This window comes from Takifugu flavidus, chromosome 9 (genome assembly GCF_003711565.1).
Source record: "Takifugu flavidus isolate HTHZ2018 chromosome 9, ASM371156v2, whole genome shotgun sequence".
NCBI classification, from domain to species: Eukaryota; Metazoa; Chordata; class Actinopteri; order Tetraodontiformes; family Tetraodontidae; genus Takifugu; species Takifugu flavidus.
In genome coordinates this window covers 1,201,771-1,320,000 of record NC_079528.1, presented here as the reverse complement: position 1 = coordinate 1,320,000, position 118,230 = coordinate 1,201,771, and the positions used below count along the sequence as shown (strand labels likewise).

Below are 118,230 nucleotides of genomic sequence, written 5' to 3'. Positions count from 1 at the left end.
TTTTTATCTCCTTTGGTGGATTTTGTACTTTGAAAAATTGGAGGAATACTCTGGAGTTTTTTTTTTAATATCACTTATGTTTAAGATCTGGATTTAAATTTGAGCCAGTTGCGGTTTTACCCCCCGGAAATCTTATGAGGTTTTACCCCCTGGTAACGTTTCTTGCGCTGTACTTATCTGGCAGCTTTTCTGTGTCCATGGAAACAGGAAATTAGCCTGTTAACTGCAGAAAAAGGCTCAGAAGGTTTTGAGGAACAAGCGCCGCTGTAAGCTGCAGGTAGACCAGCATCCCGATGGGCCGGATGCAAAGTAGCTTAGTTAGACACAAAATAACCTCTCAGACGCCAGCATGTGTGTTTCCCCCACGGGTAAGTTCCTTTGTCGCCCAGAGAGCACCTGTCTCGATCCATCTCTGTCACCATATGTGGTTTCTGCAGTGTGATTGTGTGTTAAGTCTCTCCTGACAGCTTGGGAGGCAGCATTTGATGCTAGCTCCCTGTAGCTCCACAGTAATCACTGGAAAACATCTCTACGCACCAGCCACAAGCACCCAGCCAGGCGTGTTTAACCCCTGCCTGCAGTCTCTGTGCAATCCGCTACTAAAGGTTACGGTACAAAAATCACACCAGGCCTCGAGAAAACCCCAGAAAACTATATACACTGCACATAAATCATGTTGCGAGGCGTGCATTAAATATTCAGGGAGACAGAAACACGCTGCCTGTGCATGTACCACCGCTCACTTTTGCCCCGTAGCTTTTTTTGCAGTTTGGAGCTGATGAGAGGAGGCAGACTGCAGAAAGCTCAGTGGTACGAGAACAATATCTGCGCTGAATAAAATAACCGCTATGCTGGGAATATCTGAGAATGAGAAGAGCAACAGTGCTGAATTAGATCTGTGTGAGCAGTCAGAAGAGGAGGAAGAAATGGATTTATTAAGAGTGTTTGCATCGGGTTCACAGACTTAAAGTGCAGTGGTGCCTCAGCTCATGCGTTTTGACTTAAAGGTTTAAATCTTTGGAAACGTTTCATTTGTGCCTTCACCGACTAATAATGTGGCCAAATGAGGCCCCCAAAACAGGACATTCAGGACATTTCCAACATTTATTTGCATGAAAGACGGGTCCTGTATATAATTCTACACTTTTGCCTACTCATATATGCAATTAATCCAACTTGTAAGCAGCTGGAACTTTACCTCTTTTGTCAGAGCCGTTGTCATCTAGCATCCCAGGCTGCACAGTGAGAATTCTGTGCGCGTTTGTTCAGGAAAGCTGTGGAGAGGTGGGCCGAGGTTGAGCCAATCAGAACCATCAGAACCGCAACACAACTGACCGAGGTGATGGATGGAGGTTGCAGCAGGAGCAATATGAGCGCAGCGTTTTGGAAACAGGTATTTAATGGCAGAGTCCTGGAACAAGAAAAGCCTTGAACTATTTAAAGAAAGCTAGTGACATTCAGAAGTTTGGGTAGAGCAGCTGATATTTGGGAATATTTGGATGGAAAAGATGAGGAGGAAAATTGAGACGATGCCCCCAAACCCTCCAAAATGAGCCACCAATGTGCTGTGTTGATCAAAGAGGGAGGAGAGACCAATATTGGACACGCCATCAGATCTAATGCACTCCTACCACCAGACTTAAGACAGGAGATGAAGCTCCTGATGTAATTATGTGCTCGTGTTGCATCTCGTTAACACCAAAATAGATTTATAATTCGCCAGCCCACACAGGGTCTCCGTGTTCACGGGCGCGCACGAGCAAACAGGCAGCCGCATGAACGAACCTGCCCACGCCGTCCCAGTAATCAATTCTGATGGAACACAATTAATATCCAATTTCAGCCGCTTTTGTTTTCATCTCCAGATTAAAAACAAGAAGCTCCCAGAGGAACTGGATCATGACAGGCAATATTTCATGTGGGGACACCGTCAGTTTGACAGAAAAGAAGTGGGAGTAAAAACTCTTTAAAGGGGAAACTTAAAACTCCGACTGAATAATATAGAAAATAGATACGCTAGTTCGGTCACACCCTGCAGGTTTGATTTTTTATTCAAGACCACATGTTGTATGTTCTTGCATGTGTTTTGGAGCAATGAACCCAAACACAGTAGAAAACAGCATCGGCACAAAGTAATGGACCAAAGTACCGGAGGACGGCCGCAGTCTGTCAGACAACTGACCCAAAAAGAATGGATCTGGGAAGGTTAAAAACTCCAGAAATTGAAAACGGGCCCATTTTGGTCGCCATTTGGTCCTCTGCCACTAAACGGGTGAGATGATGGATGGAATGCTGACAGGCCCAGAAAGCTTCTGCATCCGTCTCTGTTGACATGTGCTAATTTACTGCGTTCACAGCCAATCAGAGTCCCCTCTGTCCCTCTAATTCAATGCTGAAAAAAACAGATCCATGTGATAAGATAGTTGGGGTTAAGTCACACATGTGACACATGACCATCTATCTTGTGCACGACTGCTCCACTGAGGTGTAACACAAGTGTAAGTACACTGTCATTAGCATCATCGTTAGCATCATAGTGCCTCTGGGCAGCTCTGGCGCTCGTGTGGCCCTTCTGATTATTGTGTCATTTTATTCTGCAGGTCTCCTGGCTGTTTGGGTGATCTATGAGTCCTGAAACTCTGCCATTGTTGCATATTTATGACAGAGCATCCTTGGTTCCCAAACTGTAAGATCAGCAGTCTCGGACACTCCCTCGCTGTGATTTGTGTGGGATCGATGTTTGGGATCCACAGAGAAGACAGATAAAGTTTTGGCCATTTTTCACTTTTGGGGATGAGCGCTCGCTGTAATGCCAAGGCCTCTAGCATTGGGACACTCAAATCTTATCCTCCCGATTGGCTGTCAGTGACGCACCAAAATCCATTTGATTCATTCACTGCGCTGGTCCTCAGATCAATAGCAGAATCATCAGGGGAGGTAGAGACATCTTTGTTAGGGCTTTAAATCAGACCAGGGATGGAAGGCAACGCCGTCTCCCTTTATCTTGCAGGCAAGACAAGCCAGAGGGGATGCCTGAAGGCAAACCGCGAGCGCCCTGGCAGCGCGGCTGCATCAGCGATAAGCTAGCTTTGTAGCCTGCGGTGTGTATTTGCACACCGTAGGCAGACAGCGGTGTGGTTGAGGCTGGTGGCAGGTGAGCTGCAAACAGCAACAGTCTTCCCAAAGACGGAACATCATTATTCAGAACCAGCTTTATTTCCTTCAAATCAAAATGCTGTGGGGGAAATGACTCAAACGCGTATTATATACAGTTTGTTCAGAAATCTTTTCCATGATTTTGAACAAGTTGTTCCTCAGGATTCCAATGAGATAGAGAAATAATAACCCAATTATACCTATCATTGAGTTTTTGTTCAGGAATGAGCTGTTATGTGACTCTAAGTGGTTATATTTAATTTTTAATAGTATAATAAAGTATAAAATTAGACAGAAATGTTACTGCACAGACCTACGCTTACTCAAACACGCTACCTTTTAAGTAGTTTACTTTTGGTCTTTCCCTAAACAGACTGTTTACACACTATTTAACGAGTTTAAATGAGGCTTCGTCACATTAGTCTCCGTTTCATAGCCAGGTCTTTAGCTCTCCTGCAATAAATCATTTGGCCTAAACACTCACTTTTAAATTTTGCCACCTCCTTGTGGCGCCTCGGTAGAGAGATGGATTGCTGCAGATCAGCATGCAGCCGGCCGCCTCCGACAGCCTGATGAGAAGCACTGAGTGAGCCATCACTCTTGTAATGAGGCGTTGAGACAGCAACTAGCACGAGGGAGCTTTGGGGAGGAGGAGACAGGGGTTGCGGGGAGGGGAGGTTCGGCCCGTCGGAGGTCACCCTGGGAGTCAGAACAGAGAGGTGTGATGGTGGGTGGAGGGGCGCAAATGCTGGAATAGATGCTACACAATGGGCTTGGTGACAAATGGAGGTCAGGTGAGATGTAAGGGCCTCGCCTGTGTGTGGGTGGAGCGGAGGGGTCCGGATGGCCACTCTGGCTGCTATTTCTCCCAGGTGAGCAGTTGCGGGTGGAAAAGCTGGTTTAATTGTGTGGATATTTTTTCTATGGCAGCCTGCTCGACCTGCTGTGAAGCGAAGGGTAATGAGAGCAGGCTCACTGTGAAGATGTTTGTTTAGGGGGCACCAGGAAGTGTCTAATTAATGCCACCCAGAACCCCCATTGAGGTCTGACCTTCTGTTCAAAGCCCCGGGTTGTCAGCATCACCTCTCCCGGCCTAGACAGCCATCAGCGAGGCTTGAATAATTGATAAGGTCAAGAGCAGGAGCAGGTGAAAGCTTAATGGGCCAATCAGGACTCCCCTGTTGCATGCTCACTTAGGCCTTGTGGACTCACAGGAAGTCGGACAATCAGTGCAGGGTGGGGTTGATGAGACTAAGAGCAAGGGCAAATGTCTGCAGGGAGGGGGAGGGTTGTAATTCCTGAGAGAGCGGGGTTGTAGGTGATGGGAGAGGACGTGCGATGTGCAGAGAAACAGGGGAAAAAACGTCAGATGGAAAAGTTTAAACATTGCAGATGTTTTGAGCGAGTTTTGGTGTGGCCCCTGAAATGGCAGGAAGTGCCCAGACTCTCATTCCTCCTCTAGAAAGCTGTGCTGTTATTGTGCAGGAAACAGACGGGGGCAATAAAGACGGGAACAGGATGGACCGTCCCACTGGCCTGTCTGTGGGGGTCACTCCCTCCCAGCCATGACACACAGAACACCAGGTGGGGAAACGGATCAGTGTTAAAGGCCCGTTCCACCGACGGACCTTGGCAGCCTCAACTCTTCAGCATGATGACCAGCTGGAATTGAATTTCTCGCTGAAAGAAACAATCGGGGAAATTGACTTGGCGTCGTCAGAATCACCCAATTGTAGCGATATCTCTGATGGGCTGGTCAGCTCTCGCCACTCTGCTATTTCCTCTTGTGCACACACAGACGATTAAAGCCTGCGCGGCCGCTTTAACTTGTCAAGGTGTGACAAGCCTTTGGGGACGGACTGGCAGCATCCGGGTGTGTGACGCCAAAATGAAAGACAGCAGAGGATCAAGCCGTCTCTACTGACACGGAGCTCCGTAAAGTCAGGCAAAAGCGTCTCAACTGCTCACTCGCGGTGGATCCTGTTGTGACCCACGCAGCAGCTGTTGTGTCGGGTTTTATACCATGAAAGAACAGAGACGTTTTGCCATCCAAAGCTGACCCCTGCTCAGTTTTATTAGCTTAGAACAGAACCTCACTATATTTAATCATAAAGATCTGCTGAGCAGTGCTATAAAAACCTCATGACTGAACATCACCCCCCCTCCCCCAGCTTATTGTAATGATACCACTAATTCCTTGGAAATAGGGTCACAGAGGGTGAGGCACGCTAGTTGTTTTCCTATTTTGTCTAGTGCTTAAGCAAAGCAGATGTAACCGGCTGCTCACCCGCAGTTAATGACACTGAATTAAATATTGAATCTAGCGCTTCACACAAAAATGACCCTGCTCTGAAGAATCCAGATGTCCCGGTAACGTGACGATGATGAACAACACCGCCGCTCTCTCAGCAGCTTTGAAATTGCTGATTGCCAAAAATCTCTCCTGACGACGCCGCGACACCTCTGCATACATTTGAAAGACTAATTAGCCTTTTGTGACTAGCTTTTATTCCGCTCTCTTCAGAGCCCAGGGCAGCGTGGCACCTATGTGCTGCCTCAGCTGAGTCATTAACATCAGCCCTCCCAGGGGAACCAAAGCTACCTGCGTCGAACGAAAACAAACACCGGCTTGTTCCGTGTGTCAGCTGCTGCAGCCCCCCCCCCCCCCTTCCCCCCCCCCACCCCCACCCCCCCCGAGAGTCCGCAGAAGACGTCTCCTGCTAATGGAGTTTTGGTCACTTGGGTAGAATTTTCTACTTTGTCCTCAGACACACGTGCAGTCGGCCTCCATGCCACTGATGCTGGTTTAGGAACGTTTAATCAAGGGACACGTTTGCTTTCTATTTTCATGTCTATACAACCAACCTCCCCCCAAAATGGATGAAATTCTGGCACCAAAGTGTGGAGATGTTTAGTTACAGCTGGGCTCATTAGGAGCTGCACCAGCAGCCATCAGCCGTTCACGCATGCCCTGAATTAAACAACATTATCTTGGCATGTTGAGGATGTACAGCAGCCCGAGTGAGATCAGGCGGGATGAGCTCCCATTAGTCTTACACGCCATCAACTCTGTGCACACACGCAGGAATCAACACGCCAACTGTCTTTCTGTTAATTCAACAAACACGGGGCTTCAGTCTTAGTCGTCAGTCTATGCAGTGCAGCTTTTACGCTCCAAGTCAAGCAACCTGAGGCCCTGTTTTGCTTTATGCAGTAATGGCAGGTTCTGTGCATGTTCACAAGCCCGATGATGTAAACGCTCCCAACCTCAAAGCTGTAAAATCCCGCCTTTGTCTCCCCCCCCCCCCCCCCCCCACAGTCTCTTTTGTGCCTACGAGCTTTGACGTCTGATTCGAGGTTTAAGCTGCGGCTCTATCAGTGGAAGAGGCAGAGAATCACTGATGCCTGGCAAAGTAGCACATAAAGGAAGCAGAGTGATTCCCGAGATAAGAGAGCGCTTCCGCAGAGGCAGCAGAAACAGCCGGCGAGCCAGATGTTAAAGTCTATACATTGTCCTCCCTGACTGGGTATGAGCGACAGCTGCTTTGATAAAGCACGCAATCTGACACGCTCTTAATTCATATCTGAACAAACACACTATCCCCTCTAGCACGCCAAAAGGCTCGAACGTCAGCGTTCAAAGACCTGACTGCAAAACGCTGGAAACAAAACGTCCCACAAAGCCACCTGTCATGGGTTGGATGTGATGTGATTACAAATGGCTGCAGCGCCGCTCATTGTCTTCAGGGCACAACTCTCATCTAGCGACTGCAGGAGGCTGCGGAATGGAAAAGTACGTCCCGTCCTCCTGGATGGGAAACTCGTGGCAGGGGCAGCCTCATTGCGCTGTGCGCTGACATCCCACCTGCAGCAAAATAAATGTTATCATTGCAGGAGATGGGCTGGAATGTGTGTTTGTATGGAGTGGAGCTCCCGAGCGTAAAGCCAGAGTTAAACAGCAGAAGAAGCCCTCTGATGCTCTGTAAACAGCAGTCAGGTACGACAGCCTCTGGTTACGCTCGGAGCCGCTCTCACCTTCTGTTTGTCTCTGGTTTGATGGAAAGTGTAAACCAATACAGCCTGGAACTGAAACAAGGGTTAGTCCACTCGGTGCTGCAAGGGGGAAAAAAAACATGTCATAAGAAAGCACTTCATCTTCCATCCAATATGGCGGGGAAAGATAGGAGCTCGCTGGGATTTACAGGTTGGACATTCAAGTCCCATGTAATCACATAGGTGTCAGTGCATAAAGGTCTGTAAATTAGCTGCTACTGACATATTGTATGAGCTATTAATAGCAGAATCCATTCCAGCTGTTTTACTCTGTTGTTAATGTATTATTGAAAAAAACAGATTTGAATGAAAATGATGAATTTTAAGACTACTAAGCACACAGGCAGCTGTAGTCATGGGAGCCTGGTGAAGGTGTAAAGGTGGTGAAGGCTGGAACTGTTCAGCTGTTAGCTCCAGGGTAGAAGCAGGATGTCATTGGAAGTTCAACATTTGATGGCAGGGACCTCAGAAGGTCAAATGATACACCCACTTGTTTTTTGTCTTTTTCACCCCTCTTGAGTGACTCAGACATGAAGATGCCTCTCCTGTTTACACTGCAGCAGGAGATAGAGGCATTAAGATGATATGCGGTTAATTAGTGTAGCTGGAATGCCCACAGTGAATGTAAAACAGCCCACCGCTGTAAATACACAAGCCACAACAAGCCGCCGTGCCATATCTGTGTTTTTGAAAGGTTCATCTGATGGCGGAGGCACACACTAAGCTAATTAGCAGCATGTCTCTCTTTTATTCCTGCAGCCACTTCATTGAAACCGGTCCCACCTGTTAGCATGATAACGTCTGCTGCATGTCTGATTATTATGACTTTCAGGACTGATTCTGCTCATATGCCCACTTAATCAGAACCACGTTGGTTCCCTTTTAACAGCGACCCAGTGGCTTTTATTCTTGTCTCATTGCCTCCTCATTGACGGTGTATAATAATCCCAGGTTCTACGGGTTTCTCTGCAGCTCCCCTGCAATACTGAGACACGTGACCCGTAGGCAACTTAAGTGCCTCTTATGAGGAGCTTTCGCCTCATAAAAATTCTAATTGGACTGCCGACGCACACGCAGCTGAGCCCTTACACTTGTGGGTGGGGTTTGGACGAAAGAAAATGTTGCCGGCCTGAGATTTATTGTGTTGGCTGTTTATCCACCAGTCTGTTTGGATTATGGAGGAACGCAGAAGCTGTTTCTTTAGTTCTGATGTGCCCTCCTGTTGCACAGAACAGCGCTCTGAATGAGATAGCATGCATGCTCATGTGCGTCATTCGTGGAAGGTCAGATATTGTCTTCCTCCCACATGAAACGCAGCAAAGCTACCATTAGCAGAGCTCGCTAGCTGAAGCCAATGAGCAGGAGTACTGTCTTGAAGGCTTAATGTGATTTTTATTCTTCTTAGAGACAAATGATCGATGTCATTGGTCTCACTGGCCTGTGTGACTGTTGCTGAGCACTCTTCACTCGCGGCATTTTTAATTGTGATTTTGTAAATATCTTCGACAGCGACGAGACTAATGAGGCAGTGCAACCGTCCCTGGTGTCAGAGGTCTCAGTGACTCAGTCAGCTGTAGGAGGGATGCAGCAGCATTGAACTTTCGTGTGCAATGAGTTTTAAATCACTGCGCAATGGCATCTAGCCAAAACCATGCGAGAGGTGGCTTTTCGCAGGCTTACATTCCGTTAAAATTCTGAAATGATGTGAGATCAGTTCAGGCTGACGCAGCCTCTTCTCATGCCTGGTTTGGGTCAATTCTTCCAGCTCCCCGAATGTTTCCTCTGCAGAGAAAATAGATGGAACCCTACCTGAAATTCTCAGCTGAGACGACCTCTCCGCTGTAAATGTGTTTGTTTTTGATGGGAAATTGGTTATTTTTTTTAAGGCCTTCTCTGACTTTGGACCATGACGAAGGATCTGCCCTTTTTTGTCACTTGTTGATTTATCCTGCTATCCTCCAGCCAGTTCCTCTGCAATGTTCCTCTGGTGTGTTTGATTTCCCCAGTAATACTTCAGGCCTGTCAGACACTGAGGCAGACAGATTCTTCCTGTTTAAACTCTTCCTGGCTCCTCTCATTCCCTTCCAATGCTGCTCCTCTGGTCCAGATGTGACAGGTTAGGTGTCATCAGGAGATATTCCTGCTGATTTTATTCCCCACAATGGTGGGCGGGCAGAACAGGGTAAGAGAGATGTAACCAGGAAAAAGACAGAAAGAAAGGATGACCGGCTTGGCCAGATGTGCCCATTTCAGCTCAGTGGAGCAGGAATTCTGGCCCTGGATTTAACCGGCTGCCTAACCCCTGCCTCCGTCTCTGTGCAGAGTGATCATCTTAAACTCGCTCAAGCACGCGACGGCTTTTTAGTTACAGGTTTTTAGCTCCATGCAGTGGAACTGCAGTCAGATTTATTTTTATTTTTTCTGTTTCAGAGGATTTACAGATTTTCTGTTGTGGAGAAAAACATATTTTGAATGTATTTACTCCTGGATAAACCCTTGTTTTGAAATGTTTCCTCCTATACGGGGCTGCCGGTCTCTGCAGGATGCAGTTATCGGCCACAACTGCAGCACGACCCCGCGGAGCGTGTTTGTGCAATTTGAGCGAATTGATTCAGGACTGCCGGCGATGCAGCGCGGCTCCGTGATGAATCACGGTCATTTGCAGAGTCTGCAGCGGGAGGCGACGCCACAGACTGCTTAAGACCAGCAAGTCTGCATTGATTACCATCGCAGGTAATTGCTCGGCAATGATAAAATCAGCGTTAATCCTGGTGTGTTGGCGGGTGCTTGAAAATAAAAAAACCCTAAAAAACCTTTGATCATCCTGAGGAGGAGCCTGGCCATGCCAACGCAGATAAGATGAAGTGGACCAAATCAATTCCTGCAGAGGGCTAATTGCTTTTCTGAGCATGTCTGGCCCATTTTAAGACTTCCAGAGGGTTGTTTATAGTGTATATTGATTTAACTGCGCAGGAAAGATTTTAATTTCCCCAAACTTATCTTGCAGTGCTGACAGGCTGAGTTTTAGAAATCCAATCACTGAGGTTTCTTCTCACCACTCAGGAAAAAAACTAAGATGGAGGATGAATGCAGAATGACAGACATGATTTAGTGGGTCTTTTTTGGGAAATTTAGAGTGACAGAAGATAAAGATCAACACACCAAGGTGGCATTCACTCCGATAATAAATGTGTTCAGCGGTGTAGGCAGTTTCCTCTGTGAAAAACTTTCAAAGACTGTGTGAGAATGAGAGACATGCTGGGACTCAGTGCACGGCCGCTGAGAGTCTGAGTGCCGCATGCAGCCTCAATGTCACGGAGTCGTTCGGAAGGAGAGGAAAACAGGAACGATGTCATTAATATACATCAGCAACGTATAATTTAAGCCTCTTTGTCTGAGATTATTATGTCCAAAACTGCTTCTAACATTGAAAAGAGCCCCAAGATGTCCATCATTAGGTCGGTCCAGACAGACGAGCAAATGAGTAAATGATAAATGCTCGTTTGAGGGGATGATGAGACGGGAATGAAATATTTCTGCAGGGAGGTTGTGGTAAAAGGGAATAAAGGTTCTATCGGATGTGATCAGGAGGAAACCTGCAGCGGAGGAGTTGATGTTGACAATTTGCAACGGTAACCTTCTAACTTCAGCACGCTCTGGTTGTGCAGAAACGACGCTTTGAAACGTTTGTGAAGGAAAATCTGCTTCATACGGACTTTTTGCTCTGAGAATTCGGGTGGCGGAGCCTGGGTAACAGGCAGGAATTAGCATTTTGCTCATTCAGCTTTACTTTAATCCATTCGTTCTGACTTCCATTAATTGGCTGCGTTCTGCTGCCATGTCTTGACGTCCCCAGCCCCCCCCCCCCCACCCCCACTCAGCACATTTCATCGATATCTCCATTTAAAAAAACACACGACTTCAGCTGCAGAGAGCCGCCCACCTGTCGCCGCCACAGGACACAAAGACTTGATATAAGTTTGGGAGCAGATGAGAGGAAGGCCATGATGACTCTAGACATTATGGATGACTCAAGACGAGTCCGCTTTTAAACGCTCCGGCTCCCCCAATTAATTCAGAGGTAATAATTCCTCAGGTGGAGCGGGGATCAGAGAGCACAGATCTGGTCATGCCATCACCTTGTCAACCATTTAAACTATATTACGCTGCACCAGATTAGCTGATGCGTCAGCAGGAGCAGCTGCCACGATGTGCATTCAGCCATGTTGCTGCGACCAACCCAACACTGCACATCAGACCAGTGGTATTTTTTTTTTCCTTTTTGGAGGTAATTTTACTCACTCTTGTTGGGGCAGCAAAATGTGATTTAGCTGGTTCTAAGGCAACAGAGAAACCATTTTTCAAAGGCGCTGTGTCTTCTGACCACTCTGACAGTAAAAATGGAATTTCCAGGAGAGCATTTGTTTTGTCTGAGACTTCCTCTGCCTCACATTACATTCTAATGCTGTGTGTGTGTGTTGTGTGTGTATGTTGTGTGTGTGTGTGTGTGTGTGTGTGTGTTTAACATACAAGGACAAACAAAAACCCCTCAGGGATGGGCTAAAATCTGGCTGGGATGCAGAAGAAAGGAGCCTACAGCTGTGTAGGGGACTAGAAGTGTGCAACAAGCCATAAGCTTCTAATGTGCTATTGTTATTTTTAATTAAATGTGGTGGAGATAAGAGATTTTATTCCTATTATGGGCTGAGGGTGAAAACAGCAGGGGCTTAAATGCTCCAGTTTGCAATCGAGTTTGTACTGTAGCTCTGCCCGAACTGCCTGGGAGATATTTCATGTTTACACATTTCCCATCCTGAGACAATTTCATTTAAATTTGTTTGCGTCGTCCTATGTGGGAGCGTCATGCACAAATCAACGCCGTATGAATGCAAATCACAAGCAAATGGTGACATTCAGTGCATGCTGCATCTGTAACTCCTTCTAATTTGAAATAAGAATAATTGACTATGCAAATGACCCACCTCTGACACACTTATTGTCTGCTTTCATACAAATATTCAATGATTAATTCCGAATATAACCATATTAGCACGCATAGAAACACTTGACAGTGAGTCAGTTCAGGTTAATAACATAATTCCATAGGCCTTAATACTGAATTGTCATACAGTGATAATATGGACCAGGAATGAGGAAAACAAACCATATCACCATGTTAGCAAACATTAGCAACTATTCATTTAAAAAAGCAATTAGCAATAAAGTCTGTCTTTCTCCCTGAGTCACTAAGCAAATAAAACTGGAGCAAGGCTCCTCTGCTGCCGCATTATGTTTGTTTGTAGCTCGGGAGTTTGCAGGGGACACTGGAGAGGCTCGGAGACAGGATGCACATGAACACGCGCAGACACACGCAGCGACTGATGATGATGTACAGCCGGGGTGTGTTGAAGAGCCTCCTCAGCACTACATGGTGCCAGGAAAGCACAGCAGTGACTCAGGCTGACGCAGCAGGAGTTTGAAGGAATCTACCATCAGCTTCCACCACAACTCCGCACAGCCCAAACACTCCTAAGACTCTAATTAGTCTCACCGTCTCCTAAAGAGACAATATTGAGGCGAATAAATCCAATAGCACGTTTTCTCCTGCAGAACTTCCCTGTGAAAACCAATAATCGCTGCAGCCCTTGGAAGGGTGTGAAAACAAACCCAAAAATATCAGCGGCGACAGTGACAACAGTCCCTGCGGTGCACAGCGAAGTGCAGCCGCAGCACTTCTGACGTCCTCGCATCTTTCCTGCATTTGCGATGGCGTCCGGGAGACACGGCGGAGACGTGGGTGAGACAATAAGATCAGACGTCCTTGTGTGTTCTGCTGCCACGGGCGATGCTTTTCATCCCCCCGTCTCTCCGGCGCTCCTCTCTGAATAACTTGGGAGCGACTCATGTGAAATGCATGAATCCTGCTTTCGGTTTGACTGGATGCGACTGCAAACAAAACGTTTGAACAGTATTTACTGTACATGTTTAATGCCGGCGTGCGAAGCGTCGAGGTCAAGGAGGAAAATAAGCACCGGGGGTGCATCTGAGGCCGGCTTCATGGCAACAGCAGACTGGCCAGAGTCCTCAACAGGGATAATTAGAGTGTTTCACCTAAAAGACTTCCTATTTAAATGTGTTTCAACATCACCTACCACAAGTGAAATCTAATCATTTCCCACTCGCAGGGGTTCAACACGTTGGCTGTGTCTGAAACCACCCCCTAGACCCTACATAGTGCACTCAATAGTGTGGACGCCATTTTGAAATAGTGTCCGAATTCTTAGTGAGCATCGCTGGACCCTATGTAGTGCACTCAATGTATCCCACAATGCACTGCGAAAAGCAGTGTACAACCGATGCACCTGAACTCGGTAATATATCCCATCAGCCTTTACGGTATCGCGTGATAATCTGTCAATGGCGGGTAAACGAGGAGAGATGACGTACAAATGTATGTATTATTATCTTATTATTATTATATGCTATTTGTTTCACATATCTTACTAGAGCGTAAAATTCTTTCACTTTAGGGAACATTGCTGCCTCCATTTTAAATATGTTTTTGCCTTTATTTATTTATTATATTATATTTAATATTTTAATCTATTATTATTGTATAAAGATAATAATAAGGTAAAATATTGCATTTTCAAAGAAACGACCGCTGAATGTGTTTGGGTATGTTTCGGATGGGTTAAAATAATTAAATGCACCTGGCCACTTTTCCTGGCGACCGGTTCGCTATTATTATGCGACAACATTACGTCATTTTACGTGCGCCGTAGTGTCTGTAGTGTCCGTAGTGTCCGAAAGCTAACTTTGAATTGAGTGAGCTACGTAGTTCACTCAATCCATGTCCCCCATGTAGTGAGTAGTGAATAGGGAGCGAGTGTGTGGTTTCGGAAACAGCCTGGACCTTTCAGAGTTTCAAAGGTGACTTCCTCTCTGAATCTTAAGAGTTCCTCCCACTCTCTGATGCGCTCCTCTTTAATTCAAAGTGACGCCTCGCCTCATTAGAGAGCGCAGTGTCACCACGGCTCCTGGTGCTCATCACCACGTCACGCAATCGTCACCCTGTCGTTCAGAAGACCGCGATGGGATAAAACCAGTCAGGAGAGGGCAGGAAGCAGATACCTCCGATGCTGCAGGTTGAACTGGATGTGGTTGGGAGCGGATTGTCTGATCTGCTCCTCCTGACGTTGACAGCTGAGGCTGCGGGGGGGAAACATCTGAAGGGCTCCCACTGCTAATGATAAATATGCAACAATCTTTAAAAGGCAGCGAGCGATGCGAGCCAAACTGGCGCCTGAATTGACCTGGCTGGATTTGAATCAATTCCAGTGATTTGCCATGAGGGCGGCGCTATCCTTGAAGCAGGGTTCTGCCATGGTTCCATTGTAAGTAGCAGGAGGATTAGCCTGTCGCTATATTTGATACTATATTTGGTAACTCATAAATCCCCCGAAGTGCAAAATGAGGCCATTCCCATCACGCAGCACCTGATGCTAAACAGCAACAGGGCGGTCACGTTCACAGAGGCCATGTCAGATTTTCCACTGAGACGCGCAGTAACCAGGCACTCGGCCCACATAAGGGACCGCCGGGCCATCTGTCGCTTCGGCCCACAAACTCCCTCTTAGATGTGACTCCTGGAGATGAAGTCATCGAATCTTTCCACGCGGTTCTTTCGGCAGCTCATCGCCACGCTGCTCCTCTGCCTGCACAGCAACATCCCCATGTACATCCTGGTACGTACACGTAGCCGTGCACCAGGAGATCCGAGACCGGGAATGAGAGCCTCTCTCTGTCTCTCTCTCTATGTCTCTGTCTCTCTCTCAGTATTTCTCTCTCTGCCTTCTGAAATGCTCAGAATCAGCAGTTAGAGCGACTGGAACAGGAAGAGTCCGCATGCACAAAGAAAGGGAGTGCAGAATTAGGAGATTAAACGAGCGGCAGGATTAGGCTCCAGGTTTTAATGATGGAAATGGAAGGCTGTGAAAGTCTGGCACATATTCACCCTCTCTGGCCCTCTTCTCCGTGGAGCACCATGTGTGTCCCGCTGATTACATGAACAATGCGAGCGGAGGGACAGCTTTACAGACAGCATATATACACAAACATGATTCACATTTCCTCTTGTTTACACGTCAGAGGTGGAACATTTCACACCATTTCATCTGATATTTGGTCTCCTAAATGACAACGTGTCAGGTAAAGAAATTGGGCATATGTTCCTGTTTGTTGGTACTCAGACACTTCAGATTGTGTGTAATCACCACAAATAACAGGCTGCTTGGTGCAATCCCAGTATTCGCTGAGGTCACATGATCAGACATACAGTCATCTGCAAACATCTCCATCCCGGAATGATGAGGAATAAACTAGACTCTCATTATCCGCCGTCCATGCTTGTTAATTTTCTAGATTTTCGCTTCAATATTATTCAGATTAAATATAGAATTGTGACCGATTTGATTGACACCTTTGAAGTTTTCTGGCACTCACAGCGATGGATCCCTTTTGAGTAAGTACACTTTGCAGAATCAAGAATAATCCTGGTGACACAAAGGTGAACTGGATAAACTTTGGAGCTCAAAGGTGAGGTCACAACAGCCTTTCAGCCAGCTCGCTCTCATGAACATCCATGTTTTCTCTTCTGCACCCTATCCTAGGTCAAAGGTCACTGTGCCTTAATGCTTCACTGCCTCGCAAACCCATTTTAAGCTGCTCGGTGAGGCAAATGTTATTATAAAACATGGAGCAAACCATGTGTCAGTATCCACAAAGGACACTGACACATGTTTGGTTGATTAGTTGCTGTTGGAAAATTAGTAAACTGACCAGCTTCTTTGGGAGTATTTAACGAGAAAATGTAGGAAAAAAGCAGATGTGTGGACCAGCTAAGCCACATGTGTAGATGTAATAAGGAAATACACAAACATTTGTTTACATCATCCTGTTGGGTCGGCTCTAGTGTGGGCCGGGGGATTCTACTTCAGGTGCAATGATTAAGCCACAGTTTTCTTCCTCCCCTCAGGCGTTTTTAATTCATACACACAAAGTTTGTTCTCAAGCGTGAGAGTCTTCCTCGCTTTGGTACCAGGAGGGTGTTCTGATTCAGCTGTCAGGAGGTCCTGATATGCCCTGAAGAAATTAGATGCTAATGTGTTGCCGGCCATTTGAAATTCTCATTCATGCAGGAAGGCTCAGGAAGTCGTCCCTTCTTTTTCATTTCGCTGGTGTTCAGATTGGAAACAGAGCTGACTCATCTTGGCTAAATTTCCCATTTAAACAAACAAACGAAACCCACTCAAAGCTTTTAGTTTATATTTGGTATTTGTTCCAACACTGGTGTGGACGTGGGCTCCGTCCTGGATGCAGGTTAGTTCCTCTGCTCCTGCACAGCCAAAAGAATCAAAGCTCTGATTCATAGTGTTAGCTCAATTATTCTCCTTATGAAAATAATCTCTTTCTATCTAGACTGCTTTACCTTCTCATCTCAAAGCTTCAGCATTCCCTTTGTTGGCGGGGTCGGGCCACAGATCAAATGCTCACAGTGTAATAAAGGCCAGCTTCAGAGGACAGCGGAGACAGAAGAGAACGGGTCAAAGGGAATCAGGAAGTGAACAGGTTCCTGTAGCGAAGCCCCACACTCGCGGGTTCTATTTTGAGATGGTGAAGTGTGTTTTGTCCAGCAGCCCTCCAACACAGCAGACTGTGCAGCGTCTGCCACCATTACCGGGGTTTTTAAACAGGAAGAAGTGCCTACGTGATGACGACGCCCTCTCTGTCCACGCCGGCGCTGCGTCCTCGGAAGAGCCGTGAAGAGAAAATCATTATTGTGGATTTCTCAGCCAATCAGCGAGCAGGTGGATGTTGCCTGACTCTCAAGATGGGGTGAAATGCTCATCAGAGTAAATTAATGCCGTCAGTGCATCTCCGGAGAGCAATAGGCTGGTGTGTAGAGGGCCCTCAGGACGGGGACAAACCCGAATGTGTTGTTAATCCTCCTCTCAGAGCAGGAGGGTGTCTCCAGTTCAGCAGGGGAGATAAAACTGTGTTTTTATGTTTAATGAGATAAAACGTTCTCCGTCTCGGCCAACAACATTAACCTGAGACATGTGCAGGTGGGCGTATCAGAGCAGAGGCGCTCTGGTACAGACTGACCTTATTAGAAGCTCTTTACTGGGGCCCAGAAACGGAGTTCTGTCCATCAGGACCATTGTTTGCTGCCGGGCCGTGAGCCCAATACTCTCTCCAAATTACTGCACCAGACTTTCAAACCGGCTGAGGGGAATTTTAGTTTGCAGCTGAAAAGGATCTATCTATCTATCTATCTATCTATCTATCTATCTATCTATCTATCTATCTATCTATCTCTATCTATCTATCTATCTATCTATCTATCTATCTATCTATCTATCTATCTATCTATCTATCTATCTATCTATCTATCTATCTATCTATCTATCTATCTATCTATCTATCTATCTATCTATCTATCTATCTATCTATCTATCTATCTATCTATAACCTATTTTGTAATAAGTGGACGGTTGATAAAACTGCTGCTGTCACTCCTGACTTTATTAATCCCACTGGGGACGTTGCCCATTTTTCATTTCTAAAGTTTTCAGCGGGCTTTGCACGTCGATTGGATTTATCCTTGCTGTGCCATATTTAAACCATCTTTCTCAGCTTTTGACATCTTCTGATGGTGCAAAATCTCTTCAGTGTTGATAATTGAGCCAGACTGTTTTGTTCAGCTTCTGTAACGTTAGGCTCTCACAAGGACGGGGAATTTAAAGCCTAATGTCTGTCGTTCCATTATTAAACACATGATTTCTCACTGTATTATAATAATTGAGCTTTGTGAGGAATTCGCGATTTTAAAGACAAATTTCATGATTGCATTTTATTGAATTTCATTTATGTAATATATTTAACAATAAAAAGAAGAGTACAGTCAGAAACATAAATCAACACGAGTGCGCACACACAGACACACACCTGGTAATTCATTAGTGAAGCTGGATGAGCACTTTATGCAGAGCAGCAGTTAGAGGAACAAATGGAGGCGATCACTAGTTCGTATAGTCATTATTGTCATTATCTTTCCACAGTCCAACCATCTGTGATTATCCACTACGCGGAACGCTGCATTCTCATTTGGGATTCTTTTCAGTCCAAAGTTTGATGATAATGTAACCACAAAAAGTGAACCAAACTGCAGAGCTGAATCACCGGTAGAGAGAAGAGAGGCTTTGAAGTTGGGGCGTTAATATTGATGAGGTGAGATATTTCAGACGACGAGCACCAGAGATTTCACTTCTAGCTTTTTATTTTGCATCAGCAGTCGAAGCCTTAAAAATTCCCACATCTTACTTTTTTCCCCTCACTTGTCAGTGAGTTCATGATTAAGAGAAGGACAGAAAATTAAGAACGAACTAAAATATGTGTTGGCAAAAATTAAACTACTTAAAATCATTCAATTTCCTAAAACGCCGCATGGAAAGGTGCCCCCCCCTCCTCCCCCTCCGCTGGGGTGATGATCTACGATGGGGAAAGCCAAATATTTCCGAGGTGATTGCTAAACGTGCACTACGCTTCGTTCATCTAGTTGTTCCGGCATGCAAAAGCAAGCGTCAAAGGCTCCGGTAGACCTGCAGAGAGTCCTTCACACCTTCACAACCCATTACTTCTCCATCCTTTGTCAGCACAGCTATGAATAAAGCTGAAAAGCTCCATTAGAAGCCTGGAATACGCAGCGTTCAGACTACGGCTGCTTCAGTTTGTCTCACTGCAGACTTTGCTGCGCTGTTCCTTTGGTGCTTGCTGACATGGAACGGTACGTCCATTATACATCGGTATTGGTGTCATCCCTGACCCCCTGTCCAAAAAAAGTGGTTTTGGATGTGTTTTAAGCGTACACCTGCGATACAAAAACGTGCCTCTGTCACAGCCACAGGGCATTCGTCTAGGCATTGTGCTTCCTGAGCAAGTCACTTTGCCAGTGTCTTTTACGATCTGGAAACACTCGGGGCAAGCGGATCTTTTTAACATCCTCAATGCACTTCTTCAGCTCTTCCTCCAGCAGCTTCCTCTCCTCCTCCTCCTCGTCCACTCCCAGAGGAGGGCCGCCATTCTCCTTGACAGTGGGACGGGGCAGCGTCTTTAGGTGGAGCGCCGTTGGTCGCTGGGGGCTCTCAGCGGGGGCCAGTGTTGCCAGCAGGGGCGTGCTGGAGTTGGTGGTGGGCTTGGATGGCAGAGGTGGAGGCAGGCCTGGTGGTGAAGGTGGTGGCAGGTAAGGGGCGTCCCCAGACGGTGGGGGCGGAGGTGGAAGAGACAATGGGGAATCCAGAGGCGCCTGGCTGCGTATGTCTGGAATGCCGATGCATTTCGTCTCTGGAAGGCTTTGGGTTCGGCAACCGGTGGTGGGGAGCTGCGGCAGAGTCCGAGCAGGCTCTCGCTGAGAGGTCATCAGTTCGGTTAAGGTTGGGGGGTCGGCGGTTGTTACCTCAGACAATGTCATCGAACTACCTGCAGCAGACGAAGAGACAAAAAACCATCAAAGATGCGCTGCTAAGTTGTGAAAAGCTCCATATACTCACAGCACCAGCACTCGCTGCAGCACCCCCCCCCCCCCCACACACACACTGACCACATATTCACATATTTATGGACTGAGTTTAGTGGGTTGTGTGGCATTCATTGCAAACATTAGCCCCACTATTCTGAAATGTAAGTATAGTTACAGTGAGCAGCTCAGAAGCCACGAGAGTCAGTAAAGTTGGTCCACACACGTCACTAAAACGAAGAGAAATTAAACAGTGATTAAAAACAGTTTTGCTGAGCTAAAACACCCTTACTCAAGTTTAAATTACTCTACGTGTATTAACTTAGATAAAAAATTTAAAAAAATACTCAGTTCAATAACACAGTGCTTTGTATGTTCATTTCACACCCCCCCAATTCCCCCAGGATCCACACCAGCTTTTCATTTTTGTCATTTTCAGAAGCTACCAGGGCAAACAGCCAATTAAAGAAATAAATATAGTTGGATTTGTGCTTTTATTCTTTGCCTTATCGAAGTGTGTCAGCGATGTGTGTTTGGCAGCTTTTATGCTTCACAATTCTGCCTCCCAGGGTACAAAAATGCACACGGTGGTACAAGAGCCCGCTCTGTTGTAATTACAGAAAACGAAATTAGGAGAAGGCGGTTCAGCGGCGGAGGACTCGCAGCTAAAAGACAGGATAAAAGACCTCTGTTTTTATTGCGTGAAGGTGCTCGTATTAAAAGAGGGGACTCTGAAGCTGAATGGAAGTGTGACGCCCCAACCTCACATGGCATATTTCACGGTGTGGTGAGTTTGCACTTGAGGGTGGGAGGATTGTGACCACTCAGACAGGGCACGTGCACATTGCTCTCAGTCTGAGGCGCCATCAGACCGTTGGAGTTGTCTGCTCTCATATGCAGACAGCTCCGGTGTGTAGTCGGCCTCTGATTCTGATTTGCACAACATCAAACTGTGAACTAAGTTTTGAAAGCGTATTTCTAATAATTACATGGTCCAACCACAGATGGGGACACGCCACAATCTATTTGAGGCTGGATGATAGTGAATATTGGCCCCAGCCCGCTGTGGCATTTTATTGTTGTGGTTTTTGTCGTTTGATCCGCTTCCCGCAGAGTTTTTGCAGGCGCCGCTCTGCAAGCGAGCAAACAAGATAGTCCCTCTCAAGAGGAAGTGATGCAAAGCTGTGCAGCTGCACAAGCTCAGCAGAAGATATCTAAGCCTTTTCTTATTGTTCCTTTACATCAATGTGGATGCAAACGTTACAGGAAACGCTTAGAAAATGTTCTCCAGACAGAGACAAATAAAACTGCAGCAAGGTTTTTAACGTGACCTCAAACAAAATCCCTCTCTAGGAGCTTCGGCGCTGCACGAGAGCGCAGCCGGAGTTAACCTCCTGCTGCAGCCTGTCAGCTCTTCAGAGGGGGGGGGGGGTGGGAAGGGTAACGAGCAGGAAAGGCACGTCACTCACATGATGATGTTCACAGTGCACTTCCTGCCACAGGACAAATCATCTCTGTCGCCCATCTCATAAAACAGGAAATGATGCTCGTGTCAAATGGTGGAGGTGAAGACATTTCTCCCGCTGCCTGCCTGGAGTCCAGCGTGTGCCTTGTTTGTGAGCTCTGATCATTTAATCATCATTAATTCCCAGGCTGGTATTTGAGCACTTTAAAGTGGTTAAGCTCAGGGTTCATGTTGAGACTGTAACTGACAAATTAACCTCCCCCCCCCATCCCCCCCCCCCCCCAAAAAAAAGTTATCTGTGCCAAAATATGTGGAAAACAATGGAATGGAAAATGGAAAGAAAGTCTATGTTAAGGTCCCACAAAGATAGCAGGACAAAACTGTGTGTGAGTGTGTGACTACTAAGCAAACACATTTGTACACTAAATATAAACAGTTGCACCTGGAGCAGTGGTAGATTCTTTTTTTTTTGCTTCTATTGGCCTCATGTGTCTCTTTCCACACAACGGGTGGTAAATGTGTTGTTAGGATAGACGATCCACCCCCCCTGCAAGCCATCTGGATACCTGGCCTCTAATCTGCCTGCTAATTATCAGTAATCTGTAGCGTCAGCCTTGCCCTTGTTGATGGAGGCCTGAGCTGGGTTGGACCTTGACTGCAGGGTGTCACGGCCTTGAGGGTGCAGCGGTAGTTGCCAGACAGTGGAAATTAACAGGTGGATGAAGAATCGTGTTGTTTGAGAAGACAAAAAGATTTTAGAAAAAAGACTCTCGCCCTCTCTCTTCTACGCAGACGATAGAGTACAAAAAGCTCAGTCACTGGTAATCTGTAGTTATTTTTTGAAGAAATCGTTGGTTACATCTCAGGCTAAATGCATTTTTTCAGAACAACATAGCATTAGCATGTCTGATTACACATCTGTGGAGGGACACAGACTGTCATTAGGCGTCGTGCTGCTCATTTCACAAAGCAGATGTTTGATATCGGCGGTGAGCTGAATGCTTGGTAATCATGCACAGAACACGCCACAGCCACCTCCAAGGCTGTGCAACAAGAGCCGCCCTCCGCGACAGCAGGAGGAGACCATATATGTGCAGTTTTACGCATTGTTATGCATTTGTGCAGCTCTGGATCCCTCGACTCAATGTGGCATTTCCATGGAGACGATGCCGCGGCTCGATTCTGCCCGCTCTCAGGTCACAACACCTGTCGGCCCGCGCGGTGAATTTTAAAACACAGCCGCGGGCTGATTGACCTGGTCATCATTAGACTCACTCATTTTTAAAGAGCTCCATCCCAGAGCGATCCTGCATTAGCCAAGGACAAAAAGGAGAACGAAAGCAGTCAAATTAGTCTGCTTTACTCGTACTTTTGTACATTATTAAACACAGTAAATGAGAGATCTGTTGTGAGAGCTGTGGCGGCAGGCGTCAGCCTACAGCCGGCTTCTGCTTGAGGTTTCTGCTCTCTAAAAAGCCTCTTCTTCCTCGCCGCTGTTGCTCACGGCAGACACGTGCCCGCCGCTCTTTTGTTTGTGCAAATGTTAACAGCGTCCTTGATCAGTTGAACATTGAGGCCGAGCTTTGAAAGAACAAGTGTCTGTCCGCTGTGCTCAAGTCTATTGTGACCTGGAGCAGAACAAACATCTGAACAGAGGTCAAGCAGAGGTCGTGAAGGGTGGTACGTTGAAGTGCCTCCAAAATGTAAGCTGGCAGATAGCTTTGATTTTCCTGGATGCGTCGAGCTGCAGGAAAGGAAAATTTAAGTCTGCTGGGGCTTCTTAGCTGCAGCTCACAGGACCATTTAGTCAGTGTCCCCACTGGGCTGAAACCGAGTCCCACTAATACACGATTAAGAATTCACTGGTTCATAAAAAAGTGAACGAACTTCCATCATTGATGAGCGACAGAAGTGTAAACCAAATGGTCTCTAAATAATTTGGCAACATGCTCGTTTGGCCTATTTGCAGCCTTGTTAGACAGACAGCAAAGCCTTTAAACCAGCCCCAGATTCTGGTGAACATGCTGCCGAGCTCTGATCGCCTCTGATACTGTTTCATTATACGAGTGACGGAAGTTTCTGTGAACCATTCCTTTATTTAATGCACATCGCCCTCATTTCCCTTTAACTCCAGGGTCCTGGTCAGAGTCGTGCAGGCATTGTTTTTTTTGTGAAGGTAATAAATAAAACAACCAGAACAGAGCTGGGAAGCATTTTCCAAACCTCTCCGCACCTTCTCTTATGTCTGAAAATGACGTCATTTCACATCAGCATTCTTCAAGTAAAGACAGGAATGACTGCAGCTGCACAGCAACTGTGGGTATACACACGTACTAACTGCCCAAGCTCTTTAGCAGAACTTTCAATTAGCTGCTAAATGCTTTTAGCCACTTGGAATCTGGCTCTTTGATTGCACATTAACACAAAATGTCACAGCCTCGCCACGTTCCCAACCGCTGATTGCCGTGGCATTTAGATGCCTGATCCATGTGTTAGCAGGACCTTTCCTCAATAATGCCTCCATCACACAGTGTTGATCAATCTGTATTCTGTTGTATCTCGAACCCTCGCGGAGTGCTGTGAAATCTCAAGTATCTAAGAAGCCTGCTGTCAAAGGTCACTGGAAGTTTCTTCAGCGAAAAAAACCAAATCTGTCTCTCGGGGTCTTTGTTAAGAGATCAGGTAGGGTGAAAGACAACGTGCCATTAGCAGTAATGATGGAAAAGGGGAGGGATGTGTCACAGTGAACAGATGGGAAAGCCAGGCAACCAGAGAGGAAAGACTGTGAGAAAGTGCTTTGGCTTTTGCTTCTATCCCCGGAGAAGTGGCCCCCGGAACAGGGTTGAGTATGCTCTTTCACCGTTCTCCTCCATAAGGCTTAGCGGCGGAGGAAAACACGGAGCCCATCCCCCCCGGAGGATAATTCCTCTGACGCTGCTAAGCCCCCTTACTCCCACATCCAGGCGGTCCTCGCTCACATGTGTTCATTATGATTTCGTCGAGCACACAAACACCCACAGAAGAGCATCTTCCTGCCAACCCATTTTCTTTTCTCTGTCGTTATCTCTTCTTCTTTCAAAAGGCAGTTAATTCCCTGAACACGCGCGCTCACACGTGCACACAAGCCTCATCCTATCAGCATTTAAGATGTCATATACGTTTTCAGAATGAATTTGATTATGTATTTTAACCATAGATTCATGAAAGTATATTAAACTTTACGTTTGAACATAGAGTATTCGGTGTTTGGGTACAAGCTGTTTGTGCATCTTTGGCCCATTAATAAAGCATATATGTTAAATATATGCTATTAAATATACATGTGTGCTGATCTATGTCCTTTAGAGTGACGCATGTCTGTGACAGTCAATTTACTGGAGAGAATTTCTGTGCTGTTTTCTTAATCCCTAATTACAGATGCAATGTTTTGCATGTGATGAAACAGTTCAGGAACTGCATGAGCTGCATGAGTATGTTCAACGGTCTTTGCACGGCAACTGTCACAACTTCCACCTCGGGTTGCTCAATCCGGGGTCCTTCTGCTCCGGTTTCCATCTTTGTGATGAGGAACTGTCATGTGAGGAGCCATTTTAGATTTCTTTTTTCAAAAATACAGATCTGGCTAATGGTCTATATCGGTAATTTCCTCCCCCATCTTTAGAAGAAAAGAAATGTGCGATGAGGAAAATGGTAGCAGAGATAAATAAAACTCAACAGAGAGAGAGAGAGGAATGAGAAGCCAGCGCCCTGTATTAACCCGAATGTGCTCCCTACTCTGAATTCTCGACCCCTGACCTTCCACGAGGGAGTACACGTGGTCTTCAGAGGATGTGACGCTTTGTAATATCGGCTCTCTGGGGGGAAAGTGTGTTCCAAGATGAGGAAGACGAGGAGAGCGTGGAGGAGGAATAGTAGCATATGTACCCATGCTGGGAGCACAGTAGCAGAACACATCTGAGTCAATGCCTGGCTCCCTATAAATAACCTGACACACAATGAGCTAAAGATGCCCTGAGCCAGGGCTACTGTACTCTGCATACCCGCTTATGTGGCTGCCTGCGCCCATCCTCGTTCGCACACTTAAGTGCACACGTGCCGACTGTCATACGCCAGCGCATCTCCTGCTTCACACATGTCACATGTCAGCTAGCCCGTGGTGGACCACGGGGCCCTGCACGCTCCGTCCTCTTGGCCGGTTGCCAGATGATTTTTGATGGAGCAGTTATGCTGGTTGATCCACCTTCAGCCTGACCTGCCATCGCTGGAGGTTGAAGAACACAACGCCCAAAAAGGCGGAGTGGCGTGTTGAGCCATTAAAGGTGATTCCCTTAACCTTCACGCGTGGATTCAAGCACTCTCCTTTAGAATATTCCCTAATCCTGAATTAGCTTGAAGCTGCTGCTGTACCGAGTCATTAATCTGGTAGTAGAGAGCCATTCTGCATCCTCTCCTGGCACCCCCCCCCCCCCCACCCCCAGCGGTGCACTGTTTGTGTGTTCTGGGAGATCCCGACTGCCGGCTCAGCATATTTGTTAGAGAGGGCATGTGCCCAGGTCAATGCCCCAGCATGCCACCCCCCCACCATCCCGCCCCTTCCCAGCTGTCTCGCAAAAACATTAGCATGGGCAAAAACACAAAACAGAGCCACAGTGGCGAGGTCAGGCAACAGGAGGTTGGCTGCACGATGAAGAAGGGAGTTGGGCCTGATAATGCCTCAGAACAATTCATCTAACCTTATTTTCACTATTTACCTAGTTTTTTTGTTTTTCAATGTGGATCTAGGTCTTCTAGCTAAGGGGTTGGATGTAATGTGATCGCGTTATGAAGTGATAAGTTAACTTCGCCATGGATCAATAATGCTGAATCTCCCTGTGCGTGTTGAAAGAGCAGATGGGCTTCAGAGGAACACACGACAGCGTGGCCCAGTCACAGCCTTGTTTTTGTGTGGGCGCTCCAGCACCTCTCTGAGACGCGGCTCAGGCTTGAGTCCACTCAGGAAGGAAGGGATGAGCAGAAAAGCCTCCTCGCTTCAATTCCCCCGCCACCCCCGTCGCAGCTCACATTTACCAGGTCGTCTATCGCCCCATCACTTGGCTTCCTCCGCCGGTTTCCTGTCCTGTGTTTGAGATATACATCCGTTTCTGCTCTTCTTCTGCTGTCTTGTGCCTGTCTTTCCAGCAGGGAAGTGATGACCCAGCTGGCTACGAGACAATGAGTTCATTCTAATGGGGGAAAACAGATTGAGCCGTTAACCACGCGATGCTGCCTTCAGGGACAGTAGCACAACATGGCTCTAATCATTGCATCAGGGTACAGAGACCAACTTTGTCCTCTCAGACCACATTTCCTTTTTCGTGTTTCCCTGCGAGGAGTTTAATAATTAACGGCACAGCCTGAGGAAAACTAACCAAAACAATCAAACTTCTAACCCACTCGGTTAGAAGTTTGGAGCATATGAGGAGAAATGAAATAAACTGAAAGGGTTTAATTGACTGGAATGTGCAGCAGCTGAAAAAATGCGCGATGCTTTTTGATTTTCCAGAAGATGCAGAGCGAATACATTTTCTATCCATAGACTTGTGATACACTGGAATCTGCGTCCTCGGTGCCTCATGCTACACTTTGAAGTTTCACAATGTTATTAAAAATGGGAGGGAAATCGTAAACCCATGCAGCATATTTAGCTCTGGCTGACGGCTGCTTTTACGGTCACAGAGTGGTAACACTTCTCACAAGTTTTCTGTTGAATGTTGGCTTCAACAGACACTCTGGAATTTCACATTCGAGGTGTGTTTTTCTGCAAGCTTGTGCTAATGACTAACCTGGTTGCTCCCGTGTAGCGGCGGCATGCCAGAAATACTCATGGAGGAATGCTGTGTGACACTGTGTTTGGGACGGTGGAGACTCTACAGCTGTGGTATTGTCGCCTTCTCTGAGGGTTTGTCATGAACCGCAGGAAAATAGGAAGAAGAAAAATTGTTTTCCAGGAAGGCAGCAACATTAAATTTTCATCAGTTTTTGTGAAGCTCCTCCGCTGTGCCTCTATCTAGGCCAGACTGAGATCAGGTTTGTGTTAAGGTAATTAGCATGGGATAATCTGTAGTTAAAAATGTGAGTCAGACATTATAAAACAGGAAGAGGCTGCCTCAGTAGCGTGCGCCTGACTTTTGTATTTCCTGGATTTTTTATGGCCAGCGTGAATTTAAAAAGGTGCCTCATTTATGTCCCAGCTGGGTTAAAGGACCCCAACCAAAAATAGAAGACAGTAAAAAAAACAAGATTATGATAGCTGTGCCTTAAGCAAATGCTGTGTCACCTTTTATGTCATTAGAAATGATAGAGTAAAAATATGGAAGAGAATCACTGCCGGATGACGAGGATCGTTCAATGCTGCCACCTTTTATTACAAGCTGAAAACAAAACCCCCGTTAAAAACACAGCATGTATATATATATTTATATATATATATATAATTTATTTGGCAAATAACTGCTAGCAAAGACTGCAGCGACAGGCTGCAGCTGCTCTGACATGTCAACAGCACGTTATCACACTGGAACACCACAATACGGCTTTGGGACGTCTCCGTTTACACGTATCCTCACTGTCAGATCACACTCAGGCACCTCCCAGCACTGCACCACCGTGTCGCCGCGGCTCCTCCGCTCTCACGCCGTAGCCCGAGCCTGACAGGCTTTCAGCTACTTCTCAAAGTGTGCCCCTAGTTTGATGCCATCACCTAAATTTTGTGCTGGATTCAGTCTGAGGTATAATGTGCAGACCTGTCCTGAGGCTACAGCTATGGAACCCCCCTCCCCCACCACCACCACCAAAGAAGAAAACCTTGGTGACTTCACTTATACTGTCCTCATAATGCTACAATGTTGAGAAAATGACTGCTACAGTGTGGTCGGACCAGTTATGACGGGGTATTCAGTGAGCCAGTGAGCGCCCGCCATCAAATATGCAACAGTTTCAATGAACACTGACGTGAGGAAAGAGAAATTGTGGAACTCAGAGTGTGACCCGGAGGCTTTCTTAAACCACGTCACTGTTTACAAAAATACACAAGTGACCATTTAATTGAGCAGAGAAATGTCAGGGTAGGAAACGAAGAGTGGGCAGCGGGTGATGTAACACCTTCCACCTGACCTGCGTGGGTGAACGAAATACTGCGAGCTCCTTTGTACAGCATGTTTCCTTTCTGTCTCCAAATCTGATATTTGTGCTTCAAGAAGAAAAACAAACAAACACCAAAGCCTGTTTCTTCGTGTGGATCATCACCTTTCATTCATAACCACAGCTGAACAGACAAAATACTTTATGGCACATTTCAAAGCACACAGCACTTAGCACACTTAATAAAAATGGAGGGAAATTAGATTTTTGTGGTTGACTTTGTTCTCGTCCGGGGCCCGCTGGTGTCCCTCAAGGCTGACGAGATGTCCAATTATTTGGTGATTTTAGTTCAGAGGAGCAGGAGAGTCTAATCTGTAGGCAGAGTAAAGCACGGCCGCTCTTTGAAGCCCTTTCCCCGACGCCCGTGACTGCTTCAGTAGTCACACACACACACACGTTGGGCGTTAAATTAACGAAATTAGCTCTTCAGTTCAGTATTGTGCTTCACCTCTACAGAATCAAGACGAAAAGTACAAAAAATGAGAAGGTCTTTGTAGGAACGGCTGGGGTGGGGTTGAAGGGCTGGACCTGAAAACAGGGGGGGGATTAGGGTTGAGGGCTGTAGACTGGACCCGCAGACAAACTGTGAGGAGTCAGAGCAACTGCTGGGTGCAGTTGATGGGGTAAAAGCTGGAGGCTGCAGAGGGAGGTGGAGCGGAACAACATCTACTGGTGCAGGAGCCATCAGAGAGGCTGGAACAGGGGTCGGTCTGAGACAGGGGAGGGGACTGGAGGGGACAGTGTTGATGTTCTCACTCACGGTAAAACACATATTCAGTGTAGCTGGTCCAGATCTTGTCGTCCGTCTGCTCGTGGGCAAAGGCGCAGGTTCCCGTGGAATTGCAGGCGACCATGTGGAAGCCCGCGTCAGCCAGCTTGTCAAACGCCTGCTCCAGGAAGGTGAACTTGAGATAGTAGCGCGATGTGTAGCGCTCAGGGGGGCGGTCGGGGTCGCGGCTTTCATTCAGCGTCTCCCCAAACACCTCTTTAGCCAGGGAGGTCTTGCCGCAGACCATAATCCGTGCGACCCGGCGAAATTTGGCATCAGTGTGGCTGTCACGGCCCAGGGTGTATGAGCCTCTGTAACCAATGGTGATGAAGCCGGAGCGTTTGTTATCCATGCTGCCAGGTACCAGGCTGGCACAGGCGGCGGAGGCGGCACCATAGGAGCCCAGGTTGCGGGCTGTGTCGATCCCTGGGGAGGAGTCCTCCGGGTCGCTCTGACATCCATCGTCACCGAGAGAGTTCTGCTTGCTGATCTTTGGCGCCAGCAGCTTTACAAGCTCTGGCAGGTTGAAGAACTCGGCCTCCCGCTGCAGACGCCCCCGTTCGGGGAAGTGGTCTGGAAGAACCAGCTGCTGGTCGCGCATGTAGTCGAGGATGTAACGGAACAAAAAACCATCACGGTCCACAAAGAAGCGACCCTTTGTGTCTCTGGCCAGTCCTTTGGTTGACTTCCGGCTGAACATCTCCCCAAGCAGAGAGTCTGGCACACTTGTGAGTGTGGAATAACGCGTTATATACACCTGGCCACCGACATTGAGCTCTATAATCTCTGGGAAGGGGACCTCCTCCGCAGATATGCCACTATCTGGTAAAGCCATGGCTTAACTCTGTCTCACAGGTGCACTAATTTGCGGCTTAAAAACGGCCTTGGGTATGTGACGACCGAATATTGAGGTCCTGCGGTTTTTTTTTTTTTTTGATGGTCGCTAAAAACTACTAAGCACACAAGTACGCGCGCAGTAATAGCTTTTAGAGAAAAGATAAGAAAAAAAACCCCCACAAGCGCACCTTCTATTCTGAGCGTCCACACATAATTCCTAAAACATAACACCTTCAGGGAGAGTTGAAAGAAGATTTACGCCCACGTCCGTTACGCACAGATAAACGCGGTATCCCGAGACTGAAATCCTTTCTTGACACCTGTTCTCCGAGCAGGAAAAAAGACAACTTGCACAAGTGTTCGTAACGACTTCTCTTACTCTAGTTGCGGACGTTTGGTCTGGCGCAAACAGGATTAGGTCGACCAGTTTTAATTAGGCAATCCATAGTTCCTGGGCTCCGCGAAATGCAGAAAGCCGCGAAATGAAGAAGAATTTGAAGACGTGCAGCGAGGCGAGGAAGGTGCGTGAAAAGAGCTCAGCGCTGCCCATCACTTCTGCGGCCACACGCTCCGCTCCCCGCGCCAGACTGTTCACCCCGCCGCAGCGGAACAGCGGATGGATCGCTCATCCCGACCGGCCACGCCCACCCGCGGTCACGCGCCGGTCCGTCGCGAGCCGGGTCCATCCCGGACAAGCGGACGATGTCGCGCTTCTGTTGAAATGTCACTTTATAAAGTGTGAAAATCGACCTGATGGCGGCTTGGAAAAGTGTTCGGTAAACAAAAATCAGAGGAGCCGTCGGACTCCCCGGGTCCGTTTGTGGTTACAGCCGCATCTTATCGTCTTTTACGCACGAGAGCGACAAGAAGTGGGCGCAGGAGCCCATCATCAGTTCACGCGTTTCCTTATGGTCGATTTATTATAAAGTCTTTAATTTAACTTTCACAATTTCGCCGGCATTTTGTTAAAAAACAAGTCAAGTACTCAAATAGATTAATTTTAGAGCGCTTAGTATAATGAGCGCGCGGTGGCCTCCCGTAAGGATAACAGCGACATCTAGTGAATGATCTAAGAAAATATTTTGCTTTCCACACCAATACAGTACACGATGATTCTATCATCACAAAAAGCTTCATTTTTATATCTTTAATATTACAATCACTATGAATCTCCAAGTCCAGAAGACACTTGCTCACCAAACACAGTATATATTGTATATTTAGATATATAAATAATGAGAATTAAGCAACAGGTGTGGCGAGACAAGAACTGGGCTGCTCCTAGAAAACCATGATTTATTTCTCCATTTTTACTGGTTTTTCCAAGTGGATCATTCCTTCTTTATAGAAGGCATTCAATTGCGTCATCCCTCATTACTGAATTAACTCAACACAATTTGTGCACAACAGGGTGACTTCACATGACGCAGCCACAGAGTGCAGCAGTGCACCAGTGAGGCTCATGGGTGAGTCAGAGAAACCTGCACAGTCAACAGTCTGTCAGCTATTTCTGCTCTTTGTCCCATGGCCGGCCCATCACACTGTCCTTTCTCAGACTAATCAGCAGGACTATTCCGCTCCCAGTGTTCTGGCACCGACGTCCCAGAGGACTCGGTGGCGCTCTCTCCAGCTGGCGCCCTGTGTCGCGCCCTGCTAGACCCGACTGGGCTGCTGTGGTTTACGTGGGCCACCACATCATCTAGTGGTCGTTTGGAAGGAGTCTGTCAATGAGAGGATCCCATCCTGAACCACGCAGGGGTCATGCCCTGCAACACCACGACCGTGTCTAAATATGACATTACTGCAGAGTAAGTGAGATATTTCCGTCCCTCCAAACATCTCCAATATTTTAATAGCAGCTTTGATGCTCTAATCCCATCCAAGACCACAGCCCATTGATCCCCAACCCCCCCAAAAACACTGGACCGCCCAACTACATCAACTAAATTAGTTTGACCTTCTGCTGCAGATGGATTACCGGTGTACTTCTGTCAATCCCCATCAGACTGATGGCCCCCACAGGCACTTAGCACTGTCATGTTTGTGGTGGACGATGATTAAAAATAGGCTCAGACGTGGTTCCGAGCGATACCAAAGAGCGCTCCCGCTCTAAATTCTTGCCTCTTGTGCAGCAGCGGATGCATCGATCTCAGCTGTTTCTGACAGCCACAGCAGGGAGTGATTCATGCGATGGAGCGCACGTGGCGAGATCAGCACGGTGGTCGCACATGCAAAGCCATCCTCATTTCGTACATCACTGGAGGAGACCCAGCGGGAGAGTTGAGGGGCACATGTTGAGAGGGCCCAACCCCTGGGGGGGGGGGGGGGTGCACGGGGAGAAGATGCGATGGCTGATTTAATCACGGCAGTGAGTCAGGGTGGAGCGCAGTCAGGCTGACAGCTCAACAACTGGACAATGAAATTAAAGCAGATATTCCTCCAGGAAATCTAACAGCCCCCACCTACTCGGCTACTCTGAAATCGAATCAAGTTTCTTATCGTGATTACTCATCTTTACTTTTGACGGCTGACTTTTTTTTTTTTATTTCCTTTTTTCCCTTCACAAACTGCCACGACCAAACAGAAGGAAGAGCTAGACTCAGGTTACACAAACTGCAGGGATTTTTAATATATAGCACAATTCGTTTGATGGAGACAGCATCTGCGCACATTTGAAGACAATTTCAATATGATGACCACTGAATTTTAGGGAATGGATCCCATTTTTGGGAATGGATTGGATTTATTCGGGTTTCGGGACAGGTGGTCTGGGGGGGGGAGGTGGGAAACTTGTTAGTGAATGCAAACCAAACACAAATCCCCATCACTTGTCCATAAAAAAACAACAACAAACAAACAATAAATGGTTCCTACCACCACCGGCACAGGCCAACATTAGCACAGTGATGGAGCGCGCCCACCTGCTGCCAAAACTTAAAACCATCTCTACAGTTAGCGTATGGAAAAGCTTTGCCATTGTGGGGTAGATTGTGAATTCAACACACACACACCTACATGTGTATGCATACATATCATTAAAATACAAAGTTATTAAAGTGCTTTCTACTGACTCAAACAATCTCTATGAGGATGGTGTTGATACAGCATGTTTGAGAGTTAAAATCACTTATGATTAACTGTGTTCATCAGTGCTTTAGGCATAAATAACAGATATAAGGCATGACTGCAATTACATGGTTAGCTGGGGGGAGCACGTCACTTTTACAGTGGCCGTCTCATAACTCGTGGTCTTTATGAGAGGAAACCAAAAAATGTCCTGTCCACAATAAATTATTTAAAAGCACTCACATGACAGACATGTGCTGTGTCGATACTGATTCACCGTTGAAGCCATTTAGTAAAATAGGGTCTATCGTGTACATGATTTATTTCAAAAAGGTTTAGCTGGTAGATTTATTAAGATATTCTTTTAAAGGTGTGTAATGTTGGTCAATGCTAGCCAAACGATACTCATGAATGCACCTGCCCCAGATAGGAAAACAAAAACAACACATGGGGTCAAAGTTGGTAAATAAAGAAAATAGTTCCTGGTACTCGGAGACGAACCCCTCCTGTACTACCGCCATATCACCTGAAGAACGGGACGCTGTTCACAAAGCACCGCTTCCTTTTTACAGGACACTCGTCTTGCAGCATTTCAACTGAGTGGGTATAAAAATATAGACATTTGAGACCCTGATTATATGTTCATATGAGACTTTCTGCAACAAAAAAAGGAAATTTACAGCTGTCCCACTCAGCGTATGCACTCTTTTTAGATTCACTCCCATCTAAAATGTGTTCTTGCATTATTTGTGGGGGAGGAGGATAACACCCATTACGACACTGAACACAGAACAGCAAATATAACATTGTCCTTATCAACAGTCTAGATCAGTCAATGGTTTGTTAATACACTAAAATCACCTGTGGGGGCGTGACACAGATTTACTCGGGAAAGAGAAGTGTGTGAGAGTGATGACGTTACATCAGCATTTCTTTGTGATGTCTAGCTATGTGCTGGCTCTTCTCCGAAGGCCTCCTGAAGCCCTTGGTGCAGTAGTCACAGCGGTGCGGGTAGTCCTTAGTGTGAATAGAGATAACGTGGCGTTTGAAGCCGGAAGCGTCCGTACTGTTATACTCGCAATACTGGCACTGATAAACTTTTCTACCACTGTGTGTTTTCATGTGCTTCTTCAGCTCGGCGGGCTGCCGAAAGCCCCGCCGACAGCGCTTGCACTTGAAAGGGAGCTCCTTCGTGTGTAAGGACAGAATATGACGACTCAGGGTAAAGGTGTCGGGAGCGTTGAAGTTGCAGTGCCGGCATTGGTGAATCTTGTTGCCCTTGTGTGTCTCTGCATGTTTCTTCAACTCTGAAGGTCGATGAAACCCTTTCTCACAGACGTCACACTGATGAGGGAAGTCCTTGGTGTGAACGGAAATAATGTGACGCTTCAGGTCACTGGAGTTGGTGCTCTTATGCTCGCAGTGCGGGCACTGGTGGGTCTTGTGGCCCTGAACCATCTCTATGTGACGTTGGAGTTCCCGTGCGTCAGCATACGCTTGGGGACAGTGGCTGCACTTGAAAGGCAGATCTGCACCATGCCTGCTCTTGATGTGAGTCTTTAGGTTGGACTGATCTGCACAGCGGAACTCACAGTGTGGGCAGTGATAGGGCTTCTCCCCCGTGTGGGTCCGCATGTGCTTCTTCAGCTCCGAGGGGTGCCGGAAGCCTTTGGCACACTCCACACACACGTGTGCAAAGTTTTTACTGTGCACAGCGAGCAGGTGACGGTTGAGGAGACCCTGCTCAGCCGTCTCATAGTCGCAGTACTTGCAGTGATGCAGTTTGGGCTCCCGGTCTTTGACGATGAGCTTGTCTGAGCCCAGAGGGCTGGACTCGTGGTAACGCCGCGTGTACTCCGTGTATTCCGGAGAGCGCTCAATGTTGTGGCTCAGCAGCTTGTGGCTTTCTAGGTGGTTGTGAAAACTGATCTTTTTGTTTGTCGTGAAGTCGCAGTCTGTACACTGGTACTTCTTCTTGAGCAGGTGGTCCGGGTGGTTCTTCATGTGGCACTTGAGGAAGCCCCGTGAGCGGAACTTCTTCCCACATATATAGCAGGGGTAGACAGTCAGAGGCATCCCGTCCGGTCCAATAATGACAGCTGGAAGATACAGTGACAGAACTGAGCAGATTGTGAGAAGAGATACTGATGAAACTTAATAATGGAAAATAAAAAGTGAAAAGTGTTCCGAGTCACACGTGCGTGTTCTTCGTACCCGTTTGACATTGACGTGTCTCTCCTTTCTTCTTCTTCTTAGGTCTGCCTTTGAGGCCACGGTTGGCTCCCAGCCCATCTCGGATTTGCAGAAAAGGTGCAGATGCTCCATTTTTTACTTGGTCAATGGTATTACCTGAACCGACATTGAACAAGTGATTGACACAGCCCAAAGCTGACTTAAGATAATTAAGATTTAGTGAATTCTAAGGATGCACACACAATTGTATTAATGGTTTGTTCTGAGGCACCTTGATGCTAGAAATAAACGTTTTTTAAAGCGTCACAGGTCAGTTGAGCTCTCAAAACGTTTCAGAAAAAACAAAACCATAAAATCTTTCATGTGGGACGGCCAAAAGTTGAGCAGTGTACACAGGCCATTAATTATGCAAACCCAATTAATGGACAAAGAGGTAGGTCAGAGCCCAAGCATCAAGGTGAAGTTTAAAGCTGTGGAATATCAACCTCCAACTGTCTTCGAAGAAAGTAAAACCTTTTCAGAGGAACTGAAAAACCCACCGGTGTCATCATCGTCATCATCATCGCTGTCATCGTCATCAACCTCCTCCTCCTTTGGCTGAGCCTTGACTGCCATGTAAACCATTTTGTCACGGCCAACTCCCAGTCTTCCCGACGAGGCAGCTTCCAGGTCCGGATGGCCGTTCTGGTAATCATCCTCTGTGATTACCTCGGTTCCTCCTGAAAACAACGGTGAGGGAGTCCCAGTTAACAGGTTAACAGTCAACTATCAACCAGTAACCACTCAACGTTGAACGGATAATAACTAACCTAAATCGTCATCTGCCTCAGCTTTGAAAATGTACACTTTGATGACCTCTGAGCCATCCTCCTCTTTGGATTCCTTGTCTTCCATCACCTCTGTACTGATCTCCAGGGGAGTGTCTCCTATATCCAGCTTCTCTCCCACTTCATCCACTGTGGAAAATGGAAGTGAATCATTGAATTTGGCAGCAACAAATGCTGTAAAACAATGAGAGAGCTCTCTTACAGGAGATCATAAGGTAATCCTCAGAGCTGCTTCTTGCATCGTCATCCTCATCAGTCTGCAGGGAAACACCCTCGGATGGAAGCTGCTGGTGGATTATTGTTTCAGAGTTGGCCTCTGTCACCATCAGTCCTTCAGACACAAGCTGCTGGTCCAGGGTGTTGTCATGGTGCTCCGAGAGTAATTCGGCCACAAACACCTGGTCCGTCATGTCGTGGTGGTGATGGTTCGCATCTTGAATGAGGTCGGAGGTTAAGACGTGATGGTGGTGATGATGGTGGTGGTGGTGGGAGTCTAGGGCTTCGTCTATGGCGACTTCTGTGCCCAAAATATTCTCAGGCATGATCACGCTATGCTCTGATGGTACCATCTCTTCACTGGTCATTTCATGGGCTTCGACCCCTTGGCTTTGCAGACTTTCCACATCTACCTCTAAACCTTCAACAACCTCAGCTTCTAGACTCCCCACTTCCACCTCCTCCTCGAGGCCTTCGACAACATGAGCTTCGAGCCCCTCGACATCCACCTCTGTTTCGAGGCCTTCTACAACTTGCGCCTCAAGGCCTTCCACTTCCACCTCACCCTCTAGGCCTTCAACAACCTCGGCCTCCAGCTCAACAACCTGTGTCTGCAAATCTTCGACCACCTCTGCTTCCAAGCCGTCTACATTTGCATGCAAGCTCTCCACTACTTCGGTTTCCAGCCCTTCCACCACGTGGGTTTCTAAGCCTTCCACCTCGAGCCCATGCTCCAGAAGAATGCCTTCATCTGTCATTACATCAGAAAGCAGCATGCCCTCAGGTACAGATACCACAATGTGGTCCCCATCAATGTGAGCAAGCCCTCCCATGCCTGCAACTGTAAGCAAAAAAGGCAAACAAATATTAATACTATATCCAGCTGGCCTTTGGTTGCAACTTCATGTTTCAGTGCCTACCAAAGTCTTGCATGATCATTGCATGAGGCATTTTAAGCTCCTGAGCATGCAGCTCCAGCACACCTCCACCTTGATCCATGTCTTCACTCCAAAAAAAGGCTGCAAATTGAAGTATGTACTCTTAATAATACAATAAAGTGAAACTCACAGTTAATATGAACAATAGTAATTGGATATATCATAGATCATTGTGCACCTACCTCCACATTTGATGACAAAACCTTAAAATAAAACCAATACCAGCAGGATAACAAATAGCTTTACTTCCATCCAGCTCTGAAAAGTAAACAAGCACATGTACAAATAAGCAAACAGGACACAGATCAACACCCTAGGGAAAGTTAATGTCAAACAAATGCAGCAATACACTGCACGATGGTCTTAACTATATTTTGCAACATCTTGCCAGCGTTTATTAAGGGGGCACTTGAGATGTTGGCTGACGGTGCCACCCTGTGTCCATCGGCAGTACTGCAGGTAGCTGCACCGATAAACGGGAAGCGATACACCTGAAGCTGAGACAGCTTGATGTAGAGCCAAGCTGCCCACAACCCTTCTATTCACTTTGCGAGGGGGCGAATCTATAGGCAACCGTTTGATCGTCTTGTGAAAACTAAATCAAGTGTATCTGAAGGGAGTATGTAACGTGTTAACAACGGGACTCAAAATAAACTAAATTCTTCATGTTTGCAGTTGCTGTGGCCGGCTGGTGTTCATGCATAACATTTCCGGGAAGAGCCCATACCAACACTGGTACTATGGAGTCTTAACAACAATGACACCTGCTTAGAGTTGGTGGCCACCGCCTAAAAGTACCGCAGATGTTATGCAATGCATTCTTGGGCGGCTACCGCACTCCACCCACCACAGCTAGTTAGCTAGCAAGCTAGATCTATTTCACTGGGCGCCATTTTGTTTTAGCATACTGGCTAATTCATGAAACGCAACCAACGGCATTATTCGTCCACTAAACGAGGGTTTGCATACACCGTTAGAAGCGCAACGAACCCGTCAGTGTAAAACCGCCAGCCCTGACTAATAATATTCAAATCCCAACACCAAATGAACAACAAGACGTCTCCTTCCGGCTAGCTAGCTCGCTAAGCTAAACGGCTTGTGCCGCATTATCTCCCATGTTGCTTTTTCGATAAGGATGAAAGAGGCCCACTACGGCCGACTGGGCCCTTGCGTATTATTCCACATATCGTTCCAACCGGTTCGAAATATTTTTTACCTGCTAACGTCGTCTCCGGACTCTTTTATAGTTTCTCCCCTTCTCAGTTTTGTCTGTTATTGTTTTGGTTTATTTTGACGGTAAGCTAAGTGCGGCCTGCAGTTTTGGATCCCCGGGCACACTTTGCTAGGCCTCGGCCAATCAGCTTGCTTCCTGACACGCGGAGGGAGGGAGGGCGGGGGACACACAATGCGTGGCCTCGTTTACCGCTGATCCCTTACTATTTGCGTCATGCATAGGGGAGCACGATTGCGTTGCGGCGCGGATTAAAACACAGTTTCCAACGTGTTTGACACCAACTGACTGGTTGTCTCAATGGGGGATTTTGAATATTTTACAGCGGTGGCAGACTTTGAACACGTAGACAAGGCCTGTAGGCCATTTTGTCACAAGTGTGGGTGGCGTCAGCGGCTGGTCACGCACCCCGGAAATAAGCCGGGCTCTGCTGCAAACCTACGCTGGAGAGCAGAATTAATTGTTCCATAAATGGTAAAGGCGTCGGAGAAGAAACCAAAACGCTGCTATTTCATTTCCAGGCTTAACTTTATTTTCATTACAGTTATTTTTTTCCGAGGCACTCTGCATCAGGGTGCATAGTTCTATAAGGCACGCAGCCTTCGTGCATAAACAGTTTCTTTATTACAGTGGTCTTTAAAAACAAAACACCAGAAACCCCAGGTATGCAGTAAAAAATGCCTGGAAACCAGAGTTCCATACCAGTACCTTTTAATTAATAATATTTCTTAAATGTTGCAGCAGGAATGCACCTTGGCACAAAACACTTGTTTTACCTGTAAGGGCAGTGTGGTTAGTCCCATGTTCAATGTAATTAAAGAGTAAACAACCCCTGCACAAATGACAATTCCACAACGAACCAATCAACTGTTAAAAACTCAGATCAGCGTGGGGTGTATGGAGCATGGAGGATCTGCCATTTCACAGTTACATAATAATGAATGGGATGCAGGAAATGCATGCAACACTCAGAACCATTACTGAAGAATTCACACACAAGGAACAAACCAGCATTAACTTCATTTAAAATTGTCTTCATATCAATAATCTCAAGAGAACAAGGACCCTAAAAATTTCAGCACCTTCTCACATTTATATAAAAATAAGTCAATCTACTATTCTGGAAGCTCTGAGTTGGTCCATATCGTCTGTGCCATCTTGTTTAGGTTGACAGTACTTCATGCTGGGAGAAGAGACGAGTCTTCACTATGAATCCAGTGCAGCCCAGTGCCCGTGTAAAATGGGAGGCCTACTTATTGTACGACACATTTGTGGACAGTAGTTTCTGTGTTCCTGGTACTAGAAAGGGTAACGTGTAGCGGGGGGGACTTCAGCTGTGCACATCCTTCATCAGCGGAGATCCTCAGTAGCAGCCGTCTTTCCAGGATTCATCTGAGATTCGAGCCATGCCCATAGACCTATTACCCAAACGTGGCATTAGCATTCGTTTATAGATGAATAATATACATTCAGTACCATCTCAACTCACCTCCTGGGGGGCTGTGAAAGTTTACTCCTGGTTGATGACACCGTCTGCCCTCTGCTCACAGGGGGCCTTCCTGAGCCAGCGGAAGCTCGGCCCGGTACGTAGGCCCCTCCATTAGAAGATCCAGGGGACTGGATCCTACGACCCCCTCCTGAAGGCGGTGCGTGGACAGCAGGCAGACGACTGGGTGCCATAGGTCCGACTGGAGTAACGGCTTTGACTGGAGCCCGCAGTGAGAGAGGCGACTGGCCATTATTACGCAATCGACTATTGGACATCCCTGGAATATCAGGAAGGCAGAGGTGTGTTTCTTTGGTCATGGTGGTCAAGATGCCCAAATAAATTGGGAGGTTAATTTCAACCGTAGTTGTGGCATTAAGATGTCTCAGATAAGCTGCGAAGAGCTGTAGCCATTTAGCAGGATATATTAGGGAAGATGTGGGGCAAAACGTGGGGGATGGGGGGGTGTTTAAGACTCATGTTTGTAGCTGCATGCATGGTTTTTGTTGCAACAAAAACTTCTGTGTTTAGATGTGGACAGAACTGGTTCGGTCTTTATTTGTGGAGGGATTATTTTTTTAAGTTCATGCATTCGTCACGGTGTAGAAGAGCAACAAAGTTCAAATGAACGGGAAACTGGGAAAACAGGGGAAACAAAAGCTCTCCCAAAAATTGGAATTTTGAAGAGAAAATGCTTCCCATCAGTTCAAGCGTAGTCTAGTGTACCCACCTGACTACTGAACAAACCTGCGATCAGGTTAGGAGGTCAAGCTGTAGGACAATTGTTAGTATGCTGCAGGAGTGGTGGGGATCAGGTGAAGGAGGGTAGGGTTACCTGTGGAGGGGGGGTGAGTCAGGTGGGACATGCGGTTGCCAGAGCTCTGGAGGTTAGCCTCCATGCTGCGGCTGTTTCTGACTGCTTCCAGGGAACGCAGGCTTGTTCTGGGGGCCAAATTGGGCATGCTACGCCTTAACTCCTCTGGAAGCACACACACACAACACATTTACCAACAGGAACCTTGACGACGGTGGCAAAGGTAGCGATATATTTTAAGGCTAAATAAAGGAAATCTATGTCTGATTGTCAAATCAGAGTTTTGAGGGGATTTTCTCTTAAAAAGAAAGCATCAAAATTAGGATTTACCCAGCTATGGCGGACTACATCTCACCTTCACTCCTGGCAAATTTAAGCAGCTCTGCGCTGGGACCCTGGAGAGAGCGTCGGGGCGCTCTTGTGCGTGGACCCCCCAGTCGGCTGACGTATTCCTGACCGTGGTTGGAGGTGGAGGGAGAAATGCACCGCGGTGAGCCTAACGGCGAGGGCGTGAAGTGATGCCGCCGCTGTGGCATGGAGCAGAACTCATCCTCCTCGTCCTCCAGGCTGTAACTGTCAAACTCTTGATCGCTGTATGTGCCCCCCCGGCGCAGTGATTGCAGGGAGCCCGAGGAACTGCGGCGCGAGGCTGACGCCGAGCTGGAAGCATAATCCTGCCTCAGACCTGAAAATGAAGAAAATGTTGAGATATATATATATATATATATATATATTTTAAATTTATTTATATGGTTTTAAGATATCTGGAATGCAGCAGTACGTGTTCAACAGCAACACTCATTCTGGACTTGTACTCACTTTCTTCTTGTAGGCGAGCCATGATCTGGACATCAGTGAGATCCTGCAGCTTATAGCCCATAGAGATGGAGTCATCCGAGGTGCTGAGCTCGCTGTCTATGGAGGACTGTGAACTCAGAGCAGATGGGACGCCTGCGAAACAGGTAAAACTCCGGTTAACATGGTGCACCTCAGCCCCTCTTCATATGGGCTTCATATGAATTCTAAAATAAATACAGTTTCTGTCTGTAATAGTGTTTGCTTTTTCTTGTTCTTTAAAAAGCAGAGCTCTTAGATCTCAAAGTCAACAAGCTGAAATTTGTTTTATTATTAGAACAGCGGGAATTTAAGTGCATTTAAAGTTGCTGGCATTCACATTTGGTTCAATAAAACCTCCCTTCTCATCAGTCTGACTTCGGCTTCTGCCCAGCAGCTTCTGTTTACAAGGACTTTCTGCTGCTGACGCCCAGAAAAGCTGCGAGCTAGGCTGTCCTGACGTGCACGTCTGCTAGAGTCAGGACTGGCTATCATACAGAGACAAACAGGAAATGACAACATCTCCCAGAGGCATTCTGGTTATGTAAAAAAAAAACTGAAATGAGATAAGGTCACATCCCCAAAGCCAGACAGGAATTAGGAGGGAGAGTCAAAGGCCAGATGTCGTTATGTTTGAATGTTATAAACTAGTATTAAAGACTGCACAATCAGTAACCACCACAACACCATCGCCACTCACAACGAAATGTATTTTTTCCCGTTTGAGCATGCAGGGTCATGCAAATAACCATTTCCAATGTTTTCATATCCCTTTTGCCTTCATACAGTCAGGACTTGTTAGAAAATGTGAGCGTAAAAAAGGGCAAAGTACCAAAACTTTACCAAAACTTTAGTTATGCTAACCTTTTAGCATAACTAAAGTTAGTTAGTCATGTCCCCACGCTTGCAACCACACGTCCTTTGCATACCCCCTCACCACCCTGCCATATTTTACCCTCCTCCTTTGAATTTCCGCTCATGTCGGATCAAGATGAAATTCGTGTCAACTGATGTTTCTTTCCTAACAAGGAAGTCTATGCTGTTGAGCAACTGTGCCAATAAACCACTAAAACACTGTCACTTTTTTATTTTACTACACTTAAAGTCAACAGTGTCTGCAAAGAGGAAGTAGGATAGTTCTCTGTAAAACACCGTGTGGTTAATACATGCAACAATGCCAGCAGAAAAAAGAAATAGACCATCCAGGTGTCCAAAGCAGACGCCTTGTTGATCAGCGGTAGTCAGATGGTAAATGGTGTCTGTTGTGTGGAGCAGACAGTGGGCAGCGCGGCGTGTTAATGTCATGCCATACCTGGAGTGCCACAGGTTAGTAGGGATTTGTTAGTTGATTTGTGGTACCCAGGAGAGATCAAGCCTGAGCCAGCCCAGCCTGCCTCTGCTGATGGGCTACTGTACATGTTCCTCCACCGAGACGCTGCTGGAAACAAAAGAGGAGCCGTCAGACAGCCGGCAAAGAAACATCGAGACCGACAGTTCAGATCAGACAGGCCAGAGCCAACTCATTCATGGAACAAGCAACTGTAAAGAGAACAGCACAATACCGGTCAGTGGGAGAGGTCACTTCAGTTCTTGTAGGTGCAGCAATGCAAACAAGCCAGAGTGGCTCAATATAAATGATGGTGTTTAATATATAACTGCATTTAGTGCTTTAATCCAGAATTAACAAATATACTGATCATGTTTAAGCACTCCACCCTGAGAACAATAAGACTTGACAGAACCTCCCTCTCTGTCATATTCCTAGTTGTAATTACAAATTTATACATTTTAATACTCAAATGACACTGAATAAATGGTTTTCATGGACAGAAATGGCAGAAGAAAATGTGACTCACTGCAGCTAATGTGTCCTAAATCTCCAGGGATCAATATTCAAAATCCTGCTTGACATTTTGTGTCTTTATTTTTGTCAGTTACTGCAGAATCACGAATATTATTACCATTATTTGTGTTCAGACCGAAACATTTACAGTCACCACACAAAAACCTCAGGAACAAAACAGCTTTTGGCTGCTAAAAGGTTCCGCGTCCCATTTGAAATGGAGATTTGACCCCGGGGCCAGTAATCCAACCCAGCTCATTACTTCCTGTTGTCATTCAGAGCAGGTGTTAGGATCGCTGCTGTGCTGGTTCTGTGGCCCACAGCAGGAGCTACAGAGGAATTAATAATAAATAGCGTCTGTTGTGCGACACAGAAACTTCTGTGAGCAGTAAATAAAAGCACGGCGGGTGCACGGATGGCACACCTCTGGCCCTCTGCTCAGTCTGGAGCTTGATTTGAAGCCAAAGGCTTCATGTGCAAACGTTTTTCACCGATTGCTTCAGGGAACTTACTCTGGTCCAGGCGGCTGAGCAGAGTGCGGCAGGCTATCTCCGTCTCTGGGCTCCGGTGGTCCAGAGCCTGTCGGCACCACTTCAGTGGAGACTCTGGTCCTGGATCAGCTACTTGCTTCTTCGGAGACACGTACAGCCTGCAAAGAAACAGCAGGGTGGCAGAAAAAAATCGAATGAAACAAATGGGGGGAAAAAAGGTTCGGGGCCTGGAAAACCAAAGTCTAATCTACTTTTTGTACGGGCCTGAAATGAAAACAAGCTACAGATTAGCTTGACTAATGATGTGTAAGGTATGTGCTTAATAACCCTGAGCATTCCAGTACTGCAATAACAGGTGAAATTATCTTCACCAGAGGAACGAGGAGCCATCAAATTAGCAGGGTGGTTCCATCTTACAGACGGACACCAAATATTAAATAACAGCCTCAAACGTCACTCCCAAGATAAATATTCACTCGTCTCCACTCCATCTGCAGCACACATCGGACTTCGGGTTTCACAGCCTTTGTGATGCACCTGGACAGACTGGTTCTGGCCCTCAACAGCGAATCATCTTCCCATTTGGTTGAGCACAAAAGGGCCCGTTTCCCAGCGGAATGAGCAACAATGTGGGAGCAATATTCAGGTCACACATCAAGCCACACTCTGCAGCTTCTCTCTCTCTCTGCGCATGCATGTGTGTGTGTGTGTGTGTGTGTGTGTGTGTGTATGTGTGTGAGTGCAGAGCAGCTCCTCTCATGCATGGATCCAGATTAAAGGGAAATAAAGGCAGCGTCTGTGCTTGATCCACACAGCCTTGTGCTCCAGTCACAGGTCTGCATGTGGTTACCACTCACGAAACACTGCAGGGACACACTTGGATCAAACTTTTCCCGCTGATTTGAAGCATTTCGTGGTTATAAAAATCGACAGTTTTACCACTAAATTGGGAAACCCTCTTAACCTGGGTGTCCCCAGTTTTTCCACCAGACATAAAATGATGATGTTGAAATTGAAAGAGTGCCACAAACCATAACCCATAATGGGAGAACTTGTTTTCCATTCCAGGACCGCTGACCTTGGTGCAGCCTGGTCACACAGGAGGGGGCCCGTGGGTCACATGCTGTGCAATCCCACCCAAAGCAGTTTAGCCATGTGGCAGCATCCAGCCCAGAGCAGATCAGGATTAGGATTATTGGCCGTTTCGGCTATGATAACCTCACAAAGCACATATGGTAAGGCTAATGATGTGAAGCTGAACGCAGCCCGACTCCTGCGGAACATCAGTAGGTGCCACTGATGTACAAAAACACATGTCTGGCCTTGGTAAAGCGGAAGATTTAATGTGGATTAATACAGATTAACTCTCCTTTACAATTGTGCTAAATAGAACCTGCCAATTTCGTTTGAGGAAATTGTTTTAGCTTGTTACAAAACAGTTTGCTGTTTGCCTGTGTGACAGAGCTAAAGAGCGCACAAACAAATGCCACGTGTTAATTATAACCTGATGAACAGGAACCGACCTGCTGTTTACCTGACATCTGGACCGCTCTTGTGATTTAAACTAGAAGAAAACAGGGGAAGAAAACTCTGTCCTGAATCTGTCAGGTCTCTCTCTTTGTTGCCGGAACCGTTTCCTCCTCTTTTCCAGCCTAGTTTGAAAGACAAACAACACACCAACCGGGCCCGAGCCAGGACTAAAACCTCATTTTAAATGTAAATGATCCTCCAGCATATGACAGGCGCCAGAGGAGGGACACGCTTTGTCATCAAAGGTAAAACTCAAGCTACTGGTGACGGTGAGCTGAAGGCTCTTCTGTCTGGAAGACAAATGAAACCGCCTGGATTGCAGCACAGTGCAGAAATTGTTATGACTATTTATAAAGTGTAAAGCCCAAAGCCATGTTGTGCAGGTATAACATACCAGCTGTCTTCATCCTCTTCCTCGGCACACTCATCCTCCAGGTTCAGGACGTCCACCTCATCCAGTGCAGTCTGGTCCAACCCCGAGTCGCTTTCAGCAAGTGTCTCTGATTCGTAGCTTCCCTGAGACGGGCTCTCTGGCGTCTGCCTATCTCCTCCAGTCTGCTCACCCCCATTGCTGTAGGCCAAGTCCCCAAAGTCCCCGCACGCCTCCTCTTCCTCTGACATGGTATCCACGAGAGGCAGGCGAGACGCCGCCTCGCCACCGAAGGGATCCCGAGGAGGAGACAGCTCAAAGTCTGCGCTGTCGTGCTCCAGCATCACCTGGGAGATAGGCAGCCTCTCGCCGATACTACTACAGGCTTCTCTCTGGATGATCTTCTTGCTCCCCCTGTTGCGCAGGCTCTCATTCTGGACCTCCAACCTACGAACCAGCTCCTGCAGCTTGCGCACCTCCTCCAGCTCCACCCCTTCCAGTTCTTCAAGCCCCTCCACTTCCTCCTCGCACCCGGGTTTGGAGCTCTCCATGAGGTCAGGGGGGCTGCCACTATCCGGCTGGGGGTCCACGCTGGAGCTGTCTGGCACCACCATGCTCCAAGTCTAACAAAATAAAGCGAAATCGAGTTGCACGATACGCAGGAGCTGAAGTCACGTTATTCTGATGAACACACTGATACCGGGCGGGCAACAGCAGACAATAAACATCGGACGTGTTTTACGTTTACGAAAAAAATTAGTGGGTGAAACACATGCAAAGACACAAAGCATTGGCTGCAGTTAATGCGTTAATCGCCCGGTTTTGGTCAACAATGATCATTTTCCGTGCCACCGATGTTTCCTCCCCGCCTCAACGATACTAACGCCGCAAACGCAATGAAGGCAACAACTACAGGGCGCCAGATGCAATGAATGATGCTCTTCTTCTCCAGAGCCACTCTCATGCTGGGAGCCAAAAGCTGCTGCCTCCAACTCCTTAAATCTACCCGTATATGTACGTTCCTCCACTGCTTATTGTTAGCCCAGATAGCATGCTGCTAGCAAAACAACCGTACCGGTGCGTGAGCCGTGTGGACTCGCCAGGCTGGGGAATGAGCTTAGCCGCCACTCGGGGCTCAAACTCCTTTGAGCACCATCGAACGCATGAATGAAGCAGCTAATTGCACAACACTGGTAGCGGTCCTCGGCTCGGCCGTGACTCGCACGCATGATCAAAACACTGGATTTACCTGACGTCAACTAGTCCATATCCTGCTGTTGCCAGCACATCAGCCGCGGGATTCACCAGCACATCGTCTGCTGCTAACTAGCTCGTTGATAGACTTAGTTAGCTCAGTAAACAGACCTGCAGCGTTCCTTGGTCCTTCCCCTCTACTTGTCTTGTAAATTGGCACCCCTGCTGGGGATACATGGTACTGCAGCTAGCACAAATGGGCGTAGTTCACTTATTCGCCATTAAGTGTCGCTGTTTACACAACAATATCATAGAGCGCACAAGAATGTCATTGTATTACGTCTATAAGCATTATTATTAGTAGTAGCAGTAACTATAAAATATGAGGTATATACTGAGTATATATAAGTGTATATACTAAATGCCTATATTATATATGTCAATATATATTTCTGTGACCAGTACAAAAGAAAATACCTGAATACCTTTTTGTGTTGGACATAATTCGATTAAGGTGAGTCTGATAAACTCATTATGGTGGGTCATGATCATTTTTAGCCACCAAACCCACAAAGCAATCAACTAATAAACACAGACAGAAGAAACAACCCAACAGTAAAAACAATAAAATAAAAATAAATGGCACCAGTGAAGATTTTTAGATGGTAAGAGGAATGTCAGCATTGACAAGTTTGTACATGTTGCTATATGAACCTGTTTCTACAGGCTTGATGGTAAAATAACAACTAAATGTTTAGTTCTCCAAATGTGAGGCTATCTATTTAAAAAAACGGTTTTGGTTCCCTTTAAAAAACACTAATGGATTTTTTTTACTGTGCTGCTGTTAGCATTATCATTGCCATTAATGTTATACGTTATAAATGAACAGATTATTTGATGCTGTTTGAATTTGACACCATACATATTAAAGCAAAGTATATAAAATACATATACATATACAAATACATCTAATAAAATCTGATTTCCCTGTATCAGTTGTTCAAACATACATTTTTCTTTGACAAGTAAACCCTTGATGAAGTTTCCACTCAGCCTTTCTGGCTAACAGTCAGATCATGGTAATCTGTAACTCCCAATAAGCCCTCCAATTTAACGGGAGATGCCAATGTCACTATCTGCAGGCCGCTAGCGTAAAACAATGCAGGAAGTGACCTTTTGTTTTGTGCAAGGTGATTAAAATGCTTTCACCTGCATGTTCTTACATGTATTTGGCTAAAACCTGTGCCCATGCAACATCAGCCTGGTAACGGGAACACGGTGTTACTGCTTGTCAGATTGTACAACATTCACAACTCTTAATGTAGCACCAATAACCCAGGGTTTGGCATATTTTTCTCAAGCACTACTCAATCATTCTACCTCCGGAATGTCTTATTTGCACCTTCATTTTTCTTCATATCGTCTGACATTCCTTTCTGTATATAATTTTTAATTTCTGTATATAATGTATAATGTACATAGTAATGTAAATAACATAAGAGTCTTTTTATTTTTTTATTTTAGTACTATACTGTACTGTACACCACGGGCTACCTCTGTAACACGTGAATGTCCCCGATGAGGGATCGATAAAGTTTATCTTATCTTAAATCAGAGGGATTTTATCAGTTTGAGCTAATGAGGGTGACCGGACATGTGGTACACACATGTGATCTTTTATATTAACACACTCTGTGCACTAGATACTGCTACCAACAATAATTATCTTAATCATCGCCTGTTGTATTTATATGCGCCTTCCTGGACAATAAACAGAAAGAGAAAGTCACAATGAAAAACACTGACAAATAAACAAGATGTAAACGGTGTTATGAGACAATGCATTTATAATCCCAGAGGGAAAGCGAAACAGATAGTTTGGAGAGAAGGTGAGGACCGACCTCTGACACCAAGGCTCAGAGCGGCTGAATGCCCTGTTCCCCGTGAGGGAGAGGAGGGCAGAGGGCAGCGCCAGATGGGTGGAGGGGGAAGGTTAGAGAGATGCGGCAGAGTGAGGTTAGGATGGCTTTGTAGGAGTCTGGATTAAATCTGTAAGAGTGGATGGATGTGGTGGGTGGAGGGAGCTTGAGTACTTTATCTAGATCAGAGTACAAATACCACCCCAGGAGAGAAAGAATGTAAATATGTTTGCTGTCTTGAAAGAGCCAGTTTGAAAAGACACATAAGAAAAAAGCAAACGGGCGTCAACACATCCATTTTTATTCAGTAAAAATATGTTTATCATGTCCTGAATGGCAAAAGCATTGTTTTGTATCTGCATAGAACAAACAAATGTAATCATTGTATTAAATGCTGGCTCTTATAGAGCCAGACCTTTCTCTGTGGCATAACCCAGATCAGCCATGAGGGACTGGAACACAGGCAGTGATGACGAGCGCCGTCTGGGGAGGAGGAAGAGGGAAGAGCAGGTGGCATCAGGACGGTGAGATGTTAGGCTTCACACACGGGTTTCAGCTCTGTTCGCTCTTCTCAGCTTTCTTCTCCTGTTCCAATTCTGCAGGTCACAAGAGAAACACAGAGACAGAAGAGTGATCCGATTGTGAAATATTTGCGGAGCTGTCCTCTTCTCCTTTTTGAGAAGTTGCTTCCTTCTACACACTTCATAGCACTCCTAATCTGATACGTGATCATTCCTGGATTAAAGGTGCGACATAAAATGCAGAAGGGGCGGCCTGTGCCTGTGTGAAACTTCCTTAAATGGCAGATCGGATCTTCTGTTGTGCGTCGGTAACATAAGAGAAATGAAAAGGGTGAAAGGTAGCTGGGCGTGTGCTGGCCAAGGCCTTTACAATAGCCAAAAAAAATGTCCTGTTACACAATAGTGGAGCTGGTGGTGTGGGACTAAGCATAGGGAGCAGATAAGGGGAAGGAAGATGCATGTTTATCAAGCACACACTCACCCTCCTTGGTCGGCACATGTTGTTTTACTAATGTGTCTGTCTTCTTTAGACTCCTCCTGTTGAATTTTTCAACCTCCTCTTTGACTGGGTTGTCACTCATTCTGGCAGAGTTCTGGTTGCGATCTGTGAAGGTGAGACAGAAAATGGAACTGAAGCAAATTCCAGACCACTGCTAGGTGCACCCATCCTCCTGGGCATGTTGATACACATTCTCCCCCCACCTCTGCTACCGGAGTTATGCAACCCACAAGAAACTACATGTTGGATCCTGTCTGTGGTGTCATGTTACACCGCATTTTCAGAACTGTTATGAGGAAGTTGTGGAGCAGGTCAAAATGTGCCTGTCTTTAACAAACCATGCATGAAGGCTGCGTTTTCTGTGCCGTTCCTGCTTTTTATTGCTTTTAAAATGTGACCCTGCCACACCTGTCGTGCACCCTGTCCTGCTCGCAGTTCAACCTAGAGCCTCTGTAGTAGATTTATGCCAGATTTATGACTATGGAATCTGTAGAGCACACGATACAGGTATGTGCGCAGTTAAAAGCCAAACTTTCCTCTTCTGCCTGCTTTTGTCACTTACATAAGTGTGAACATCTGTGAACAGTTGTAGCTTGCGTCTAATCAGGTTCATTTAATCAAAAGGCTATAGACAAAAGGCAAATCATGCAAAGAACAGATAGATTCGTTTACCTGGTGCAGGAGTGGGAAGAGGCAGTTTCGGTACCAGGCGCGTCAGTGTAATGTGTGCAAATCCAACAGTTTATATAGAGACCACACGCCCTCCTGCACGCCAACACGGACGCAGGCGCGCTGCCTCTCATTGGCTGCCGCAGCCCAGAGGTAAACTTTTGATTGGCTGACATCTGACTCACTACTGGCACCGTTAGAATACTTTTGTTTACCCCTTCTGCTTCAGCGGGTTAGCTTTAGGAAAATACCAACACCGCTCTGCAGCCGAGATAGTTTGATTGGGAGGATTTGTTTTCGCCTTTCCAGCACTGCCATCTGGTGGCGGCGTTGTAACAGGACACGGGATGACCACTCGCTGCAACTGAGATGAGGAAAAATGAAACAACTTTCAATCCCGAACTCATTTCTGGATTTTTTTTTATTACCGTTTATACAAATTATAACCATGTTTGAAATAACACACATTCAAGAGTACACACTGATTTGTTCAGATGGTTTGGTAACAGTATGATAACGGTAGCGTCAGAATCAGGCTGTAAATCACAATATAACTATTTCATTTTTGACAATATACAGCATATAACTTCAAGTTTTGTACATTCACACAACAGCCACCACTCCAACACGCGCTACACCTGCCCAGATGTTTTAAAAATTGAAGACTCAATAAATGAAAACACAAGTTTCTCAATATGAAGGAACACTGATGGTTTTGCCATACACTTAGTCAGCATGGATTTGAACCCAAACCTCAATATAAAATCCTCTACACTTTCACTTGATGACCTTTAAAAAAACAAACAAATTTGAGGTTATTATTGGAGAGGTCCGTTGACATAATTTCACAGTCATTTTAAATTACATGATCCTAGTTTTGACAAAGCTAGACACTAATGTTACAAGGCACCCATGTTTAGCACCACCAAAGGCTTATTGCACACAAACTGCTTTGGTACCTTAGATGGACAATGTTTCTTTGGCTACACATTTTTCTCTCATTTAAAGGTGGTGCCAGATATCATACAGTACATGCATCCTGGATGAGATGATATATCCATGAACAGGCAGTGAAAATTAATTCAAATAATTAGTTGATAAGCTTGGCAGTGTTTGACCTAAAATTGACTGAGAAAATAGCGAGGGTTTATTCCTGCATTTCACATATTTTGATAAATTAAGAAAGGGAGGATGGATGACGGACACTACAGAATACCCTTAGGCTTAGCTTGACGTCTCTTCTGCCAGTCATAGAGAGCTGTGGTGACTCCCCACGAAATGCACGATCTCAGGACCACCAGAGAGCCTCCTCGGTACAGCTGGAGCACGCTGCGCTGGCGGCCCTCCCACAGCACCCTCCAGCAAGCTCTCACCCCACTTCCCTCTCCTTCCAAGCGTTTCTGCATGTTTGCCACTAACGTAGATATCGGGTACACCAGGAAAGTACTTGGACAGGAGGCCAGGGTACCTGAGGTAAATGAAGCGACCACTGGATGAAGCCCCTGAGCTTGCACGGCATCGTAAATAGGTCCCTTCATTCCAAAGTAGAGTGCGCTCCCCAGAGTATTGCGGACCATCATGGGCACAAAGGCTCTGTAGTACCCTGAAGCCAGATTCTGATTGTTCAGCTCGAAAAGAATACGCCTCAGTGTAGGAAGCTTCATGTAATTTTGGCTGTTCTGCAACAAATTCTGAACACGCTCGATGGGGGTGAAAACCACGGCTTCCACCACACCTGTCGCTAGGCCAGCTAGAGCCGACATGGTGTGGCTGGGAAAGGCAGCTCTGGAAGACAGGGTCAGCTTTTGAAGGAAGGTCTCATGTAGACCGAAGAGCAAAGTGGAGTTCAGCGTGCGCTGAAGCAATGGTGGGACCACACCCCTGTAGAGCTTTGGTAGTCCCTCCATTTTGAGCTGTGCCACTGCCTGGCGGATGGTGCTGTTGTGAATTTGTTGACGGTTTATAGTTTTGTAAACAGGGAAAACAAGGAGCGTGGTCAGCGCGCCGGTAGTCCCCCCACGAAAGAAGCTGGTGAACTGGGACAGCAAGCCACCATCCAACTGGTTATCTTTCTTGCAATCAGGGATTTCTGCCATGGTTGTTCTGAAAAATTAAATCATAATGAAATGTCAAACCAGTCATCTTGTAGTTTTCTTTCTTAAAATAAATTAACAATATATTCTGAAGAATTATTCTGATCATTTTGAATGATTTAACTGATATGATATCATACTCACGACCATAGGTCATGGTATTACAATATTTATATTATTAATAATATATAATATTAAAAAATATGCCTTCGCGGACACCGTTCACTCTAAGTGCACCGCGTTTCCGGAGGAATCTACCGTGCTTGCAATCGTATTTACAAGTGCGATATAATGCACACAAAGACCCACATGGCGATGGGAAACAGAAAATAAGATATGCGAAATATAATGTCATGATATGTAGTAATATTCAATACTGATGGCTAGTTATCGTTAAGAAGGGTAGATGATGAAATACGCATAGGACGGGATGGTCGCACATAAAGGAAACCGAAAGAAAAAGAAAATAACTGTGACGCGTTTAAATACATTAAAGATAAATATAAGCGGAACATTTCTCACCAAATCAGCCAAAAAAGTTGAAACATAAAGCTTCCCGTGACCTTCGGTTGCTTCCGATGAGCTCCGTCGTCGCTCTGATAAGGTGACGTCTGAACCGCTAAACGCGACCCCATCCTCCCATTAGGTCCCGCCCCGTGCCCACTACGCGTCAAGATTCAAGATTCAAGATTCAAGATAACTTTATTGATCCCTTTAGGGGATCCCTTTAGGGGATCAATAAAGTTAAAATGTCCTGCTATTGCTCATGTTAGCTATCAATCAAAACCCCACTTTGGAACAAAATGAAATCGAAACAAACCATTACCTTTTGGAAAATGTTTTTTTTTTTTTTTTGGTTACATTTTTTTAAACATAAGAAAACAACCTTATGATGGTGTTAAGTGTTCATGTATCAATCAACATTCATAACAAAACAAAAACATCAGGTTTAAGATTCAGCTGATATTTATTTTGAATTACAATGCATCCTTGGAAAACTGGCACATCCGCCCAACTGAAAACCAGAAGAAACTGAGATATGGACATTAAAGATAGATCCTTCCTGGACACATAAAACAGGCCAAAAGCAAAAAGACAAAACAACGCAGGTGAATATATCTGATGGAAACTCCTGCCTGCAGAGACCCCAAATTAAAAACCCAACTTAGCTTCTATATGGAAAAAGCTTCCACACCTTCCTTCAAAACGAGAAAACCACCATGCAATGAGGATGCCTCAAAGCTGAAAGGATCAAAGATCTTTTCTACAGCCTGCTAAAACAAGTAAAAGCTCTTGTTGGGGCCTAATGGGCTACTCGTTAAGGTCACATAGACAATAATGACCATAGCATTTTAAACAATTGAGGCACTCTTTAAAGACATTCAATTCTTCAATCTGACTCACGATAAAAGGATGTAACAGCAAGATGAGCAACGTTTGTTTTTGTAATGGGGGGGGATTACATTGAAACAGCAGAGAGCAAAGCTCAGGGGCGACATTTCATTATATACTGAAATGTCTCCAGGACTGCTAAAAACAGAAACCCTACATCTAAAAAACACAACAGAATTCACAGTGAATAAACACTTATTTGACTAAGTTTAATAAATAGGTTGACCTAAATTATTTGCTTGTAATTGCTTTGGCGTCCCCATACTTAAAGGGACTCGACTGTGTGGAGTAAGTAACACATATGACGATTCTTCCATTCATTTCCCCTTGTCTAGGTTAGCGTGTCAGCTTCCTTCATGGTTTTATATGAGGAATTCCTTCTTGTCCGGTTTGGTGTAACAGCACAAAATAGTCGATACGGGTTTGTTACAAGGGAACGTGGCTGAAGAGGTATGACACAGACTCGCCGTTATGAGTTCGGCGGATGGCCTCTTATTACCGTTTATATAAATTATAACCATGTTTGAAATAACACACATTCAAGAGTACACACTGATTTGTTCAGATGGTTTGGTAACAGTATGATAACGGTAGCGTCAGAATCAGGCTGTAAATCACAATATAACTACTTCATTTTTGACAATATACAGCATATAACTTCAAGTTTTGTACATTCACACAACAGCCACCACTCCAACACGCGCTACACCTGCCCAGATGTTTTAAAAATTGAAGACTCAATAAATGAAAACACAAGTTTCTCAATATGAAGGAACACTGATGGTTTTGCCATACACTTAGTCAGCATGGATTTGAACCCAAACCTCAATATAAAATCCTCTACACTTTCACTTGATGACCTTTAAAAAAACAAACAAATTTGAGGTTATTATTGGAGAGGTCCGTTGACATAATTTCACAGTCATTTTAAATTACATGATCCTAGTTTTGACAAAGCTAGACACTAATGTTACAAGGCACCCATGTTTAGCACCACCAAAGGCTTATTGCACACAAACTGCTTTGGTACCTTAGATGGACAATGTTTCTTTGGCTACACATTTTTCTCTCATTTAAAGGTGGTGCCAGATATCATACAGTACATGCATCCTGGATGAGATGATATATCCACGAACAGGCAGTGAAAATTAATTCAAATAATTAGTTATATAAGCTTGGCAGTGTTTGACATAAAATTGACTGAGAAAATAGCGAGGGTTTATTCCTGCATTTCACATATTTTGATAAATTAAGAAAGGGAGGATGGATGACGGACACTACAGAATACCCTTAGGCTTAGCTTGACGTCTCTTCTGCCAGTCATAGATAGTTGTGGTGACTCCCCACGAAATGCATCTCAGGACCGTCAGAGAGCCTCCTCGGTACAGCTGGAGCACGCTGCGCTGGCGGCCCTCCCACAGCACCCTCCAGCAAGCTCTCACCCCGCTTCCCTCTCCTTCCAAGCGTTTCTGCATGTTTGCCACTAACGTAGATATCGGGTACACCAGGAAAGTACTTGGACAGGAGGCCAGGGTACCTGAGGTAAATGAAGCGACCACTGGATGAAGCCCCTGAGCTTGCACGGCATCGTAAATAGGTCCCCTCATTCCAAAGTAGAGTGCGCTCCCCAGAGTATTGCGGACCATCATGGGCACAAAGGCTCTGTAGTACCCTGAAGCCAGATTCTGATTGTTCAGCTCGAAAAGAATACGCCTCAGTGTAGGAAGCTTCATGTAATTTTGGCTGTTCTGCAACAAATTCTGAACACGCTCGATGGGGGTGAAAACCACGGCATCCACCACACCTGTCGCTAGGCCAGCTAGAGCCGACATGGTGTGGCTGGGAAAGGCAGCTCTGGAAGACAGGGTCAGCTTTTGAAGGAAGGTCTCATGTAGACCGAAGAGCAAAGTGGAGTTCAGCGTGCGCTGAAGCAATGGTGGGAGCACACCCCTGTAGAGCTTTGGTAGTCCCTCCATTTTGAGCTGTGCCACTGCCTGGCGGATGGTGCTGTTGTGAATTTGTTGACGGTTTATAGTTTTGTAAACAGGGAAAGCAAGGAGCGCGGTCAGCGCGCCGGTAGTCCCCCCACGAAAGAAGCTGGTGAACTGGGACAGCAAGCCACCATCCAACTGGTTATCTTTCTTGCAATCAGGGATTTCTGCCATGGTTGTTCTGAAAAATTAAATCATAAATAAATGTCAAACCAGTCATCTTGTAGTTTTCTTTCTTAAAATAAATTAACAATATATTCTGAAGAATTATTCTGATCATTTTGAATGATTTAACTGATATGATATCGTACTCACGACCATAGGTCATGGTATTACAATATTTATATTATTAATAATATATAATATTAAAAAATATGCTTGCGCGGACACCGTTCACTCTAAGTGCACCGCGTTTCCGGAGGAATCTACCGTGCTTGCAATCGTATTTACAAGTGCGATATAATGCACACAAAGACCCACATGGCGATGGGAAACAGAAAATAAGATATGCGAAATATAATGTCATGATATGTAGTAATATTCAATACTGATGGCTAGTTATCGTTAAGAAGGGTAGATGATGAAATACGCATAGGACGGGATGGTCGCACATAAAGGAAACCGAAAGAAAAAGAAAATAACTATGACGCGTTTAAATACATTAAAGATAAATATAAGCGGAACATTTCTCACCAAATCAGCCAAAAAAGTTGAAACATAAAGCTTCCCGTGACCTTCGGTTGCTTCCGATGAGCTCCGTCGTCGCTCTGATAAGGTGACGTCTGAACCGCTAAACGCGACCCCATCCTCCCATTAGGTCCCGCCCCGTGCCCACTACGCGTCAAGATTCAAGATTCAAGATTCAAGATAACTTTATTGATCCCTTTAGGGGATCCCTTTAGGGGATCAATAAAGTTAAAATGTCCTGCTATTGCTCATGTTAGCTATCAATCAAAACCCCACTTTGGAACAAAATGAAATCGAAACAAACCATTACCTTTTGGAAAATGTTTTTTTTTTTTTTTTGGTTACATTTTTTTAAATATAAGAAAACAACCTTATGATGGTGTTAAGTGTTCATGTATCAATCAACATTCATAACAAAACAAAAACATCAGGTTTAAGATTCAGCTGATATTTATTTTGAATTACAATGCATCCTTGGAAAACTGGTACATCCGCCCAACTGAAAACCAGAAGAAACTGAGATATGGACATTAAAGATAGATCCTTCCTGGACACATAAAACAGGCCAAAAGCAAAAAGACAAAACAACGCAGGTGAATATATCTGATGGAAACTCCTGCCTGCAGAGACCCCTAATTAAAAACCCAACTTAGCTTCTATATGGAAAAAGCTTCCACACCTTCCTTCAAAACGAGAAAACCACCATGCAATGAGGATGCCTCAAAGCTGAAAGGATCAAAGATCTTTTCTACAGCCTGCTAAAACAAGTAAAAGCTCTTGTTGGGGCCTAATGGGCTACTCGTTAAGGTCACATAGACAATAATGACCATAGCATTTTAAACAATTGAGGCACTCTTTAAAGACATTCAATTCTTCAATCTGACTCACGATAAAAGGATGTAACAGCAAGATGAGCAACGTTTGTTTTTGTAATGGGGGGGGGATTACATTGAAACAGCAGAGAGCAAAGCTCAGGGGCGACATTTCATTGTATACTGAAATGTCTCCAGGACTGCTAAAAACAGAAACCCTACATCTAAAAAACACAACAGAATTCACAGTGAATAAACACTTATTTGACTAAGTTTAATAAATAGGTTGACCTAAATTATTTGCTTGTAATTGCTTTGGCGTCCCCATACTTAAAGGGACTCGACTGTGTGGAGTAAGTAACACATATGACGATTCTTCCATTCATTTCCCCTTGTCTAGGTTAGCGTGTCAGCTTCCTTCATGGTTTTATATGAGGAATTCCTTCTTGTCCGGTTTGGTGTAACAGCACAAAATAGTCGATACGGGTTTGTTACAAGGGAACGTGGCTGAAGAGGTATGACACAGACTCGCCGTTATGAGTTCGGCGGATGGCCTCTGCAAGAATCATGGAGATGTCTATAACCTGGACCAAGAAGAGAGAAAAAGTGTTTGATAATAGGCAAATGCAACCATGGCAGATTTTGCACCAAGGTGCTGAAACACCAGAAACGTACCTGTATTTTGGGACAGTGGTTCATCTTCTCCTCCTGTGGAATTGTATTGGTGACCACCACAGCTTCAAAGCAGGCATTGTTGATGCGTGAAATGGCTGGCCCAGAGAAGATGCCGTGGGTCAGGATAGCGTACACCTTTGTTGCGCCGGCCGAAATGAGTCTAAACGCAGAGAAAATGTCAAAGATGTTGCAAATCTTCGAATGTCCGCACAACTCTGGACACGGCTTACTTGTCAGCGGCGTGACAGATAGTCCCACATGTGTCAGCCATGTCATCGACAAGAATGGCAACCCGATCTTTCACGTCTCCTACAAGAACCATGCGGTCCACCTCGTTCGCCTTTTTCCTCTCCTTGTGAATGAGAGCAAAGTCCACATTCAACCTGTCTGCTATGGAGGTGACCCTGCAAGGCAAAAGGTCACCAGTTAGAGCCAGCCTGCTGCGACAGAGATGCGTCGAACCGCATCCAGAGGAAACAACATAACAGCACAGGACCACAGGGAAATGGCCCCAGAATACCTCTTGGCTCCCCCTGCATCAGGTGAAACAATAGTGCACGTTTTCCAGTCGGGGATATTCTCCTTAATCCATTTCAGCACCGCTGGCTCTGCATACAAGTTATCAACAGGGATATCGAAGAATCCCTGGGAAAAGACATTAAGAAGTTATAAACAAGTATGTGCGTGCTACCAAAACCAGGCACAGATACGTTAAATCCCATCCCTCATCACCCGATTCCGGTGGTGCAACGACAAATGTTTCAGCCAACAAACTAGAAAGCAACAACCGAGCATCTTCGTGTAGGTTTTGTGCTGCTCACCTGGATCTGTGAGGCGTGCAGGTCCATCGTAATGATATGGTCGGCACCTGACACCGACAACATGTTGGCCACCAACTTGGCAGAAATAGGAGCACGGCTCTGCATGGGAAACAGATCTCTTCAGTCACATGAAATAAGCGGGTGCGTGAGCATGGCCAAGTGCTAAAAATAAATGCTAAGCCATTTAGTAAAATCACAACAGTATGATATCATAATGTTACAGGCTCTGGGGTTTGATCATTTCCTTTTTCATGGCTTCCTTAAAAGCAAGATGGATGCCACCAAAGAAAAAAGGAAACTGTAAGTGGTCATGGCAAAACACTTTCACTCCAACCAACTATGGTTAAAGTAAAAAAAACCCAAAACATACCCAAAAAGAAACCCTTAACCAGGGATTAAGTAATTGCAGTTAACCTGGCAAATGAAATGAAAGCAAAAGTAAGAGTGTCCTTACACTACCATGGTGTAAACTAAAATGACGGATGGTAGCATGACAGAAGTTATTAGACAATTGTGCTCACCCCCACCTTGTCCTTCTTGTCTTGGCGCGCATATGGAAAGCAGGGGATGACAGCCGTGACCCTGGAGGCTGAGGCGATCTTGCAGGCATTGATCATGATCAGCAGCTCCATCAGATTGTCATTGATCTCCCCACAGCCACTCTGCACGATGTAGACATCTTCTCCTCGCACACTCTCGCCTATCTCCACGCTGCCAGGACAGAGAGGTGACATGACAAGCTGCCCCCGTCTTTACACATCGGGGCAGACACACGGGAGGGGATTCTGAATTCTGTTTATTTGAGCCATATCTTTGGGGATCTAATCTTGGGGGATCCGCAACATAAGTCCGATGACTCACGTAACTGTAATGCAAATTTTATCAGGGCATACAACTCCCGAGTAACACCGCGTGACAATGTCTGAAAGACAACGCATTCCTCATTCTTCCGATTAATATCGCCTACGGGTAAAGAATATGAGCATAAGGCAATTTGACTCACGTCCACGGGTGTTAAACTAAGGCACTTGTGGAACACTCACCATGTTTCTTGGTTGCTAAATTTCTTCGTAACAACCTTCGCCAGCTCCAGACCCAAACGATCGGCTATTTTCTGAGATAAGTCCGCGTGCGAGCTGCCGCTGAATATTTTGATGTTGGGCATTTTGTTGCCGTCCAGGGCGCCGTCCCGTCAAAAGGAGCTGAGACCCCCCAAAACCAGTGCCAGCTTCTCTAGAGCAGTTTTAAAGCTTCTCTCGCCGAGCTAATGTGGGCGCCCTGCCTTTCCACCATTATGGTCCACACATGACGCTTGCCGCTCTACCTCGCGGGGAAGCGCGCACGCATCTCACTGACGCTCCGTTGCTCTGTCGTCATTTCCGGAAGAGGCGTCCTATCCAAGTTGTCTTCAGAATCTACGGAGACGGGCAAACACATTTGTCAGTGCACAGTAAATGGTTGTCACAGTACATGAATATATTTACGCAGCCGTGATTTGATGTATTGCGCGTGTTGTGAGGGAGTAAAATAGGCCAGAAAACGGTCGGAACTCATAGAGGAGTGTTTTCATCTGGTAGGGAAGTTTCATTACTCTGTTGATGAAAGCACCCCATCAGTGTTTCACACCACTGACTGTTTTTCTCATGCAGATGGATTCATTGGTAACAAAGAATTTGCAATCGAGTATATTCCGAATAACTCAGGCATTTCACAATCGAGAGAGAAGAACACTGAAAAGTTAACAGAATCGAGGTACGAAGGATGCAGCAAAGAGGTGGAGACAATCCAGAAAGCTGAGAAGACTGATTGTTTAGCGTCTTACCTCCTCACAGTACAAAAACTAGGGCTGCTGCTTCTGTTCCTCACCTGGATCACCTATGGAATGACATGTTGCTGATGCTGGTGATGTACTGTAATGGCGTTTTGGGGCATCAATAGCAATAAGTAATAATATATTATCTGTGTTTACATGTAAATAAATGCTGTTAAATAAGAGAGTAACCAAGTAAATACCAAATACATTTCATACCTTGCTGGTACAAGTCATTGATATTTGCACTGATACATACACACATAAAATTCTGACTGAATTAAAGCTCTCTATTCGACACCAGTGTGACAGGCTCACTACAAGCAACAGCATTTCCAGGTTGTCTGAAAGAGTTTATAGAGTATACTTTATTGCTCTTGAAACATGAGTTATCGTTGCACACAGACAGAGGACCACAGAGAGGACAAGGTCATTGCCAGTAGATAAAACACAAAAATGACTCAGCACCAAAAAACAAGGATTGGACTAACTGTCACACTCTTCATGGGAATGAACACACAGACAATATTTTTCAACTCAATGATAATCACAGAAAATGTTTTACACGTTCAAATGCTGCGATGAAAACACACTGCTTTGAATATAAAAATAAACATGTACCATGCTTTATACTCATAATCATTAAAATATATATTTTACTATTAGTCTTTATCTTACATTACCACTATAAATAATTACAGACATATTTGATTGTTTCCATTTTATAAAATAGTCTGGTCTTAATGTTGCAATTCATGTTTAAAAGTGTTTCTCCCAAACATGTTACCTTTCTATTTACACTTTTAAGTATGGTAACCACCTACATTAACATACATACTGTATATGTAACAAAACAGTGCCACCGTGGACTTCTATTTTCATTTTAACCAATTTACCTCTTCAGACCTGGAAAATTAACTATACCAACAGTTCATTAACACTAATGGATAAAGTATTTTTTAAAAATGTCTGTCCCTGAAAGCCTATGCAAAACCATTTGATACAGGTTGATGTTTCTTTAAAGCAGTTTAAAGCAGATTATAACGTGGGTTTAAGTCCAAGAATAACAACATGATGTGACGCAAAGAAGATTTCAGACAGGGAACAGAAATGTTAGTTTTATTAAAATACATATAAAACTACTTTATGTGTTCGAGATATATATATATATATATATATATATATATATATATATATATATATATATATATATTATATATATATATATATATATATATATATATATATATATATAATTTCACCACGTGGAACAGCACACAGAAAGCAAAATTATATCGGAAAATCTGAACACAATTTCGAATTTCTTTTGACGTGGCTCATCGGGTTTGTTGAAGCGTATTATGTGAAGTTAGTTTCATGGGGATTTCAGGGGCAGTGTGAACAAAAAAAAAAAGGAAATTAAAAGCTAAATTACAACATTGTGCAAAATTTTACTGACAAGCTGTACCTGTAAGTCGATGGCTATATTATTGTCACTAGATGTAGGTGAGCCATTAATCAGTGAAACACACTGTGCATTATTAGGTACACTGTGGGTGTTTATTTCTTACAGCTGGGTGAGGTCACAGCGCTCACTATACTGTATTGTGGATGATGACTTGGGTCTCTGCTACATTGTCTGCCCTGAACACGCATGTTTCACGTCTGCACTGTTACAGTGAGAGAATGGGCCTCTGTCAGTCAACATAGCATCAGTGGTTTTTCCATTTTCCAGCAGTGTCTCTAAATTTCAGCTCAACACAACCAACAGCAATCTCCATTTGGCTTCACAACAGAGAAATCAAACAGACACACTTCACCATTTAACCAACCAACTCATTGGACTACATAATTTACAGAAGTCGGTCGCTACTTAACAAGATCTCTGCAATGTTTTAGTCCATAGCATACATTTATTTCTGATATTATATTCTTTATATATCTCTTAAAGCAATACATTTCAAATATATTCACTTTTTTCTTCACAAAACTCCATAGTATTTGCTAAGTAGACACGATTCCAATATACAGTACATATAAAATATATTATATTGAGTTATGTATATTATGAGTGTTGATATGAGGTGATTAGCCCTGTGTTCACCAGTCTCCTATAGGGTTCCATCTCTATTGTGCATCAGTTTGATATATCTTTATTTTTCAATACAAGATCCGTGAGGATACCTCAGGGCCTGTAAACATGGGATGGAACAGCTGCATTGCAAATTATTTACTGGACATGACTAATTGCATGACTGGTAAAAAAGAAGGTAAACAATAAATAAAACATTTGGGTAGAGAAGCAACCCACTGTTCCTTTACTCCTACTGGGCAGGTAGAGTTTTAATGGGTCGTGTGAGTGAGCTCATGTTATTGGTGCTGGAGGAAACCTCTTGGGGGCTAACTGTTTTTGTTGGCAAGCTGCTCGAGTGTCCCATTGATTCTTCTGCTGCACGCAAAAGCAAAGTGTAATTGATCGCAACCTCTTCAACTTTTCTCAAGAGCTGCAGCCTTTGGGATTCTGTCCGAACCCCTCGGATCAGTTTGATGAAGGTTTGAGTTAGTTCGCACAGTACTTGAAAGCTGGCAGTGACGACAGCAAGCATGCGTGTTGGACTCTTTTCAACACTTGCCACTCGTCGGCAAGATGCTCTGAATTCTTTAAAGCGCACTGCCAACTCCTGCTTGTATTCAGTAATCTGGTGCGGCTGAAGACGAGCTTCACCTTCAGCTTGGGGGCTGTTGGCACACTGACGCAGGATAGCCAACAACTCATTTGCATCAAGTTGGGCATTGAGGAAACCATCAGGTAGGCTAAAACATTTTCCTTGGAGAGCCTGAACGCGTGCAAGACTCCCCTCCAATGTACCACAGGCTCTTAGGTCAATTTCCTGTGTTTGGTGCTCCTCCTCATCCACTTCCTCTTCTTCCCCACTGCAGTCTTCGGCATTAAGGACCTGCAGTGTTTTGCTTACTACAGGAAAGCTATTTGAATCCAGCTCCATGCCTGGAAGGACCTGAAGAGGTATGGAGTAAGACAGCTCATCCTTCTCACTGCTTTCATCTGCTGCCTCACACTTCCTGTAGCAAAAACAGAATGAGCAGCATTTATCTTTGTCATCACTGTCTTCACTGGGCAGGGTCAGCAGCACTTCTCCAGTCTCATCTTTGTTGTCATGTACTTGTTCTTCTCCCTGAATAAAAAACACTCCTTTTTTCAAACTTTTACTCTCAGCGTGATGAGTGTGTATTGGTTCAATGGGGGTGGGGAGTCTCAGTCCTGTGGCTCTCACTCTCTCCATCTCTTTCTCTAAGCTTTTGGCTTTTGGCTTTACCTCAGCGTAGACTGGGGTGCCACTGCTGTTGTCCAGCTCTCCAATGCTATAACGTCTCTGGAGTTTCTTGTAATGTGGATCTCCGATGCAATCTATTTGAGAAGTACAGGTAGGTATGCAAGTAGCGTGCTCTCCCTTTTGCTCTCTCGACTCAAGGCTAGTAGAACGTATTCGGGTGGTCTTGATCTCCAAGGTCTGAGGTCTCTTTACTGGACCTTGGGGGTGAGGTACTTTAGAGACTGCTGGGGGGGTCTTTGAAATAGTCCTCTCTCTTCCTCTGTGTTGGGTTTCTGTTGCAGAGCCAACTGGCGTGTCAGGTAAGCGCATGCCCCTACACATTCTTTTGCAGTCACAGCTTCGTCGCTGCTCCCTGGAAATACCAGGTGCCTTTAGGACAGGGCTTGTGCGGAGCTGACAGGAACAAGGAGTGCCAGAGGGTACAGGAGAAGACCCCTGTGGCAGAAAATCTCCTTGAGATGACTTCGGTTTTAGTAGCTCCTCTAAGAATTCTAGCTCATACTGACGGACCTTCTGCAACTGAGCCCTTCGCTCATCTGTTTCTCTTTGCTTTCTTGCTGGAAATGTAGCGGAAAGAAGGTTTCTGAAGCTCAAGAAAGGGGCACTGCGTTGTGACTTTCCTTTAACATTGCCTTGCTTCTTAGAGTCTTTGGCTGGGAGAGTGGAGACCTTATCAACAGAGAGGCTAGGTGCTGTCAGATCATCTAAAATTGGTAGAGATTTGATGGAGCATTTATGGGGTTCAGGAATGGATTTTCCATGCACACTCTCAGACTTGCTGTCAGTTACTTCCTTTCTTTCTGTTTTAACAGGCAGGCGAGGGGAATACTTTGTCTGCATTTGAGGGCTGGGTTTTGTCAAACTATTATCTGCTCCTGCTCTTACTGTACTTTCTTTGCTGGCTGCCAGTTGGAGGCCTTTGGCCTGAAGACGCTCATCATCTGTGGGAGAGGAGGACTGAAACATAACTATCTTCTGAACCTGTGGGTCTTTTACTTTTAGCTGAATCCCAGGTTCTTTTTGCACTGGACATGTACAGAAAAGGTCATCGAATGGCATTATTTCTGAAGAACTGGAAGGCTTTGTGGTCTCATTTGAGGCAGTCTTGGTATCTTGGCACATGTTACTGGTAGAATTTTTCATAGAGGCAGGTTTATCCACAGGCAGGAGGTTAGGTAAGGCTTTGTTAGCATCGGTATTAATATCTCCTTTTGTTTTTCCCTTTATGCCGTCAGAAAGATTTGGTTTCTCTCCAGTAGAATTGGATAGCCTCTCATCCTTATTGTCCTGGATTGCCAGTGAAGCATCAGGAGCTTTTTCTTCGTGTGAATTTGACACAGTATCCGGGGTATTTACTTTGGTGGACTCGGATCTTATTTTCACCGATGCTGCCTGTTCAGTACAAACAGCATCTTGTTTTCCTGCTTGCTCAGTCACAACACTGAGCTCTGCAGAGTCTTGAGTGGGACTAACTTTAAACGGGACAGTTTTGCTAAGAATCACTTGCTTCGGTGGACAGCCAGCGCGGATTTGACCCACCGAGAAAGCTCCAGTGCCTATAGTCTTGGTAGTGCAGCCAGGAATTGCCAGGGGGAAGTCGCGGCGACACAGGATGCGTTCCTTGTTAATATGGTGAGCCAGAAAGTAGGCCTGGTTTTGGTTCTGCTTCATTGCTGAAACCATCTCAGAAACATCTGTCAGTTCAGATGAGTTGGTCTCATGGCCTGAATCCAGTGATGACTCAGGTGTTATGGCTGCTAATACAATTAGCCCTATGGAAGAGAACACAACACAGTGTTATGATGATCATCTAACATATGTAAATGAACATATTAAAACCTTAATCTAATTACCAAATATGCAATTATCAAACCATTTGGGTGGATTTGTTGTTTCATAACAAGCAATTAACTTTCTTTAAATTGATATCTCACAAACAATAAGATATTCAGATTACATGTGACCCTGACAAAAACAATGTATACAATACAATGATAAAGGAAATGTATTTTTTTTAACAACTTCACAAACAATTACTACAGTGTTGTGCTGTGCACTTGTGTAAAGTAAATACTGTATATAGTATATGATATAAAATGTAATGAGCTCATTATTGTTGTTGAGTCTGTTTGTAGGAATCTATGTGGAGAGTGTTATGACTGAGGCTGTTGACCTGCAGTCTGTGTTGATTGTTGAGGGTGATGAGGGAAATCTTCAGAGGCTGCCAATGCCTCAAGTGCCTGCAAGGTGGACACCAGAGCGTCATCAAGTTCCTGTGCATGATCTCGGACCGTTCTCGTAGATACATTATCAATCAGTGTGACAGGAACATCCTCTTTGGCTTGGACAAGTTTTCCAGAAGCGACCGCTTGGCATGTATTTGTTCGAGCCTTTCTCCCTCTTTTGCTGTCATCTTCATCTGAGCTATTATCTCTGAAGCCAGGTGGCGGTGCAGCAATAGCAGGAGGCGGTGGTTGTAGTTTCTCTACTCCAATTTCTACTTCATCTTCTTCGTTGCCCGGTGGTGGTAGAGCCGTGAGGTCAACAGCGCCTCCCTCTCGAGAGGCACAAGAACCAGAACAACGTTTTCCGTTCACTGCCCCTGAAAGATTGTCTGTTTTATGTCTGGCCTTACAGGAGTCACAATAAAACCTCGTGTTTTTCTGGGATTGACTAACTGTTTGTGCTCGAATTCTGTACACTTCATTTTCATTGGCAGAGCTCTCTACAACCACGGGTATTTCTGTTGTATTCTGCTGGGTGGTATCAGACTTGGTGCGCAGTCTCCGAGGGGACTGCTGAGAAATAAAGTTCTCATTGATGTCTAGTTCAGCTTCTGCATGGGTTGGTAAATCTTGAAATTGTTTCTCTCGAAGGTGGACATGACAGAGGCCTAGATGTTGAGGCTCTGGGGGAACTACGGCTCGTGCAGATACCAATTCCCTATGTGAACTTTCCCTTTCATCCCCTCGCCGCCCTCCACTTGGTAATCCAGCTGCCCCAGAACGTGGGTGGACGTGGTAGGAGCTTCTGTAATCTGAGGAAAGAATTGTCAGAGTAGTGGAGAGTTTGAGGCATTCAGAAGAAGAGGGGATAGAAAAAAATCCTTAAAGGAAAGCCGAGGCAATCATGGAACTGTTTATTTTAAAGATGGAGGTTCAAAGTGTAAGTTGAGTTCTGGTGGAATGTGATGGTATGACGATCCTTCCTTTATGCCGGACAAGTTGAGACAGCAGATGGCAGGCACTGTTTCTAACCGAAGAGCAGCGGCAAAAAAACACGACTGCAGAATTCCTTAACACTTAAAGAAAGATGGAGCATTTCATTCCAATGACTGAACATTGAGATGAGGGACAGTGGACAGAGCCAATGGAATGGTTGATCCAGGATAACTTGGGCAAGACGTTTCAGCCAAGAAGCAGATCAATGTTCCTGTTTACTGAATGTAAAATAAAAAGTGTCCAAAATGTCAAACATGCAGTGTCTAGTATTCTTCAATATGTCTCATGTTTTAAAATGAATGCATGTTAGTTTATATCATATAAGTGCTTTACAAATGAAGACTTTTACCTGCTTTTGTCAGCTGGGACTGACCAGGAGCACGGAAATAAATGTTTCGTTTCGGATCTACAAACAGCTTGTAGTAGCCAGAGATGAGGCAGGCAAAATTACTGGCATCTGGCCATTCCATAAGTAGAACAAGAGGCTGTAGAGGGTGGGACAGGAACACATATAAAGACTGGAAATGAGGCTTGTCTGCTCTATTTTAAAAACACTCTGATAAAATCAAATGCTGGCATAACAGGAAAAACAAAGTTTAACTCAACATGGCAGCACTTTCTTCTATAAGATAGATAACTAACTTGAAACACCTCTGAATGGATTTGTATTTAATAAATTAATCATTTTTTCAGTGTCTGCTAATTTTATCTGATACATATTACAAAAACAGTAAACAAACGTGATGTGTTCTGCATTGATTAGATGATTTGTATTGTTTGGTGCCTGTATTACCTTGGCTTCATGAATTGTTAGCTCTACACGAGCCACCCCTTGGCTTTCTCTGTACAGCTGGATCTTGGCAACTCTGCTGAACTCGGCCAGAACTGTGGTGAGGTTGTTCTTGAGGTCAATCACATGACTAATGCCATGCCGAGGACCGACCAACAGAGTTGTAGCCGACTGTTTCTCATCCTGTTAGGGAATATAGGAAGATAGTTAGGAAGATACCTAGATTGCATTTTTGTTGAGACAAAAAAGTTTGAAGTCTCTGACTAAAAAAATCTCTTTTGCAGTTTTACACTTGAGAGAAATAGCAATTATTATATTATTTAACTCATTTTAGAAGATGCTGTAAATCCTCTGTATCTAAAAATGTACATTACCAGTCCAACTGTTTGGAAAAGTATTCCACCAAAGGGTGGGAGGTCATTAAGGACACGCATGTATTGCAGTTTTCCTTGGAGAGGAGGGACCTGTAAAAACAGAAAAACGAAATGAGTTCAACACTACCAATCTTAACCTCACGATGGCGGTATTGTGCCACCTACGTTGACCATAAAGGATTCGTCATAAACAGTGACAGAATTGCCCTTGTCTCGCAGCCAATACTATTAATTATAGTTGTATTAACATATACAATTAATAAATTGTAAAATACAAGGACACATCACAGAAGCCTTTGCTTTATTGAAATATCTGTATGTGCACATTAACAAAGCCAAAGTTTGTGACATTGAGAAGTGTTCCATTTGACACCTTGTTGCCTGATGGTGGCGGATGCTGGTAAGTCTTCAGCAACTGGGATAGAGTCTTACACACATTCTTCTCTTTGACTGTTGGGAGCAGCGTGAGAGGGAGGAAAGGCTCAAGCCCCCATTCCTTTCTGTAGTGGAGAGCAGAAAATAAATAATTGCTAGAGTCGTCAATCAGTGTCATGGGATCATGTTGCAGAATGAGAACCTACAGTGTGGCACCTGTACACAGTAAATTAAATTACATTCTAGACAGAGATTAGGAAATTAAATAGAAATGAACAAATTCTTCCATAAGATGTTGCAGAAAAATGTTGATAAAGCTCTTTTATTTTTTTTAAAAAAGGATCCATTTCTGACGTGATAACTCATAATTGAACTGCAAGGCCAAATCAACTTGCAGGCTTACTCGACATGCTTGAGGGAGATCTTCTGATTGGGCCGCGCTGAGGACACAGTGATGTAAATGTGGAGAGCAGCCAGTCGTAACATGATGTCAGATTTCCAGTCCATCGAAAAGCGCTCCTTGATTACATCGTTGCGGCTCTGTTAAGGGGCGAAAATGTTGAAGAATTGCATTTTATTGATGATGAGATGAGACACTTTCTTCTTTAGACATCTTTAATGCCGCAGAGGTGTTCTACTTTTGTATGCCACCATGACGCTCATTAAGTTGGTATTGCTGTGCCATATACAACAATAATGTCCTTTATATCAGTCAAAAATAACCAAAATGAATGCAATCATTGACGCCGTCCCCAAGCAAACCAGAAGTGTTAACTAACAAATATCTAGCATTTGTCAGCAACAGAAGTGCAACAGACACGTTATCTAAGGATAATATGTCTAAGGTGAAGTGCAAATCTTCATCGCCATCAACAGATTATAATTGTACAACAATGAGGGTGAACCAAAACAAGCATGGACACAAAAACAAAATAGTTTGTAGTTTGAACACTGAAATAATTTGTAATAATGTGTAAAGAGGAGATAAAGGTACATAAATCCCCCATGAATCCAGCACTCTACCTGTATATAGAGATACTCAAAAGCAGCCGGGTCCCTCCTCAGCAGGTCTGCAGGGTCCTTGGGAGAGAAGCAGACACGGAACAGACACTTCATCCCTTGGAAGTATGTTCTGTGCACCACCTGAGTGAACACAGGAGTGTAACACAGATTAGTGTTAGCCTGAACTCAGTCATGAGTTTATCTGAAATTGTTAAAGTGCATGTGAATAAACAACCCAACAACAACAGAACCAAAGACTCTCAAGCACCAATTTGAAAGGGGGAATGTTTTCAGCTGTTTTTAGTATTGATAGTACGTTTATTTTTTTCGGCAATGCGTAATGGGACGTTAGTTTCCCTACATGCGTCAGAGGTTGGTTGTCCTGCAGCAGATGCAGCCTCTGGTTCTGGTCCAGAGCCCCAGCCTCAAGCACCAACGCAAAGTGCTCAATGTAACGCAGTGAGAGTCGGTCCTGCAGAGAGGAGATCACATCCTGGAAGGAGGGGGGTGCAAACAAGTTATAAACAGTATAACATGTCAGCCAACATCTGTATTCATGCATGTTCGTTGAATCGACATCTGATTAAAGCTGTTTCCTGTAATTTTGCATATTGTGTGATGGAGCCAAATTATTATATATATATATATATATATATATATATATATATATATATATATATATATATATATATATATATATTAGCATGTTGGGACGTGGGGATAATGCAATGAAAAATTAAGAACCTTGTAAAAGGCTTGTTGGGCACGTCATGCAGGTGTCGTCTGGGCTACGCCCGAGATTGTCACCGAGTTCTGTCCCCCCTAAAATATATTAAACTGAGATTCTCTTTCAGTGTCTCTATAACTCTCATTACGATCTCTCATTAAAGTCACCAGAGGTTTGCTCTCCATAAACAGTGTAATTGCTACTCCATGTAAGAAGTAGTGTGTCACAAACTGGGATGATCAGATTTACCACTCGAAGAAGCCTAAAAGAGCCTGACTATCAACTGGATTCTGGGCTAAAACCCTGCAGGGATGCCGAATAGGAGCATTAAAATTGGCCTATTTTAGTGGTGTCACTGTTTTATTGATTTGGATCAGTATGTTGAAATTCCTTTTATTCCTTTTCCCGTTGTAAAAAACACAAAAAAAACCCACGGCTGCCCAGAGACGTTGGACATGACGGACACTTCGACACAATGGCAAAAGAAGAAAAATAGCAGAGATTTACATGATTAAAAATGTATTTTCTAAATGACACCAGCCATTAGATGCTGACTTTTGCATAATTACGCACCCAGCAGACACTGGAAAACATTAACATTCGCTTGGAGTCATGTTTTTTGCCGTCTGACAGACACAGAAGCTTTTATTCTCCTATTCCCTCTGTTTTGATCCCAACCATGTGACCTCCTGCCCACAAAATGGAATTCATCAGAGGAATGAACACTTGAACGTGCACATCAGAGCGGTGCAGCGAGGTCGCCGGGAAGGTTTTTGTGTTACACCAAAATAGGGAATAAAATAATTAAAGAAAAAGATTCAATAGATCTGCAGTGTGCTCCATTTGCAGCCAAACCCAAAGTTGAACATCTGCGTGCTCTCGATGGTTCAGGGCCCAGCAGTAATTGCGTTTGCAGAGTAGGTGGTTTCTTAAATTTAGAAGCTAATTCTCAGTGTGTGTGGGGGTGCTGGAGAAAAGCACTTTGGACAGTGTTGGAAAATTCAATGAATGATTTTCGATATGCAATTGCGAAGCACGTAGATAGTCACTGCGTGCACGAGATAATGGAAGAAGATTCAATGGTCGCGAGCTGCTTTCTGTTGTCCAAAGTCCTGCTTTAATTCAGATGTTTTCAGCACGTCTGCAGGAGCGGTGGATACATACCCTAACAGTGGTACGGCTGTCAAATGTGAAGGACTTGATCTGCCCATTCTCCAAGAACACCTTCAACACATTTGGGATGAGCAGCAACGAGTCGTCCTTGAGCATTGTCTGGAAAAGATCCACAAAGGGAAACAATCCTCATTTAGTGCAGCTTCTGTGCTTCATTATGGAGACAAAAATGGACACGGATGCATTTTGTACATAGAAATAAATGAACCGCGCCCAGTTAGTCGAATGTCGGAGTGATTTATTTCACAGTGCTGGTACACAAAGCTGTGTTCCAGAGTGGACGCAGGTTACTCCTCTTATTCAGAGGAAAAGGGAAAATGCTTGTTGTGTCATTCCTGTTTGGAGCTTTTCATCGTGGCTCTGGCAGTGATACAGTGGAAATTAGATGTCTCGTGTAATAATGTGGCCCTGCGGCCAGAGGCCTGCTAGTCTGAACATAGCCCTTCAGTTTGGCCCAAACCTAAATAAATCATTTCCTGTTGCCGGCATTTCTTTCGGATGCTGCCACTTTTCATGTGAAATTACCTTTGACGGGAAATGTTTTAAAAAAACACATTCGGTTGCAACTCCAGAGATATGACTGCAGCTCAAATTGGACATTTTTCCAATAATATTCTGTAATTGCTCTGAAATTACGGTCACTTTCCCACCAAACATAAAAGTCACAAACCGTTCCTCGCGTCAGCGAGCTCATCATAAGTCATTCTTCCCTCATCCTGTTCTGCTGATGACCAACACTGATAAGCCCCTTGATTATCACTAAGAGGCCACAGCCCCATTTGGTAGCGGTTGTAGGAGCGGAAAAATTTGTTCTTCAGCAATCCTAGCACCTTTCTGCTATCTCCACAGTGCAGTGTGTTCAGCAGCTCCAATCAATTGAAGGCAGAGTTTGAAGTAAACAGAACCCTTCCACAGTAGTTTGGGGTTGTGGGAATATTTCTCATTGTAGAGTATTAATTTAGGTATAATCATGCTAATCCCTTGGTTCCCATGCTGTTGACTTGTAATTAAAGTGAAACATATTTGCTGACGTGCTGCTTTGGCATCGTCCGTGTGCGCAGTAAGTTTGTAATGACACTGTAAAAATGGCTGACATCTGAAAAAACAACAGCCAACAGCACCCATTATGAAGATTCCACATTATAAGACTCCGAGATGGTGAGTAGCTCTCTTAGCAGCGGGATGCCTTTTGTTAATTTTACCCCCCATATAGTCTATTTAATTCACCAATAGCAACAGTTCCTCACCTGTATTTGTACCATTCAAAGTTCTTTTAGGTACAAAGGCATGATGTGAACTACATGAACTGTTGCTTTTATATATAAATATTATAAAGGTTATCATTATATACCTTTAGCATCTTAGAAGCCATTCGAACTCAAATAAGTATCCACTGGATTGTCATTAAAAGTGAATTACAATGGTCTTGTCGTAATTAACTAAAAGCATGAATAATGTTTTGCATGTCTTTAAAGCTCAACAATGAGTATTTAGGAACTTGTTTGAACCTGTTCATGAATTTCTTCTCAGCCTTCTCATAGTCTTAGTATTTGGTGAGGTTCATTGTGCTTCTTCTCAAAATTTCCCATGTATTAAAGAAAAATATGGTTTCTCCAGTATTATTTTATCCCAATAGAACTGGTCGTATGGTAATGTTACCTTTTATTTTCCATCAGTGAGAGGAGACATCCTTAAACACAAAGAAAGACCAAAGACAGAAATCTCAGTAGCCAGCTAATTAAATGCACAGCGTGTCTGCAAGACCCTCTCTTGCACCTTTTGGTGGTCATCACCCAAAGCACTAAGCCTACCTTTTATTCTCATCAACAGATGTCATGGCCTCATACAAAGAGCTGTGATAAAACATCAATAACTGATGAGCTGGCCACCAGAACCTCCTGCGTTAGCCTCACAGTTGTGGCGGCTGAGCAATCGCTTTTCTGCGCTCCACAGTTACGTTCTGTTAGAATGAAAAGGCAACGGTGAAAATGGCCTTTTCTCCACCTTCCGATTATTTATTGATTTTTTTCCCTGACTTCTGAGCCCCCTGCTTAATTTACACTGAAACATATCAAACCCACTGTGGGCCTAACTGGACCGCTCATTGCCGCAAAAAGGGCAACTTTTAGTGTAATTAAAACTTTTTCAGAGGTTGGATGACGTTAGTAGTAGTACTGAGTTAATGTAGAGCCATTCAAGGGGGCTTTCCTTTACCTTTTTGTCTAAATTTAATATTAACATAGAAAGACTGAAGCTGGAACCTGGAACCTTCTTGCTATCAGGTGGCACAGAGGTGCATCACCAGATGAAAGTCTGAGTCTTGGCTTTCACCTTTCACCTTAAGTCAGAATATAAAGTGATGTTAAACTCCTGTTTGTACGGTGGTGCAACTGTTGGCGATGTTGCCTCTGGGTTGGAATCCCAGGGGTGATCTGTGTGGCGTTAGCATGTTCCCCCTGTGTCTGTGTGGGCTGTCTGGCTGCTTCCTGCTGTCCAAAGACATGCATTTGGGGGACAGGTGGACGTTTGATTTGACCTCATGTGAATGAGAGCGTGAGCCTATCCCAGCCATTGGTTGTGAAAGGCTGAGATAAGCAATTCCTCTGTGACCCAGCCAAGGGAAGAGAGGTTGAAAGATGGATGGGTCTAGATAACAGAGTATTGCATCATCTCTCATAACGAGCGCCGCTTCTCTCCACGGACGACGGTAAAAGGAATCTTCCTTTCACTTTTATAACAGTGTACCAGATTAATTTGCAAAAGTCTGTAAAAAACATTCTTTTGGCTACATTTGTCAGCTATTCTAATTGTTAAGGACATTGTGGAGATCCTTCATATCCCACGATTTGAACAATCTGCTCACTGGGGTCAACAACTGGTTTCATGTTAACCCTCCTCAGACCCTGTGTCCTCATATAAGGACACGTATGTGCGTATAGAATAAGCTCAAGAGGTTAAAGTTGTAGCATGGGCTTTGGCAGATCGTGATCATGGCTGTGTAACACCAAACCAGCCATTTCTAAGCTTTGTTTCATTACAAAAGGCTCAAGACACAGACAAAGTAGATCCTTTTGTAAGTGCAGATCCAACAATAGACATTTTGCAGGAGAGGAGGGAGGAGCAGGAGATGCACAGACAGATACGAGTGGCTGAACTTACTGGGTCCGGGTCGCTGATGGACACTTGCTCGGAAAAGCGCACTTTAGGCGGGTTGGTTCGCAACTGAGCCTTTTTGGCTGCACTTATGAAGGCAGACTTGGGTGACTGAGGATATAAAAAGAAAGAGAGCAAGTTCTGAGTCTGAACGCACCTGCAAAACTGCTCTTAACAACTCATGCGTTTGGTTAGTGTTATTAGTGGTAGTTTGAGAAGGAAATAATGGAGTTTTTTAAGTTGATAAGTAAATCGTTAAGGTTCGGTCACATAAAGAGCCTCTGCAAGCAGCATACAGTTATGCCATAAATGTTGTAGTAAAACTCTAAATGGCTCAGTGTAACAGCGGAAGCGTTCGAACACAGGACGTGTAAGAGAAATCCTGTGGGGGAGGAACATGAAAGCCAGTGAACATCTCGTTATGCGTACCTGATGGGGCTGCAGCACAGTGAGAACTATAGAGTCTTTACAGCGTCTGTGGAAAAACAACAGACAGGTGGAGTGGGTTACATAACGTCAGCAAACAGCAGGGTGTTCGAACAGCTTCTTCGGGGTTTTTTTTTTTAAATCTGCCCTTTTCTCGCTGTCCTTCGGCTGTGATATGGGCTGATTCATCCATAGGTCTGCTTTGACGTAACACATCAGCAGCAGAGAAACATGCCCCTTTGCTCTCTTCAACACTTGTCTGTATTTCCACCCCTGATGCTGGTCCCCTGCCTCTCCACCTCCTCCCACCCTCCCTCCTGGGACAGTAAAGGATGTTACCTTACAAGGTCTATGACTCTCTCTCGGGGCGCGTCGCTCACCGTCTCCTCGTTAATGGCCAAGATCTGGTCTCCGGGGAGAAGCTTGCCAAAGGATGGGCCGTCTGCAGAGAGCATTTGACATACATGTTAGCGTATGGTCACAGGAATGGAGGGAAAGCTTCAGGAGGCACTATCTCTCTTCCTTTATTCTAAAAGCACTAACCAGCTGAGACGGATCGTACAATCACAGGCCTCTGACTGCCTGCAACGAAACCGAAGCCTTGAGTTGGGTGGCGTTGGATGGCGACCTGTCGAGCTGAGGCAGGACTTAGGGTACCACTGTCCATACCATCTTGGCTCTCCTCTAACATTGCAGAGCTGTGACGGACAAGGAGATGTGAAAGACTGCGGCGCAAAGGAGTAACGGAACCTGGAGCACCGTGTACCTGTCACATGCGTTCTGATGTCCATCCTGGACCTTGGCCATCCCCTGAGAGGAGAGAGCAACATGGGACACCGTTGCACTGCGAAGCCTGTCCTTTGGTCTGCATTCATTCACCTGGCGAAGAGAGAGAAGACGTGGGCACGTGGCTGAGGAAAAATGTCTTACACATACACGCGTGTGTGTTTACATAGGATCACCTGAGTGGAAATTCTCCTCCCAACTCTTGACCAATGGTGTCAGAATGATGCTGGTATTGAAAAGCAAAAAGATTTATCCTTATATATTGGTGGCACAAAATAGGAATGAATCCAGTCAAAGTGCTGAAAGATTTTGCTGCGTTAGCTCCTTAGCATGTCTGCACGGGTGGCAGGGTTGACATAAGGTCAAGCAGCATCAGACGAAGAAACATCAGTGATAACAGAGGGCAATCTTTATGCCATGACTTCAAAAAAATAACTGGGGTAGTGTGGAAAATCTCTCCAAACACTCGCTAACATCTCTAATGCGAGCTGATTCGCAGGAGATCCCCTGAAGTGTAACTGCATAAACTGCATGAAAAAGAGCATAAATGGCATTTTCTGTGAAAACGCGTGGAAATTTTAATTGTGACAAGTGTCTTCCTCGCCTTGAAAGTGCAATTATAGAAGCCCGCGCTGTTAAGCGCTTAGAGTAGCACATGGACGTCTGGATTTGGCAGCTTTTCCCTGTGCGGACTTGCTACTGCTGTGAACCACACATGCTCTTTTACAGACGCCCGTGTGGGAGGCAGTGAAAGTCAGACTGCTCCAAGACTGTGCCTGCCGCTGCGTTTGAAACTTGTGGGCTTCTGAATAACTGCAAGCAAAATGGCTTGAAACAAGATTAAAGGGAGATATTTATTCTCATCTCAGCGATCTATGACTGAGGAGAGCCGCCTGAGCGTGAGAGAGGAGAAAAAGACAAGGAGCACCAAAATAATAACTGTTTCCTTGAACACCATAGGGCTGAAAATCTGCAGGCTGCAGACTCACATTAGTCAATAAATCGAATTCAGTTTGTCACTTTCTGGTTCATATAAAAGTGGCTTATATGTGGCTCATTTAGGATTGCAGTGGTGCATGACTGATCTCTACATTGTGTCACAGTATCAGATGAAGGTTGATGTTATCGGAGATCGCCTCCACGTCGAGCTCGCTCAAAGACTGAAACTCCATTAGACTACACGTGCTTGGAATTTCAATCATCCCATCGTTTAAAAACGATTACATTCGGATCAAAAAAATTTCTGTAGCCATTATTCAGCCGAATTACAAAGGATGATCTGCCTGTATCGAAGGTGGTGATAAATGACGTCGTGGAGGCTGCTTCTGACGCTAAAGAGGATTGCAGGTGTTTGATTGAGAATGATTATTTCCTCCTTCGCTTCTCCTCGAGGATTCTGGCAATGCACTTTCTTCCCAATTTTATCCTTCACCCTCTTCTGTCCCTCTATCCTCTTCAGTTTTTCACCACCTGTTCTTGCCTCCTGTTGCTAAGAGAACAGAAATTCTGCTGGATGTGTAAATGAGATACTGTAGTCATTCTTTTAGCTGTATGTGTGTTTGCGTGCGTGCGTGTGTGTGTGTGTGTGTGTGTGTGCGTGTCAGGAGCTTCTTTGAACTTCTCCAGGGGTGCCAGCATCTGTGTCCTCACCACAGAGACGATATATGTATATACTGGTGTGCAAACCGTGACTCATTTTGTCTGTTGCCTGTTGTTTGTTGGCAGCGTTGCCAGACTACTGTGATCCAGGCGGACACGACTGCTACAGAAACATGGCTCTGGATCACACCCTTAAACTGCTCTCGTATTTAAAAAAGAAAAGGGGTTTTAAAACCTCTTTTTTAAAATGTATTGCTTGGCAAGAAAGTAACCCAGCACGCCCGCGCCTACACGTGTGCAAACATAAACAGCCATTCAGCAGAGGGGGCCCGACCTTTTGCGGGGAGAAGACGACAAGAAATTCTGTCAAGAAGTGAGCCCCAAGGGCATCAGCAGGCCCAGGCCGTTGCTATGACAACAGCCCTCGGTGGCTCACCAGAGCTCGGGCGGATACAGTGGGTGGGCAGGAATAGTGATGGGTGCAGGCGCTCTGAGATTGCCCCTGCGGCCACCTTGACCAGATGCCAGCATTTCCTCAGGCAGCAGAGGTCAGAGCTGCACATACCTGATTGTTTCCAGTCCGCAGAGGCTCAGCGGGCTCAGGGTCACGGGAAAAAAGGACCTGTTACTTCTGAACACAGGCTTCTGGCCAATATAAATGTGTCTTTTACATGTAGCATCGACAGCTGTGATGCTGGGGGATTTCATTTGAAGGGTGATCCCATAGTGGGTGAATGGATGAATGAGTGTGGTTATCTGGAGATCTGTAACCAATGCCAGCCAGGACAAGGGTGTGGCAGCCTGGGCAGCGCTTTCTGAGCGCGGAACATTAAAATACAGCCTTAGAATCCAAAAGAATTAATTCTGAGATTAATCCTTTCTCAAAGAAATGTAGAGCCCAATTATGCTTTGTCAAGCACGTAATTTGATAAGTGCAGTGCATTCAAAAGTGCATTTATTGTTTCTGTGGGGTTGTGTTGCATTTTTGGAAAGAGCAACGGCCGCTATAGCCGCTGTATCCACTGTGGAAATGACTGCAGGGAATTTACTGAGAAAAAAGGCAAATTAGTTTAGTAAAGATAAAGGGCATCTTAGCCATCTTGAATACAAATGAAGGCTGAAAGCTGCAGTCCTGGATTAGACACTGATAACCCCAGAGAAGAAGACTAATAAGGGGCCTCTCCTTGGATGCCCTGTGTTTGGTCCTTCATTTTCTTTATCATAAGTGGATCATTTTTAGTCACCTTCAAAACACCAGCCAGTGATAGCTGTATTTGAAAGCACGACCGTGCAACACTCTTGTTAGAAATAAACTCTTGTGGAGTCTGGACCTTGGGTTCCCAAGTGATAATAACGTATGCATTCAGGGTTGAATGAGAAAACAACAAGGGCTGAAACACCAGCCTGACTGGGACACGATTGGTCTATTGCCATGTAAGAGGCTGCGTTGTCTGGACAATGGATTTTAATGCAGATTCTTAATTATGCTACAAATTAAGGAGTCCATTCCAGAGACAATTAGAAAGGCTCCTGAACATGAACCAGAATTAACCAGCTACTTAGCCTGTTGATGCTTGAGGAATTTACACTTGCTTTACTGCAGCGCTAATTGTTTTGCTCTCTGATTAACTGCATCTGGTAAAAGCTGGAATTGTAAATGTTGATTTGAAAAAGGGAATCCACTGTGGGAACTTGGGAATGGAGCAGTGGCCGTGCATTATTGGATCATTGCCTCGCGGAGCAAGACAATAGGTGTCTATAATCGTGCTGATTCTCGTGATTGACAGAAAGATGAACAAACTGGAAGGTTTATTAAGCCAACTAAATAATTACAGTCACTGAAGCCCACCTGGAGCAAATCTCCAGAAAGATGAAATCTAATCTGAAAAGGCCTGATTGAAAAAAGAGGGACAAATCTCATTTTCCATGAGTGATTAATCAGGTAAACCTGCAGTTTTCATTTATCCATTCAACAGACCATTTAGTCTGATAACAGTCAATTCCAATTTAGTATTAATAGGCACCATAAAATGCAGATAATAACCAGGAAATGGGTCACTAAATTGAACTTGCTCAAGGACACCAGACTACAGAGACCAGAGAGTAAATCCATGACCTTCAATTATCATATCATTATAATATCCATGACACACCGTGGTTCTGGAAGATTCTGACTTTTATTAAGCCATTATTAGCCATTATTAAGTATTCTTTGAAAGAATGTACTATAGTATGTCTAATATTGATCAGCATAATCAAAGTGTTGCGTTTTCATGTTTCCAAGGGAGAGAGTTGGTTTCCCCCCACAGAAAATATGAAAGAAAACTGAGCAGCTTAGTTCTGCTTGATACTGATCCAGATGGACAAATACAGTTTGATGTTGTTCTTTCTGCTTTAATTTTACACAAGCACATGAGCTTGTGTTGCTTACTCATAGGCCCCATTCACACCGCCATCAGCAGCCAATATTTGGAGTCAAATGTGACAAATCCTTGAATCTGCAGGAATCCAGTTAGGATTATGAAAGAGGCGACACAATGATCTCTCCAGCGTACTGTGAAATAAGGAGTCCTGGACCGAAAAGGCCCGTCTGTCACATTCTGGCCGTTGGGGAGCTGCAGCTATGGAAATTGCTCCAACAGCCAAAATGCTTACAATAGCTGTGTGAGACGTATACGTTGCTAATTATAGTATATGGTGAGGCCTTGACAGGATTTGTCACTCGCAACGTCTTTTGCTCGACGGGCCTTTGGCCAGAGTCAGCTAATCACACAACGACATCAGCTCGGCTTAATCCTTTCAGAGCACAACATTTCAGCCGTTCCTGCAGAACTCCGGCAGTCTGATACAGGTTTACGTTGGTTCGAGTGAAGGGCGGTGTGTAAAAGTCAGTCCTGACCCCTCTGACAAGAAGTTCCATTGAGAGTTTTAGCTACAAAGTGTGATCCTTTAAACCCGGCTATGACACGACCTAACAGCTCCTCCATTGTTCACTGTCAAATCCGGATGCTGCCGATTACAAATAGCTGCTATTTTTTTATGCTTCTTCTCATCTAAACTGTATTCCCAAAGAGCCTCTGCCTGTCGGACCCATTATTTCCCCGCCGCCAGGTAAATAATACAAATACTATCTGTAAACCTCCCTTGACCTGCTCACTGGTTGTCTTTCTGTCATATCAAACAAGACAGAGATATTTTATAGCAGCTTCTCTCCTGCCTGCATTTTCTCGTTACATAAGAGCATGTTTCAGAGGAAATACTCCACGGCTTCCAGAGCCATTTGTTGGCAGGACCTTCTTTTCTTGACATGTTTGCACTCCAGGAACTTGGAACATTTTTTGTTCTGGGAACAACCTACTAATGTGTTTGTTTCACCAGGAAGTGTGCAAACCACCACATTCATGAATGTAGCGTTGATGCAAGGCCATGCTGACTGGAGAGAACTGCAGCAGATGGACAAACATTTAAAGTCCAAACGCTTCTAAAAGGACACGCTGAGGCAGCTGATGCAAAGATTTTTCATGCTGGAGTCAATGAGGTGGCCAGTTCCTGCATAACGCTAACTATTTGGTGGAAAGCTGCTGTAACGGACTTCACCAGAGTGGGAATATTTCCAAAAGGCAATATTATAAGCTATTAAAATCCCCTACATTTTATTTTGTGAAACATTTATTTTCTTGTCTTAATTTTCTATTGCTCCTTTTGACCTCATCAAACACTAAAAATATATATCAGTAGTATAAATACAAAATTGTGACTGTTCCGGGAACACAGATGTTAAACAGAGCCAGACACTATTGGACTATAGCCTGCTAACAAACTAAATAACGAGGCAGCAAACTTTCAGACCTCACCCCCGTCAACATGAGTGTCTGGTAGAAAGTTAAAAAGTAAACGAAATCCAAATATTCCTGTCTTATGAGCAATGGATATGGCGTCGACTGTGTTGACTGACTATAAATAGGCTCACCTGTTAGCCAGGACTTCAGAGCTGCTCTCTTGACCCACTCACTAATTAACATCATGATCAGGTCAGCTCAGGACCATCAGCCTGACATGGAGAATAATATGTAGTACAGTAGAGTCTGAAGACCGCTTTCACCTCCTGTGGGGGAAAGGAACGCACCACTCAAACAGCTGACTCTGACAGGTCTGAAGGTGAAGATGGCTCGAAGATGTCCTTCCATCATTTTTGTGATTGAAAAGATGCTCCATCTAACTTGCACCTGGTAGAAGGTCGTGCAGGAGAATTCTATTATTAACAGAATGTGGATCAACCTAAAGTCTGGTCACAAGATCTGGTGTGTTTGGGGGGTTCAAATGGATTGGTTTGACCATTCAAGATTCAAGATTCAAGATTACTTTATTGATCCCTTTAGGGGGTGTCCATCAGGGAAATTAGCATCTCCAAAGAAACGTACAGCACTATACAAAATTTCCCACCACCATTACACCCCATTAAACCTATTAAAGATAATAAAAATATAATAAAAAAAGAAATAAAATAGAATAAATTAAAAATAGAATATGAATATAAATATAAAACTATAAAAATGTTCCAGTTCTCCTGTTGGCCCTCCTCCCCCCCGTGAGGAGTTGAACAGCCTGATGGCTCGGGGGATGAATGAGTTCCCCAGTCTGTTGGTCCTGAACTTGGGGAGGCGCAGCCTCTGGCTGATCAGGCTTCTCTGGCTGTGGATGACAGTGTGCAGAGGGTGGCGGTCATTGTCCATGATGCTCCGCAGTTTGTCAATAGTTCTCCTCTCTGCCACTGTCGCCAGAGGTTTCAGCTTCATCCCCACCACCGAGCTGGCCCGCCTGATCAGCTTCTCCAGCCTGGAGATCAAGTGATGATCAAGTGATCCCCTCATTTATACTGTAGCTTTGCTTGGTGGCTCAACACAGGGTGGAGTGACAATAACTAAATAAATGGATGAAAAATGTATCACTTTTCATTCAAAAAAAGATAAAGAAAACTCCAAACAATGTGAATTATAGGTGACCTTTTTGTGGATGCTTTTGGCTCCCGTAAAGCCACTGATTCTTGGGCTTTGTCCTGAATCCAGATGTGTAAATTGCTTTCCTTTGGTACCTTGTCTTTATATTCTGACCACAGCACGGCTCTGTTTGGCTCCACCATTAACCCTGAAATTCCCACAGCTCAACAACGAAAATGTTTCTCCTGCAAGCAGTAGTGTTTACACTGGACGGCGGTAAAGACCTTGAGTCTGTTGTATTTATTTAAGATCAATGGCCGATTTCTCAGACAGATAAATAAAAGGAGAAACACTGAGGTGTGATGGTTGAGCCCATCAAACGCAGCCTGTGTAAGGTTACCTGAACATATGTTCAACTCTGAGGGTTTCTGTGGGTCACTAAACAGCCTTGTGAAAAGCAAAGTCAGGTTAAGAAACACAGCTCATCCATTTAATAGCTTGTTATGACTTTATCTTACTTCTGAGGCCATAAAGAATGTATTTATAGAGGGCAGGGGGGAGACTTTAAAGTCGTCCTGGGACTGCAGAGCAGCCGATGAGGTCATAAATATGAGGACAAACATGACAGCGATGTATGATGAAAGCCAAACGACTCGAGACGTTGTTCTATCTTAGGTTTACTGATTTTTTAGAGGTTGCTTACCAACAGGAATTGAAGCGTGCCATGCATCATGCCAGCCTGGGCATTATTACTGAGTATTGAACCTATGCCATTGGAGCGGCAAGTCAATGACAAGATGAGAATGGTCTTTGTGATAAGCGAATTGAAAGGAATCATTTTTAAAGAAGCATTTTTAGAAGCACAGCGGTTTGGTCATCGTTCCATTTTGGTCCACTTTAAGCAATCAAAGCGTGTTAGACATGCTAAAGTTAATATGTACTGTCTCTCCTTGATGGCCTATAGCCACTATTCAGAATAAGTGATAATGAAACAAAACACCCTGGTTAATTTGCCAGCTCATCGCAGGGCCAACAAACCGTATACAGACAACCTGAAGTTGCCACTTCACCTGTGCCCCAAATGCAGGTTTTTAGACCGTGGTAGGAAGCCAGAGCACCCAGGGGGAAGGCCACAAAAAACATGCAAAGGGATTAGAACCCAAAACCTTCTTGCTGCGAGGCTACTGCACCACTGTGCAGAATCATCATGCTAATAATTCATTTTGTTTCTTTCATAATTAAACAAAAGAGAGAGCCTGAGGGTGCTTAAACTGAGGTATTTAAGCCCACATACAGAGCAACAAATGACAAAAATGCTTAGTCAGGTTAATTCAGGGGGAAAACAGGATCCTCTCAGAGAGCAGCGCTGTGCAGTTTCTCTGGGTGGTGTTGCTACTTTAATCTTTTTGTCTGGCTAGAAAGGTCTCACTTGACTAGACTTGATTAATCAGGTTTGAGGTGAAAGTGGATAATAAAGCCTGCATAGGATTATTCCCCCTTCCCCACCCAGAGCTCTGCATGCTTTCCTTTTTCATTCTAGATTTCGAGAGACCTATTACACCTGACCTTCACAGAAGGAATTCGAGCCTTCTGCACCAATGTGTAAATTACACCAGTGGTGGTCTTTGTGTGCGCGGCTTTAATATACATGGTTTGATTAACCACAGATCCTGCAGCCTAAAGACAGAACTAGGCAGCTGCTCAGAGTGGAAAAATTGGAAAGTGAGCGCCCGTGACAGCGCCAGCGTGCTTCTGTCTCCTTACTGTCAGTCTCCGGTGGAGCGCGTACATCTCAACTTGCTGGTTAGCAGCGGAACAGCACAGTGACACTCATTCTCTATGAAAGGCGGCACTGCTCTCTCTCTTAGATTTAGAAAGATGTCACCCACATTGCCCGGCCCATTCGTCTGACCTAAAGAAAAGTGCCTGTCTGGACGGTGTGCAACCTAATTGTCTTATCAATGTGGACTAATATAAAATGCATAAAGCTTATATCATTTTTCTCATTAAATGTTTGGGACTTAACTTGTTCAGGGGTCTCAAGTCAAACAGTGACGGCATCCACTGATACGGGCAGCATAAAGAACTTAATTTTTTAAATTTCATACATAAGTGCTCATCATTTTAAATATCAATATATCAAGTCGTTAAATAGTCATTTTGAAATGTGTCTGTAAAAAAACCTCTTTCTTTAAAAGAATGCAAACATTGTCCAGCGTGAGCTTGCACAGTTTGAGGAATGATGCCCCTTAAACAGAAGACGTGAGCCAGGCTGTCATTATAACCGCTGCACATCATTAAACACTGAGCAGCCTCTATCTGCCTCGGTTCCTACACTTTCATATTCCACCACAGAGAGAGTGGATTCCTCTGCCACTGTCACGTGGTCCTTCTGTCTGATCTGGGAGCTTCTTTAGCTTCTAATTTTGACTTTCTTTCCACTCTGGCCCCTTACCGCCTTGCTGCTAACTTCCCCAATGCAGGCGTATTTTAGCGCGAGTGCGGCAGCAGCAGCACCTGCAGCATTACCACAGTTAAGATTTCAAACATGTACTCCAGCATATATCCGCATGTGGCTGTGCAGTAGGACCATGATAGGAAAAACCAGCTGATCTGGTTTCGATCCACCACAGGTGCATAGAGACTGGGATCGGTCATGGCGTTTGTTCAAGTCTTTATCTTTTCTACATTTATGCAGCTCACTTCTCTGATCCTCCAAGAGTTCAATTGCACATGATCACTTTACATTTCCGTTGAATCTGTAATGCCACTTAGTTGTTATTCAATCTGGTATTCTCTGGTGTAGCAAGAGACCTGTGGGGAAATTTCTAACTAATTAACAAACTGACTAATGAAATCTCTGGTTCCAATATGTGTTGGATGCGTGGTGTAGCAACGAGGCAACTGCTCCTAGTTTTTGTTCCACTTGCCACTGTGTGCAAAAAAATCATCATGTGTAGTCAATTGTAATCAAGTCAATCATATCTGTGCTCACGCCCCTGGAGGGAGGATTGTTCCACTTGCAAGAGCAGGTTGCCGATAAACCGATGGTCCAACCAGGATTCATTTTTGAATTTCAAATGAATTTGTGCACAACTGTGCATTTTTCCTCCTGCTAATTGGCTTCGATCAATAGCCGGGGGGTGGGGAACCACATGATAATCAATGTGAAAAGGAGATAATCAGCGTGATTGCAGGGACCTTTTTGGTGGTCTGTCTTTTTGAGCTGTCATGATCAGTAAATTTCCATTTGTTGCATCGAGAGCTGTGGACAACACCGGGAGGACATGACAACACAAGATGGCTGGAGATTAGCTTCACCCTGATCTACCATTCATACATCCAACATCTGGAAGATTTATTGGAGGTTTTCTCTTAACTGTAGAGAAATGCATGTGTGAGTGCATAAAGAGCTCAGCTTTTTTTGATACGATACTACAAAAAGCCCACAAAAAAAACATAACATATTGCTGTTATATTTTACTTTTATAAAGTTGGTTACAATAAAGTCTCCTTTGGATTTAGCTGCCAGTCACGATCTGACAACGCAATATTCCCTCATGCGGTTTCGGAACATCACCCCCTTTGTGTCCGTTCACACATGCACAGCAATATCAGGGATTTGTGGGGACACAGCTCAGGCTTCCAGGCAAGTTCCCTGGAGGTGTTTTGGTGGGAAATCACAAAAATAGACTTCCCAGAAATTGTAGTTCTCATTCACACGTCCACAATTCTGGAACAGGCTGCATGTGTGAATGGGATTTAAGGGAAACAGAGCTGACATGACCGTTACAGCGCAAGCAAGCCAGTCTGAAAGGCGTTCCGCTCTTCTGTTGCTGGTTTCAAACAAAATAATCAAATTACTTCCGAGACTCCATTTACAAAAAAACCAAAAAAACCAATAACTATGGAAACGATAGACACTGAATCTGGCAACTCGCTGAAATTCTCCATTCTTTTTTTAGGGCTACACAATCGTTTCTCCAGTTGTTATTGCCGACGTGCACGACTCGCCTTTGAGTTGTCGGCGAGCGCTGAAAGGTGTCTTCATGCTGAGTTTCCTCTTCGCGGCCCATCACATGTGCACGGCATCCAGCACCTTGTAGCTGGGCATAGTGCACTTTGTAGATGGCAAAAGAAATAAAAAGTCAAATTTGTCTGGAAAACAAGCCAAACTGGACAACCCCCCCAAACACACACACACAACACACAATGAAACTTTAACTTTAAAAATTAACCCGGAACGCTCTGCGGCAGCCACTGCTTAGGTCTTCATTCACTCCCAACTTTTTTGTCATTCTATTTATGAACCGTGGAGAATCAAGCCTGGAACGCTGGACGCTCTAAGGTGACATTTACAATTTCAGAGGGAGGTTGCGAGCACTTAATTAAGAAATATCAAGAGACAACCACAACTGCCTTCTTGACTGCTCCCACAGAAATCTTATTTCATGCTCCAGAAAGCTTTTGCATCACACACACACACACACATGCAACTTTGTGTTTGTTAAAGCGCATGTGTGTGTGTGTGTACCTGTGTGCACATTTGTAAGTGTGTCTTAAAGTGCGTGGATGGATGCCAGAGACAAACGTTTTTCTGCTGTACAACTGTGTCCACCATAGAACCCGTCATATCTACACCGGGGGATTTGTTTCCTTTTGCAAAATCTTGTAATAGAACATTAGCTTCATTTTGCAACTGTATGTTTGCCGGACGACTTTCAGCTTCATGAGCGTTTGACAGCGGAAAAGAGATTCAGCATTTCTAGCCTGCATGGACTCAGGAGACCGCGAGTTTCAGTACATATTCCTCAGGTCAGGGATGAAAATAGCCGTCTGTGGAACAAGTAAACAAATAAATGAAAAGTGTTCTCTCCAGCAGATGATTGCCAGAGGTCTTATGAGCAAAACACAGGATATAGGTACAAGGAGCTCTGCATCAGCAGCTTCTTTTACTCCTGCTGGTTGCCAACAAAGCTCTTCCGCTTGTTCAGATGACTTCCATCAGTTAGTGGGAAAACAGATACACTCTAAAATGTAAAATCTAGTGTCTGTCTTAGACTCTCAGGTTTATTATCTTTTTTTTCTACCTGGAATTGTGCCAACCTTAAATTTCTACTCTATTCTGTTTTCTATTTAAACTGCTCATGATAGAACATATAACAGCTGAACTGCCAAGTCAAGTCAAGCCTACAAGAGGCCTAAGGAGAGCTGGAGACACACAAATTGATCATTGTCATGTGTGGACAATGTTGATTGGAACTGAAACCAGGAATATGCATCACAGAGCATCATGGTCGCCTAAAACTGTCTCACCAGCTATTCTCACAGATGCAGTTTGCCTCCACGCAGGTGGTGCTAAGATGTCACGTCTTAAAACTGAGGTGTTAGGAGTTACCGGGGAATTAGAGCGCTGGCAAGCGGCATTTACTTCGCTGTAGTAACGGCTTCATTTCTCTGCTCTGTGTGAGTGTGAGCTCATTTCATCAGCGTGTTAGAGGCTCTAATGAATTCAGGATGAAAATGAAATCAAAAAGGTTTTATGAAATGTTCACAAATAAACACACTGCAAGAGGTCTCACATTTATTTTAATTGGACGAGTGCGGGAACTTAAAATAATGACATAAAGAAACACGACGTGGAATCAAAACAAAATGTAACACTCCCATATACTCTTCATATCTTCCCTAAAGAACTTTCTTTAGGAGAGTGTGTACTTTCTTTCTTAATAGATCGATAGGAGATTTTTCAGGGGGGATAAAATCCTAAAATATATGTTAAGAACTTTTGCATCTGTGGTTGCGCTGTCCTGAGGAAATTGGAGCACATAATGACCTCATCAGTTTTCCTTGTCTGGGATTAATTGAAGCTCTATGTCACAGTGTGACGGATCGCTCACAGTGTTGTGACAGGAGATGAGCACCATGTCGACAAGTCTGGAGATCACACTCACACACACACACACCACACACACACACACACACACACACACACACACACACACGCACGCACACACACTCAGCGTTGCAAACATATAATGCTTGCCTGTAAAATTGTGATTTTGTCAACAGTAATTAGCAACAGACGTCAATATTTATTTCGGGCTCGTCGGCATCAATGTGTCGGGATAAAGCCAGCCGTGCTGCCGTCCAAAATAAAGCTGAGATCATATAATGTGAAGAGTGGAATAAGACATCGAAGTGGCTGCAGAACTTGGCCCTGGAGGAGGAGCCGGAGAAGAGCCAGATTCCTGTGTTTGGTGGCTGCTGAGAGACAAATCCAGCATGTGTGAGTGTGCCGTACTGAAGGCTGGGGCAGGACAGGCACGCATGTGTGAGTGTGCCGTACTGAAGGCTGGGCAGGACAGGCACGCATGTGTGAATGTGCCATACTGAAGGCTGGGGCAGGACAAGCACGCATGTGTGAGTGTGCCGTACTGAAGCCTGGGGCAGGACAAGCACGCATGTGTGAATGCTGGATATGAGAAATTAGCAGAGAAAATATGAAGTGGGACAAGGGTCAAAGTGACTAGACGACCAGAAAGGCTGGATCGATCGCACCAGTAAATATGGAGCACTGGGATATCCAGTCTTAAGCACTCCCATTTGATCCATTTGATCAATAAAACCAGCCAAGACCTTCCTTTTGTTGTTATGCAGGGGAAAAAAAATCAAACCTCACAGAGAGAAAGTGTAAAACCTCAGTTGATTATTATCCTGACGCAAGATGTTTTTGATGTTTTAGAGCGTTCCATCTAATATGCTAATCAGCATCCAAGTGTTCTCTTAGTGGTAACGTAACAAAGATGGCCTGAGTCTCAGAGTTCTAAACCGGAGGAGAAGCGGCGTAATAAGCGCAGCATGTTAATGCACCGTTGCTGATGACTGCAGCAGAATTGCTAACGGTGTTGACTGCAGTCATTTGCTGTGGCGCATTATTAAACTCCCTCACACCCGTTCTCTTAGGGCGACGGGCATTGGCCGAGCGTCCCGGCCACAGCACAAAGCCCACCGCTCTGCATCAAGCCTCTGCTCGCTGGCACCGGCTCAATGCAGAACTGCAGATGTGAGCAAAAGCTGCAGGACGTGCACGCTCGCTCGGGCACACGGCTGCTGCATTGTTGAGCGAGGTGATGTAACAGCAACCTTCCACCGAAGTTCGAAACCTCTGACGGGATATTCTGAGAGGGTTCGAGGGGAGAACTCTCAGAGTGAGCACGCACGGCTGTTTGGAGCAGCCTAAAGCACGAAGCCTGTCAGCATGAGGAAGGTTATGCATTTAAGCCAGTCTTAGTTTTGCCTTTGACTCACATTGAGAAAGGATTTAGCTTTTAATCCTTGCGGGGATGGATTTTATTTTTTTTGTTGTTGAATGAGATACAGTTTAAAAGACTTTGAAAAAGTTCTCCACCTAATTCAGGTGTTCTTCCAGCACTGCCTTGTGTCCAATTCTTACACTCACGATCTCACCGTGCTTTAACCAGCAATCCTAAACAAACCTGCATTCAGCCTTGAGCTCATAAAAGAGGAAAGAGGACGGAGGCAGGTTGTACTCACAATCTATGATTTTAGCCTGGGTGGCAGCAGGGATGGAAGGCTCACACACCTCAACGTCTGGTCAGCGCCGCGTGGTCCTGTTGGAACACACAAGAGCACAAATGATGGTGACGCTCACTCGCCGCATCACAGTTGATGCCGCTACAGCAGGAGCCGTGGAGTGTGTGGGCGTGCGTGCTACCGGCCTTTGTTTTTTGCACATCATCTTTAAGACTAATCTTTGAAATCCATCCGACGCAGAGGCGTCCATTGTTTCCAGGTATTTTGTCCTTGTGCGTTAAGGCTGAATTTGATTTTAATCTCCGCACAACCAATCACACAGTTCTGCTGCTGAAAGGAAGTCTCAATCTACAACGCAGCTATAAATAAAAGCTTCCCCATAATAAATTAGAATGTCAACTCTGTATGAGCTGAGTGCTGTAAAAATCCAAACTGCACAAGCTGATGCCTGAATATATCAGCATTTAAAAAAATGTGAAACTGTGATTTATTTGGATCCAATTCAGTTAAACTTTATTCATAGAGCATCCGAGGATCTGAACCTGAACCCTGAACGACCTTAAGTGCCTGGAAAATCTCCCTTTTAATAGGAATAAACCCTGAGCAGGACCGGGAAGGGGGGGGGGGGGGGGGTGTCTAAGGCCTAAAGCTGGAGGAAAAGTTGAGATGGACGGAATGGAACAGACAGACATCATACACACAATTAGACCCGACCCTGTCCCCACTAACAGAATACACACATTTCTTTCACAAAGGTGCAGAAATCTGGCCTCCTGCAGCTTTAATAGTACCAGGCAGAAAGACTCACAGGAGCCGTCTCCCACCATTAATTACACGCAACCCGGGAGGCTTTTTTTATATGTCAAATGCAGAATCAGAGATAAGAATCACATCCACATACCAGTAGGAGGATATTCATTAGGCTAACAAGGTCCAGTGGTGATTTCTCTCATGGTGAGTAAACATTTCATTAGCTTGCACGTAAACGGCTCCAGCTGCCCATGCTGGAATATCACAACGAGTTCTTGTGCAGCATCAGTGATCCGTTTGTCCAGAGGCGGCGAGGCTTTTTTAGCTGCGAGAGTCAAGAGATCACTTACACAAGCGCTGAAGCTCTGGAAAAACATTCAGAACGGGGAACTTTTAATTTCTACCAGGGCCGCTTGAGTCTGCAGATAAGCAACAGTGTAGGAGCAGAAAATGCAAAAATAAAATAAAATAAAAAAGCAGGTTTCTATGTGTGGCTGAAAAGTGTATCAAGTTATTAAGCAGATGAAATTATTAGAGAATCTAAATTTAAAGCTGTTTTGTTGCCTGTATGTCAGCGAGATTCCACAGTGATGCAACACTGAGCTGTGTGACTGATTGTGTCGCGTAGAAAAGATGACACAAACGCCCATTTATATTTCATTTCCTCTTTGTACGCTGTCAGGCCTCATTATATTGATTTTTACCTCCCGTTTCACATTCATTAGCCTGGCCAGTCACATCATGTAAGGCATCGCTGGTGTTGAGAATTATGAGAAAATACGCTCAATCCGATGGCGTTTGCCGCAGGCGAGAGGTTTTAACTCCTGTTTATTACTGTGAAATCGTGCTCATGGACTCAGACATGATCCCAATAAAGACGCAGGGAAAGATGACATTTGCTTGTGTACCTATGCTGTCAGTCCTTTAGAGAAATGTTTGAATCCAACAAATAATCAAGCATAGAAGAGAGTATCGAGGGCAATATAACCAAGTCTGTACGGAAATCAAAGAATCCGAATGCGTCCTGTGATGTCCAGGATAGAGCTGTTCATGTTGGCCTCACACAGACAGCTCACTAGGAGGAGTATGGGAGTCCAAGGTCTGCATGGAGGACCTGGTGCTCACAGACAACAAACAACAACAAACAAGAACTAATCACAGATGGAGTCTGAGATGGGAAAACAAGATCTCTGACATGATTGGGGGGGTGGGGGGCGGGGTTATTATATGGGAGAGATCAGACTTTAGACAAGTGAGAGCAGAGCACACAGGTGTAACACAGAACACCAGGTGATGCTTATATGGAACAAGACAAATGACCCTACAAATGCATTTGAATGTGGTCACACTTTAATCCCACCGATTAGCTCAGACGGTGGTAATATGAACCAAGTCGAACACACACTCCTCTCTGTTGTCTCCATCTCTTCTCCATCTCCATTGCTATGGTCATCTTTATATAACATCTTTGCTCATGTACTGGCATTTTCTGCGATGTCTCCATGACAACCAGTGACGCTACAGATGCAGCGAAGAGTAGATGCGAGCAAAGCAGCAACCAGACGGGGGAAAATCTTCTGTGACGACAGCGGATGACATCAGGTTCAATGGCCTGCCAGGTTAGCTGCTGCTTCATCCGCCACGCTGTCGGGCCCCTTCTCCACACCCTGACGTGACCTATTACACGCCACCGTGTTTACTGGCTGCTTTTTTATCTGTTCAGCGCATTTCTTTGCTTTTGCTCAAGTAAATGGCCCTTGTGCTGTTTTCTGAACATGAATATTTGTCTGATTTCTCTCTTTCTTTCGGGCTAATGCAGTCAGCGAGTGGGGCTTGCCTGCCCTTTATCATCACGTTTTCATCTGCTTGCAGAACCTCCTCGGAATTCTTCACCTCCCGGGTCTCCCCGGAGTCTGGGTGTAACGTGCTTTATTTGCGCTGCTCAAACAGTCTCCCTGCACCTTCGCCTTCGCTCCTCCCCACTGAGCTTATTTCTGGGAAAAACTCGGACTGCTGTTTGCTCATATCACACACCTGAATCGTACTGTATCAACAAACATGCCCTTCATTTTCCTCACACACGGTTTAAAAAAGGGAGAAAATCCACCAAGCAGGCACCATCTTTAAAATATGCAACTTTGTCATAATTAATTAATGTGCACCATATTGTCTGGACAGGCTCATATATCAACAGTACATCCACGAGGCTGACACCTGCTGTGTTACTATAGTAACATCATGAGAGGTCTGATGGCAGGTACAATTAGCCATCACGAGTGAATTAGCCTGTGGGTTTGAATATCCGCTTGCAAAGTGAGGGAGGGAAATTGAGAGAGAAATAGATGTTTTCTGGGGGGAAATTTGAGTTTAAATGATGTCAGATAAAGTTGAAACTAGTTCACTGATGCGTTTCTTTGCAGCGTTTAAATAGATCTTGGGAACACCTTCAGGAAATCAGTCTATACATTTAGGAGAATCAAATGGTTGCAGATCCTTTTCTTCCTGGATGGTTTCTGACTCTTGTTTGTCTACTTCTTCTCTCCTGGATCTCTACAGAGCCTGAAGTGTTACCCATCAGCTCGGAGCCTTCGAGTCCTCAGGGCAGAAAGAGGGGGGTCCTGATGTCATTTAGTGAGAACAGTGTTCACAGCTCTGCTCTGTGTAACGTGATTAGCATCTTGAGCAAGAGCCCCAGAGTTGGTATGCCCACCGCAGGCATCAAATTCTCTTCTCTGAGACAGGCAGGTTCATGCTGAACAAATGTGACAGCTTCTCCAGAATCCCTCACACCTGACGTGTGTGTTCAGTCAAAAGAAACTTTTCATTTGTGGTTAGTTGCAGTTTTAGCCCAGCGAGGTCGTTTATTCCTGACTAATGCAGGACACGAGCACACGCTGGAAATCAGCCCATGAAGAGTATCTGACTACACGTAATTGCTCGTGTTGCCCTTTTTCCTGGTTAGCCTGTTACATAACAGACTGAACAAACACATTAGCTAGCTGCAAACTCAGTGTTGGAATATGAGGTGACACACCGAAATGCGTCTGAAAAGAAGGCTAATTCTGGTCAGACTGCAATAAATGAGTGTCTTACATAACCGATGCTGTAGAAATATGTGTGACGAGAGAGTTGTTTATGGTTTCAAATAACCAGCAGTCCTGAAGCACTGGAGCAACAATAGCTAAAAAAAAATGAAAAGAAAAGCTACGCTACAATACACTTTAGCATCAAAAACCATCTAAAATCAGAAAATCAATTCAGCTACTCGTGGGAAATCTTTTGAAAAATGGTGAATCATTAAAACAAGGACCGACGTTCATAAACTGCAGAGGTCTGTGACAAACAAGAAGCTGCAAGTTAATGCAGGAATTGATGCGGACACGGAAACAGTCAGAACACACATGGCAAAGCTACGGAGAACACTGAAAACATGAAGCCAGAAAGAACACATAGCCTGAACAGATGGGGATGAGCGAATAAATAATGCCCAAAACAGGATGACATTCAAGATTCATAGGTATTGTAAAATAAGCGTGAGTGTTGTGTAAATGATGGTGCAGACTCAGCCCTCCAGCAAGTATCAAAGCTAATTTGTAATTGCCTCTGTTTATCTTTCAAATCCTGTCCTAACTGAAAATGTAAGACAATTAAGCAATGCCCCAACTTAAATACTCAAGGATTAAGTGGAAATACGATTTAAAACAATTAGCGAAAAAGAAAAAAAGAAAATAAACATGAGGAAGATGTGAGAGCGATCTAAACTCGATCTTAAACGCACCACATGGCGAACACACGAGGATTCACCGTGTCAGAAATTGATGCCTTTCAATTCCAGATTGATGATGTTGCTCTTGAATTGAGCCTTTAGCATGCTGGCAGCTGCTAATCAGCTAGCACCGAGGCGTGGCTGACACGTGCTGCCCATGCGGCTCCCTGGGTGCTGCATTTCATCCGTGATTGATTAAGCTAGATGCAGTACTGCCACGACACATAATCCATCACTTCCACAAGTAGTTATACTCTTCTTCTACTGTAACTCCTGAACGCGTCACATTAAAGCCCTTGGAAGCTGCGTGAAATTCCAAATTAAAATAGAAACCTTTAGTGCCTTGAAGTATTTTTTTTAAGGAAAAGTTAGAACAGACCAGAGAGAATTCTACTTATTTCTAGCTATTGTCGCTCAGCAGAAATCCTTTCACAGCCCAACGTGTCTTTGTTTTCCTGCAGAATTTAGACGATTAGTCATTTTCCTTCCTTTGCCTCTTCCAATCAGTGTCATTGAATTATTTCGCTGCATCCAGGCACTAATGGACGATTTAACAGAGACTATTAAAGAGGAAAATGAGGGTAAAACAATCCTGATACATTCAACAATCCTCCAAGTCATTTGATTATCTGGATTAGTGATGCTCCAGCGGTGAAGGCTGAGGTGAGGTGTGAGTTTAAAGCTCATAATGAACCAGTTTCAGGAAGATACAGTAAGTCCAGTAATTGGGTAAAGTCTTACTCTGCAGGGTTACACACATCGTTATGTCTTTAAGGGCTGCAGAGGCTTCTGCTCCATTCATTATTATTTATTTCATTATTTTTTGGTAGATTACACATTGGCGACTGAACTGTCGGATCCGTGCGGAGGTAAGCTGAGAGAATGATCCTGCCAGAGTGTCCACATGGCCGATCCAGCTGTGTCTGAAGCGCACGGTTCGGATTTAACCTGTGAGTCTGGGCCCATTTAGATGGTAAATATGGGCTCATGCAGCCAGCAATGTGTGGTCTGTCTTTGATGGCCTCCCGGTGTTAGATGTGCTTGACAGCTCATATCCAGGTTAAGCTTTTAATGGGCCGTTGCGGTTTGCCCTCTCCTCACTGTGGTCTCCGTGTCGACACGCATCGCTTTGGAAAAAAGGAAAAGCAGGCTTGCTAATTAACGCCATTCTGCAGCAGGGGTTATTTTCTCCATTTCCCCATGAGGGGCGCAGAAGGTTGTGAGACATGTAGGAAAAATGAAAATGAGGGCTTCGCTTGTAAATTTGGAGCGGAACACCGCGGATGAGCCAGTGGAAAACACTGCATCGGGAATAGACGCACCACTGACGGAAGACTTGGAAGAGCTCGACGTAACAGGATAACAGCTCCTGACAAAAGGCCACAGGGCCACAGAGGTCTGCTCACGTCACTACTTGATGAAACGCTTAGGAGATTCCTGCCACGGAGAGTTTTAGATTCTGCAGGATTCCTGTCTTTCTAGCTAGTTTCCATTATGTGGAGAGGTGAAAGTGTCAGGGTTATATAAGCATGTCCCTTAACTACACTCAGAACAGAGGAACGCCACACAGAAAGATCCTAAACCACTAATCAGGCTTAGTTTATATTTGATGATAAGTGCTTGATGGGTCCAGCCATAGCCAACATATCTGCATGGTTGCCTTGGGAACAGCATCGACATTCTGCACCCTCAGAGGCGCTCCATCCAGCTCTCCAAATGAGGACCTCGCTGTGGATTTTTACCACTGAATAATAAAAAATGGAAGCAAAGGAGGGAGAAAAGATAGATTTGAGTTCTCTGTTGCTGTGGTCAGGTTTGATGTGCTCTTAGTGGTGGCTGCAATAGTGACTGATGGAAACATGTGGAGCGTAGGACATTTGATTGAGACAGAGCAGATCAGTTTTAGGATGCATTATCCCTATGTTGAACATGCTCTGTCCCCGTCCAGTTCAGTCTGCTCTGTCGAGATGCACGTTTAAGATGGTCTCCATCTGCTGAGACGTGAGGTTTGGTTGCCTTCATTAACATCTTTTTTGCGAGTGAGGTAAAAACGCAGTTATAAATCTAGGCTGGAATCACAGTTTGGGGGTGGCAGGAGCTCAGTGAACAGGAAGTAGCCGCTGATGCATCTGCTGGAGCTGCACATGCAGCCAATGTCAGGATGGCCGAGCGGTCCAAGGCGCTGCGGTCAGGTCGCAGTCTCTCTGAGAGCCATGGGTTCGAATCCCACTTCTGACAGCACAAGCTTTTCAAACCTTTGCCTCTGGGTCCAGGATCACTGAGGTCTGCACACCTTCCTCACCTCTTCCGTCAACTACTGACGCTTCTACAGATGCTTGTTTTCATCCTCTGACATGTTGTTATGGCTCTCTTCTGCCCGGTGTCAATCTCCACAATGGTCTTGTTCACCATCGCCTGTTTTTCTGTTTCGGGATGACTCCTATGTTCAGGTCACAGGAGTCCCCATAGGGATGCGTTCAAATCCCACTTGTGACAGCATTATGCTTTGAGGGCAGCAGTAGCTCGACCTGTAGAAGACTGGTGTCTTTCTGCTTGTAACCCTCCCCCTTCCCTTCCATTCACTCACAAAAAAAATTGTAAAATATCAAAAGTGATGCTGGTAGATTTTTTGTACAAGTGCTCTTGAACCAAGGTACAGAACCCACAAACAGCTACGTACTGCAGAAGCAGTAGTTTTCCCTCTGGGATCTAATAAAGTATTCTTCTCCTTCTAATGTGGATTTTCAATGATAGGTTTTTAGTATTTCCCTGCATGCATTTCAAAGTGATATTGTTAAATCAGAGTTGCTATTTTTATTTTACACTTTAATTTTAAAATAAACAAACTTTTATTTGCAGGAGGAAATCCCAGATTTTATGCCCCACTGACACCGTTATCAGCCAAAACAGAGCATCTCAACACCCCCATTTTAATTATGCACTTCAGTGCCTCACACTTGAGCACAGGCCCAAACTTGACATGAATCTCATGCTTTCCCTCACATCTCCACTCTCTCACCAACTTTCCATCTTCACCTTCACTGATGCTGTGTTACTTTTTCAGTTCCAAGGGATTTGGCAGCAGAGCGTAACAAGGTAGCTCGTGTGAGGAGAGCAGCGTGAATGCACCGATCGTCATCTGTGATAGTCAGCAGCATCAAATCACCGCCGCGCTGCTTCCTTCGTAGCCTCCGGCTCTAAAGTAGGCCGAGTAGCTAATATTTACAGATGTCTGCCGGGAGCAGTGTGCCTGTTTTATTGATATGTGTAATGGAATGTAAGGAGAGAAACATAGGCCAAATTAAACAGATAAATGTTGTCTGTTAAATAGTGACGTTCATTCTCCTGTGTTATAACTAATTACGACATTATCCGACAAGGATAGTGGGATGAAACCGAACAGTTTCCTGGTTGGAATATTATTGAAATTAGTGATCATAAAATCCTGCCTGCTGATGTCACTTCCTGTCACCATTTGGCTACTGGACTCTTGTTTGTCTGTGGACGTTGGTCCTGTCTTGCAGAGGGACCATGAATGCTTGGATTATGCATTGGATTATGAGGCCTGTTGGGATGATTTGCTGTGTGTCTGTTCACATCTCAGGGCAAGTATTTGCGTTTATCCAACAAATAGTGAAGGATAAGAAAGGGCCTTGACGAGAACAATGAATATAAAGGTGGGCTGCTAATTAATTCATCCTTTCATGTCATTCCTTTCTTCAGAACAATGATGCTGCTGTGCATACGTGCCACACTCTGTGTGTGGGTTTATTGGATGATCTCCAGATACAAATTATTTGCAGATCACAAGAACAAAACATGACTAATGTGTCCTTGTTTTTAGAATCACCCAAATGATGCATAAAATCTCAGCCTAATATGCCAATAATATAATGTGAAGTGGGTCTTTGTAGCCGAGACGAAGGTTGTATTGATTCATACGGGCGATGTTACACGGAGCAGCACATGAACTCGTCTGCTTTCTTTCTACACAACGTCAAATGTAGCCTTTTTGATTTTCTATATAGTCGGTACTTTGGTGAATCCCAGTTGGAGTGGATGAATTAATAATCGGAGCTGTGATGTGCAGCCTCCTGGGCTCAGTTCTGAGCTCTATAGAGGTATATGACAGGAGACAATAATGCCCACTACAAACACGCAATATTTCTGGAGTTCTCTTCGAAGTGCAGGGAGTATTTCACAGGCCTGGTACTTTTTCTACATCGTGTGGCTCCGTGTTGTTTGCTGAACACGGCCCACCAATAACACGGCTGCCTTGTTTTATTGTTTCAAAAGTCTGACTTTGACCTTGGTGTAAAGTTAAGATTCATTCACAAATTGAAAAATGGATTTGTTTGATCTGAGGAGAAAAGATAGATTTGAGTTCTCTGTTGCTGTGGTCAGGTTTGATGTGCTCTTAGTGGTGGCTGCAATAGTGACTGATGGAAACATGTGGAGCGTGGGACATTTGATTGAGACAGAGCAGATCAGTTTTAGGATGCATTATCCCTATGTTGAACATGCTCTGTCCCCGTCCAGTTCAGTCTGCTCTGTCGAAACACACGTTTAAGATGGTCTCCATCTGCTGAGACGTGAGGTTTGGTTGCCTTCATTAACATCTTTTTTGCGAGTGAGGTAAAAACGCAGCTATAAATCTAGGCTGGAATCACAGTTTGGGGGTGGCAGGAGCTCAGTGAACAGGAAGTAGCCGCTGATGCATCTGCTGGAGCTGCTCATGCAGCCAATGTCAGGATGGCCGAGCGGTCCAAGGCGCGTTGTCCATTAGTTTTCCATGTTAAGGGCACCAATAAAATCTATACTCTACGTGTAACATCTGGCCCTAATCTTAATGCATTCTCTCTCTTACATATGAGTCTGCCACCGCCGCTGTGTATAAATTATACCACTGACTGCCCCCTCAACTCAGATCTAGAATTTGTCCTGTGCACAAACACTTCAGCATCACAAGGAAAGCAGCCTGAACACCTGTGACTAATCACATCTTTCAATGCACACTCTCCATTTCTCTTCCAAAGTGCCCAAAACACGCCCACGCACCTTCATCACTTTTATACCCTGTGCAGAGAAAACTGCCTATTATTCATGCAGTACTTTGTGGCGCTGTCAGCAAAGCTCCATGCTAGAACACTTATAATTCAACGTGCGCCACGGCTGAGCCGAGCGCGTCTGATACTGAGCAGCAGAGCGTTTGAACAATAGTTCACATATACGACAAGTCACAGCCCTAAATCCTGCGGAAAACGCTGCAGTTTATGTTATAGCGCTGTGAGTTGAAAATATATTTATACTTTGCATTTAAAAAGTGATCAGTTGTAATTAAATATTTTTACCTCTATCTAAACCTTCCAGCGATCTCTTTTAAGAGTCTCCAGTCAGACAAACTCAACAACAATGTTACCCATGTTTCATTTGCTCAGCCACGATATCCAACGCGCTGTCGTCGTAATTCCTCAGATCTGGTTGCAGGGTGACTGTCTGCACAGACACGCCTCACTTTCTGTGGAAAATCTCCCAAAATTCACCTCTGCGACAGATTTCCGCTGAATGGAACAGACAGATGTTTCCAGTTTTGTGTCATGATGATGATAATTTACCGGTAAGCCAGAGTTTGGCCTGTGCAGGTCTGGTTATCTGCAGGCTCTGAATCCCCCCAGAATCCTTGAGTCGCCCCACGTCACACTGAGAGCAGGAGCCTGCTGACACACCTATCAGAACACAAGTGTAATCTAGAGCAGTCAAGTGTCACTCTACATAAACGTCACTCTCCAAATGACTTCCTTCCAAGAATGTCTCTTCACTTACTAAAGCAGGTTTTAGATGCAGGAAGAAAAAAAAAAGCCCCCCCCCCCTTTGTCCCCCCTTGTTAATAAATGCAGCTACATAAACTGTCAGCAAAATATTGAGAAGGAGAATGATTGTTCTCTGCTCAACAAGATGATGAATCCTCTCTGATAGGTTTGAAGAGATCTTCATATGCTGACGCACTGACGGGATTTAATGAGTCAAAATGCTGCTAAATGGTTTGTGCTAAAGAGAGCCCCGGCGCTGGGATAAATGTTGTATAAAACGTCTTTAAAGCTACGCTCTCCTGTGGTATTTACACTGTGGTTTTCATTGTTATTAGGATGGGATTTAACTCACTAATCAAAGGGCCTCAATTAGCAAATGGGCAATAATGATTTGTGGAAGTCAATCAAATTAGAGAGACCTTGAAAGCATAAATATATTTTTTCAAATGTTCATCAGTGGTGGAATGATGTGGCTGGAACAATAAGCAACCACCCAAAAAAGAACTTATTTTCTTCTTCCTCTCCCTTTATAGTTCATCCTGGTAAAGGTAGAGGATCTATGATATATATTTCTGCCCTGTGGGGTGAAGAGAAATATGCAAATCAGATCAGCTTGTGTTCTCCAGAAACCATAAATTTGCAGTGAACCATTAGGAGGAGCTCATTGAGGTGTGTGTGTGTGTGTGTGTGTGTGTGTGGGTGGGTGGGTGGGTGGGTGGAGCAGTGCACCCTATCTTTTTGCTTCCTCAGCATTCCTGTCACGCATCTTTAACGTCATGCTTTACAAAGCACCATTAAACCCAGATAATTAAAAGCACCTGCACCGGGCCACCGATACTCATCTCTCAGCGAAGTACTCACAAAATTTAAGAGTCGTGCAGGCTAAGAGTGGAGAATCAGGCATTTTCCTTTGGCACGCCGGGATTCTGTTCTGCAAGAAATGTTGATGGGTGAGGTGAACATTGATTTGTGATGTCAGAAGCGGTCACAACCCTTGAAATCAATATGTCGAACTCATACCCCCCCTCCCATCCCTACTGGGACTGCAGATCTATGGCTTCCGAATGTTTGTTTTCAGAGTTAAAATAAACTAGATTAGTTCTGAGACATCTCAGGAAGCTTGTATGAGGTACTGCAGGAAAAAATGCTGGAGATGAATCTCTCTATACTCTTATTTAGCATCAGAAACTCTCTCTCACACACACACACACGGTTGCACACACACATGGTTGAGCAACACTGCCCCCTTGTCTTTCCTGGCTGATTCTTCTCTGGCATTTGTGTTCTTAAGGATTTTTTTCTTATCTGTCACATCTCCAGATGAATATATTCTGTTCTCTGTACGTTTCTATTACAGCATGCAGCCGAGACTTCAGGCACTTCGTCGCCCCCTCCTGTTGCTGAGTGATTGAAACTCGAGTCCTAAGACAAAGTGAACCCCGTACTTTCAATCCCAGAAGCCCTGAAGCCGCTAGCGTTTGAGTGATGAATGCTGAATCCCATATCTGCGTATGTGTCACAGATAGAGGGCCGGGGAGAAATGGTGTTTAGTTTTCCATTTGTAAGCGGTATCCCTTCAGCTAGCTCAGGACCTGTGTCTCTCCTGCTCTTCCTCTGACTTTGGTAATCACCTGCTGTAGGTCCTCCTCTCACAGCTGCTCAGGATGATTTAGGTTCAAAGGTGCAGATTAAACGTGGCTCTGAAGTTTCTCCTTGTCAAAAACAACCTTCGCTCTGCCAGCTGCCGTATCCCCCTCTCTCTTATCTCAGCAGGCTTTGAAACTCAAAGGTAAATTGCAGTTTGCCAAGATCGCAAACAGCCAATGATTTGGATACAAAAAACAGAAACTTTTCTGAATGTAGCGATCAGCTACCTGCGTGTGATGGGGGCCCCAAGCAGCAGATTCTCCACCGTGCTATGGAAAAGTATTCCCCGTCTTCAGACAACAGGCGGATTAATAATCAGAGAAGACATCTCTGTTCTCTTGTTCTACGCTCAGATCGCTATCTGAAGGAGAACATCTGTCTCTCTCCAGTTGTGAGCTTCTGCCATGCCCGGCTTCTCCATCCGGCTCGGAAAGCTCTCCGGCATTTGCAGAAACTGATAACAAACACGTCGCAGTTCACTTCGGGGGGGGGGGGGGGGGGCTAAAACTGGGAAAGTTTTTCTCTGATGCTGTGACAAAAGACCGTCGCAAACATCACAGAGCCTTTTCAGACGGGCTGAAAGTGTTCCCTCTAAGCGGAAGCCGTGCGTGTTGTCAGAATACATTTTAATACATTTTCATGCGCAGACTCACGAGCACAAAGCCATCAAATGTGTGACAGGCAAGCGTACCTGCAGGAAGGTTATTAAGTGTAAAGTGCTGTGACGCACAGCGGGGCTCCTGCAGGGGCACGCTCTGATTTACTGCCTGACGGGCTGATGAGCCGGAGAGGCAGGCGGTTACTGCCCTCGCCTACAAGCCGAGCATGAGAGAGATTACTGCCTTTAGCTGAAAGCAACTGCTTTACGAGTGAGATATTTGGCAAAAAGGAGAGCGGCCGCAAATTCTGCCGAAGCTGCAAATTGCTCAAGAGATACAATGTGTGAAGACGTCAAAGAAGGAAGGACAGGGTTTGGACCGAGGGGACGAGTTTCATGTATTGAACTAATCAGGAAAAAGCAACCTTTAACACAGCTGGGTATTAAAAGCCATTCTAAAGAAATAACTCTGGAGCTTTGATTTAAAAAAGTAATATGTAGCACATGACTCAGGGGGTGAAGTTTGAAAAGGAGTTTGCCATTATGTTAACTAAAACTCCTTAACTCTGACAAATCGGGTGGGGCACGGCCATTTAAAGCTTTGAAGAAGAACATTAAACACTTCAAATCTCTTTCTAAAAAGCCACAGTGGACAGAATAGAAAATGGGGGTTGTATCTTCTCATTTTTATGCGTTCATTCGGAGGTGAGCAGCAGGAATTTAAGCCAAGTGGAAGGCAGAGGATAGACGGAATAATTCCAGAACGTTATGATGTTTAAGCCCGGAACTTATGAATCAGGAGCTGCCCTGAGAGTAGGAGGGCTTTACTTTAGCAGCAGTCACCTTGAATAAAGAGCCATGGCTCTGTCCGTTTATCCACACACCCCTCCCTAAATTTAAATAGAGGTACACATTTCACTTCACTCATACTTGGCTCTACTTTAGAAAAAGAACATTTAAAAAAATAATAAAATGTGGTTGCCAAGGCTGTTCTAAAAGATGTGTTTGTTTTACGATCTGGAAGGTTCCGTCTCCCTTTGACCTTTTGATCCCCAAAACAAAATGTGTGAAGAACTTGCTCACAATAAACCATAAACCTGTTAACGCACACATCATGCTTGGCAGAATGACTGCCAAAAGAAGCAAAGACAAAGGCAACTTTATCCATCGTGTTGAACTGTACGAAAAGGCGGATGACGTAAAAGGCCAGCAGATCAGGAGAAGACGTGAAAACACGCACGCACACACGGTTAGTGTGATTAAGTAAAGTGCCAGCTGATGTTGCCCAGGGGCTCCACCTTTCCCTGGGCTCATTCACCATTAAACTCCTCCAGTTGCACTCATGTAGTTACTCTGTAAACCGCATAAAGTCGATAGGAACATAAAGCGGGCGCGTGTGCTGCATGATTTACTCATTTGGTCATGTCACAGAGTGTCAGGCGCTCCGCCCCGGTGAGGCCACAACAGTTTCTGGTTCTGATGTCAGCCGCTCTCAGATGCTCTCTGTTGCCACGTTTCATCAATGGCGGAGACAAAAGCTCCGGCATCAAAAGACAATAAAGATGACAGCTCATCTGTCTCGGAGGTGCAGAGCCAAGCTCAGCTGACTGGAACCTTCCTTTGGTGATGAATATAGTGAATACACAGTTGGGCTCCCCGTCCCTCCACAGATCATCACCACGTTTGTGACAGGGTTTACAGTCTATCAACCCCCCTCCCGCCCCCGCAACCAGCAGTTTTTGAACCACATCCTCTGTAAAAGTTCTCTTGTGCGGTGTGGCACAGATCAGCTAATTGATTTCCCAATCAGTCTTCGTTTCAATAATATGACATTGATTCATTCATTCATCAGCGTGCTAAATGCTGCACTGCTGGGCCACCGCCCCGGGATCATTAATAATCAAATCAGAAGCCTGATTGAATCGAGATCTCGTGAGTTAAATTAAATCAGTGGTGATGCTCTGACCTTTTAATAAGACAACACCTCTGAAATGTCCCTGATGTGCCTGCGTCTATCGGAGATGAAACGTCATGCAATGTCCTCCTTCATGAGGCCTCCAACCTGATGGTCGACAGAGAGCAGGTTTGTGGACTGCAGAAAGGCTAGACGGTGACGGCCCGATCCACCGTGTCGCCACACCTGAGGGACATGCGGTGTCATGCTACTGCTGGTGGGATATCAAAGGTGACATCCTTGATTTCAACACCCGGAAATGCCGGAGGGGGAACAGCCACCAGCAGCCAAGACCGGACAAAAGGCCAGAAACTACTGGAGCTACAGTAACAGCAGCGATGGCTTCACCACAGACACGTAACACTTTTGTCACTCCATCCTCCATCCCAGCAGATTACTCCCCCACATCAGAGGTGAGTCTTTTTGACATCCCACCATTTTAGTTCACCTGACTGCTGAAGCGTCCGTGCGGCTGGACGTGTTACCTCAAGTTTCCTGGCCAAGGAATCATGTTCACAGCCGCACTTGTCAGTCACCCTGCCAGCTCCGGACCGCGGCTCATCTCCAGGACCCACAAAAGCCGACTCCGCATCGATGGACCCGATCTGACATAGCTGGTGTGGGACAGTCTCACTACGATGGTAATAAACACAAAGTTGTGTGGGTTTTTTTTTCTTTATTTTTAAATACCGTCATTATCATTTTAACTCAACAAACAGCAGCAAAATATAATCTACTAATGATGCTCAGAAAAACTCTTTGTGAGAACATGGAGGCTTTTGGGTGCTTCAGTTGCTGGCAAAAATCATAATTAGTCCCATTGTGTTTCTGGGCAAAATGCAGCAGCTGTGATTGGGAACCACAGCTGGATAAAAGCACTTCAGCCAAAATGAAACACGAGGGATTGTTGCAACCAAAAACTAGACTGCAGTTTGCTCATTCATGGCGGTGCTTCCTCATTCCCAGTCACATCGATGTGTATATTGTATATTGTATACAGCCTCTGCAGCATGTACAGGTATACAAGGGCCAATTATCCATTTATCTTGGATTATTGTATATATACTGTATATATATACATCCTTTTTCTGTATATCTTACCCCAAATTTTATTTAATTGTTTTATTTTACTTTTTCTTTTGCTGCTGCTGTTCCGCTGTAAATTTCCCCGTGTGGGACAAATAAAGGAAATCTGAATCTGAATCCCTCTGCTCCAATATTGTCTATTGTGAACATTGCATACCATAATTGCATTATTCATGGGCTATATTTTTTGCCAGCATATTGGAAGGATTCTGAAATGTAATTTACGAAGGCAGCGTTTATTACGTTTTCAAGAGAGACGGACCATCACTGTGGCTTTATTACACTTATAGGATATAACAAGGACAAAAGGTAAGACATGAGTTACAAGATACCGGCAATACAATCGTTGATTTCCAACATGCTTTGTTATAGTTAAAACAGAAGAATCCATCCATCCATCCATCCATCCACCCACCCACCCACCCACCCACCCATCCATCCATCCATCCATCCATCCATCCATCCATCCATCCATCCATCCATCCATCCATCCATCCATCCATCCGTCCATCCTCCAGCCTCCCAGTGCTCATAGAACTCACCCAGCTGCTACATAAAGATCTCTTCTTTATTACTGAACTCGTCATCTTTCTTTTTGAGCTCTTCGTCCTGATTCTAAACTTCCTCAGAGAGAGCCTTGAACTTTTCTTCTCATTCTTCCGGCACTCTCCTGTGGATTTTTTCTTTGTCCTCCATGTTTATTCAAGGTTCCCCTGTTCCACTCCTGTACAGGCCCAACACATCAGCATGAGCAGAGGTTCTCTTTTCTGTCTATGAGCTGTTCATCTCTCTCTTTCTCCCCCTTCCACACTAACTCTTTCTCTTTGCTATATCCTCTCCCAGCATCCTCTCTGAGAAGAGAAACAATACCGGTTCTAAAATGGCTCATCAACACCAGACGAAGGACAATTTTTGCTTTCTTTATTATTTCCATCAGCCTTTTCAGAGATGAAGTGTCACTAACCTTTAAAAGCAAGCATACAGCACTTCTTTTTTCATTTTTTACACAACATTGGGAAAACTGTAACCACTGATTTTTAAGGGAACATTTCATTGAAATGGTTCCAAGAAGCATATGAATGCCTAAACTTACATAATTGTAAGTAAAACAGAAAAGCACCTCTACCAAGGTTTCATCGCTCTTAGTAATGAGTAATGAATAGTGTAGCGCGTGGGTGTGCTTTTTTTCTGCCAGAGGAAAGAAAGGATTTTATAAATGCAACAAGGGAAGGCTAAAAGCTTTAGGTAGATATTGTTTCTTCTGTTTCCACATCAACATGGATAGACCCATGGGTTCACAACAGGAACACATCCGTCTTGTGCTACTCACAGCAAACTCTCTAAGAGTATTAATCACAGAGCCGGTCTCCTGGCAGGTGTCGAAGGCCCTTCATTACTGGCCAGTCCTCCACCAAAAAGGTAATTCCCTGTTGCTGCAGAGCAGGTCAGACACTTTACCTGCAGTCCATTAATTAGCATGACAAGGAAACTGAAGGTATAAGGTCTGACTTCTATTGTGATCTTTCATTCACACTGACATCAGGCCTGAAATGGAAGAAATGCATGTCAGCATTGATTTCCAGCCTCCACTAGCCTCAAAGTATGAACACTGAATGCCTCCCATTAGCTTTATAGCACAAGCTAAAGCCAAGACTTCCGAAGTGTCAAAGGTGTCTGTCCAAGTTCCTGCACGGTTCGTACTATATGGGGGGTTCAGATATTGCTATCTGCAGGGTAAGAATAAAAGTAGAAAGAGTTATTAATGTGAAATGTGAAAACAGTTATCAGCTAGAAGAGCTATGGGGAAAAAAGGCCCTTACACGTCCATCGTACCTCCATCTTCAGCATCTACAGCTCACAATGAGGTTTAATCCTATTCTCACTGTTTATTATGGACAGTTTTATTCAGGTTCTGTTTCTGACACATAATAACACAACAGCCAGGAGGTCCAGAGGTCCTCAACGAGCATCTCTTCAGTAAGTGAGGGAATATGGATGGAGCCAAAGATGATGAATATCATGCCAAACACGTATTGTGTGCACAGGAGGAGCAGCTGTTTGCATTGTTTAAAATCGTAATTTAAAAATTGCAAATGTCTCCATTGTGCAAACAAAAAAGGCTAATCTGATTTAGTAAAAACAAACCCCTGTTTGTTTTTAATCATTTCTCAAGTGGAGTAAGAGAACGTTTTAATGAAGCAGCATTTTACAGTTTAGCTGTGCAAGATTGGCTGCTGAATTAAAGAGCTTTAGCACCAAGTTCAGGACATTTATAGGGTACATATACTGTTAAAACACAGTCAGTGCAGAGAATGGGTTTCCGTCTCCATCAGCCATTCACACAATGCAGAGCAGTATTTACATGAGGACACGTTCTGCATAATGCCAAGTTTAGTGTGTCCAATTACATTAAACGTTCCTATTGGGCTGCATCCTCCCTCTGGGTTAGAGAACTGTAGAAGTGGGAGGGTGGAGGGTTATGAGTATTCAGGAAAGCCACTTCAATATTTTCCTCAAAGAGTCTGAATCCATTAAAAATTTAAATGTGCCTTCTCTCAGGAGATGCTCCTCTGCACAATCAAGGTGTGTGCTTGTGTGTCTGTGTGTGTGTGTGTGTGTGCGAGAGAGAAAGAGAGACAGGGAGAGAGGGAGGGAGGGAGGATCAGAGACAGACAGAGACAGTGCATACATTTAAAGGGCTGGGAAGAATCACTTTTACTGTAATAACTCCTTGCGGGCGTCTCTGTGTTTACTCAAGCGCAGATGCAGACGACATGTTGTGCGCATGCTAATAGACCTGTAGGCTATGCGCAACAGTAACAGTCTGCAGAGGAGCAGAAACCAGAGTCTGTTTGTTTTGTAAAAGTGTTCAGCTACATGTGCAACCGAGCTACCAATCAGAGACTTCACAGAGGTGTGTTTAGCAGCTAATCGGGTTTTTGTTGTCATGGCGTGGTTTTTATCTCGAGCACAGGGCGATGTTGACACTAGAATCTTGCAGGGCTGTGCATGAATGTGCCATCGCCTGTCTGTGTTGACAAAGTTGGCAGCGAATAAAGCCCACATTCTTCTCAGCATTGCAACAGATTGTGTGTTTTTCTTTGCTAATGTACAGTGAATAACTGTGACACGGTTGCCAGATCCAGAGCTTCCCTGAGCTTTAATGTCTTTCCTTTCTTAAAAGGACTTTGCTGTATTTTGTTATCCTCCTAAATCTGCTGCAGTTTCACAGGCTGTCAGAACTACTTGACATGAACCTACAATCACCTCTGGTGAAGCAGGCAGAACATTAGCAGGGACATTTAATGATAATATGCCTTCCAGTCAATCATTAATCCACCCAGAGTGGAAGAAGAATGAAAGAATGAGATATGGAATCAGCCTTTTTCATAAAACGTTGGGATTTACATCTTTTTATACTGTATATTAGTCTGTGTACTCTCACTTACTCTGTGAAAATATTTACAAAGAAGCTTGAAACAGGTTTATATCAGATTCAGACTGAAGATATTTTATACTGGGAGGATAAACGGACTGAGCATGTGCCGTGGCCGTATAGGTGACTTCAACCTATGCAACGCTGCTCTCCTGTCTGCAACACACACTCCTTCATTAGTCGAAATAGTTGACTGAACTATTTCCTGATCTCACCGATACGCTGAAAGTGCAACATAATGAATCAATGTCTGCACAGTCGAGTGGAATTATTTTAAGGTTGCTTTTTTTTCTCGATTAGTAAATTCAATATGAAGCAGATTCCAGACACAGTTTCTGTGGGTATAAGTTGATTCTATGCTGCACTTTACTGTTCCCAGACTAATTCCCTGGTCCTCCAGAGACTAAAACTGAACAAGCGTTCAGCATGTTTTCTTCTATCTCTCGATCGTAATTGCAAATATTACCATGCTATTTATAGTAAATTCCTGAACTGTATGTTTGTGGAGCCTTTCCAGGGGGTGGTGTGGGTGTTTTGGTATTGACAGCTGGTGATTTGAGAGTCCAAAGCAGAATAATCCAGAAAACAAAAGCTGGCTGCATTTTTTCCCCCTTTTTTTCCACTGCTTCATGTTTAAAGTGCAGCTCTGTTTAAGAGAAAGGTTGAATCTGTCAGCTCTGGGAATGAGCAGCATGATGCCGGCTCGCATCTCCCAATCTCCACACGCAGATAAACCTTTGAAATTATTGACTCAAACAACTCACAAGTGCCAGGAGAGAGCTGCTCCTGGAGTCCTTGTTGTCTTAAAGTGATGTTTTTCATATACAGAAATTAATATTTAATTAGGAAACTATTACAAAATGTTGATTCTGTTTATTATCTTAATGGAATCCTTCATCATGAAGGACCAGCACAGTGGTTAACAGAATTTCATGATCTCTAAGTGCCTCTGTGGGTTTTGTGCGGGTATTAAATTGCCCCTGGGTTTGGGAGTGTGAGTAAAAGGTGTGTGTGTGTGTGTGTGTCTGTGTGTGTCTGTGTGTGTGTGTGTGTCTGTGTGTGTCTGTGTTTCTTGTGATGGCCTAATGACTTATCCAGGGGGTACTCCAGCACCTCCTCTGATCCTGGTTAGGACAAAACAGTGATAAACAGAAAATGAATAGATGGATTTTAACATGAAACCTGCCTCAGTATGAAACATATGAAATTTGTATTTAAATAAAGGGATCATCGCCTTCAATAATGCGATTTATTATTCCGCCCTGCAGAGAAAAACATGTTGTAACTACATTTACAATAATTACAGCATGGTGTCGTCTCAATTGTTTATATTACACAGAAACAAAAACACTGCGTATAATCACATCATCAATGTGTGAGTGTGTGTGTGTGTGTGTGGGAGGGGGGGGGGGTTGTTCATATTACATAGTGAGGATTTCAGCCACAAAGTTTTTTGGGGTAGTAAAGACATTTTGGTTGGTCCTCATGTGTGGGTAGTGGGATTAGGGGTGTGTGTGTGTGTGTGTGGGGGGGGGGGGGGGGGGGGCATCCTCGTCAATAGACTTTTATCATTATCCAAGTTTTAGCATTTTGTGTATGAGCATTTATGTCAGATTGGGGCTGTGTTTGCATTAGGAGGTTTACTCTAATAGGATTGTTTTTAGGTCTATCAGAGGCCTGGTTTTCCTCTGACTATGACAATTTATTCCAGAGTAAAATCCTAAACATTTCTTCACTATATGTGCAGTGTTCTTCCTTCTCCTTCATCCTGTCCTCCTCTTTCTTTAGCAGATAATCCCTGTGATGGAACACAGGGTTTTGGTTTCACTTTTGGGATTTGAAAACACTGAATTTAAAATGAGACTGAGCCGTTCCTCTGTTTGTATTTTTGAACACCGAAGGTTTCGATTTCCTCTGTAAGCGCTTGTACGGATAAAATTAGAACACTTCGGCGAACCTCATCTTCTTGCTTTGTGCTGTTTATATAATAGTTCTATATCTGTTTGATCTACTGAGCTCTCAGATCTTTGGATCTCCAGTATTGATTAACAGAACAGTGATCCCGGCATACAGTAAAATCCCAAACTTTTCTTTAGTGCGGAGCCTGTTCAACAGCGCTCCACTTTTAACAAAATTAAACCCTCTACTTCGTTGTTCTGTCTAATGCAGTTTGATATTTGCAGTCAAACAAGACAAACCCCAACAGTGCCAAACGCACTTTTGCTCCTCTTACTCAAATGAAGCATTTAGATTATTTCTTTTTTTTTTAAAAACTTCATCTCAAATCCAAATCTCACAGCAAATTTGCTTCCTCTCCAGGGAAATGAAATCAAGACCATCAATCAACTTCAGCTCTGTGTCCTTACGTGCGTCCCTCGCTCCATCTGTTTCTCCAACTTGCATCAGAATCAGATTAATTTTTCCCCTTCCTTTTAATTTCCGCTATCCAAAGGCAGCTGCATCATTTCTTTGCTTCAGTAGCTTTAAATAAGTAATGCACGCTTCTGTTTGAGTGTTTGTTCTGACTTAAGAAAACTATTTGTATAGAGTTTAACCCAAAGTGTGTTTGAATTATAGATTCACAAACTGGCTGCGACATTTGTGTCACACTGATTAAAACAAAAAAACCTTTGCTATGATTCTTTGAGCCATACAAGTCATGTGAACTTGATTGGGAGAAGAGATGGAAACACATCAGGGCCACTTGAGGAGAAAGGTGGGAGATCTTAGTGATGCCGAGTGAGAGAGGGAGAGAGAGAGATGGAGAAATCCATTAAATTCTTTTGAAATATTGAGCAAATGTGTGGTTTATTCCATTTCCTTTGGTGAAAAGGACTACTATGCTGAAAGATTTAGTCCATTCTGGATTTCCACATGTGTGGGTTACAGAAGCAAGACAACAAGAAGGTGGGGGGGAACGCAGACTCTTCCCTCTCCCCCTGTAATGTTTTTCTCTGTGTGTGCAGTTTTCCCCGTGGCCATTTTTCGAAAAATGTCCACAGCTGAAAAACGAAAAAAAAACAACAACAATAAGTGTCCGCCTCTGACAAAAACTGCAGCACATGAATTCGCGATGTTTTTCTTCTTGACACTCGTGAGTCTGGCTGCTGCAAAAACTCTGCAGTCATCTGTTTTCTATACGTGGCCTGTATATAGACTTGTGTGCCCTCGCTGATGCAGGCTTTAGATATTTCAGAGCACTCTTTGGTGCGCTGTTGTGACAGAGGAGAGGACGCGAAAACACAGTTAGAATCGTAATTAGCTGTGTGGCCCATGGCTGTTTGTGACCTGTGAAACAAACAGAAATCATCAGCATGATTGTAGCACTAATGAGATTTTGTGTGTGCGTTTGTGTGTGTGTGTGTGTTTCCTCACATTGCCTACATATTGAGTACCGGGATCCTCATTCTAGCAGAATGGGGCCATGTTTGTGAGGGGGGGTGGCATTTCGCTGGAGCCCACAACTGTAAATTACTGTTTGAGGGTTAAGACATGGTTTTAAGGTTGAGGGTAGAATTGGGTTTAGGTTAGGGTAAGTGTTAGGGTAAGATGCTTGGTAATGTATTGTGTCTATTAAAGACACAAATGTGCGGATGTGCATGTTTGTGTGTGTGTGTGTGTGTGTGTGTGTGTGTGTGTGTGTGTGTGTGTGTGTGTGTGTGTGTGTGCAGCATACATATTTAAGAATGTAGATTATGATTGCATGCAAACAGGGGACAATGCAAATGTTCCTCTAAAGGGCTCTGCTCTTTCTGAGTGCTGCAGCATGTCAGAGTGTCTCTGTAACTGTGAGGTCTCACAGACGGGACTGGACATTATTGGACCCTGAGCCAATACCAGATTTCTGCTATTGACATGATTTTTGTGTCACAGTTCATTCAAATAATGTCCCACATGTGTTCACTCTTAATGTGATATATCATCGGCCTTTTTGATTCTTTTCCTTTCAGCTTTATTGTCAAAACTTGTGCTATGAAATGGTTACATTAATAAATGACTAATATCAGCAAAAATGGAGCGCGGATTTGATTTGCAAATACTCGGGGCAGTCTGACCATCACTGGTGGAAGGAGGGACTGACGCTGCCCTCTCCCGATGAGAGAGGTGAAAACAGCCCTGTCTCCGAATCCAGGCACTGGTCAGAACATTGTTTTTCCCCTTGCACCTTTTCTTTCTTTCTTTCTGTTGATAACTTGGGATCGGGGCCAAGTTATGGAATGACCTCACACCAAGCTGCTTTACTAACATCGTATGCCTTGGGTGGAGCAGTTTTGAATATTTCAGCATTTCGCCTACTTCCATTTCAGCCTTAAACTTGTTTTGTGAAATTTTATGACATTTATATAGCAGTCAATGGTCTGGTTGAGCCTTGAAAATGACCTAATAAATTGTTGTGTTGAGATTTTAAATGTGCTCGTTTGGGGTTATAACGCTTATTACCCTGAAACTTGGATAAGAAACCTTGAAGAGACAGAGAACGTACAAAGATAACAGAAAACAAAATAATACTCTAAAAATCTGATTAAGATTAAGATGTACTTTATTCATCCCCATAGGGAAATTGAATTGTAGTAGCAACCTATACAAAGTATAGAAACAGAAAAAATAAAAACAAATAATGTTGTAGCTAATGGAATATGGAGGACACTGGAGTTGAGCCACTGAACACAAAGACCACAAAAGAATCCAATGGACACCTTAATGGATTGGAGAAGAAGACAATGATAGAGGGAGCTGCTAATAAGTACGTATCGATTTGCACACAATGCTGGAAGGACTTTATATTCCACAAAAGCAGGATGAAATTGGAGGACCATCTCAATGCAAAATATCTGCTAGGAAGTGCTGCAAGTTTTAGTGCCTGGCTAAATGTAGACATCCTTTTTTTGGTTATTTATCTTTCTGTTCTCACAGCACTGAATAAAGCTTTATTTTTCATTTCTCGGGCACATTTTGAATTGTGATTATTTGTGATTAATCCACAGCTACCCTGATTAAGCTGATTTAAATATTAATCAGTTGACAGCCTTAAATATTATATAATAAAGTTCAAAGCAGGCGGAAAACAGACTGCCTCAAGTAACTGGAATAAAACAAAGATAATCACCAGCAGCGGAAATATTGGTGGTAATTTATGGTATTTTAGGCTACTTTCAATGACATCCAAGTCTGTTTTGATCTTAAATGCAGCCAGCAATGTACCTCGATGACAATTGCATTTAAATACTTGAAGCAGGATTTTCCATTGGGTCTGGTGCTTTTCTAAAAATGTTGTAATAAAAACAAGTGAAGCTGCTTAGAAAAAAGAATTAACCACCCATGCTTACATCCAGCCTCATGCTGAATCCCGTAATACGTTTATGCAGCTTTTTGACAGTCGCTATGTAACTGTAAAACACATTAAGCTGCAAAACAAAGAACAATGCAGCAACATTTCTGCACTAGTTTTAGTTTCGGTGGCTAAAAGAAGTAGAGCACGCAGCTACCGTGAAAGAACTGACAATATGCATTTGAAAATGGTCTCCAGTCATGTTCTCAGACGTGGGTTCAGGGCCAATGTTGTTCATACGAACTTTGGTTCTCACCTTTGTATGAAGTTAGTCCAGTAGGAGGTCTCCTAGCAGTAAAGAATAACAACTAAACTACACACCACACACATGAAAAGCAGTATCTCCTCTAGTGAAGTTGCTGAATTCATTCAGAACATTAAACGTTACAGTATAACACATTACCGACACTTGCTGCTGCAGTCAAAACACGTCAATAATGAAACAGAGATGATTCCAAACGCTGTTGCATCAGTGGCCTGTTGTGTCATCCACCCACACAGTTGTGCAAATAAAACGTTTGGGTGAAACTAAGGTGACCAGTGTTATTTGTAGTTGCAACGGAAGGAAAAGACAGAAGAGAAGCTGCTCCTGACATCGCCGCTCCAGATCAGCATTAATGACATATGCTCAGAATTTGGGGTTTACTTCTTTGAGACAGAACACCTCTAGAGGAAATTGTTGGTCAGGCACAGTTCTAGAATAATTCCTGGTGGTTGAGAGAAGGCTCTGGTGGCCAAGACGAGCCTTGTCTCTACCTGACCTATGTCTCCATAACTTGTACAGGTGCATGATCAGATCAGAGCAGCCTGGAGATCTAAGTAATGGCCCTCCATCTGTTGATTCCGGCCCGTGGCCCCATATTCAGTGATGTATGCTGCATGCAATGGCATTAGACAGCTCATCTCTCTCAGCCACGGACACCTCTGAATAAGCACATCCACCACGGACCAATCTCTCAAATGTACTTTGGTGCTGCTGCGGCCCGGGTCTTTGACATCCACAGAAGGAGAAAAGCACAATAACCATTTCAGAGTCATGTAATAAGGCTTAGTAGAGGGTTGTGTGTGTGTGTGTGTGTGTGGGGGGGGGGGGGGGGGGGGGGGGGGGGGGGTCATCTGTTGGCAGCGATTGTAAACTGACCTTTTTGCTTTTCTGCAGAGACAGATGAGGACAATCTCAAGGTAGCAACAGGAGCGCAATATCCTTTCATTCTCGATAAAAAGAAATTTTCATTTTGTGATATCCTGTCTTCCACAGGTCTGTAACGCACCGCATCCTAATACATTTAGTGTAATTATACAGCCAATTACTGTCTCGATCTTCATCCCACTGCCTACCTTCCTGTCCTGACATACCAAACAGCGGATCAGGTGATAAAAACCAGCTGAATGTTTGTGGGATGGATGGAAATGTGATTTTGGATGAAGCCCTGAGAACATGTCCAGTCAGATGGTCCCAAACAAAAATAAATAAATAGCAAAAGCACTCAAATCTTTACAAGCGCACTTTCAGTCTCCCTCCCAGTCACTTCATCCCTTTTTAATGCTCCTGTCACCTCCCTGCTGTACTTCTTCATTCCCAGTGACATTCCCCAGACGATAGATGAATATCGGACCGTGTCCTCCAGGAGACGTATTTCATTATCGCGCTGCCACAGCGCTCATCCACAGTCGTCTGCTTTCTAATCAATGACCATGCAGCACACCGGCACAGCACGCAAGACAAAGACCTTCACCAAATGATCAGACTCAGATGACAGTCAGAGAAGACATTCAAAGCCCAGGTGAGGAGGAGCTAATTCCTTCACATCTGCAGAGACTGGAATAAATGGAAAACCTAAAAGCAGCCCCAGCTGTGGCGCCTCTTACCTGCGTGTCTCTGTGGTTGTCTTCGTCTGTGTGACTCTTCTTCTTAAAGACCCTCTGTCTGCACAACCATGCTCTCCTCTGTGGGTATGCATCTGTGGAGCAGATCAGAGGCGTCTGTGGAAGAGGAGGGATCAAGGATCAGAGAGTCCTCCCAGCGAGCAGCCGCGTCTAGTGCATTTCCCTGTGTCTCCCACTCTCCGTGGTCATTCCAGCCAGCCCATCAGCAACCGCAGAGTCAGGGAGCGAGCATTCAGGGAGAGGGGAGGTGCTTATAGGACTGAGTCGGACATGGAACAGTGAGCAGAGCACCTCCTCCTACATGTCTCACTGCAGCCTGTGGACCTGCTGCTGGAGCCTTCATCTACCTTCTGTTTCCTTCCTGTGCATGTGTGTGTGTGTGTGTGTGTGTGTGTGTGGGGGGGGGGGGGGGGGGTCATCTGTTGGCAGCGATTGTAAACTGACCTTTTTGCTTTTCTGCAGAGACAGATGAGGACAATCTCAAGGTAGCAACAGGAGCGCAATATCCTTTCATTCTCGATAAAAAGAAATTTTCATTTTGTGATATCCTGTCTTCCACAGGTCTGTAACGCACCGCATCCTAATACATTTAGTGTAATTATACAGCCAATTACTGTCTCGATCTTCATCTCACTGCCTACCTTCCTGTCCTGACATACCAAACAGCGGATCAGGTGATAAAAACCAGCTGAATGTTTGTGGGATGGATGGAAATGTGATTTTGGATGAAGCCCTGAGAACATGTCCAGTCAGATGGTCCCAAACAAAAATAAATAAATAGCAAAAGCACTCAAATCTTTACAAGCGCACTTTCAGTCTCCCTCCCAGTCACTTCATCCCTTTTTAATGCTCCTGTCACCTCCCTGCTGTACTTCTTCATTCCCAGTGACATTCCCCAGACGATAGATGAATATCGGACCGTGTCCTCCAGGAGACGTATTTCATTATCGCGCTGCCACAGCGCTCATCCACAGTCGTCTGCTTTCTAATCAATGACCATGCAGCACACCGGCACAGCACGCAAGACAAAGACCTTCACCAAATGATCAGACTCAGATGACAGTCAGAGAAGACATTCAAAGCCCAGGTGAGGAGGAGCTAATTCCTTCACATCTGCAGAGACTGGAATAAATGGAAAACCTAAAAGCAGCCCCAGCTGTGGCGCCTCTTACCTGCGTGTCTCTGTGGTTGTCTTCGTCTGTGTGACTCTTCTTCTTAAAGACCCTCTGTCTGCACAACCATGCTCTCCTCTGTGGGTATGCATCTGTGGAGCAGATCAGAGGCGTCTGTGGAAGAGGAGGGATCAAGGATCAGAGAGTCCTCCCAGCGAGCAGCCGCGTCTAGTGCATTTCCCTGTGTCTCCCACTCTCCGTGGTCATTCCAGCCAGCCCATCAGCAACCGCAGAGTCAGGGAGCGAGCATTCAGGGAGAGGGGAGGTGCTTATAGGACTGAGTCGGACATGGAACAGTGAGCAGAGCACCTCCTCCTACATGTCTCACTGCAGCCTGTGGACCTGCTGCTGGAGCCTTCATCTA

At 44.6% G+C, this 118,230-nt stretch overlaps 8 protein-coding genes, 1 long non-coding RNA gene and 1 other non-coding gene across 20 annotated transcripts; 2 read left to right on the top strand and 8 right to left on the bottom strand.

The window, feature by feature from the left end:
* Positions 1-27,630: 27,630 nt before the first annotated feature.
* kctd12b (potassium channel tetramerisation domain containing 12b) lies at positions 27,631-30,628 on the bottom strand. The gene has a single exon (XM_057043332.1). It carries the CDS (start codon positions 30,032-30,034, stop codon positions 29,183-29,185), a length of 852 nt encoding a protein of 283 aa, XP_056899312.1. The 5' UTR covers positions 30,035-30,628; the 3' UTR covers positions 27,631-29,182.
* Positions 30,629-32,635: 2,007 nt separating this feature from the next.
* Positions 32,636-38,642, bottom strand: znf711 (zinc finger protein 711). 2 transcript variants are annotated; one of them, XM_057043321.1, is made up of 8 exons: positions 38,493-38,642; positions 37,459-37,534; positions 37,259-37,357; positions 36,325-37,179; positions 36,105-36,251; positions 35,835-36,014; positions 35,317-35,451; positions 32,636-35,222 (listed from the first exon to the last, which is right to left on the bottom strand). In XM_057043321.1, exons 3-8 carry the CDS (start codon positions 37,335-37,337, stop codon positions 34,021-34,023), a joined length of 2,598 nt encoding a protein of 865 aa, XP_056899301.1. In that variant the 5' UTR covers positions 37,338-37,357; positions 37,459-37,534; positions 38,493-38,642; the 3' UTR covers positions 32,636-34,020. The 2 variants fall into 2 exon arrangements, with proteins under 2 accessions (XP_056899301.1, XP_056899302.1); XM_057043322.1 differs by having other exon boundaries at positions 32,636-35,201.
* Positions 38,643-39,016: 374 nt separating this feature from the next.
* On the bottom strand, positions 39,017-47,285 carry zgc:66447 (SLAIN motif-containing protein-like). Of its 4 annotated transcripts, none has more exons than XM_057043323.1 (9): positions 47,125-47,285; positions 45,900-46,498; positions 43,997-44,133; positions 42,954-43,079; positions 41,627-41,758; positions 41,163-41,492; positions 40,829-40,972; positions 39,997-40,273; positions 39,017-39,925 (listed from the first exon to the last, which is right to left on the bottom strand). In XM_057043323.1, exons 2-9 carry the CDS (start codon positions 46,487-46,489, stop codon positions 39,871-39,873), a joined length of 1,791 nt encoding a protein of 596 aa, XP_056899303.1. In that variant the 5' UTR covers positions 46,490-46,498; positions 47,125-47,285; the 3' UTR covers positions 39,017-39,870. The 4 variants fall into 4 exon arrangements, with proteins under 4 accessions (XP_056899303.1, XP_056899305.1, XP_056899304.1 ...); XM_057043325.1 differs by having other exon boundaries at positions 42,954-43,076; XM_057043324.1 differs by lacking the exon at positions 47,125-47,285 and adding an exon at positions 46,951-47,086.
* Positions 47,286-49,268: 1,983 nt separating this feature from the next.
* Positions 49,269-50,906, bottom strand: tmsb1 (thymosin beta 1). Its single transcript, XM_057043334.1, has 3 exons — positions 50,681-50,906; positions 49,991-50,113; positions 49,269-49,584 (listed from the first exon to the last, which is right to left on the bottom strand). Exons 2-3 carry the CDS (start codon positions 50,088-50,090, stop codon positions 49,541-49,543), a joined length of 144 nt encoding a protein of 47 aa, XP_056899314.1. The 5' UTR covers positions 50,091-50,113; positions 50,681-50,906; the 3' UTR covers positions 49,269-49,540.
* A 180-nt stretch (positions 50,907-51,086) lies between these two features.
* LOC130531352 (solute carrier family 25 member 53-like) lies at positions 51,087-53,437 on the bottom strand. Its single transcript, XM_057043330.1, has 2 exons — positions 53,293-53,437; positions 51,087-52,780 (listed from the first exon to the last, which is right to left on the bottom strand). The coding sequence occupies exon 2, from the start codon at positions 52,771-52,773 to the stop codon at positions 51,883-51,885; it is 891 nt and encodes a 296-aa protein (XP_056899310.1). The 5' UTR covers positions 52,774-52,780; positions 53,293-53,437; the 3' UTR covers positions 51,087-51,882.
* A 281-nt stretch (positions 53,438-53,718) lies between these two features.
* On the bottom strand, positions 53,719-56,976 carry LOC130531353 (solute carrier family 25 member 53-like). Its single transcript, XM_057043331.1, has 2 exons — positions 56,847-56,976; positions 53,719-56,334 (listed from the first exon to the last, which is right to left on the bottom strand). Exon 2 carries the CDS (start codon positions 56,325-56,327, stop codon positions 55,440-55,442), a length of 888 nt encoding a protein of 295 aa, XP_056899311.1. The 5' UTR covers positions 56,328-56,334; positions 56,847-56,976; the 3' UTR covers positions 53,719-55,439.
* Positions 56,977-57,272: 296 nt separating this feature from the next.
* prps1b (phosphoribosyl pyrophosphate synthetase 1B) lies at positions 57,273-60,491 on the bottom strand. 2 transcript variants are annotated; one of them, XM_057043328.1, is made up of 7 exons: positions 60,192-60,491; positions 59,670-59,859; positions 59,149-59,247; positions 58,848-58,972; positions 58,558-58,731; positions 58,328-58,487; positions 57,273-58,236 (listed from the first exon to the last, which is right to left on the bottom strand). In XM_057043328.1, exons 1-7 carry the CDS (start codon positions 60,311-60,313, stop codon positions 58,144-58,146), a joined length of 963 nt encoding a protein of 320 aa, XP_056899308.1. In that variant the 5' UTR covers positions 60,314-60,491; the 3' UTR covers positions 57,273-58,143. The 2 variants fall into 2 exon arrangements, with proteins under 2 accessions (XP_056899308.1, XP_056899309.1); XM_057043329.1 differs by having other exon boundaries at positions 59,676-59,859.
* A 37-nt stretch (positions 60,492-60,528) lies between these two features.
* Positions 60,529-61,618, top strand: LOC130531358 (uncharacterized). Its single transcript, XR_008952082.1, has 2 exons — positions 60,529-60,721; positions 60,798-61,618. It is a non-coding gene; the product is annotated as an uncharacterized LOC130531358 (long non-coding RNA).
* Positions 61,619-62,496: 878 nt separating this feature from the next.
* frmpd3 (FERM and PDZ domain containing 3) lies at positions 62,497-117,036 on the bottom strand. 6 transcript variants are annotated; one of them, XM_057043311.1, is made up of 17 exons: positions 116,677-117,036; positions 90,432-90,508; positions 76,319-76,431; positions 76,096-76,250; positions 75,892-75,994; positions 75,556-75,601; positions 75,133-75,237; positions 71,965-72,072; positions 70,435-70,566; positions 70,095-70,214; positions 69,475-69,611; positions 69,070-69,196; positions 68,697-68,786; positions 68,326-68,505; positions 67,882-68,017; positions 66,485-67,348; positions 62,497-66,083 (listed from the first exon to the last, which is right to left on the bottom strand). In XM_057043311.1, the coding sequence occupies exons 3-17, from the start codon at positions 76,357-76,359 to the stop codon at positions 63,283-63,285; spliced, it is 5,145 nt and encodes a 1,714-aa protein (XP_056899291.1). In that variant the 5' UTR covers positions 76,360-76,431; positions 90,432-90,508; positions 116,677-117,036; the 3' UTR covers positions 62,497-63,282. The 6 variants fall into 6 exon arrangements, with proteins under 6 accessions (XP_056899291.1, XP_056899293.1, XP_056899297.1 ...); XM_057043313.1 differs by lacking the exon at positions 90,432-90,508; XM_057043317.1 differs by lacking the exon at positions 66,485-67,348 and having other exon boundaries at positions 116,677-117,035.
* trnal-cag (transfer RNA leucine (anticodon CAG)) lies at positions 97,103-97,185 on the top strand. The gene has a single exon. It is a non-coding gene; the product is annotated as a tRNA-Leu (tRNA).
* Positions 117,037-118,230: the final 1,194 nt, after the last annotated feature.

Coding starts and splice junctions, on each gene's coding strand:
- frmpd3 (XM_057043311.1), bottom strand. CDS start 76,359: ATGGCCAAGGTCCAGGATGGACATCAGAACGCATGTGACAG. Junction 72,073..75,132: donor CCATCAGCGACCCGGACCCA/GTAAGTTCAGCC, acceptor GATCTTTTCCAG/ACAATGCTCAAGGACGACTC. Junction 69,197..69,474: donor ATCTCCCTCAAGCATGTCGA/GTAAGCCTGCAA, acceptor TCTCCACTACAG/AAAGGAATGGGGGCTTGAGC.
- kctd12b (XM_057043332.1), bottom strand. CDS start 30,034: ATGGCTTTACCAGATAGTGGCATATCTGCGGAGGAGGTCCCCTTCCCA.
- prps1b (XM_057043328.1), bottom strand. CDS start 60,313: ATGCCCAACATCAAAATATTCAGCGGCAGCTCGCACGCGGACTTATCT. Junction 58,488..58,557: donor ATCTGTCACGCCGCTGACAA/GTAAGCCGTGTC, acceptor CTCTGCGTTTAG/ACTCATTTCGGCCGGCGCAA. Junction 58,237..58,327: donor ACCACTGTCCCAAAATACAG/GTACGTTTCTGG, acceptor TTCTTGGTCCAG/GTTATAGACATCTCCATGAT.
- LOC130531353 (XM_057043331.1), bottom strand. CDS start 56,327: ATGGCAGAAATCCCTGATTGCAAGAAAGATAACCAGTTGGATGGTGGC.
- zgc:66447 (XM_057043323.1), bottom strand. CDS start 46,489: ATGGTGGTGCCAGACAGCTCCAGCGTGGACCCCCAGCCGGATAGTGGC. Junction 44,134..45,899: donor GAAGAGGATGAAGACAGCTG/GTATGTTATACC, acceptor GTTTCTTTGCAG/GCTGTACGTGTCTCCGAAGA. Junction 40,274..40,828: donor GACTCACCCCCCCTCCACAG/GTAACCCTACCC, acceptor CTGATATTCCAG/GGATGTCCAATAGTCGATTG.
- tmsb1 (XM_057043334.1), bottom strand. CDS start 50,090: ATGAGTGACAACCCAGTCAAAGAGGAGGTTGAAAAATTCAACAGGAGG. Junction 49,585..49,990: donor ACATGTGCCGACCAAGGAGG/GTGAGTGTGTGC, acceptor TGTGACCTGCAG/AATTGGAACAGGAGAAGAAA.
- LOC130531352 (XM_057043330.1), bottom strand. CDS start 52,773: ATGGCAGAAATCCCTGATTGCAAGAAAGATAACCAGTTGGATGGTGGC.
- znf711 (XM_057043321.1), bottom strand. CDS start 37,337: ATGGATCAAGGTGGAGGTGTGCTGGAGCTGCATGCTCAGGAGCTTAAA. Junction 36,015..36,104: donor TGAGGCAGATGACGATTTAG/GTTAGTTATTAT, acceptor CGTTGTTTTCAG/GAGGAACCGAGGTAATCACA. Junction 35,223..35,316: donor GACACGTCAATGTCAAACGG/GTACGAAGAACA, acceptor CAATCTGCTCAG/TTCTGTCACTGTATCTTCCA.